The sequence below is a fragment of the Quercus suber genome, unplaced genomic scaffold (genome assembly GCF_002906115.3).
Source record: "Quercus suber isolate HL8 unplaced genomic scaffold, Cork oak 2.0 scaffold_696, whole genome shotgun sequence".
NCBI classification, from domain to species: domain Eukaryota; kingdom Viridiplantae; phylum Streptophyta; class Magnoliopsida; order Fagales; family Fagaceae; genus Quercus; species Quercus suber.
In genome coordinates this window covers 73,975-194,492 of record NW_027070137.1, presented here as the reverse complement: position 1 = coordinate 194,492, position 120,518 = coordinate 73,975, and the positions used below count along the sequence as shown (strand labels likewise).

The following is a 120,518-nucleotide window of genomic DNA, read 5'->3' as shown; positions in this document are numbered from 1 at the left end:
ATGAATGACCAGAATTGAAATGATTTTACATTTTTCCAATCTCAATTTTTCCTAATCTTGAACACTTATATTATGTTCACTGTACAAAAGTACTATTGGACAAAGAAACACTCGCATAATTTACTCTTTTATTTTTGTGGAAAAACAAAATCAAAGGAATTTGTAAGGACACAAAAATCTGGCAGCCCAAACTCACTTAGAATAGTGAAATTTGTGCTATCTAGTTAGACCCAAACCAATGGATATTTGTAAAGAGAGTGGGATAAAGCAAGTTGGGCTTAGCGTGAGGATTCAGACAAAGAAGGAATGAACGAAAGCCAAAGATTAAGTATATAAATGGTTCTTTACAATCTCGCATGAGGATGATGTTCTTGCACAAGGATGTACACTTCTCTCTCTCTCTCTCTCTCTCTCTCTCTTCTCTCTCTCTCTCTCTCTCTCTCTCTCTCTCTCTCTCTCTATATATATATATATATATATATTCTTGTTCTAATCTCTTTTCCTTGATTTTTCTAGGAGGGCCTTTCATCTGGAAGTCCTCTTTCTTTATATATTCCTTAGCTAATTGCACCCTGGCCCTCCATCTACAATCCCTCAAACTCTCCTTAGGACACTTGTCCCTTTAAACTTTTGTTGAAGGTGGTAGAAGGAGATGCTTAGCTGTGAATTCTACTTTTCAGGTTACTTCCTTATCAATACAGCTGATAAAAATATTGTAGTTATTTAATGTGGAGGCAGTATGTGAGCTTTCATTGGAAACTTTCTTCACCTACCTTGACTCTCATTGAACACCATCATCTCCATTTGGCATTCCAAGAAGTATTTTGTCCCCTCTTCTCCAATCCTCGGGCAAATCCCCTCCTCGGGCTTAGAATGCTTTTATAATGATAGTCACAGCTTGTTGTATCCTTCCTCAGTCCTCGAGTCTCCACAGAATTAATAAAGTAAATCTAGGTTTGAGTGAAATACAAACTAGGATTATTAAGGATGAAGATCATTACTAAATGACAAGTCGTGGTGCCAATTGCTATCTTTGAGCTTACATGTTTGTGGGTAGATTTAGAGTGACTTTGAGATTCATTACACCAAAATTGGATCCTAGATTCCTAGTGACCCAATTGTACTATGATTTCCAAACTAAATTAATTGGGTAAATTTTCGAAACGGTTCAGCAATGATTCAAGAGAATGCATTTGGAAAACAATCCGCTAATGAGAATGCCTTTAATTTCAAAAGAATGCCTTTAATTTCAGGGAAAAGTTGGAAGTCTCGAGAAAACCTTAATTACCTCCTAATATATATAGTACGAGATAGGCTGACGGCATAATAAGTAACTTATAGGTAGAACCGTAGAAGTAACTAAAGAGTAAAATATTACATCCCATAAAAGTATATAAGATTTGTGAAGAAATCCTTTTTTGAGAATCAGATTTGTGAAGAAATGTGATAAAAATAGCAGGGTTCTAAAAGATTTATAGAAAATTAAAATTTAAAACAACTCACCAACTAATTTTTGCTATCTTAATTAATGCTTGATTAAGTTCTAGCTAGCTACCATCGATCTGATGGACAATCCATGATATTTTGCCCAAAATAGTAAGTCATAAAAATTATTTATTAAAAATAAATCAAGCAAAATGTTTGACACATGTTTTGGGTACTGAACCACTTGAACATCAGGGAGTGGCCCCCCTGGCCCCCAAGTTAGTATAGTTTTTTTTTTTGGGTAAATAGTGGATATATTTAAAATTTAAAATTTCAATCAAGATTTAATTGGCTCAAAAATACCCAAAAATGAAACTAGTCAATTGGCAGATATCTATGGTCCTCATCCTTAAAAAAAAAAAAACAAAATAAAAAATAAAAATATGTAGATGATAAATACCTAAACTCAGGTGATGTGATGATTATAAGCTTGTTGAGGAAGATAGTAACTATATTAAGAAATGTTGTCAATTGATTCAGGGACCACCAGTATCGAGACCCTCAATGGTACATGCAATACCAGCTGAAGCAAAGGCTCTCGTTCCCTTCACACACATACTCACAACTCATACTCCCTCTCTGATTAATTTCAAAAAAAAAAAAAAAAAATTTGGGTCAATCTTATTAATATTTGTGTTTTCTTGATTACAAATGATTCAACTTCCAAATTGAAAAATATATCATTTCTTTTTCGGATTCACATAAGGTGCAATACCCTGGTGCAATACCTAATCAATGGTTGATATTGAAAGTTAAAAAAACAACTTTTAATCGCAGTCATTAAATAAAATATATTGAAAAAGAGTTAAAAAGTATAAAAAGTTAAAAAAAATTGTGAGGGAAGTGGAGGTATTGCACCTGATGTGAATCATTCTTTTTCTGTTTCTTTATTTTTATCTTGCTAATTCATTAATTGCAATTTATTTTTTTCTTAAAAAAGAAAAAAAAGAAAAGAAAAAGGAAAGTAGAGGCTAACTCTACGTTTGTGTGTGTGTTTGAGTATTGATATTTTGTTGAGAAAAGTTTTGAGTGATGATATAACTAAAGGAATACATAACAAATTATATTTTGAAAACCATCTCTCTCTCTCTCTTTTTTTTTTTTTTTTTTAGAGTCTTAGTGAGTAAGAAATAAAGCTAAGCAGTTTCTATATAGTTGAATTAAAAACACTATTTTTGTGTGAAAAATACTGCTATTTCTTAATAATAGTAATAATTAATACTAATAATAAATATTTGAAAAATAATATTTGTAAATGTGACTCACAATTCCAATTGGAAAAAAAAATGGATAAATAAAAAAATACTTCCAATTAAATGAGTATGATTAATAATCCATGGATAAATAGAGAATGGAATTATTTATTTATTGGCTATTGAGGAGGGAGTATTTTTATATCGAAATCAAATCTTCAATTTATGATTTGTATTTTTAAAAAATGAAGCAAAATAGCTACTAAACAATGATTTTGGCCTAGTTTTCTTAAGGATTTTTTTTGAAATAGAGAACGAAATAATTAAAAGATTTTTCTAATCTCACTCTTCTAAAAGAATGTTTCTATTAAAAATATCAAAAGATGTCAACTAAATTATAAGACTTTTATCATCAACAATCACTTGTTGAATTATTGAGGTAGAACAACATAATTACATCATCTAGTATAGTGTAAGTTATCATCAAAATATCACATATTGGATTTTTGTTTTTGGCTGAAGCACAAACATCACATTGGGATCTGGTATGAGTTGAATGTCGCTCTCAGACTTGCAGGAACACACCAATATGCTTGGCGTGTATATCCATGTAAATTGTAAATAGCTAATATGGCAAGTAATGGACCTCAATGTGAAATCATTCTTGTACCGCGTACAAATGGATCCCATTCACGAATTCCGCATATATATAAGATCATTTTCAGATGAGAAGGAAGCTTAACACATCAGGAATTCAGAAAAATTTTTGGAATATCTCCAACTTGCCAACCCAAAAAGTAACGCATACACTATCATCGTCTTGCTTGGATCAATCATATTGAGCCACATAAACTACATGCAGATGCAGTACAATAAATAGGAGTGCTTGACTCTACTTCTGTCATCAGCAGAGTGAATCTTGGGATGAATAAAGCAAACCTCCATAAAGAACGGTTTGACGTAAGAAACTTAAATAATGCCCATTTTTACGGTGAAGGTTTTTTGAAACGCTGAATATAGTCATTGATCTTTCATTCAAAGGACAGAGAAGTAGCTAGCTAGCTTGCTAAGGGGCAAAGAAAAAGAGTATATGGAGAGTGCCATTGATTCAGAATTCCAACACGAGATATGTGAATCTGGTTTGAGTAATATTGACAGACAAGGTGCAAATGGAGAACTAGATGATGATGGGAAACCCAAAAGAACTGGTAATGTTTCTCTGTCCCTCTGATCTCTTTCCAAAGTCCATGCATGCATGTAATACTTTTATCTAGTTATTTATTTGATTGTTTTGTGCACGTATCATTGTAGTGCCGTCTCTCTCATTTCTGACCAATTACTGTGGATCTCATATTATTTATTCTTCCCTATTTACCAAAACACATGTTTATTAACTTATTTTTATGATTTCATGTAATCTATGAATTTAGTAGCCTGGTTGAGAAAAAGCTCGAATTGATAGAAACGGTCAACAATCTGTGTAAGACATGTAAAGATGCACTTTCTTTTTTATTTTGGCTAAAAAAAGAAGAAGAGAGAGATTGCAAGTGTGGTCACTGTTTCCTCACAAACTAATGAACACTTACTAAATATGTTGGAAGGCAGAACCTTCAAAACATAGTCTTTTCCATTTCATAAACTGTCCATTTTACTCATTATATAGTTTAGATTTTAATTTTTATCAAAACACAGTCTATAGACTGCCACATAATCTAAACTGAGCTGTTTATTATTATTATTATTATTTTACAGAGATATAGAGAGGGGTTGTAATAAGTAAAACCGGGGATCTCTTATTCATAATAAAAATAAATAACCGGGGGATTAATTTCATCAATGTTATTGGTGAAGGTCCATTAATGTCAACCTATAGATTAGAGATTTAGTCATTTAGATGTCATCAAGCTTCATGATTTGTCCTTTGTGCCAGATTACTCATGGGCTTTAATGAGAGCAGTTGGGGTTCCTCATAAGAGTAAAAGTTCTATAATTGAGTATAAACAGATATAATAGTGATGAATTATTATGGGTCATATTAACGGATGTTTTTAAAGTAATTGTTAATAAATTATATTAAGAAAATTTTGACACAATTTTTATAATGAGAAATATAAAAAGCTATCAACAAAATTAAATTAATTATTTTGTTATTTTCCCATAAAATATTTCTAAAAATAGTTTCTAAATCAATGCCCTTAGTATATTCGTTAACATTTCTTTGATATTATTAGTGGCTTTTTCCTAACTGTGCAAATTAATCAACCCTAAACCTCTTAAAGAGTTTTTTAGTTTAACCGCATAATTTATTCTCCATTATTATTATAATTAGAGCTCAAATTAATCCCCAATTATTTGTAGTTATAAGTATTAAATTATCAAAATAAAATGATAAAATAATTATAAAAAAAAAAAAACAAACAACTAATGCCCACCCTCCATTTCGGTTTTGATCTATTTCTATCCGTTCGGTCCACTTCGATCCATTTGGTCTATTTTGGTGCACTTACTTTTTTTTCGGTAAACTTACTTAAAAATGGGAAAAAAAAAAGTTTGAGTTGAAATTATATTTTCAAAATATGAATTTATTAAAATATATAGATCTCAAACTCATTCCAAATTCTATTAAAATTTAGATCCACACACCTATGAAGTATGAACCGACACACTTTAAGGGAACCCACTTCATGACACACCCCTCAATAAGAGGTGAAAAAAATACTTAATGCAACAGCATAAATGGTCTTCCGATCCTTTTAAGGGTAAAAGAGATGGAAAATACAAAAGCTTAAAAAAAATTACAATTCTTTTTTCCTTTTAAAATGATAATGAATGTGATTGGTGTTACATTAACAATAATATAATAGATAGAGTTCTTAATTAATTTTTTAATATGTACTTAAAAATTGACACGAGTTAATTTAAGATTTAAAAATGATTAATTCAAGCATTTTTTCATGATACACTTAGAACTTGTATGAGATGCAGGGACTGTGTGGACTGCAAGTGCACATATAATTACTGCTGTGATAAGCACTGGAGTTCTCTCACTGGCCTGGAGTGTGGCACAACTCGGATGGATTTTCGGCATAAGCATTGTCTTAATTTTTGCAGCGATTACATTATATACTGCTAATCTTTTAGCAGATTGTTACAGGTGCCCAGACCTAGTTACTGGGAAGCGAAATTACACATAAATGGAGGCTGTCCAAAACATCTTAGGTAATTTTAAAGCATACACCAAAAATTGTAAAATTAATACCTACAGTCTCATTGTCTAAATTTATTGAAATTGTCTTTTTTCCTTTTTATGTTCTAAATGATTAGGTGGAGAAATGAACATGGCTTGTGGGTTGGTCCAAAATATGAGCCTTATTGAAATTTTGATCGGCTATACCATAACAACATCTACAAACATGGTGTAAGTTTCCCTTTGCATATATGGAAAGTGAAGACTGCTACACTTTCCCTAGCAGTATAATTGTGTTGAGACCTATCTAATTGTTACTATATACGAGTATTGCTGTATATTGTAGGGCTATACATAAATCACATTGCTTCCACAAAAGAGGCCATGAAGCTCCATGCAAGTTTTCCAACAATCCATACATGACTGCATTGGGGATTTTTGAGATTTTATTGTCTCAAATCCCAAACTTTCATGAATTGTCATGGCTGTCCAGTGTGGCAGCAATTATGTCTTTCGGTTATGCGAGTATAGGGATTGGACTTTCCTTTGCAAGGGTCATCTCGGGTAATGTTCATTCTTTTTCCTCCTTCCTATTTTCTTTTGGCACAGTTATTGACAAGTTCCACACATCCAAAAAATATATATATATATAGACAAGTTTTTCTTTTTATCATAAAACATTCCATGATCATGTAAAGAAAATGTTAAAAGTTTTCATTCAAATGTTTTAGAGGAATCGCATTTAACCAATTGAAATGACTATATACATTTATTTTAATCAGGATAATGACTGCAAATTAAATAGGTTATTGGATTAATATTGCATGTTGAAGGTCTTTTTCATCACCATGTAATAGGTTGATGGAAAATTCTCCCAAAAATACATATAAAATTTCTCCAATTATGTACTCCATGATCTCATCTATATTTTGTAAGTACCCAACCCTATGAATTTAGCATAACACATTTGTAAGGACCGGATTTGAGTTCTAAGCTTAAAAGTTATAAGAATCTAGGCCCAAAGAGCTTAATACAATGAATTTGTAGAAAGTAGGTTAAAAAACTGGGTTTTAATGAATTAGACAACAAGTAAAGTGAATCAAGATGACAAGAAAATGAAGATAGATTGGTTTAATATCAAGCAAATCAGAATCTCATTTGATGGACCTCATTTATTTTGGGGGAATTTATGCCCCCAAAATGAAAGGAATTGTTAGAATTATAGTTTAGTAATTAAATTCATCATTTCCTAATAATTTAAGTAAACTTGGTAATTTGTAACGCACAACCTAGCTAAACATGCGCTAAACATATTAGAGGTTATTCAGTGTGGATGGAGGATGTCCTTCACACCTGCTTTCTGTTCTTTTCGCCAATCACGATTGATTTTTTTCAATGAAATGCAATATCTTTCTTCTCAAAAAAAAAAAAATCGGATAATTAATAATTTAACAAAATTAAATAATTTATAATAATATCAAAATTTAGAGCCATTCTTTNAGGTTAAAAAACTGGGTTTTAATGAATTAGACAACAAGTAAAGTGAATCAAGATGACAAGAAAATGAAGATAGATTGGTTTAATATCAAGCAAATCATCCTCAGCACAATTCGAGGAGATTAGTTCTTATATATTTCTCTCAAGTTTGATTACAAATTCCATTTTTGATTGCTACAGTGTTTTTCTCTTAATTTCTTGATCCTTATCTCTCAGGGTATTCTTTCATTTTATATTATCTTCCCCTTTCATCTCCACCTTCCACGTGCAAACTAGATTGCTGGTGTTGATTCTTATCCCATCAACACCTTCCTGAAGTCTTTGGGTATTAGCTGTAAGACTGAAAGTTACTGTTCATGTATCACTTCCTTATTAATGCGGCTAGAGAGTTAGCTGTAGAGTATTTAATGTGGTGGTAGTAGCTTTCTCTTTAGATTTTTCATAGCCTCCCTATATCCTGTTCCTTCTTAATACTTATCCTCATTAGTGGAATTGTCCGGAACACTTGCTTTTAATGTCATGCCGTACCTTTCGACCTCGGCTTTGCTTAGCCGAGGAGGCATTCATCCTCAAACCACCTTCTTGGATGACCATGATTAGACTTAACCTCTTTACTTACCAACACGGATTATTACAAGTAAATAAGTCGTGAGATGATCTTATTTTAATTTTTTTTAATATATATATATATATATGTATATATGTATATATGTGATCTTTTTTTCTTTTTCTTTTTTTGAGAAGCATCAGATTCTTATTTGGATTTTTTATTTCAAGCAAATAAGTTTATTTGATTATATTACAAGAAAATTTTTTACATTCATTTCCTGTGAATTATATTTTCAGGACACGTTAAAGTCATCACCGCCTGAAAATAAAGTGATGAAGAAGGCTAACACAATAGCTATCTCGACCATGACAGTATTCTTCCTCATGTGCGGTTGCCTTGGCTATGCTGCATTTGGGAACGAGGCACGGGGCAACATGCTGACCGGCTTTGGGTTTTACGAGCCCTTCTGGTTGATAGACTTGGGCAATATCATGATTGTGGTGCACCTATTGGGATCATATCAGGTTCTTTCTTTCAAGCATTCCAAATTGATGCTTAAATATTTTTATTTTATTTTCTTGGATAACATCTAATATTTTTATTAAAAGTTTTCAGAACTCGCCTTTAACTAGTAAAACTTACAAGCAACTGAACTTACCTGCTAAAACCATTTGTACCGTAATCCAGAGACATTCACCTTGAGAAGCTAAAACCATGCTTCATAACTTGAAATTAGCCAAACTTATATATGATTCAAAATTTCTACACAACATTCTAATTTCAAACCAACTCAGCATCTAGTTCCCCCTCTCCATCAAATATAAATGTGGATTTTAGTTGGTTTTGGACCTTTTGTTGAAGTTCTTTGAGCTCAAATCTTGCCTGTATAAGAAATCAATTGGTGTTTTTCCCTGGTAATTAATATTAATTATATCATGGAAAGAATGTCATAAGTTCAAATATATTGTAATTGCACAAAAACTAATATGGGTTTTATATGTGGAACTCACATATGGTATGATACTCACCTTTATAAAAAAGGAATTTGTAGTATATCGGATGCATTGAATAATTTCACTCATGTTTTCATTTTAGTTTTGATATACGATGTAAAATTAAGCAATAAGTTTAGAATTGCAATATCTTTCACAATCGTTAGCATGATCTATTATGATTGGTATATTATAAATGTAATGTCACTAATAAACCCATATAAAAATGATGTTACTTTAATCACAACTTAATATCTTAGCAAAAAGAAAATTTTGTTTCCCTAGCGAGTTGAAAATTAAGTTGTTAGATGATCTTTCATGTTGAATATTTGTGGACAGGTAATTGGGCAACCAGTCTTCCGCATGTTAGAATTATGGGCTAGCATGAGATGGCCTAACTCAAAGTTCTTATATGTGGAGTACCCATTAAACATTGGCAAAATAAGATTTAGTATCAACTTCTTAAGGCTAATTTGGAGAACAATTTTTGTGGTGATAATAACAGTTCTTGCCATGGCTATGCCCTTTTTCAATGAGATGCTTTCACTTCTTGGAGCCATTGCTTTCTGGCCAGTTGCGGTCTATTTCCCAGTGGAGATGTACATTGCTCAGAAAAAGATTAGGAAACGAACATTTCAGTGGTTCGGGCTTCAAATCTTGAGCTTGTTTTGCTTTCTTGTTTCATTGGCTGCAGCATGTGGTGCCATCCAAGGATTAAATAAGTGTCTTCATGCCAGCAAGGCTTTCCAGTTCAAACAGTGATTCAGAACCTATAAGCAATTATGATCAATAAGCTGCTGTGTTTATATATTTAAGAGACATGTAAGGATTTTCTTTCTCAATTTCTTGGTTGCTTATAGTGTGGTGAAATTGGGAAACGATCTTGCCTCTCAATTTGTGCAGCAAAGTTCTCACAAAATAATGAAACTAATGTTCTAATTATGCGTTAACCGCTCCAATATTCCCCATCATGCATGTATTCTTCGTTTCCTTTTCTTTTCTTTTTCTTCTGTTGATACTAGTTGATCCATGCATTCCACCTATATGTGTATATATATATATATATATTTTAATGGAGCAAAAGCTATGCCCTCGGCTTGTTGACTACTTCTATAAACATCATTTAGTCCTCAGGGCTTTGTAGTTCAAGTGGTACTTCTAAGTATTTCTAATAAAGACGTCAAGGTATGAATTTCTTATCCTCCAACTCTGAATTATAAAAATTAAAAAAAAAATTAGAGAGAGAATATCATTTGGTCGATGAAAACTCAAAAGAAGTTGAACGATGAAAGACAAATGTTATAATAGACCCTTAGAAATAAGTTATATGCCAATAGACCTTTAGAAATAATTTTTTTTTTTTTTTTTCAAACAATCAATGGAATTGGAAACATACTAAAATTCAGAAACACAAGTTATTGGCATCAAGTATTTAATAAAGCATGTAGAAATAATTTTTTTGGTTCCATAATAATTTAGGCTCGAGTACATGGCTTGACAAAATGGCAATCTTAAGTACCCAGTGAAAAGGGGATGTGGTGCAAACGTTCTCTACATAGTACACTCAGACTCAGTCACTCACCACGAAGTATATAGGGCTTTTCTGTGTGGGCTCTACTCAGCCGAAGCCCAATGATAACAGTAATAAATGAAATTGAAAGGGTTTTGGGCCTCCAAGTCCCATGGATGGCACTGTAACCTTTGGATTCAATGCCAAATAAAAATGGCAATCTACCACAATGTATTGGGCCTCAAAACAAAGCAAAAGTGAAAAAGAAAAATCTTCATTATACGTTATTGGGCTTGTCTGGACCAACAAATTAACAAGCTAGCTACCCAAGGTTGCATGAAGATCTACCTGGCCTAAATCTCGCCTAAGATTAATCTTGCTATCCCCCAAGAGCCCCACTTTCACCTATGCAAGCACTCTACAGGAGATGGTATAACATAATAACTTTTTGCCTACCCCAAGTGAGAAAGTTGTGCTATCATCTATTTTCACAAACGAGTCCACATCCAAAAAGTTCAAGCCCTATTTGGTTTTAGCATCAATCAAAACTCAGTTCTCACAACTTAATTCTTATAATTCAAAACTCTTAACTCATATCTCATATTCAATTCTCTAACTCGATGTTCTTCTTCAGATGCAAGACCTAAAGACAAAGAGACAAAAGTGAAGCAGAGTTCTAGGACTAGGATGAGCAAGGCGAAGAAGAAAAAAGAAGAGGTGTGAGTGTTAGAATGTTTGTATGTGTGGAGTACTAATGAACAAAAACTGATTTTTAGAAAGAGCGTATCTCACTTATTGGATATTTTTACAAAATTGCCATTGTAAGTTTGTAACTCAATTCTCATCTAAAAAAAAAAGAAAATTGTTCACAATTTCCATAACTCAATCTTCCCTTAGTATAAATACAAAGGGTACCCAAAATTGAAAAAGGCTATTCTTCATCAATTTTTCAAATAATTATTCTGCATTAGCCTTAAGAGAAAGGAATAACACATCAGGTTCTCCCCCTCCCAAACTTATATTCTACCCGTACTTTATTGATTGACTTGTGCTCTAAATTTAGCTTTATTTCTACTAGATACGGTTCTATTTGGATAAGTAATCCTCTTCATAGATTTAACAATAATTTGGTTAAAATGGTCAGTAAATTTATGAAATTTAACTAATTCACTTTCCAGTCGTATTAAATATTAATACCAAGCCCAAAGGTCACTGGATAAATCAATTCAGGCCGTATTGGCAACGATATCTTGCTCTGCCTCTCTCTTGTGTTTGCAGGCATGAGTTTGGATTGCCCGATAGTAACCAAAGGACAATCCATCTAGCAAGAGTTTTGGGTTACAAAAAATGTCCAACAAAGAGACAAAAAAAAAAAATCAATAAATTTCTAGTGAGTATGGATTAGGTATTATTACGGTGCACATGACCGGAGCTTTATTGTCAAATGTGTCATATTCTTCTATTTGAATTATATGTAACTTCTTCTAGATTGGTGCCTTAGATTATGTGTGCTTAAACAATTGGCTTCTCTATGACCATTCTATATGTTTCACTAGTCGAAGAGTTAGTGAGGAGCAGAGGGGAAATTGGCAGGACATTAAAGTCGCCTACTTGCCTTTCTTCTAGGTGTTTCATGTTTGATTCATTGTATAATTGATACCTCCTTTTTCTTTCTTTGTTTTTCCTGCTCCCTTTTGACCGTGCGTAGTCCAAAATTGAATTTTGTGTAATTTGAACTGACTACAATGACTAAAATGGTATGAGGTATCATTACCAAAAAGAATCGACTCAAATTGCTCTTGGAACTTACTCTTCTTTAGCTTAAAATTTACCAAGAAGGAGGAAGCGAAGAATACAAGACCCACCCCAATAAAAGCTGTGTTAGAATTTGGACAGTCATGTCACCAAAGTGGACATGACCATAGTTAATGGGATTAACTCCTATGTACTATAGGCTAGTGGGTTACAAAAAGAGTGTAGCCTCTCTTATTTGTGCAACTCGCGGAAATAGAACATCTTTTTCCTCTCCACCTTTCTCTCAAAAGCTTTTAGATTTTGTTCTATGGTTCTTAGGTTGTAGATATTGTGTGACTTACTTTAGTTGCAAGTAACATTATGAGCAACAACTGTTCAAGTTATAACAATATGATTTACAATGTGAAAAAACGTAAAAAAACCTCATACACAATCCTATCCTAGAGAGGTATATACTCATTTTCTTACACGATGGAACATGCTCTACTTAGTAGATTGGTGCCAAGATCAAATTTTTGGAATTGGGATTTTATGAGAAAGTTGTTATTATTGTCTTGTCTTGCTAGAAATTATTCCCTCCACCCCTAGTATATTGGAGATCACAAATTGGCCCTGTCTAGTGTCAAATTCTCAATGAACTTAGACGCTCAGAGCTCAGAAGGTTACAAATTATAATACACCATCATAAGGTTGATTGTGAAGTAGAATACTCTTCCTGTTAAAAGAAAGATGGAAGTATCATCTAAATTAAACCAATAAAATTAATATAATTTACTTATCTTCTTAAAAATAAAAGTATAATTTACTTAAAAATAACACATTTTTATTTCACTAAGATAACTTAAGTCAAATGTATTGCGTTTGGCATCGGCTCCAATAAAAAAATCATAATAGGTGTGGTTGTTGTAGTGCCTTATGGAATGGAGAGCAATTAGTGGACATGTGAGAGACTAGCATTAAAAATACGGAAGCCGGCCAGGAAACATCCAAAAAGTACTTCATCTTCTCGAAGTTTGACTAATAATGAGTGGTATATACTCAATAAACCACATGATAGAATAAAGAAATAAAATTTTAAAAAATAAAAAAACCAGCGAAAAAGAATCAATAAAGATATCAAGAGAATTTCTGGGTAAGCAAACATACAATTTGTCTTCTATTAGATCAACGCCCTATATGGCAGCATTACTTTGAAGTCAACTTTATACTGGAGTTTGAACTTTCAACCTGGGCTAGAGGAAAATAACAAATTTTCTTGTCCACTTAGTCAGTCCTTGATAAAATATAAAAGGCTCTTGTATTTTGTGTGGGCCTGCATATTTATGTAGGACTCTCACAAGTATGTCGTAAAGCTGATGCATAAAAGATATTTTTTGGGGTTCGATGGCTAACTTCAAGTCAGTCTAAACCCAATAAATTACAATGGACATAAATATATTTGTTCTATTAGGTTTACTTCTTAGTAGTAATTCTTCATTTATGTACAGATCACATCAATTTGTGTAATTGCGTAAATGGATTTTAAATTTGCAATACAGCGGTTCTAATTTTTCTTTTAGATATTCTACTTTTTGCTAACAAAAGGTTATCATTGATTAGTGACTGTAATCAGTGATCCCATACATCTCAATACTCCAGAACCAGAAGTACATTGTATCTACATATTAGACAAATGATGCAGATGACCTTTTCTTTTCTTCTTTCATAGTGGCCAACTGGCCATAGTCTTAGATTCGTTGAGAGACTTTTGGTCTTTCCTTTCAAAAAATACATATATTCTTTTCCTTTTCTCTTTCACATTCTTTATTCAAGTCCTTTTTAAGAACTAAATGAAGGTCTAGACACCACCAAAGGTGAGTGATCCAATGGCAAAGTTTACTCCCATAGTTTTATTCAAATCCACATCTTATATTCAAATCATTGGGAGCACAAAGTATTCAGGTAATGCTACCGGGATCCTCGTGGGATTAAGGTTAAGATATGGCTAAACACACCTGTCCATTTTTAGACTCCTTAATACAAATTATTTAACCTAGTTATTTAGCCAAGAGATTACTTAGATAAATTATTACTAGGTTAACACAATAAAATCATATCATGTAAATAATGCGAAAATATAAAGAACACAACGATATGATAATCCCGGTAAAAAACCTGGGAATGATTTAACCTAACTATACTTAAGGTAAAACAGATCCACTATGAAAGAATTGAAGTTTGTACAATAGAACTTAGACCATTAACATCCTATTGCTACCTCGAATAGAAAACTTACTACCACGACCACATGACAGCTTTGAGTCTACGAACTATATCTTTCTTTGATCCACTGCAACCACAAGTTCTCCTACTTGTGACTTTGAGACTCCACTCAAATGTTTCAAATCTTCTTTAAAGTTCTTTATGCAACAACTGAAGAGATCACCAAGTTTTTGACATGAATCTTGATCTTGATAATCCTAAATGTGTGTATAAAGGTAAACACTTCTACATCTCACAAAAGATTCAACACGCAACTCATCAAAAAGTCCTTTAAAATGTAGCTAGGGTTTTTTCTTTTATACTTAGAGTAAAACACAAAACCCTACACGTCAAATAGGTTAGAGCTGAATTGAAATTTCTGCAGAAAAATAAATTTGCACGTGGTTTGATTATTGAGTCTAATTTTCAATCAATCAAGCCTTGCAGATTAAGTCCAATAATTTCTGCAATCACTCGATTCCAATTTTACAAGTAAACACACTTTGAGCGAGCCTAAACCTAGACTCTATGTTTTGATCATGGTTTGCCAACACAATACAAATTAAAGTTCTAATACATTAGATCTTAAAGTCTTAGAACCTAACAATACCTAATAGAGCACCGCATGATGATACAAGAAATCAGTGAGCTGATTGTGTGGTGCTAACCAAAGATCCTCTAATGATTAAGTCGGAATCTCACAAAAGATCTCCAAAAACTCTAAATATGTAAGACTTAAGATTTTTTTGGGCATACCTTGAAACGAAAAAGGTTTGGTCTTTATATAGGATAACTTGAGTGCATCGTGTTTCCCTTGATTCTCACCACCTTCCTTATAGGAGAAGTGAATATGGAATTAGTGGGAGCAAGATATATACTTGGAAATCGTTCCCATGTTCTTTGTAGTGGGTTGGAGGAGTGATCTTCATCTATGATATCTAAGTAATGATTTGGTTTGTGTTACTGTGGAGCTATGGACAAGTATACTTTAGACGTATCATGTGATCAAAACGGTTTGTTGGTGACTTTTACCTTTAGGTGGGTTACATTCATTATGAACGTGTGTTTTGGACGAGTGTTACTTTTAATTACTCATCAGTGTACATTTCTGCACTTAAGCCTCTCGAGGCTGTGTTTCTTTATATAATTTTTTTTTTTTTAAAGTTCTTTTTAATGGAGATGTAAATTTTTTGTTCCAGGAAACATCCAAAAAGTACTTCATCTTCTCGAAGTTTGACTAATAATGAGTGGTATATACTCAATAAACCACATGATAGAATAAAGAAATAAAATTTTAAAAAATAAAAAAACCAGCGAAAAAGAATCAATAAAGATATCAAGAGAATTTCTGGGTAAGCAAACATACAATTTGTCTTCTATTAGATCAACGCCCTATATGGCAGCATTACTTTGAAGTCAACTTTATACTGGAGTTTGAACTTTCAACCTGGGCTAGAGGAAAATAACAAATTTTCTTGTCCACTTAGTCAGTCCTTGATAAAATATAAAAGGCTCTTGTATTTTGTGTGGGCCTGCATATTTATGTAGGACTCTCACAAGTATGTCGTAAAGCTGATGCATAAAAGATATTTTTTGGGGTTCGATGGCTAACTTCAAGTCAGTCTAAACCCAATAAATTACAATGGACATAAATATATTTGTTCTATTAGGTTTACTTCTTAGTAGTAATTCTTCATTTATGTACAGATCACATCAATTTGTGTAATTGCGTAAATGGATTTTAAATTTGCAATACAGCGGTTCTAATTTTTCTTTTAGATATTCTACTTTTTGCTAACAAAAGGTTATCATTGATTAGTGACTGTAATCAGTGATCCCATACATCTCAATACTCCAGAACCAGAAGTACATTGTATCTACATATTAGACAAATGATGCAGATGACCTTTTCTTTTCTTCTTTCATAGTGGCCAACTGGCCATAGTCTTAGATTCGTTGAGAGACTTTTGGTCTTTCCTTTCAAAAAATACATATATTCTTTTCCTTTTCTCTTTCACATTCTTTATTCAAGTCCTTTTTAAGAACTAAATGAAGGTCTAGACACCACCAAAGGTGAGTGATCCAATGGCAAAGTTTACTCCCATAGTTTTATTCAAATCCACATCTTATATTCAAATCATTGGGAGCACAAAGTATTCAGGTAATGCTACCGGGATCCTCGTGGGATTAAGGTTAAGATATGGCTAAACACACCTGTCCATTTTTAGACTCCTTAATACAAATTATTTAACCTAGTTATTTAGCCAAGAGATTACTTAGATAAATTATTACTAGGTTAACACAATAAAATCATATCATGTAAATAATGCGAAAATATAAAGAACACAACAATATGATAATCCCGGTAAAAAACCTGGGAATGATTTAACCTAACTATACTTAAGGTAAAACAGATCCACTATGAAAGAATTGAAGTTTGTACAATAGAACTTAGACCATTAACATCCTATTGCTACCTCGAATAGAAAACTTACTACCACGACCACGTGATAGCTTCGAGTCCACGAACTATATCTTTCTTTGATCCACTGCAACCACAAGTTCTCCTACTTGTAACTTTGAGACTCCACTCAAATGTTTCAAATCTTCTTTAAAGTTCTTTATGCAACAACTGAAGAGATCACCAAGTTTTTGACATGAATCTTGATCTTGATAATCCTAAATGTGTGTATAAAGGTAAACACTTCTACATCTCACAAAAGATTCAACACGCAACTCATCAAAAAGTCCTTTAAAATGTAGCTAGGGTTTTTTCTTTTATACTTAGAGTAAAACACAAAACCCTACACGTCAAATAGGTTAGAGCTGAATTGAAATTTCTGCAGAAAAATAAATTTGCACGTGGTTTGATTATTGAGTCTAATTTTCAATCAATCAAGCCTTGCAGATTAAGTCCAATAATTTCTGCAATCACTCGATTCCAATTTTACAAGTAAACACACTTTGAGCGAGCCTAAACCTAGACTCTATGTTTTGATCATGGTTTGCCAACACAATACAAATTAAAGTTCTAATACATTAGATCTTAAAGTCTTAGAACCTAACAATACCTAATAGAGCACCGCATGATGATACAAGAAATCAGTGAGCTGATTGTGTGGTGCTAACCAAAGATCCTCTAATGATTAAGTCGGAATCTCACAAAAGATCTCCAAAAACTCTAAATATGTAAGACTTAAGATTTTTTTGGGCATACCTTGAAACGAAAAAGGTTTGGTCTTTATATAGGATAACTTGAGTGCATCGTGTTTCCCTTGATTCTCACCACCTTCCTTATAGGAGAAGTGAATATGGAATTAGTGGGAGCAAGATATATACTTGGAAATCGTTCCCATGTTCTTTGTAGTGGGTTGGAGGAGTGATCTTCATCTATGATATCTAAGTAATGATTTGGTTTGTGTGACTGTGGAGCTATGGACAAGTATACTTTAGACGTATCATGTGATCAAAACGGTTTGTTGGTGACTTTTACCTTTAGATGGGTTACATTCATTATGAACGTGTGTTTTGGACGAGTGTTACTTTTAATTACTCATCAGTGTACATTTCTGCACTTAAGCCTCTCGAGGCTGTGTTTCTTTATATAATTTTTTTTTTTTTTAAGTTCTTTTTAATGGAGATGTAAATTTTTTGTCCAATAATTTTGCCCGTTAGGTCGCCTCTTGTTAGGATCAATCTTTTAACATCTCTTCTCTCTTTCAATGAGTTTTTCCTCTTGAAGTTAGAGATGTGAATAGGTCATTTCCCCCTTCTTAGTGTATACTTGTATTAAAAAAATCAAACAAACAAAATGATGCTATAGAGTATAGACTAGCCAATCCATGCTCTTTGGCGGCGGACTATCTAATAGGGTATTTTGCAATTGTACTACACATTGTGATATAATATATTTGGGTAATACTATAAATATAATATTTTTTACAATAATTGTCACAACAATTAAATTAATAAATCTTTATAAGATTTTATATATGCCCACTATTTTCTCTTAAGCCTAATCTCTTGTACTAAACTTCCAGAACAATGATCCCAAAGTTTTTATATTATAAACCATTTGCGACTAACCAGAAAAATTTTATTTAAAAAAAAAAAAAAAATACACGCGTGTTTTTTTTTTTTTTCGGTCTGCTGTATAATCACGCGCGCGTGCACTATTTTATAGATTAAATAATAAACAATAGCGGATTGGTAGGAAATTTGACATGTAAAAAAACATTTAATTCAAAAATTAAAATTTTAAAATATGTAACCATGTTAATTTTTTTAATAAAGATTATAACTTTATGTTACAACTAATGAAAACTTTATGTTCCAAATCTTCTATCCCACTTTTCCTGCTCCACTCTATACTCCACCAATGAAAACTTGCCACATGTTTACCTAATTAATTAAATATTACCATTATTGACTTATTAATACTATCATTATTAATTAATGATAGTATTTAATTAATTAGGAGAACATGTGACAAGTTTTTATTGGTGGAGAATAGAGTGGAAAAGAAAAAGTGAGACAGAAGATTTAGACTCATTTGGACAATTTCTTTCTTATTTATTATATATAAATGTTTTTTAAAATATCATTTTTTTTAAGATATAATTCATTCAAAAATCATTTATTAAAACAGGTTTCTTTTGTTATCAAATAAAAGACTGAGATCAAAACCTATGCTCTTTGCCTAACAATAAAAAAGAATAATCAAATCTTACCCTATCTTCTTTTTATTTAGAAAATAAATAAACAAAGATATCAAGTAGACTCCATTTTTTAGAATAAAGGGGAAAGTATAACCAAAAAATAAAAAATAAAAAAAAACCTAACAGTTTTATCTTTGTGACAAATTAAATCTAATAATTTTGACTCTCAAAAATAATAAATCCAATACTTTCAAATGTGATTCTTCAAACCCCCACACTTTTATTATTGTGCCAAACACCTAACAAATGCTCTTAGGACATTAGTTAACAATTTATTTAAAGAAAGTTTTTATGGGAAAAGAAAAAAAAAATATTTTGATAATTTTTATCATTTTCTATAAAAGTTATATCAAAATTTTCCTAATAATAAACTTAAGACTATCGTTAGCATGACCCATTATAATAAACTTAAGACTATCATTCAACACAATGATCGATGAAAGAGTATGAGATTTAAACTGGCACGTTTAAAAATATAAGTTTCAATTAATCACTTCTCACTGAGCTAAACAAACCATAAAACTAAGTCATAATAACCCAATATAGAGTCAAAAAAACTAATCAAGATAGTGTCCTAGTTTAGGCGGAGGAAATGGACCTTAACATTAAACACTCAGCAAAATAATTTATCAAAGAAATTCAGAAATTAAACTGACTGAAAGTTAATGTTTTTTAAAATATCATTTTTTTTTAAGATATAATTCATTCAAAACTCATTTCTTAAAACAGGTTTCTTTTCTTATCAAATAAAAGACTGAAATCAAAACCTATGCTTTTTGCCTAACAATAAAAAGAATAATCAAATCTTACCCTATCTCCTTTTTATTTAGAAAATAAATAAACAAAGATATCAAGTAGACTCCATTTTTTAGAATAAAGGGGTAAGTATACCAAAAAAAAAACCTAACAGTTTTATCTTTGTGACAAATTAAATCTAATAATTTTGATTCTCAAAAATAATAAATCCAATACTTTCAAATGTGATACTTCAAACCCCACACTTTTATTATTGTGCCAAACACATATAAATTATAATAAACTTAAGAGTTAAGACTATCATTCAACACTATAATGAAAGTATGAGATTTAAACTGGCACATTTAAAAGTACAAGTTTCAATTAATCACTTCTCTCTTCTCAGTAAGCTAAACAAACCACAAAATGAAGTCATAATAACCGAATATAGAGTCAAAAAACTAATCAAGACAGTGTCCTAGTTTAGGCGGAGGAAATGGACCTTAACATTAAACACTCAGCAAAATAATTTATCAAAGAAATTCAGAAATTAAACTGACTGAAAGTCTAGAAAGAAATTTAGAACACCTACGGGGAACCTTCATATCACTATCTACAAATCGTGCCGTTGAAGTCCAAGTTAACAAAAAGATAGTCGCTGTTAGGTCTACCTGCTGGAAGTGATAATTAAATAATGTACATGCGTCTTGGAACAAAACTCCAGCATGTTTACTTTGACTATTCTTTTTTGGACAAACCACTTTTTTCCAGTGATAAGCGCACCAAGTTTTTGGGTCATTATCTCACGTGTATCTCAAAACAAATGGAGTTTACTTCACGACTGTCTATAAGCTCCACTCACCACATTTGAATATTGACCGTTGGATTCCCCGGGAAAGTACTTAACCGGAGCAACGGAGTGAGTAACTGACTCCACCCAAAATGACTAAACTACCCTTGCCATTTCTCAAAACCCCACTACCCCTCCTTATCGTTCTCCTCATCTCCATACCCTTTCAAGTAAATTCACAATCCCAGAACACCGAACAAGCCATCCTACTCGGCCTGAAACAGCAGTGGGGTGATCCACCGTTTATCCAGTCATGGAACTCCTCATCCTCACCGTGCAATTGGCCGGGGATCAGTTGCACCAACGGCGCGGTCACCAAAATAACCCTCCAAAACATAAACATCACCACAAAAATTCCATCAACAATTTGTGATCTCAAGAACCTGACTTTCCTTGACTTGGCCTGGAATTACATACCAGGGGAGTTTCCAACAGTGCTATACAATTGTTCCAAGCTCCAATATCTTGATCTCTCTGAAAACTTTTTTGTGGGTCCAATCCCAGAAGACATATACCGGATTCAAACTCTCCAATACATAGACCTCGGAGCCAACAACTTTTCAGGCAATATCCCAAAAGGGATCGGGAACATGACAGAGTTGAAAACGTTGAAACTCTATCAAAACCAGTTCAACGGCACGTGGCCAAAGGAAATTGGTAACTTGGCCAATCTTGAAGTTTTGAGCATGCCTTATAATGATAAGTTTGTGCCTACAGCTTTGCCAGAAGAGTTTGGACGGTTGAGGAAGTTGACGTTTTTGTGGATGAAAAGGTCTAATTTGATTGGCCAAATCCCAGATTATTTTTCGAATTTTTCGAGCCTGGAGCACTTGGATTTAGCATATAACGATTTGGTAGGTGCTATTCCTAGCGGTTTGTTCTTGATAAAGAGTTTAAAGTTTGTGTATCTCTTTGCTAATAGATTGTCTGGTGAGATACCGAGCTCGATTGAAGCGTCATCAAGTTTGGAGAGACTTGAAGGTTTTGGCAAGTTACGAAATTTGACAGTGTTGCGTTTGTTTGAGAATCAATTGACCGGTGAGATTCCAATAAGTATAGGCCAACTACCACTGATTGATTTTGCGGTTTTCAGAAACAAGTTGATTGGAACTTTGCCACCGGAATTAGGCATGCATTCGAAGTTGGAAGCATTTGAGGTCTCGGAGAATCAACTAAGTGGTCAATTGCCGGAACATTTATGCGATGGAGGTGCTTTGCAAGGACTGGTTGCATTTTCTAACAATCTCAGCGGGGAAGTGCCGAAATGGGTTGGAAATTGTCCTACTTTGCGTACAGTTCAGCTTCAGGGAAACAATTTCTCAGGTGAAGTTCCTTCTGGTCTTTGGACATTATTCAATCTATCAAGCTTGATGTTAAGTGATAACTTGTTTTCGGGTGGGCTTCCAAGTAAGTTGGCTTCGAATTTGACAAGGGTAGAAATTCGTAACAACAGATTTTCAGGTGAAATTCCTGTTGGAATCTCTTCCTGGGTGCAGTTGGTTGTCTTTGATGCAAGAAACAACTTGCTATCCGGAAAAATTCCAGCAGAATTAACTAGTCTTTCTCATCTTATTTCTCTTTTTCTGGGTGGTAATCAATTTTCTGGTGAGCTTCCATCAGAGATGATCTCATGGAAGTTATTAACTACTTTGGACCTCTCAAGAAATAAGCTTTCTGGCCAAATCCCAGGAGTGGTTGGGTCTTTACCTGATCTCAATTACTTGGACTTGTCAAACAACCAATTGTCCGGTGAAATCCCATTCAATTTGATGGTTAATTCACTCAACTTGTCCTACAACCAACTCTCTGGAAAAATCCCAGATCAGCTTAACAACCTTGCATATGAAAACAGCTTCTTGAATAATTCCAATCTATGTGTTGCTAGTCCAATTCTAGACCTTCCAAGTTGTTACACCAAAACCCTTGATTCCAACAATAATAAAATGCCCTCTATCTACCTTGCCATGATTCTAGTTCTTGTCATTGTAGTTCTCCTAGTCACTGTTTTATTAAGCTTATATAAGTTAAGTGACTACCGGAGGAAAAAGCACCAACGCAATCTGGCAACATGGAAGCTTACATCATTCCAAAGATTGAATTTCACAGATTTGAACATTCTGTCGAATTTGACTGAAAACAATATTATAGGAAGTGGTGGATCAGGGAAAGTATACCGGATTCCCACTGACCATCCAGGCCAATTTGTTGCTGTGAAAAGTATTTGGAATGACAAGACTTTAGATCACAAGCTCGAGAAAGAATTTCTAGCGGAGGTTGATATACTGGGCACAATTAGGCATTCCAATATAGTAAAGTTGTTGTGCTGTATTTCAAGTGAGAACTCAAAGCTTCTTGTTTACGAGTACATGGAAAATCACAGTCTAGATAGATGGCTCCATGGGAAGAAGAGAAAATCATCAATAGGGATGAATTCGGCGCATCAGATGGTCTTGAATTGGCCAAGAAGGTTGCAAATTGCAATTGGCACAGCACAAGGCCTAAGTTACATGCACCATGACTGTTCTCCTCCAATCATTCATCGAGATGTGAAGTCTAGCAACATTTTGTTGGATTCTGAGTTCAAGGCAAGCATAGCTGATTTTGGGTTAGCAAAGATGTTAGAAAAGCATGGAGAGTCCCGCACAATGTCTGCTATTGCAGGAACTTTTGGTTACTTCGCACCAGGTAAAGAGCATCTTATTGATAATTTACTAGTTGTCTCAAAAGTTCAAGCATATAAAAACACTTATTTAAGAGTATTTAAAAATAATTATGTTCAATGTTTCATCCAATGTCTAACACATCTGCACATATCCTTTTGTGATTCGCATTGCAGAGTACACCTATATAACAAAGGTCAATGAGAAGATTGATGTCTACAGCTTTGGAATTGTACTTCTTGAACTCGTCACTGGAAGAGAACCCAATGATGAGAACATGAATATAGCAGAATGGGCATTGCAACACAGCAGTGAAGAAAAGTCTATTACCGATGCCCTCGATGATGAAATCAAGGAACCATGTTACTTGGAAGAGATGACTATGGTATTTAAACTAGGACTCAAATGCACTAGCAGATTACCTGCAAATCGGCCTTCCATGAGGGAGGTTTTGCAGATTCTTTGCTGGTGTTCCCCTCCTAGAGCTTACACAGTTAAGAAGAAGGGAAGTGACTTTGACGTTGCTCCTCTCCTTGAAAGTGTTTCTAGTAATTACAAGATCAATAGGGAAGATGCTAATAGCTTAGTTTAACGCGTTTGAACTCATGAATATTTGCACTCAAATGTAGGGAGTTTTGGTTTTAGTTTGATGTACCAAAATACAATATAGGGAAAATAAAACAGTGTACTATTTTTAAATTGAGAAATGCTACTATTTTAAGTTGAAAAATGTTGTCCATAACAAATCTTTGGTGTCTTTGGTGTTGTTACTGGTGAGCAAAAAAATAATTTCAATAGTAAGTTCAAATTAGAATCAACAACTCACTACATAAAATTTGTGTAAAAGTATGATTGATATGACACCTCTCTCTTACAACCACCATTTATCTTTTTTTTACTCAAACCTACCATTTTCACCTTTTTAGCATAAAATCCAAATTTAACAATTTTTATTCCATATGATACTCCCAAATGATTAAAGAAGAGAAAACACCCACTCCCACCCCTTTTTTTTCTTCTTCTTCTTTTTTTTTTTTTTTTTTTTTAATTCCCATTTTAAGTCTGGTTTCGTGAATGAAAGTCTCTATCCATATAATTAATTGGAGTTATAAGAAACATTAGCAATTTTCCATGAAATGATTTTTTCCGCTTATTTATAAGGTTTGCAACCATACAAAAAAGTGCATTTGTTTTCCACAATGGTTTCTACAGCATCTAAAGATAGTGTAAAACCAGAGTTGGATGAGAGAGAGACAGAGAGAGATTGCGAGATAAACCATGGTTTAATAGAACTTTCAACTTATTACAAGGAAGCAAACCTAAAAACTACAACGTTGGAGAAACTATTACAAGGAAGCAATCCAACAGGCTACAACAGTGAATGAAGTATTACAATGCCTAAAAAGAGATAAGGCATACCCCCCTCACTCAATTTCCTCTGGTCAAGAAACATTGCGCCCCAGTTCAAAATATTCTTTCATCGACAGAAGGCTATGAAACTTCCCATTCTGCGCCCACTAGGAAAAGTAGAACATAGAGACTACTCTTCAAAGCACCAATGAACTTCAAACACTAATAGCTTCTACAATGCTCTCAGCTTCAGCAGCATAGCACAGAAAAGTGATGCCTAAAATCTAATGCTAACCCAAATCTAATGTATAGGCCTTTGTTGCTGGCCCCAGCTCTCAGCTTGCAATATGGCACACAAAGTGCACCTGGGAAAATCCTAATGAAAGCCAGCAATTAATGTGGCACTTACCAAGTTGCCCGCTCCCTCCCTTCATAGAAATGATCTATGTTTAGTGACAGTCACCTCCCATACCTTACACCATGGACTTGAGCCTTAACCTGCCATAGAAGAGCCATACACAACAAACAGGACAGCATAAAGATATAATGATTTGCATTAAAAAAAAGTAAGTTTCAAAAAACATGCCTTATCACTAGCTTTTTCATAAATTCTGACCTAGCTCCATCTTCAGAAGTTATAACACCCCGAGTGCAATATTTGGCTATAAAAGACAAAAGTAGAGGCAAAAGCACAAGTTAGGCTACCAACAAGATACTAGAGTCAATAAGCAGGAAGGGAGGGTTATGTATCTGAGCCTTAGACACAAAACATAGTCAGGTTCTTATGCACAGTTACTGGAAACATAGCACGTATGGTGGTGCAGGACCTGCCACCACATATGCACCAGTTAGGACATTGTCTGTGCAACAGTTCAGCATTATCAACAGATTATAGGAAAAAAAAAATGCAAAATTCCATGAGAATAACAGCAGGTGAAGGAGAATATAATGAAACCTACAAACAAGCTTGCCTCTTCTTTTTCTTTAAAAAATAAATAAATTGAATAAGAAAAAACCAACCACATAGAGAGAGACGGGTAGGGGGGGGGTGGATAGTAAGTAAACCAGCTAATAGGAAAGCGCAAGAAAGTAAGATTTTTGTTACATACTAACAAATTTAAGCTCAAAACCTCTATTTCTTCTTAAAATCACCAATAGAAAAGGTATGTTAGCCAGAATTTATGAAAGCATAAACTTAATTGATAAAGATAATGAGTTTAGATTCAAAACCTCCAAGTCTTCAGACAAACTGTCTTGAAATACTCCGCTTGCATTGGAACACCCATTTTCCAAAGGAGAAACAAGATCTGCCGCACATACATCACCCTGCAAAGATCTCCGACTCACTTATCTCCAGAACTTCCATTTTTCTCATTGCCATCTGCTACAATGCCTAATCCAAAGTCTTCAAACGGAGAAACTCACCTCGCAACTGAGGTTTTGAGTATTGCAACTTGGTTCGAATACGCTTTCAGCATTTTCTTTACCCATTGTCTGATTACATGGTTTGACTATTTCTTGAGCAGCATCAACAGCACCCTCTGTCCAATTTAGCAGTCTCCCAGTAGATCCAGTCTCTGCACTTTCCATGTATGCCATCCCAACTTTGTCCCCATTCAGTCCAATCTGACTTGTTTCCCCAGCTAGAGAATTAGGTACTTCACATGAAGCAAGCAACTCCCTCCTCGGTGAAGGTTTCTCCACTGCTTCAGTTAGCATTACCTCATTCCTAACTTCTGGAAAATTAGATTTACATACAAAAATTTTCTCTCTTAGGGTGACAGAGTCATGAACAACCGTTTCGCCCATCTGCACATGATTTCCTATGATATCCTCTTCACCCCCCAACTGGCCACTGGATGACCTAACCTCAGCATTGCTATCTACATCCCCAGTTATTGAACACTCTAATTTAACCCATTCACTGAAGCTGACTTGAGAAGTTCCACCAGATCTACCTCTACTACTTTCTGGAGAAACTGACTCCGGTAGTTGCGGACTAATAGAGACTCGCTTCTCTGGTTTGTCAGGTTTCAGATCCACCATTTCAGGATCATTTTTCCTCTTGAGACCTCTTTCAGAAGAACCAGACAAGCACCCCACAGCATTGTCACAAGGCCTTTCAGGCTGCTGGCTTATGTGCCTTGACAATCGAGAACGTTTATAACCATCAGGGAAAACAAAAGAGGGAAGCTGCTTTCGACGAACATGAGAAACAAAAATATCCATCCCTGGTTTCCAAAACATATACATATTTATCTCTTGCCTAAATTCATCAACTGTTCCACGTATATCGAATTGCTGTCCTTCTTGACCCCTAACTCCCTCTTTCCTTTGCAATCCCATAAAGAAAGCACAATGTGGACACGGCTTGGACATGTCTACATATTCATTTGGATAAGGATGGCACTGCAGCATCCCATTTGTGTCCCGCTCTATCTGAACAGTGACAAATGGAAAACATTAAGAAGAAAAACAACCCGACCTCCTGTAGCAAGGATATGTAAGAGATTTAATAATCATAGAATGCATAAAATTTAGAAGCCCAAAAGGGTGAAGTTTACTCCGGCATTCTACAACATCTTAAAGACAGATTTGACCTTTAATGTAAGCTGTCTAAGTCGAGACTCCACCCATCCCTTCCAAGCTAGCAAATCATCAACATCAGCTGCAATTATGTCCACCTGCAAATAGTTTTTGTAAGCCTCAAAAAATATATACGGATCAAACAGAGCACTCCACTGGGCTTTGTTCAGCTCAATCTCCTGTCAGTGGACAAAATCACAAGGGCAAAGGCTTCAGTAATTAAATAAGGGCAGCTATTAAGAAGTAGAAAGGGAAGGGGGTGGGAGTCAGTTCAAACCTCACAGATCTTGTTACCATGGTGGAATTGTTCCATCATTACACGAAGAGTACTTGCTGAGACATTGTAGCTAGAATTCATGCAAGGGTATGCAGGAGTTATAATTGGCATGTGATGAAGTCGATCCCTAGGGTTTTTGCGCGGATCCCATATAGGAAACCCTAGTTCATTCTCTTCTATTGAACATAACATCACAGGGTTCGGCCAACGCCACTGTGTATAAACTCTGAAGAATCGAGATACCAGCATACTCGGAATTGCATTGGGATAGAGCTGGCATACCCGAGCAACTAAAAGAGCCCAATTTACACCACCTAGGAATCCAGTCACCTACACAGAAGGAAAAGAGAATGAAAACCACGATACGAAAGTGATCTGCTGAACGCAATGAAAAACTTACAAACAGACCAATCTTACATTTGAATAAACACCTCGCCTTTTAGCCCAAAACTTTAAACATCTGAGTGTCGTACGAAAGTGCTACAATAACATATAGGATTAAAAAACTGTGAAAACCACAAAATAGATATATAAAAAGGGTAAAGAGTAAGGAATGTCCACCTCAACATTTGGCACAAGTTTAAGAATTTGATCAGCAACCCTGCAGCCATTAAGACTTCGAACGGTTGGCTCATCGACATTGTACAACACAGACTCATGTGATATGTCCAGGTCCTGTTGATAAGTTAGTTCAAGAACAATAATGATATGAAACAGAAAGAGGCAACAAATATGTCTTTACTGTCACAAATTCTCAATTACAATCATGCTGAATGCAGAGCAAATGAACATGGTATATCAGTCAGAAACTAATTCATCAAGCACTAAATGAAGTTATAGAAAATATTACAACATTAGTATATAAAAAGCATTTAAGTTATTTATGGTCACTCTAAAATTCACATCAAAATATTTATTGTGATGTTCTACTACTCGCGTTCAGTTTTTCTAATAAAATTTATTACTCATATAAAAGATTAAAAAAAGATCACATCTAAATATGCAAAGGAAGCTAATATCACACTAAAGAATTTGTTCAAAAACCAAGATTATCATTATCACATCTGATCCAAAATAAGCAAACAAAGTGAATAAAATTGTCAGTTATGTGAGTTTCGGAACTTTAGAAGACCCAGCTTACCAAACAAATCTCAAAGACAACAGCATATAATATAGGATTGAAAGAAGCTGTCCTTTTGAAAACAGTCATGAAACATGTAGAGACAAAATTAAGTAAACAAAACTGAGAAACATAATTAAATAAATGACTCCACCCCTCCTCCTCCTCCTTTGCCCCACAAAAAAAATATAAGAGAAAAAGAATAGAAGCACAAAAGAAACTTACTTCTGGAACAACCAAAAGAGATATGCTTGCATAAAGAAGATCAATTGATATCCCCAGGAACTTGAATTTCATTACTGGGACATGAGCATCCTGAACTGGCTGAAGCTCAGTAACTTCTTCCATTTCAGCCAGAATATTATGCAAGATTATAAAAAAATCTTCCTGAAAGCGATAATCATATGTTAGATGAAGTTTATTCTGTCTAGACTCAACAGATCTGAACAAGGACAATATATGACTCACATCTCGATTTACATAAGATGGCCCAACACACAATGTGTCTATGTCAGCCCCTGGCCCATGTACCTGCCAAGAAAGCAATTTGTTGCTATGTCTCCAGATACTCAAAAAACTATTATTTCACTAAGGTATATACATATACATACATGCGTGTGTGTGTGTGTGTGTGTGTTTAGAGAGAGAGAGAGAATTACAACAGAAAAAAGGGTCAGAATCTAGAGAGTGTAACATTTCTTGTACACTGTTTGACTGCAACAGACTGACAGGCAGGCAGACAAAAACTGAAGCAAGACCAAAATCAGGACAGAAGCACTTTTCATTAAAGCTTAACGGTAGAACTACTTGCTGTCTAAGTTAAATGTACTACTGCTTCACACATGGGCAACCCTTTATCCAAGCTCAACAATTTCCAAGAAAAAAATTGGCATCATCATTATCACCACCAATGCCACCACTACCATGATCACCATGCTCACAGTATGAGAAAGGATTTCCCAGTTAAGGACCACAGAATGAGCTTCACTATTACCACCAGAAGTCCACATAAAAACAGAAATTGGCATTTTTGTCATAATACATTCTGCATAATCACTACTGCGCCAACCAAAACAAACCACTTTCTGGTCTCCTGTCTACAAGATGAAGCAGCCCAGTTCCCTAACTTCTACAAAGCAAAAGGCCATTATCCAGAATAATCACTATTAATGACTCTATGTACCACAAATTCCTATTTTTCCTCCAAATAATCCAGAAACCATTACTAGATACTCTTGCTGCCTCCTATATATCAGGGTTCTTCATACTTGAATTTGGTTTTCCCCATTCCAGGTACATCACCATGATGACACAAGCTAGCAAAAATAGATAGTATTTGATTCTGGCAGGTAGCTCGATTCTTATTCCCGAGCTCAACATGATCTAAGTTGATCCTCCAACAAAAAGTGGAAAATATTAGTAAAAGATTATGCATGCAAAGTTCACACGATTTACACACTTGTTTAACTCCAACAACATTTGTGAGGCCCAGACAGAAATACCTAGGAGAAGAATATAACGATGTGGCAGGGATTACTCTCATCATAAAAGGAGCATAATGGAAAATTCATACTAACCCCCAAACGATAAGAACCAAAAGTAAAAATGACAGCATTAGCATCCTCCACCATCTGCTCTGTGTAGCCTCTCTGGCGGGTTAATTGCTTCACCCAACCTTTTACAATCTACAATAAGAAGTTAACTTGGTCACAAACAGTACTTCAAAACAGAGAAATGCATACATTGAAAAAGATAAAAAATGCATATATTACAACAACCTAGGATCCCAACCTCTAAGCCTCCATAATTAAGTTAAGCCCCGATGTATGTCAAATGAATGAAATATTCAAGGATAAATTACAGAAGAATAAAAATAAAGTATCCAGATAAAGAGACAGTAAAACTTCTGCTAACTAAACAATAAAATAGGAACAACATTTAGCCAATAAAACACTCTTCCCATAAAGAAAGAATGCCACATACAAATTTAATAGAGCAAATAAAAAAGAAAAAGTATAAGAAACAATGATATATTATGCTAAGAAGCATCTAAAATTACATGAACATCTGGAACTGCAGATTACAATAAAATCAGTAATAAACTTACACCTTATAATATACCCCCGCTAGTTTGTAAACTCCAAAATCCTTACAACCAACAGCACGAAACGTATACACATGTTCAGGAACCCAGTAATTGCTTTGCCTTCACAACCTAACCGCCTATCGGGCGAGGTTTAGGCATGTCCAATGACTCATGAAAATCATCCACAAATCAAATAGAAATAATTTTGTTCTCATGTTTCCACCATCATTTTAATACTAGGTTGTAACCGGTGCTTAATAAACTTACACCTTATAATATACCCCCGCTAGTTTGTAAACTCCAAAATCCTTACAACCAACAGCACGAAACGTATACACATGTTCAGGAACCCAGTAATTGCTTTGCCTTCACAACCTAACCGCCTATCGGGCGAGGTTTAGGCATGTCCAATGACTCATGAAAATCATCCACAAATCAAATAGAAATAATTTTGTTCTCATGTTTCCACCATCATTTTAATACTAGGTTGTAACCGGTGCTTAATAGCGATGATGGTTCACGTGGGTCATCTCGGCTTTCGCGTCAAGTATCATTATGAATGGGTCGCGTGGCACCAAAATTAAGAAAATTAAAATAAACACTAGATGCAAAATTAGGCTACAATCATAATAAGCTAATTTGGATACTGATTGTGCTTCGACTTTAATTATATAACTGATTTATAAGTAATTCCCATTAATTCATTTTAGTCAACAGAAAAAAGTCATATATCTTAGAAATGGTCACCAAATTGAATGTGAAATGTAAACATATAGTAAGAACACACACTATTTTCCTCAAATAAATAGTCAATAATACAAAGAAACCAGAAAATTACCTCACCAATGCGAGCCAGAACCTCTTCTCTCCTCGCACCTTCTTCCTCACTCTCGTAAAGCGCCGAATCAAGCAAGAACTACGAACAACACAGATTTAATACATAAGCAAATTCAGCATAATCCGAATTTAGCCCAAATCATATAAAAATTTTACCTTTTCCAAATCTATATTGCGTATAAGATCAGTCTCGGTGGGACCGGCAACGGAGATTGGATTTGTGATGCCAAAACTCTTCGGCGGCGAAGAACCGTTTGGACTCTCGGGGCCCGCCATTTTCAGTGTCACAGAGAAAAAAAAAAAGAAAGAATTGAGAAGTGAAAGAAGCAAAGTTAACCTCAAATTGATTTTGAATCGAAGAATGAGGGAAGATCAAATCCTCTTCAGCAAAATCGGAATTACAACAGAATCGAAAGTGTAAATCTGAGAATAGAGGAAGAGGTAGCTGAAGAGGAAGGTGTCTGTTTGGATAGCTGGAAAAAAAGAGCACAGATCGAAACCCTAAGTCTCCGACGAAGGAAAAGGTTTGTTGGTCAAACACGGAATATATATGAGAGAGAGATAGAGAGAGAGAGAGAGAGAGAGAGAGAGATGTGTGTGTGTGAGAAAGATCGAGAAGGAGAGAGGATTGGAGCGTTACAAACTTACAGAGTTTCGGTGGGCTAAAAGGGCGTGTTTGGATACTGGAATACCATATTAGACGCGTATTGGTAGTACTATCGTTTAGATTAATAAATAAATAAATGTTGTAGTTGTAGGGTGTGCACGTCACATCCTGCTAAGTTGCACTCAGATATGGCTCGATGGTTAGAGTTTTTATATTTTTTTTATTATTATTATAATTTCGTTAAAGCCCAAAAATACACATAATATTAATTATTACATGATAAGAAATCGACGAGTGACACTCATAGATATTTTTTTTTTAATAAGAAGAAATATATATATATATATATATACAGTTAAGTTGCATTTTCTTTTGCTTTTTCTTTTTTCGGTTTTCAAAGAGGAATTGATTTTCAAAGTTGCCGACTGGCCGCCCAGACAAGCCAGACCCCAGTTGACGTGTAAAAACGGTTGTTATTCCCTTTTTTTTTTTTTCTCTTTTTGTCATTTTTTATGCTTGAGTATACTAACAACTAATAACAAGCAAATCTCGCAGCCTTTTTCTTTATTCAATCACAAGGCAGATCCATGATTCTGCGCTTTCTCTTCTTCATATATTTTAATAAGGAAATCATAAATTATACAAAACAAGTCAAAATTTTTACTTTCACTTGAAAATAATATTGCAAATATATATTTTGTAGTTATAACAAGACTTTATTTGAAGGCAAAACACTTTGCTTATTGACTTGGTTCTGTTTCTATTCTTCTTCGTGACTACTTTAATAACGATCCATAAATTATACGAAACAAGTCAAGATTGTTTTTGGAAAAAATGCAAGAGCTACATGTTCTTTTACAAAAAAAAAAAAAAAAAATGGAGAATTGAAAAAAAAAAAAAAAAGAGAAGAAAGAAAAAGATTTTCAATCCTTTAATTGAAGACAAAACACTTTACATATTGAGTTCTTTGTAATTTTTGTCACTTTGTTAAATTGTTCAATACCAAGGTGAGTAGGTGAAAGAAAGGTCGGAGAAAAATACTATATATAATAAGAAAACGCAAAATATAGATGCAGACTTGACTTAGACCTAATGCCTCTTGTGTACTAAATTCATTGCAATAGTGACACATAGTCAAAAGTATAAATGCGTTAACACTAAGATAACTAGAAATTCCAACTAATAAAACCCTAATGAACCCTTTTTTAAAGTTATATTTATGTATTTTATTTCCTTAAATAATATAAACCAATAAGTCATGATTTTTGTTAAACATGACTCTCTAGGAGCTGTTTGGTACATCATTTTAAACACATATTTTCAATTTTTAAATAATATTACACGCATTTTTACACATTTTTTTCACCCACATATATTTTTAAAATATTTAAAAACTGTTATTTAAATACACATACCAACCAATCCTAATCTTTATACAAGGAAAATAATACAATTCCATACCCAAATAACCCAAAATAATATCAGCCATCATAAGGCCCAAGCCTATGTGGCCTTGGCCCATCCAAATGATCCTTTTTGGCCCAAACCCAAGCAAATATAACCTATGAGCCGAAAGAATTGCATTGCGCTTCAAGTTTTATCAACGTCGCCAACAGATTTGTTATCCAGACAAAAAAAAAAAAACATCGCCAACAGATTTGAAGCAGTAATATTACTTCTTTTTTTCTTTTCTTTTTTAATTTTAGAAAAAGGCGGCAAATTTCATTAAAGAAAGGTCACACGGGCTTGGATTAGTAAAAAAATATCTCTTATCCACACAAAAACTTCTAACATATTTAGCATATCTAGTAAGGTTTTGAGTAGTAATATTTCTATAGCAAAAAACATGTGAGATGCTAAACTTAACATTATGGGAGTGTTTGTCAAGTAATGATTTTGCGTTTTGCGTTTTTTTATTGGGTTTCACGGCACTGTTCACAAGCCAGCCAAGTACTGAAAAACGCAGCAATAAAGTTTGCTACAGTATTTTGCGTTTTAAAAATTATTTTATTACAGTGTTTTTAGTAATAAGTTTTTAATTTTTAGTAAAATAAGCGGTATTCAAACAGACCCTATATATCAAATAATCAAACGAAAAGAGAGATACCTTCTCTGCTTTTAGAGAACTCATAAAATGAACTTTGAGTCTCCCTCCAAAATTGTCTTTATAATTCTTTTTTCCAGAGAGAAGTAAAGAGCTTTTGCCACTATACAACTGAACGTGGAAAACTAACTTTGTGAGACATTGAAGTAATAACCAAACCTTTCTTGTCTCTGATAATATCCCTGATGTTAACTCATTCTTCTTTCTTAAAAATGGCTCCATCAAAGTTGATCTTACAAATATCAACCAAAGGAGGTTGCCCTTAGTCTTGGGATGCGTGTAAGATCGGAGGGAATATTCAATCAGGAGGAGCTTGGTGTTGTTTCTCAACTAATTTCTCTGAATTTAAGTGGTTTCTAATAATATTACTTTGGTTTCCTCTATTAGTAAAACTAGCTTGTAATCTCATGTATATACATGAATACACTTAAAAATATACAATAAACTGCATAATATAATTCTTATATATATATATATAATTTAAATATTATTGATAGTTGTAGGGTTGGTATTTATGGCCCAAGCCCAAAGACAATTAATTTGTAGAGTATGGGTGAAAAAGATAGGTTAAGTATGGGATTGATAACAACAGATCACAGCTTTCAAACACAAGCTAACAATTATTTGCACGTAAACTGTGATAATCCGAAGAGCTACACTATTTGTTTTTCTGATGAACAAAAATTTTAGGGTTACAATCAAGTTCCCGTCCCCCCCTTCTTGTTAGGAGCTTCCTTCCTTTATATAGTCACTCTTGTCCTCATCTCTATCATCCACGTGTTCATCATCCATGAGTTTGTTGAAGTACATGTCACGTCAGACATCTTCTTTTAGTTCTGTGTGAGTGGCGGTAGGTTATGATGCACTGTTCAGGGGCCTTCTCCACATAAATGCGGCCAGAAAGGTTGTTGCAGTGCATTAAATACGGTGACAGTAGCTTTTCCGTTAGATATTTCTCCATCCTTATCGTTCCATAGCATGCTCAGAGCTTATTTTGATCAGGTGGAGTTTTCGGAAGGTCATTCTGGCCTTTCACACATTCAATTGATCTATGATATTGCGTCAGAGGATTACAACCTCTTCGGACAGGAGATATCCTCTTCGGATTGTGATAATTCTTCCTCCTGAGGGTCCCACTTCCAGCCGGGCTCTGCCTTTTCCATCTTTCTCTTCTCGATCGCCAAATAACCCTTCTATGGGCCTTCGGCCCATTATGTTGGGCCGGACCCTTTTTCCCCCACAATAATTATTTTTATATTTCGTTAACTTTAAAAAAAAAAAAAATTGTAAATATATTATTAGATATAAAATTTAAATTGTCCATTTTTTTTTATTATTATTGTGAAACAGTTTTTTTTTTTTACGATTTATTTATTCTAAACCATTTAGTTTTTGTACTTAATAACTCACTTTGATGAATATTTATGATGTGGTCCCACATTTGATTCTAAAATTAAGAAATAAAACTTTTTAAGAATAAATAATTTAGGACACATGGCGCAAAATTGGAACTCTAATTTAAAATTCTAATTTGAGTTTCTCTCAATTTTACCTATTATTCCCACATAAATTTAGACACATGGCGCAAAATTGTATTATAATTTCAAATTCTAATTCAATTTTCCCTAAGTTTTACCTATTAATATATAAGGTAAACTACGTATTTAGTCCCTATCCTATACACTATATTTCAATTTGATCACTAACCTTTTAATTGTGTCAATTTGGTCCCTAACCTTTCAGTATTGTGTCAATTTAGTCCATACTGTTATCTTTTGAATGAAAATTGATGACATGTCTAGTGGCCAAAATAAAAAATTAGCTTATGTTGATATAACAATAAACTTAAATTTTATTTTGGCCGTTTGCCATGTTAGCAATTTTCATATAAGATATAACGGAATGGACTAAATTGACACGACATTGAAAGGTTAGGGATCAAATTAACACAATTAAAAGGTTAGAGACTAAATTAAAATATGGTTGTGGGTACCTAGGCATGCTCGAAACATCCTAGGCATGCATGCAACCACCTAGGCCGTCCTCGGACGATTTTTGCAACGCTCTAAGCATGCATGGTAACGTCCTAGGCATGCTTGGAAACGTCCTCGGACGGGGTCCTAGGAGTCCCACATCGAAGGAAAACCCCTCCACTTACTGCCTTATAAGATTTGAAGCAAAGGAAATAGTGTACCATTAGTAGTGTACCTAAGCTTTGAAGCGAATAACTATAAACTAATGGTACACTACTTCCTTCGCTTCAAAGCTTATAAGGCAGCAAGTGGGGGGAATTTTCCTTCGATGTGGGACTCCTAGGACACCGTCCGAAGACGTTTCTAAGCATGCCTAGGACGTTGCCATGCATACCTAGGACGTTGCAAAAACCGTCCGAGGACGACCTAGGTGGTTGCATGCATGCCTAAGACGTTCCGAGCATGCCTAGGTATCCATAATGGTATAAAGGTTAGGGATGAAATATGTAGTTTATCCTAATATATATATATATATATACTTAAATTTTATTTTGGCCGTTTACCATGTTAGCAATTTTCATATAAGATATAATGGAATTGACTAAATTGACACGACATTGAAAGGTTAGAGATCAAATTGACACAATTAAAAGGTTAGAGACTAAATTAAAATATGGTATAAAGGTTAGGGACAAAATATATAGTTTATCCTAAAATATATATATATATATATATAGATAACTTATAAATTTGATTTTTTTTTAGTTAGATGATTTATATTGGACTCCTCTTTTTTTACACTAAATTAACTAATTTAGTACAAAATTTAAAAATTTAGATTAGATGGGACACATGACGCAATATTAAACTCTAATTGAAATTCAATTTTTACACTAAATTAACTCACTTAGCACAAAATTCTAAAATTTATATTAGATGAGACACATGCCGCAAAATTATACTCTAATTGAATTTCAATTTGAAATTTAATTGGATTTTCTCTCTACTTTACCTATTATTATATATATAAATATAGATTACAGTATACTAACTTCACATGTAGTATGATTTTGCAAATATTATAATTTCCAAAGACAATTAGTAAATTCAATAAATTTTACCAAAAATTATTGTATATCAGTATAATATTAACTATCGAATTATTAAAATAAATATATAAAAACTTGGTATTTGTTTGTAAAAAGACATTTTGAGAAAGAAATTCAACGAACAATTCAGTTTTTTTTTTTTTTTTTTTTTTGTTCTTTCCAAATATACAGATTTTGCAACCAAAAAAAAAAAAAAAAACTAAAAACCTCCACCTAAACTTGGCACCTTTTTATGAAATTCTAGTAGTCCAATCTCAAGTTCCAAGCTCAAAGTTTGACATATCTCGGAATACTTTTTTTTTTTTGGAGTCATAATGCTTACAACTCCTCCTGCTCGGTAAACTCACCTGTTTGTTACTGTTATTTAAATAATTTTTTTTTTTTTTGGAAAACTTCAATGTATTAACTCAGAAAGACAAACGAACTAGTGGGGGTGTTTAGTAGAGTAGTTTGATATCGGATTTTTGTAGTTTGAAATGAGGTTTTTGACATTTTATAATTTTTTGAAATACACGTGGGCGAAAAAATGTTTAATATTGTTTAAAATGCAAAAATGTAAGTTTGAGTTAAGTGACCAAACCAAGGCATCTTCCTCACAAACAGCAGCCAAACTAGAAGGTTGCCTGGTACAAAATAGAGAAACCCTCACTGAAAACTATGTTTAAACAATATCAAATATTTTTTCACTCACACATATTTTTAAAAAATATAAAAAATATTACTAAAGCAACGTTATCCATCAGAGCTAAATTTCACTTAAAAACTTAAGTTTCTAGAATAATATTTTATATAAATAAAAAAAAAGGGCCAATGAATACCCTTAAAAAATTAGTTAACAAAAACCAACACCCAAAACCTTTGGAGGGAGCTCATTTCATTTGGTTTTGTTTGTAGTACTAGTAGTTGTTTCTCTCTAAACTAGTACTGTCTTTGGGGGAGAGAAAGGTCGTAAGACATTCGTTATCGGTTTCGTTCATGTCACTGTCTCTCACTGTCTAACTCACAAAACCAAAGCAAAACCTTTCACGCCTCTATAACCTATATATGATATATCCATGCTCCCACGCCTCTCACCTCTCCTCCGCACATCCACATTCCCCACTTCAATGGCGCGTGTCATCCCACGCGCCGCCGCTGCCCCTCTCAGCCACACACCGAACGCCGTCGCTTTCGTCCGCCTTCCCTCCGCGCGTTTAGGTTTCGTCGCCAATGCGAACCGTTTCGGCTTCGTCTCTCAGTCCCTGAAACCGTCGATATCGAACGGTCAGGGCTTGAGTCCACTCCGAGGAAGGGTTTGGGCTTCGCAGAGAGAGTACCGGAAAGTGAGGAGGCGTGCGGCGAAGAGCAAAGAGAAGGAGTTGGAGCTCAATGTCAGCATTTGTATCGAAGAAGATTTGCCTGACGATCCTGAAGTTTTGGTACTCTCACTTTCATTTTGTATTTGCATAATTTATAGCTGAAAGAGTGTTCTAATTTCAAAGAATTTTAGGTTCGTTTAAATAGAGCTATGTTTTTGTTCAATCAAATAATTGGCGTGTAATTATGTGTAAATGTTGGAGTTTTTGTTTTTTGAAAATGGCTTCTTCTGCAGTGAGATTTTATGAACAAAAAAAAATGAACCAGAATAGGTTATTGCTATAGGAGCATGTAGAAATTACATGGTGATGTTGAGTACTGTTTGGATAGTCGATAAGCTAATTCCTGTGGATGTCTATCTTATACCGGACGTGGGCATTGTTTGCGAGTCGCATGTCAAAAAATAGTTGCAAGGGATCAAACTGAAATGTAGAAGTTAGTGAAGATTTTAGTAGCTTTAGTTAGATAACATGGTGTATGAGTGTGTTTTTGTGTCAATAAAGGGGTGGGGGAGGCAAAGTTGCTATGAAAGTTAGCTTTTTTTCCCTCCCTTTTTTTTTTTCCTCTGGTTGTTTGAAATGTAGAAAAAAAAGGAAGTGTTGTTAATTTTTAGTTTTATCGACTTCATGTCATACGAGAGAGAGACCCACGTTATCTAAAATCTTCACGCGGCTACATAGTAAATGATTGCATTCTGGATACCTCTTTTATTTTTTGGATGAATTTTTGTCTCCTTTATTTTCTTTTTCACATTGCAGCGCATAAATTGTAGAGTTATCATATAAGGTTATTGTTTTGAATTTGGGTTGAACTTGGTTACTTCTAAGTTGAATTTTTTATGATAAAGTATTATATTAGCACTTGAGTAATGGAGCAAGCCTTGCAAGTTCACAATGATTTCCCAACACCCCCCCCCCCCTCTTTAAAATAGCTATGGGAAGTTCTTCCTCATAGAGTAGACTATAGAGGGAACACGAATACATGACGCATATGACATTATTTATGCAATATTTCAGGTGTTTTCCTTTTGATCGATGATTTGACTCGTCTGTTTGCCTTTTGTACATGCTGCAGAGTATTGCAGAGATGCTTCGTTTAAATGTTCCAATGGCTATGAAGCTGGCATTTGATGGCTTAAAAGATTCAACATACAAAACAAGGGATACTGCTATAAATGATGTTGGTGGATTTGAAAGTGTTGAGCTGTCTGTGCTTCTTTGCAATGATGAGTTTATTCGCGAACTTAATAAAGAATGGAGGGATGAGGATCATGCCACTGATGTTCTCTCCATGTCAGAACATGTCCCTGAACTTAAGCTTCCAATTGTAAGAACACAAAGCCATTAATAAAAGGATTTGTCTTTAGTGATAAAATGCTTGACATTTTCCCATCTTTTCAGCTTATGTTAGGTGACATCGTAATTTCTGTTGAGACAGCTGCAAGACAAGCAGAGGAAAGAGGGCACACTCTTCTTGATGAGATACGCATCCTCATGGTTCGTTTAGGGATATTTTTAGTACTATTTTTTTTTTCTCAAGTTATGTGTTTTACTAGCATGATCTATGTTCTGTTATGATTATCTTCAAGCTGTATCACTGTTCTCTTATGCTAATACTAAGAGTTTTTGCAGATCTCTTAAAAATTCATATACCAATTTGGAAAGAAAGAAATTTATAAGAATCAAATTGCTGGTAATATATATATTATGAGAAATAAATTTTATTAAAGAAGCGGAACAACATCATGTAGACAAGACGTGTACATAAGCTATTCCTAAAGAATGAGAACTGCAATCTAAATGAGAATGAATCAATTAAATCTGCAATAGAATGTAACTCATTTGGACCACCATTCATACAATGACATCATAAAAGAAGATTACAACTGGATAACCAAGACTCCCACATCCTTGAATGTGCAACAAGTCCTCTTCCTCCACAAAGTCTACAATAGGTATAACGTGGATGGGTTCCCAATGAAGGAAGAATTTTATTAAACCAATTCCTCAAATTAGGTTCCAAATAAAGGACTTGTTAACTGTGATAGCTGTAGCTGGATCTTAATTTTCCAGAAGGTGTGCAGACCGCAGTGACAAAACCATGAAAATGTAAGAGGACATATAGATGTGAGCTGTGCTGTTTTCTGATTCCAATAGTTCCTTTGTGATGAAAGCCATATTTGGAACTGATTGTCTTCATCCATACAGTAGCCCATTTATATGTAGGTATAGGTACAGTGTGCTACTTGAGAACCGTAGCTACCTATTGTCCCTGCAGGTTCATGGATTGTTACATCTTTTGGGATTTGATCATGAGCTTAGTGAAGAGGCTGAAGCAGAAATGGAGAAGGAAGAGGAACTTCTTTTGAAGAGTCTTGGATGGAAGGGGAAAGGATTAATTCAGAGTGCATATGATGCTGAAAATAGTGCATACTCTCATAAAGAAAATACAGATGGTAATTTCTGTTTATCAATTATGTTGTTTCAGTGTTCTTTTGAGAATAATCTTACAGTCGGATTTTCAAAAGACAGGAAGAAAGAAGGCAGTCTTCGATTTTATAAACCAAAGTTCAAATACATCTTTTGTGATATGGATGGTGAGATCACGCTTATGATACCCTTTAAATTTTTTGCATTCTGTTCTTAGCTTATAACAGATTTCTTTTTTATATGCAAGGTACATTGCTAAACAGCAAAAGTCAAGTTACGCCAGCAAATGCCAAGGCGTTGAAAGAGGCCATGTCAAGGGGTGTGAAAGTAGTGATAGCCACTGGAAAAGTAAGTAAATTCTATTTCATACTATCATGAAGTTATGATATAAGTGTGTTTCAATATCATTCCATATATTGTCAAATACCATTTCTATTCTTCTTACCCTTGGTCATTTCAGTCATGCATCTTTCTGTGCTTAGCAGCTGTGCTGCATTAGTTCTTGTATATTTTTTCTTTCCTGTTGGAGAATGATTTTTGTCCGACTGATCTTCAGTTATTAATTTTATGTTTGGGTTCAGGCTCGTCCAGCTGTGATAGAAAGTTTAAAGATGGTAGATTTAGCTGGAAAAGATGGCATTGTTTCGGAATTTTCTCCTGGGGTTTTCTTACAGGTTTATCTTTCCCCCTTTTGTTCTTTCATCTTTCAGCATCTTCCATGTTTTCAATAAGGGCCTGATTGGATTGAGGGGGAAGGGAGAGGGAGTGGAGGAGAGTTGACTGAAAATAGGCTAATTTTGGGCCAATTCTACTCTACTCCCCCTCCCTCCCCCTCAATCCAAATGGACCATAAGGTTACTTCGTATCCTGATGTTGAGTGTGTTCAGCAAAGAATTGTATCTCTGTTCACAGACATGCTTACTCTTCTGCTTAGAGAGCACTTATCCCTCTTTTTTTTGTTTTTCATTTTGACATATACGTCCAAGATTACTTTTACATGCATATCTATGTAAGTATTTTTGTTCATAACATACTTTATTTGCATTAGAACTTTGACATACTACTTTGTGTTGTATGCCCTTGGTACAAGTTTGGCGAGGGCATTATAGTAATAATTTGGTTTGTACCTTCTCTATGTAAGCCTTGAAATTACATCTGGTCCATGTCCCTGACCCTGTCCTTGGCAACCTTCCCAGTGTTGATGGAATTAAACTCAGCTTCAATGCCTTCATTCTTAAAGGAATCTATAACAGCAGGATTTACCAAATGTAGTGGCTGTAAATGTTCTAATGTCATCAAAAGGGTCTGTGATGGTTAAGGTGGCTTTAGAGATTCTCCAACTACTTAGAAGGTAGAAAGGGCACTAGGCAGACTCATTCTCTTCATAGTAACAAATTTGTGAATTGGGTATTATTTAGCCATCAATTTTTTATTTGAATGTTGTCTGGGAAAGTTCAGAAGAATGATGGAAATTTTTTGGGAAGCCAATGATGTCACCTGAACTTGGAAAATTATTTGGTATCAAATTTATGGAAAAGAATGTCAAGGGCCATAATTGAATAAATTGACAATAATTTCTTCCCTAGTAACTCATAATGTCACAATTTAGAATCGGACATTTTCTCGGGTTTGTGAACTTTAAGTTTCTAACTGTATATGAGGTCTTAAATATGTTTATTGAGTCAGAAATCTTAATTTCTCATCACAGTGGGTATAAATATTCACTTGGAACTTTTCTTCTACCAAATTTTTTTTTTTTACTAGGTTTTTTTTTTTTTTTTTTTTTTTTTAACTTAATAAAGAATGGAGGGATGAGGATCATGCCACTGATGTTCTCTCCATGTCAGAACATGTCCCTGAACTTAAGCTTCCAATTGTAAGAACACAAAGCCATTAATAAAAGGATTTGTCTTTAGTGATAAAATGCTTGACATTTTCCCATCTTTTCAGCTTATGTTAGGTGACATCGTAATTTCTGTTGAGACAGCTGCAAGACAAGCAGAGGAAAGAGGGCACACTCTTCTTGATGAGATACGCATCCTCATGGTTCGTTTAGGGATATTTTTAGTACTATTTTTTTTTTTCTCAAGTTATGTGTTTTACTAGCATGATCTATTTTCTGTTATGATTATCTTCAAGTTGTATCACTGTTCTCTTATGCTAATACTAAGAGTTTTTGCAGATCTCTTAAAAATTCATATACCAATTTGGAAAGAAAGAAATTTATAAGAATCAAATTGCTGGTAATATATATTATGGGAAATAAATTTTATTAAAGACTCCCACATCCTTGAATGTGCAACGAGTCCTCCTCCCTCCACAAAGTCTACAATAGGCATAACGTGGCTGGGTTCCCAATGAAGGAAGAATTTTATTAAACCAATTCCTCAAATTAGGTTCCAAATAAAGGACTTGTTAACTCTGATAGCTGTAGCTGGATCTTAATTTTCCAGAAGGTGTGCAGACCGCAGTGACAAAACCATGAAAAAGTAAGAGGACATATAGATGTGAGCTGTGCTGTTTTCTGATTCCAATAGTCCCTTTGTGATGAAAGCCATATTTGGAACTGATTGTCTTCATCATACAGTAGCCCATTTATATGTAGGTATAGGTACAGTGTGCTACTTGAGAACCATAACTACCTATTGTCCCTGCAGGTTCATGGATTGTTACATCTTTTGGGATTTGATCATGAGCTTAGTGAAGAGGCTGAAGCAGAAATGGAGAAGGAAGAGGAACTTCTTTTGAAGAGTCTTGGATGGAAGGGGAAAGGATTAATTCAGAGTGCATATGATGCTGAAAATAGTGCATACTCTCATAAGGAAAATACAGATGGTAATTTCTGTTTATCAATTATGTTGTTTCAGTGTTCTTTTGAGAATAATCTTACAGTCGGATTTTCAAAAGACAGGAAGAAAGAAGGCAGTCTTCGATTTTATAAACCAAAGTTCAAATACATCTTTTGTGATATGGATGGTGAGATCACGCTTATGATACCCTTTAAATTTTTTGCATTCTGTTCTTAGCTTATAACAGATTTCTTTTTTATATGCAAGGTACATTGCTAAACAGCAAAAGTCAAGTTACGCCAGCAAATGCCCGGGCGTTGAAAGAGGCCATGTCAAGGGGTGTGAAAGTAGTGATAGCCACTGGAAAAGTAAGTAAATTCTATTTCATACTATCATGAAGTTATGATATAAGTGTGTTTCAATATCATTCCATATATTGTCAAATATCATTTCTATTCTTCTTACCCTTGGTCATTTCAGTCATGCATCTTTCTGTGCTTAGCAGCTGTGCTGCATTAGTTCTTGTATATTTTTTCTTTCCTGTTGGAGAATGATTTTTGTCCGACTGATGTTCAGTTATTAATTTTATGCTTGGGTTCAGGCTCGTCCAGCTGTGATAGAAAGTTTAAAGATGGTAGATTTAGCTGGAAAAGATGGCATTGTTTCGGAATTTTCTCCTGGGGTTTTCTTGCAGGTTTATCTTTTCCCCTTTTGTTCTTTCATCTTTCAGCATCTTCCATGTTTTCAATAAGGGCCCGATTGGATTGAGGGGGAAGGGAGGGGGAGTGGAGGGGGGTAGAGTAGAGTTGACTGAAAATAGGCTAATTTTGGGCCAATTCTACTCTACTCCCCCTCCCTCCCCCTCAATCCAAATGGACCATAAGGTTACTTCGTATCTTGATGTTGAGTGTGTACAGCAAAGAATTGTATCTCTGTTCACAGATGTGCCTGCTCTTCTGCTCAGAGAGCACTTATCCCTCTTTTTTTTGTTTTTCATTTTGACATATATGTCCAAGATTACTTTTACATGCATATCTATATAAGTATTTTTGTTCATAACATACTTTATTTGCATTAGAACTTTGACATACTACTTTGAGTTGTATGCCCTTGGTACAAGTTTGGCGAGGGCATCATAATAATAATGTGGTTTGTACCTTCTCGATATAAGCTGTGAAATTACATCTGGTCCATGTCCCTGACCCTGTCCTTGGCAACCTTCCCGGTGTTGATGGAATTAAACTCAGCTTCAATGCCTTCATTCTTAAAGGAATCTATAACAGCAGGATTTACCAAATGTAGTGGCTATAAATGTTCTAATGTCATCAAAAGGGTCTGTGATGGTTAAGGTGGCTTTAGAGATTCTCCAACTACTTAGAAGGTAGAAAGGGCACTAGGCAGACTCATTCTCTTCATAGTAACAAATTTGTGAATTGGTTATTATTTAGCCATCAATTTTTTATTTGAATGTTGTCTGGGAAAGTTCAGAAGAATGATGGAAATTTTTTGGGAAGCCAATGATGTCATCTGAACTTGGAAAATTATTTGGTATCAAATTTATGGAAAAGAATGTCAAGGGCCATAATTGAATAAATTAACAATAATTTCTTCCCTCGTAACTCATAATGTCACAATTTAGAATCGGACATTTTCCCAGGTTTGTGAACTTTAAGTTTCTAACTGTATATGAGGTCTTAAATATGTTTATTGAGTCAGAAATCTTAATTTCTCATCACAGTGGGTATGAATATTCACTTGGAACTTTTCTTCTACCAAATATTTTTTTTTACTGGTTTTTTTTTTTTGATAAGTAATAAATTTTATTGAAAAGAGATTACTTCATGCAAAATGGCATAAAGTAGCCTAAAGAATTACAAACGGAAACAGAAAATTATATACAATGAAAAAGAGACTCAATGAACAAAGGAATAGAATCTCTATTCGTGAGTCCCCAAGCTTGAGAGTTGAGACCAATCAAACAAAGTCCCAACAAAAAGAGCTAGAAGCTGGTCACTAGAATTCTCCAAATCCTCAAATGTTCTTCCATTCTATTCTTGCCAAAGAGTCCACATCAAACAAAGTGGAACCAAGTTCCAAATATCCAATGAATATTTTCCAAACCAATTCTTCCAACCAAACAAAACATCTTTCACACTCCCTAGCAACACCCAGGAGATACCAAAAGACCTCATTACAAAACACCACAAATGGTAGGCCACCTTGCAATGAATCAAAAGGAGATTCACCCCCTCCCCACTACACCGACGAATACAGCACCAATCCACTATAGTATATCCTTTCTTCCTATAATTGTCACAAGGATCTTCCCCCATGCCAACATCCAAATAAAAAAAGATACTCTCCAAGGAGATATCCTCTAGAAGGCATATCAATTGAATAAACAAGGAACTAACTGGACTTTCATTCTGTGTATTTATTCCTTCTAAACTACTGTAAAGTCAGAAGAGACACGTAGGTTCTGCTTAAAGTTGGAAGTGCTAAATCATAAATTTTGAAGAGTCTATTACAACTTATAATTGTAAATTCCTTCTAGGTCAATTATAAGTTAATGACTCTCTCTCTAAGGATGACTCAATCTCTAAGTTCCTTATTAGCATATTAACTTGTACAAAATGAAATGACAATTTTAATCCTACATATATATATATATATATATATATATTTGCAGTCTTGAATCTGTCTCAAATTTTTGGTTCCTTACGGTCTGTTCTCTACTTGATTCCAGGGACTGATTGTTTATGGTAGACAAGGTCGGGAAATATTTAGAAGGAATTTAGATCCAGATGTCTGCAGAGAGGTAATCTTCACTGTTCTTTGATACTAAATCACATAGGCATGCTATCTTACTTAACACACACCGTAACGATAAAGGAACTTATGATACACAGATTTGATAATTTTATGTAGGCTAAAATACATTTTAGCCCCTCTAAGCTTATGTTTCTAGTGAGTTCATCCCTAAAATTCCAATTTGAATAATTAAAACCTTGAAGTTTTGATGTGTTGTCGATATAATCCCATATAGCATCATCAACAATGGTCTGTTTTGTGTCATATGAAGCATCACTAGAATGTAAATGATGCTGTTTTGGCAAGTAGAAATTTTGAGTTGAATATGGTATGACTTACGTAAAATGAAAATTTACTAGAGAAATCAAGGTGTGTGCTATTCAACCACTGTATCTTCTGGGTTTAAAGAACATGTATTTTTGTTTTCTCTCTCTCCCCCTCCCCCTCTCTCTCAAGCTTCATTCGTAAAATTATAACTAGATCAAAATTGAATACAAATATTTTACAAAAAAAGGTCTGAGAACAGGAAAAAAAAAATGATAAAATTTGACACCAAGGTTCTGAGTGATCATGGTGGGGTGGTTGCTGAGAATGCCAGTAAGAATTTTGAAAATATTATTACTGTTGCATCGGCATTGGTATGCAAGGAACAGAATGATTTTGAAATTATCTTTGATTAATAATTCGCATGCAATATTATCTCTTTGTTTCTTCCACTTTGTGCTTCCTCTGGTCCTGATCTCCCCTTCTTTCTCTCACTTGCACTTCCAGATTTCTTCTTGAGAAAAAAGAGTAAACATGTAAATGGTTTTATGCTCATGTGGAAGGTCATGTCAAATCTGACATTCCTAATGTTAGCAGTATTAAACGGAAGGATATTGTTGAGAACAAACCAAAAGTTAAAAGTTGAAACTATTTAAACTAGAGAACATCATGAACTAAATTTAAAGCAGACCCATACCTGAATGGACCAAAATGTATTTTAGCCATGCATGTATCTTTGTTCTGTATTTTTATTTGTTGTCTCTTTGTCCTTTAGATAGCTTATGTTTTATTTAATAAAAAAGAAAGGCTTTTGAAGGGCTCATATTTTGGACCAAAGACAGATTTTAGTTTTGTAAACTAAAAACTTTAACAAACCTGCAATATTCTGTTGCTTCATTGGGAAGATTCTTATTCACTGTTGCATAAAGCAAAAAAATTGTGTTATTTTGCAGACCTATCTTTATTCTTGGGAGAATAAAGTTCCTCTCGTAGCATTCACCAAAGATCGATGCTTAACCCTATTTGATCACCCACTAGTTGACTCAATGCACACCATATATCATGAGTCAAAGGTGCCTCATATAATTTTTTTCCCCTCTTGATTTATTATGGTTATTGTGTAGAGGCTTCTTCATTTGTATAATTTACAAGAAAATCTTAACAGGCAGAGGTCATTCCTTCAGTTGAGAGTCTCTTGGCTGCAGCTGAGATACAGGTATGCTCTAGGCACAGATATAGTTTCTATGCCCCTCTCATCTAATTTGGGAGACTGATGTTGTTGATTAGTTACATGCATGATACATTGCATGGCACCAAAAGGTGCTGTGACAAATTAAGGTTGGACCACTATGTTAAGTTGCTGGCATTGACTGCCCATTTTCTTCAGTGTAAATTCACTGGAAGATGCTCATTTTTAGATTCATTGCAATCCCTTTGAAACTTTATCCATGCATTTATATTTTTGTGCATTCCTTAATTGTTCAATTTATTTGCATCATGCTTTTCCTGTCAATGATAATCAAAATTAGTAGCAACATAGGTTCTGCTCCTGAATCCCTTGTGATTGAAACATACACCACTTTTTTTCGAGGAAAAACTACATTGAAAGGAAATCATTTGCCTTTACAATTGATCCCACTTGGTCTTAAGCAAACAACCCAACCAAAATAATACACCTGTCTCTGTTGCCTGGGTTCTTATTAGTCCAAAACAATCCAGTACTCAGGAGCACCCTGAACCTACTCATGAATGTGGCCCCATGTGTGGGACCCACATTATAAGATTAAGGAGCATGACACTCCTGCTGTACCAAACTTAAAAAGAAAAGAAAAAAAATTAAAAAAAAAAAGGTACTGCTGGTGTACCAGATAATGACTCCTTTTCATGACATCTTTTGAATTCACAGAAAGTGATCTTCATAGACACTGCTGAGGGAGTGTCGACTACTTTGCGGCCATACTGGTCAGAAGCATTGAGAGATCGTGCAACTGTTGTTCAAGCTGTACCAGACATGCTTGAAATTGTTCCCCATGGGACCTCTAAAGGGGGTGGAGTGAAAATACTGCTTGATCATTTGGGAATCACGGCAAAAGAGGTATGGACCATAATATATCTTCTCCTAAGATTTTTTTTTAGGTAATAAAATTTTATTGAAAAGAGACTACTTCATGTAAAAAGGCATGAAGTAGCCTGAAGAATTATAAAAAATACAAAAGGTTATGAATGCACATGTCGTGTCCCCTCCCCCCCCCCCCTTATGAATGCACATGTCGTGTCCCCCCCCCCCCCCCCCCTCTCTCTCTCTCTCTCTTCTAAACACACATGGTCAATGTTAGAGACTATCAATTCCTTATACTGCTTTTTGGCATCTTGAGGTGCAGCATGGATTTCATTGAACTGATAAAGATGGTCAGTATAATATTCATTAATCATTACTATGTAAAAAGGTTGAACTACAACAATGTTAGCCGTTCAAACCCCAAATGTACTAAGCTTGTAGATGTTCAGGTTACTATAATTACATCATATATTTCCTTTGTTGGGGATGTGCCAATATCTGACTCTACACCTGACTGATTTAATCACTTATCCTTTAGATAATGGCTATTGGTGATGGGGAAAATGACATTGAGATGCTTGAGCTGGCTATGTTAGGCATTGCTCTTAGTAATGGATCAGAGAAGACAAAAGCTGTCGCTAATGCAATTGGTGTCAGCAATGATGAAGATGGTGTTGCTGATGCCATATATCGGTATGCGTTCTGAGCTTCAGTTCAAGCATGAAAATTTGGACTAGAATAAATAGATACAAGGGAGGCATCCCAATGTTGTATTCACTCATTTTTGTTATTTTCCTCTTCAAAGAAACACTAAATGAGCTTAGCTAGAAAGGCAATAAGTTTTGTCAATTTTTACTGATCAAATCAGATTTGAAAAGCTTAAAAAATAATCATACTTGAAATAAATTTTATCTTTGGGGTTTTCAAGTGACTTTTGTTGTGGAATCATTCTTAGTATTTATAAAAATCATCAATTACATCATGATTGCTTTCGGAGTTCTGTAAACATATTTCTATTTATATAGCAAAAGCAAAAATGTAAACAGTATGTATAGGCCTATTGCTAGTTGATTGAGACTAAAATCAAGGACAATAATGGTGATTTTCCTTGATTTTAGTCAACCAGGATATATACAATAAATTTGAAAATACCAAGGATCTGTTTGAATACCGCTTATTTTGCTAAAAACTGAAAACGTTGTTGCAAAATAATTTTTAAATATATGAATAGTGTCATGGGACTCATTTTTAATGAAAATTTTGTTAAAAAAAGAGGTTGTAGGTCCCGTGAATAGTGCATGGGACCCAATCGAAAAAAAAAAAAAAAGTGAAACGCTGGACATGGAACGCAGACGCAGTATCCAAATGGGTACTAAGTATGCTAACATCTTCCCTCAAAGTCGAGGTGGTGTGGAGGAAGCCATCTTGAATTTGGAGACAATCTCAGAGACAATCTGATGGATGCAATTTGGTGAACACATCAACAAGCTAGTCTTTAGAGGATATTGAGAGCAACTGAAGATACTAATGTACTAACCTGGCTCTGATACCCTGTTGAAATTAGGAACAAAGAGCAAGAAATAACATAATAGAGATACAAGACAAGCGAACTGTGTAGAATTTATATCTGTATATCTTGTATATCTTTTGTATGGGAATTGAACAGTATATAACTATATGTAGGCCTGTTGCTAGTTGACTAGAGGAAACAAAGAATCCTAGATTTTAGCTAATCAGGATATATACAATAAATGTGAAGATACTAATATGCTAACAGTATGGAATCTGGATTAATGTGTGGGGTGGATTTTATGTTCAGCTTATGTTACACTCTTCCATGATTTGTTTATGGATATTCTTGGTAGTGTCTTCAATTTTTTCAGGTATATCATATATGTAATCAATGGTCCGTCGGTGTTTAATGACAATATATATATATATATATATATACAAAGAGGTCTTCTTATAACATTATTTGTTTAGAATTAAAAGTACAGTGTTTTAGTAGCATGATCTCTGTTTTGTTATGATTATCTTCGAGCTACTGCCGCGCTTATGATATTATCCATGAGCTTTTGCAGAGTTGTTAAAAAATCAAATATCAATTTCGCTAGAGCGAAATTGTAAGAATCAAATTGCAGAAAACATTATAAGAATCAAATATCAAATTCTCAACCAAAAAAAAAAAAAAAATGCAGAAAACCTAAGTTTAAAGGCAAAGCTGAATTCCGTAATCGCTTTTGCCAGTTAATTTGAAACTGTTATCAATAAGTCTACCTAACTTTTTTTCTGAAGTAAACTTTGCGCCTTCCTTAGCTGTAAGCCTGTAACATTCCACAACAAAAAGGTTGTGATTGTATGCAGTATGCACTATGGCTCAAGCGAAAGTGAATTTAGGCTTCTCTCAAAAATAGTAAACATAATATTCAATTATCGCAACCTTTGAGTAAAAATAGTTCAACCTTTTTACTTGGTAGTATGCACTGTGGCTGATGGTGATATAATGGGGAAAACAACTTTGAGTTGCTTGAGTTGACTTCCTTAGGCATTGCTCTGAAAATCTTGTATATGCTCGACATATAAGACCTATGTGAGACTGACATGTGTACCACATAATGTATAAGATACTTTCTTCTTAGTAATTGAACAGAGATAGCAAAAGTTGTGGATATTGTAATTGGTGCCAGCAATGATGAAGTTGGTGTTGCTAATGCAATGTGCTGGTATGTGTTATGAGCTTTAGTTCAAGCATGAAAATTTGGACTAAACTAAATAGATAATGGAGGCAACCGAACGCTGACCTGTCACTAGTTTTTGTTATTTTTCTCTTAGAAAAACATTAAATGAGCTTAGCTAAAGAGGCGAGAAGTTTTGTCAAATTTTACCCATTGAATCATATTTTGAAAAGCTTAAAATAAAAATTATTCTTGAAAAATTTTCATATTTGGGTTTTCAAGTGACTTCTGCTGTGGAATCTTTATATATACTTAGTTGCTTACTGCGAAAGCAAAAGCAAAAGCAAAAGCATAAATAGATCAGCCCAGTGCACGAAGGGCTGGTTGCACTTGTGTTAAGGACAAGCCCAAATCCAACACTTGTTAATGTCAAGTGAATTTATGCTTCTTCCAAAGATAGTTAAAAATCGATATATATGAAATAGAAAAAGGAAAAGATGACTGTGATCAAGAGTGCTATAAGAGGGAGAAAAAAGTAATTTAGAAATGGTATAAATTAGAATTTGTATATGTGGGAGGGGCAAGATTCGAACATAGAATAATGTCATGTGAGCCCGACTTAAAGAGATGAAAAGACACATACTCTCATTAGTCCTAGCCCAATATGTTGATAAGAGCCTGAGTATTGAAATCTCAGAAGCAGATCACCTGAGGAGCCCAAAGAGCCAACATTGCTCAAAAGGTTTTAAGCAAGCCACTTGGACCAAACGACAAAATATTGAGGAAGGAGGTAGAGACATGCAAGTAAGAAAAAGAGAAATATCTAGGTAAAGTATCCATCATCTCCGCATTTAATGCATTGCACTAACTCAGCTGACCGTATTAATGGCAAAATGACCATAAATAGTACCTTCACAGTTTGCAGCATATTCTACCACCTCCAGCAAAACCTTGATAGGACAAGTATCCAAAGGAAGATCAGTGATTGTACAAGTTAAGGGTGTGCAAAAAATTGAGGAACCGAAAAAAACCACTTCAAAACAACCGAACCGTTGCAAAAATTTTGGTTCAATTTCGATGACAGATTTAAATGCACCGAACTGAACCGAAATATATTATTATATTATTTTATATTTTATATTAAATATATAATATAAAGTTTGTAAATGTCTGGGCTTGGCCTTGCCAAAATTACTCAAGCCCACTGCCCTTTTTTTTTGGAAAGAAGCCCACTGCCCATTAGGCATTAGATAAGTTAGATTAACTAACTAAAATTAAACTAATTAACTTAAATTAATTAAGTTAAACAGAAATTAATCAATACTATTATTTAAAGGGCTCTCTTGTTTGGATCATTTTTTTTTTCTTTTCCAAATACCCATATTTTTCTAGATTTAGGTAGAGACAAAACTACCCCTAAAAAAAAAATAGAGACAAAACTAAAAGATAGTATGATAAAAATACATGTTTAATTAACTAAAAGATAATATGGTAAAAATACATGTCTAATAAACTAAAGGATAATATAGTAAAAATACATATTTAACTTACACTAAAACATTACCTATAAAATAAAAACACTCTTCTATGGCCCATTTCTTGAAAAAATAATTATACGTTTATTTTTTTTTTAATAAAAAAATAAGTTAATCAACCCACGTTTGCTATTGTTTTTACCCTTAAAAAAAAAAAAAAAAAAAAAAATTTTCTAACATGTGCCCTAAGGGCACACAATAGAATACTATTTTTTTGGAAAAAGTTTTAATGGGAATTGAAAAAGTTTTGAAAATTTTTTCAATTCCCGATAAATTTTTTNTTTTTTTTTTTTTTTTTTTTTTTTTTTTTTTTTTTTTTTTTTTTTTTCCCTCATATTTGCGCCGACGTGGCTCAATTCTGCCAAAATCGACTTTGATTCGACTAGAATTGGGCCATATCGGCCATATTGGGTCGTATCAGCTAGAGACCGATACTGTCGATACGGCCGAAACATGCCGGAAACGGCCGAAACAAGCCAATATCGGCCTTGAAACTCGCTAGAACAGCCGAAATTCTGACCTCAGAGGCATAGTAATGTGTTTCTTACCTTCTTCTTTTTTTGTTTTGTGAATCGAGGCATATCAATGTGTTTTTTAAGAATATTTTAATAGTAAAATATATAGAAAATATAAATGAAAATATTTTTAATAATTTTTTAATCGCCGAGTCTTGCTGCACCCACACCCTACTTTTTCAAAAATTACCGAATCCCGCACCCGCACTCGCATTCTCACCCGAGTCCCGAAACACACCCATGCTTCATAGCATCAGTCGACATCTGCAGCCGGCCTCCATGGCTACTCCACACGCCGGCCTCCACCGCTACTCCACATACCCCACAACCCACACGTATTCATTGTCACTCTCACAGCCTCCACTCCACACGAATCTACCTCTGCTGCCGCCTCCACATGCCGGCCTTCACACGCCGACCTCCCCACGTGGCTTGATCTTTTCATTCTCACAGTGACCTTCTCTATTTTTAATTTCTTGATAACCCTCTCTTTTTTCTTTTTCTTTTTTTGTATTTTGGGTTTTGTTTAATACTGAATCAATGCTATTTTTTGTGAATCTGAGACTGTGTCGTTAAGTTGTTTTTTTCTTATTGAAAAATCGATAAACCAATGTGATGTTGAGTTATTATTTTCTGTTGAGTTGTTACTTTCTTTTTGTGACTGTGATGTTGACTTAGAGTTTTGGAAAAATCGATAGCCCTGTGCTTCACAGAAAACCAACCGAAACCAACGGAAACCGAAATACCATCGAAACCAATTGATTTCCAATTATTTCAGTCGGTTTTGGTTGAGCAAACTAAAAACCGACCGAACCGAACCGATTACACCCCTACTACAAGTGGAGGGTTAGAATGCATTTCAAATAACTATGTAAAGAAAGGGAACTCCTCTAAAATGGGGGACGGAGAATCAAATAAAAATATACCCTGTGCATCTATACTTTGTAATTGAGACCTGAACATTATATGAATTAGAGATCCTCGGACTAACTTGAGGAAGAATTAATATTGAAATCTTCTTCTTTCTTATAGATAGCTTGTTGTTTTTCCATTAACTTGAAATTAAACCATTAAAGCATACAAAGGTTGATCTTGGAAACTCATTTTTTACAAATTAATTGTATTGAGCTGTCACATATTAACTCCCCGTCCATTTCGAGTTGGTAACAGATTTTAGGCCACATACAATATAAATTATAAATGTATGATAAAAATTTAGGTTATTATTAAATAAGAAAAACGTATATAAAATGCTCAAATGGGACAGAAAAGGGAAATCCCGCGTCAGGTGGAGCAGGGCAAGTTGGGGCATTTTTGTCATTTCCTATTGTTTAGCTTCCGTAGGGATGAGAAGGAAAAGTTACCTGTAAACAAAGACAACTTAAAAATAATTTAAATTTATTTCAGTTACTCCTATGGGAGTCCAAATCTTCTGTCCCACTTTTTCTGCTCCACTCTATACTCCACCAATAAATACATGCCACGTGATATTATTAATTAATAACTGTAGGATTAATAAATCAATAATAATAATATTTAATTAATTAGGTGAACACGTGGCATGTATTTATTGGTGGAGTATAGAGTGGAGCAGGAAAAGTGGGACAGAAGTACTGATTTAATCACTTATCCTTTAGATAATGGCTATTGGTGATGGGGAAAATGACATTGAGATGCTTGAGCTGGCTATGTTAGGCATTGCTCTTAGTAATGGATCAGAGAAGACAAAAGCTGTCGCTAATGCAATTGGTGTCAGCAATGATGAAGATGGTGTTGCTGATGCCATATATCGGTATGCGTTCTGAGCTTCAGTTCAAGCATGAAAATTTGGACTAGAATAAATAGATACAAGGGAGGCATCCCAATGTTGTATTCACTCATTTTTGTTATTTTCCTCTTCAAAGAAACACTAAATGAGCTTAGCTAGAAAGGCAATAAGTTTTGTCAATTTTTACTGATCAAATCAGATTTGAAAAGCTTAAAAAATAATCATACTTGAAATAAATTTTATCTTTGGGGTTTTCAAGTGACTTTTGTTGTGGAATCATTCTTAGTATTTATAAAAATCATCAATTACATCATGATTGCTTTCAGAGTTCTGTAAACATATTTCTATTTATATAGCAAAAGCAAAAATGTAAACAGTATGTATAGGCCTATTGCTAGTTGATTGAGACTAAAATTAAGGACAATAATGGTGATTTTCCTTGATTGTAGTCAACCAGGATATATACAATAAATACGAAGATACTAAGGGTCCGTTTGGATACCACTTATTTAGTTATTTTGCTAAAAACTGAAAACACTATTGCAAAATAATTTTTAAATGTGTGAATAGTGCTATGGGACTCATTTTTAATGAAAGTTTTGTTGAAAAAAGAGGTTTGTAAGTATCATGATTGCTTTCGGAGTTCTGTAAACATATTTCTATTTATATAGCGAAAGCAAAAATGTAAACAGTATGTATAGGCCTATTGCTAGTTGATTGAGACTAAAATCAAGGACAATAATGGTGATTTTCCTCGATTGTAGTCAACCAGGATATATACAATAAATATGAAGATACTAAGGGTCCGTTTGGATATCACTTATTTTGCTAAAAACTGAAAACACTATTGCAAAATAATTTTTAAATGTGTGAATAGTGCCATGGACTCATTTTTAATGAAAGTTTTGTTGAAAAAAGAGGTTTGTAGGTCCCATGAACAGTGCACAGGATCCACTAGAACTCAATTAATGCTCTTTTCAAAAAAAAAAAAAAAGAGGTGAAACACTAGACGTGGAACGGAGACACAGTATCCAAATGGGTACTAAGTATGCTAACATATTCCCTCAAAGTCGAGGTAATGTGGAGGAAGCCATCTTGAATTTGGAGACACGATCTCTGAGACAATCTGATGGATGCAATTTGGTGAACACATCAACAAGCTGGTCTTTAGAGGATACTGAGAGCAACTGAAGATACTAATGTACTAACCTGGCTTTGATACCCTGTTGAAATTAGGAACAAAGAGCAAGAAATAACATAATAGAGATACAAGACAAGCGAACTGTGTAGAATTTATATCTGTATATCTTGTATATCTTTTGTGTAGGAATTGAACAGTATATAACTATATGTAGGCCTATTGCTAGTTGACTAGAGGAAACAAAGAATCCTTGATTTTAGCTAATCAGGATATATACAATAAATGTGAAGATACTAATATGCTAACAGTATAGAATCTGGATTAATGTGTGGGGTGGATTTTATGTTCAGCTTATGTTACACTCTTCCATGATTTGTTTATGGATATTCTTGGTAGTGTCTTCAATTTTTTCAGGTATATCATATATGTAATCAATGGTCCGTCGCTGTTTAATGACAATATATATATATATATATACACACACACAAAGAGGTCTTCTTATAACATTATTTGTTTAGAATTAAAAGTACAGTGTTTTAGTAGCATGATCTCTGTTTTGTTATGATTATCTTCGAGCTACTGCCGCGCTTATGATATTATCCATGAGCTTTTGCAGAGTTGTTAAAAAATCAAATATCAATTTCGCTAGAGCGAAATTGTAAGAATCAAATTGCAGAAAACATTATAAGAATCAAATATCAAATTCTCAACCAAAAAAAAAAAAAAAAAAATGCAGAAAACCTAAGTTTAAAGGCAAAGCTTGTCCCATCAAAAAAAAAAAAAAAAAAAAAAAGGCAAAGCTTGAATTCCGTAATCGCTTTTGCCAGTTAATTGGAAACTGTTATCAATAAGTCTACCTAACTTTTTTTCTGAAGCAACTTTGCGCCTTCCTTAGCTGTAAGCCTGTAACATTCCACAACAAAAAGGTTGTGATTGTATGCAGTATGCACTATGGCCCAAGCGAAAGTGAATTTACGCTTCTCTCAAAAATAATAAACACAATATTCAATTATCGCAACCTTTGAGTAAAAATAGTTCAACCTTTTTACTTGGTAGTATGCACTATGGCTGATGGTGATATAATGGGGAAAACAACTTTGAGTTGCTTGAGTTGACTTCCTTAGGCATTGCTTTGAAAATCTTGTATACGCTCGACATATAAGACCTATGTGAGACTAACATGTGTACCACATAATGTGTAAGATACTTTCTTCTTAGTAATTGACCAGCGATGGCAAAAGTTGTGGATATTGTAATTGGTGCCAGCAATGATGAAGTTGGTGTTGCTAATGCAATGTACTGGTATGTGTTATGAGCTTTAGTTCAAGCATGAAAATTTGGACTAAACTAAATAGATAAAGGAGGCAACTGAACGCTGACCTGTCACTAGTTTTTGTTATTTTTCTCTTAGAAAAACATTAAATGAGCTTAGCTAAAGAGGCGAGAAGTTTTGTCAAATTTCACCCATTGAATCATATTTTGAAAAGCTTAAAATAAAAATTATTCTTGAAAAATTTTCATATTTGGGTTTTCAAGTGACTTCTGCTGTGGAATCTTTATATATACTTAGTTACTTACTGCAAAAACAAAAGCAAAAGCATGAATAGATCAGCCCAGTGCACGATGGGCTGGTTGCACTTGTGTTAAGGACAAGCCCAAATCCAACACTTGTTAATGTCAAGTGAATTTATGCTTCTTCCAAAGATAGTTAAAAATCGATATGTATGAAATAGAAAAAGGAAAAGATGACTGTGATCAAGAGTGCTATAAGAGGGAGAAAAAAGTAATTTAGAAATGGTATAAATTAGAATATGTATATGTGGGAGGGGCAAGATTCGAACACAGAATAATGTCATGTGAGCCCGACTTAAAGAGATGAAAAGACACATACTCTCATTAGTCCTAGCCCAATACGTTGATAAGAGCCTGAGTATTGAAATCTCAGAAGCAGATCACCAAGGAGCCCAAAGAGCGAACATTGCTCAGAAGGTTTTAAGCAAGCCACTTGGACCAAAAGACAAAATATTGAGGAAGGAGGTAGAGACATGCAAGTAAGAAGAAGAGAAATATCTAGGTAAAGTATCCATCATCTCCGCATTTAATGCACTGCACTAATTCAACTGACCGCATTAATGGCAAAATGACCCCTAAATAGAGCTTGCAGCATATTCTACCACCTCCAGCAAAACCCTGATAGGACAAATATCCAAAGGAAGATCAGTGATTGTATAAGTTAAGGGTGTGCAAAAAATCGAGGAACCGAAAAAACCACTTCAAACCAACCGAATCATTGCAAAAATTTTGGTTCAATTTCGATGACAGATTTAAATGCACCGAACTGAACCGAAATATATTATTATATTATTATATTATTTTATATTTTATATTAAATATATAATATAAAGTTTGTAAACGTCTAGGCGTGGTCTTGCCAAAATTACTCAAGCCCACTGCCCCTTTTTTTTGGAAAGAATCCCACTGCCCATTAGGCATTAGATAAGTTAGATTAACTAACTAAAATTAAACTAATTAACTTAAATTAATTAAGTTAAACATAAATTAATCAATACTATTATTTAAAGGGCTCTTTTGTTTGGATCATTTTTTTTTTTCCAAATACCCCTATTTTTCTAGATTTAGGTAGAGACAAAACTACCCCTCAAAAAAAAAAGTAGAGACAAAACTAAAAGATAGTATGATAAAAATACATGTTTAATAAACTAAAAGATAATATGGTAAAAATACATGTCTAATAAACTAAAAGATAATATAGTAAAAATACATATCTAACTTACACTAAAACATTACCTATAAAATAAAAACACTCTTCTATGGCCCATTTCTTGAAAAAATAATTATACATTTATTGTTTTTTTTTAAAATAAAAAATAAATTAATCAACCCACGTTTGCTGTTGTTTTTACCCTTAAAAAAAAAGGATTTTACTAACGTGTGCCTTAAGGGCACACAATAGTATACTATTTTTGGAAAAAGTTTTAATGGGAATTGAAAAGGTTTTGAAATTTTTTTCAATTCCCGATAAATTTTTTCTAAAAATGGATTTGTTAATATATGGCTTTAGGGTATACATTAACCGGACTAAAAAAAAAAAAAAAAACCTTACGTTCATCACTCTCTCTCACACAAAGCCTCCCTCACTCCCTCTCACACACACCAGCCTCCATCAGTCCTAGAAAGCACAGACGCAGCTGGGAGGGTGCTGCACCTAAGTCCGACGCGGCCTGACGCGGGACATGGCGTCCAACGCAGTTGACCGCACGTCGGTGCCGCGTCTAAGTTTTTTTTTTCCTCAGATTTGCACTGACTCGGCTCGATTCACACCGACGCGGCTCAATTCGGCCAGAATTGGGCCATAACGGCCATATCGGGTCGTATCAGCCGGTGACCGATACTGCCGATATGGCCGAAACTTGCCGGAAACGGCCAAAATAGGTCAATATCGGCCTTAAAACTCGCCGAAACAGCCAAAATTCTGATCTCAGAGGCATAGTAATGTGTTTCTTGCCTTCTTCTTTCTTTGTTTTATGAATCAAGGCATAGCAATATGTTTTTTAATAATATTTTAATATTAAAAATATATAGAAAATATAAATAAAAATATTTTTAATAATTTTTTAATTGTCGAGTCTCTCTGCACCCGCACCCTATTTTTTCAAAAAATTTCGAGTCCCACACCCACACCCACACCCGTATGCACCCGAGTCCCAAAACGCACCCGTGCTTCATAGCATCAGTCGACATCTGCAGCCGACCTCCACGACTACTCCACACGCCGGCCTCCACAGCTACTCCACATACCCCACAGCCCACACGTATTCACTATCACTCTCACAGCCTCCACTCCACACGAATCTGCCTCTGTTGCCGCCTCCACATGCCGGCCTCCCCACGTGGCTTGATCTGTTCATTCTCACGGTGACCTTCTCTATTTTTAATTTCTTGATAACCCTCTCTCTTTTTTTGTATTTTGGGTTTTGTTTGATACTAAATCAATGCTATTTTTTGTGAATATGAGACTGTGATGTTGAGTTGTGTGAGAGTGCTTTTTTTTTTAGCACTATGGCCCAAGGATCTTGGGCCGTGTGAGAGGTTCTTGGTGGACTGGGATCAATTCTCCGCAGCTAACGGGCTGATTTAAGAATAGATTTGTGCACAGAAACAAGCTTCCTACAATTACAAACAAACCTAAAAAGAGTATTTGTATTGAACAACATTTAGCAGTAAAGGAAATGCATAATAAGTGAAATAAAATGCGAAGAACATGTTAGGGATCCTCCGACTGATGAGGTATGTTTTATTAGTTTTTTTTTTCTTTTAAAAACTGTGATTACAAAGCTCACTACAACATGGTGCAAGGTTCAAGTGAGTTCAAAAATTACAGACTTTGATAGCCATTCAAGCTTCAAAGACTTGCAAAGTTTGAATCCGTTGAATCCGAGCGTGTAATGTAGTGGCTGCTTCGGGGATCCCGGAAACAAGTTCCTCTGTTTTCCCTTTTGTTTTACAGAGTATTTCTTATATCTTTCGGGACTTTTAGAAAAATAACTCTCAGTCTTAATGAATGATCTATGCCTCTCCAAAAAATTGAATTCTATCTCTTCCTTTCCCCCCTTTTATAGCACAGTGGCGGGCTCCTGGGGGTACTACCAATTTTCTTTTTTTTTTGCCCTTTGAAGTTGGTTCAGCGCCTGGTTGTCTTAGGGACATGTCGTTTCCTTTTTTCTTATAGCTCTTCTCTTTTTGCTGCAACAGGATGAAAGTTTCCCAGCTTGCTTCCCATTTCCAGATTTCCCATTGGTTGACTTGAGGGGCTTTGGCTTTTCTTGCTCCAGCCTTCCCAGTTCTTTTCAGTTGTACTTTCTTTGTCTTTTTTCTTCAAATGGTTGGGACCAAATCCCCTGCATCTTTATCTTCTGTCTTTTTTTTCAAATGAGAGTCTCCCAGCGTGCCCTTTTTGTCTTTTCTTTCTTATCAAATCTGCTTTAATTTCTCCTCACGCGTCCGGGGATCCTCTGACTCTGGTATTGCTTCTGGGCGTCCCGACCCAAGTCTTCCTTCTAGGTTTGGTTGCTGTTTGCTTCATCTGTTTTCTTGGGCCCTTTTCTTCGTGGACCTCTGAATCAAGTCTTCTGGGCTCCCTTCTTTTTTCTTTCTTTTCCCCTTCCTTTCTTTTATTGTAAGAGCCCATCCTTTCTCTCTTTTTCTTTTTTTTTTTTGTGAAATGGGCCTAAGGTCTTTTTTCATCTCTTTTCTTTTTGGGCCTATTTGTGGCTATATTAGTTATATTTTTTTTTGTACCTCAACAAGTTGTTATTTTCTTATTGAAAAATCGATAAACCAATGTGATGTTGAGTTATTATTTTCTGTTGAGTTGTTACTTTCTTTTTGTGATTGTGATGTTGACTTAGCGTTTTGGAAAAATCGATAGCCCCATGTGCTTCACAGAAAACCGATCGAAACCGACGGAAACTGAAATACCATCAAAACTGATTGATTTCCAATTATTTCAATCGGTTTCGGTTGAGCAAACTAAAAAACCGACTGAACCGATCCGATTACACCCCTACTACAAGTGGAGGGTTAGAATGCATTTCAAATAGCTATGTAAAGAAAGGGAACTCCTCCAAAATGGGGGACGGAGAATCTAATATAAATATACCCTGTGCATCTATACTTTGTAATTGAGACCTGAACATTATATGAATTAGAGATCCTCGGACTAACTTGAGGAAGAATTAATATTGAAATCTTCTTCTTTCTTATAGATAGCTTGTTGTTTTTCCATTAACTTGAAACTAAACCATTAAAGCATACAAAGGTTGATCTCGGAAACTCATTCTCTACAAATTAATTGTATTGAGCAGTCACATATTAACTCTCCATCCATCTCAAGTTGGTAACAGATTTTAGGCCGCATACAATATAAATTATAAATGTATGATAAAAATTTAGGTTATTATTAAATAAGAAAAACATATATAAAATGCTCAAATGGGACAGAAAAGGGAAATCCCGCGTCAGGTGGAGCAGGGCAAGTTGGGGCATTTTTGTCATTTCCTATTGTTTGGCTTCCATAGGGATGAGAAGGAAAAGTTACCTGTAAACAAAGACAACTTAAAAATAATTTAAATTTATTTCAGTTACTCCTATGGTGGTTTAAAAATTGAATTTTTTTTTAAGGGTCATCTCTTTTAATTTTTCCTGATTGTCAAATTAATTGTATAGGTGTCTATTTGTGTTTGATAAAATGATTGCACAGTTTGAATTCAAGTATGGAATTGGAAGGGACTACCAGCTTAAATTCCAATGACACAGTTAAAAAGTAAGTTTTTACCTAACTCTGTATATCTGCTGCTGGTACTTGGCACTTGTTTATGTTGTAGAAAACTCAATGCTTTACCCACTCAAGTTCATGAATTTTATGAATTTTTGGTAACCCTGTTGTGATTGCAGACAAGCCACTCAATTAGCTACATTGTTGAAAGAGATGAAGGAAGGGTTAGATACTGTAAGGACTAAAGTACAAGCTTTAACTTCTAAGGTAGGGGTGGTTTTGAGTCCCAATTATGTAACTGCTGCAAAATTGTTGCTTTTGTATGGTTGTTCACCTTATGTGCTCGAGAAGGCATCTCATTTATTGGATATATGCATGCTCCCTCTCACAAAAGGGCGGAACTATAATTTTAAGAGTGAGAAGGGCCAAAGTAATAACAAACATAAAACTTATCCAATTTAAAAGTTCTACATGAGAATTATATGAAAAGTTTAACTAATTTAAGGGTACTTTTTTAATTATTGAAAAGTTTGGGGGGCCATGGCCCCAACAACTCGTTGAGTGGTTCCACCCCTCACAGAGGATGCAAATATCCAATGCATGGGGTTATTATATTACATGCTCTGCTGTAACCTCTTCAGCATTAAGCAACTATTGCAAGTATTTGGATACAAAAACATTAGCTTGTTTGAATTATTCATGACTGCTATTTTTCACCTTACAAGTTACCAAATTTATCATATCGGTCATCATTGTTACGATTAGTGATTCATTTTTGACTCATACATTAGGTGAAAGCAAGTCAGTTCCCGACAGCAGATGGGATAAGCTATCTTGAAACCAAACATTTGCTTCTCCTAAACTATTGCCAGTCACTGGTCTATTATCTACTTCGCAAAGCAAAAGGTTTCTCAATTGAGGGGCATCCTGCTGTTCGGAGCCTAATAGAGACAAGATTGTTTTTGGAGAAGGTCTGGATTTGTTTCTATTTATCCTTATCTTCTAATAACCTGTGTTATGCCTATTACAGAATTGTTCTCTCTATTTATGACAGATGCGACCAATTGACAAAAAACTCCAATACCAAATCCATAAGCTTACAAGGGTTACGACAGATACAACAGAAGTTGTAGGAACCATTGATGTATCATCCAAACCCCGACATGCTTGTTCCCCAATATGATATAGTACCTCCTGTGAGTCAAGATATTGAAGTATCAAGTTCAGATATTAAGTTCCTCTCTTTTAAACTATCATTTACCAAAATGAGAAACAAACTTGTGATATTTGTTTTCTAAGATTATGTTTATATGTTTTAGGAAGGTGGTGGTGGTGTGTATCGACCCCCCAAACTTGTCCCTGTTGTTATGGAGGAAGATAAAATCTCAAAGAAGGAAAGGAATGCCTTGAGAAAGGAGAAACAGATGCTTCGACAATCTAGGCAGAGTGATTTTATGCGTGAGATGATGGATAATATGGAGGGGAGACCTGAAGAGGTTAGTTGTGGACTGCTCTTATGGGGGTTACTAGACATGAATGTCTTCCATGTATGATAATCGTGATCTATTGTTGTTGATGGTCAAAATACAGGTCAGAGAAACTATTGGAGCTGAAAGTGTTGAGGTTCTATGTATAAGGCAAAAATGGAGAAGCGTGCTCGGCAGGAAGAAGAGCTTTTTACACGTGCTCCTATGACGAAGATGGAAAAGAAGAAGGAGAAACATTTGAAGAAATCAAGAAATGGGTATGCAGAATAAAAATGATATTGGTTGCAGTAGTTTTCTTATCTCATTTATTGATTTGTATTTGTTAAAATACAAAATGTTTGGTGGTTTATACTGTTTTCGGCCTGACTGTTTTCTCATTTTTTATGCCAGGTTGCTAGGTCTGACGAAAAGTTTCTATGATGAAATCAAAGCTTTACCGTTAGAGGATGATAACAGCGAACAAGCAACAGGCTTTGGTTATGGTAGTGGAAAGGGGAAACTTAAGAAACGCAAGGTACGTCCTATATAATATAAGATTTTTATATTTAGTGTCTTGTATCTATGAATTCACATTTTCCTTGAAAAGTGGTATGTTTGGTAAATGTTATGATGTATGATACAAAGTAGTTTGTAAACCAATGCCCTTAGTTCATTAACTTTTCCCAAATATAAATTCAAAATTTTTAAACTTTGTCTAATATTAGGGTCACTGCTTTTTTGCTTCTATTCTACCTCTTATGTTTTCTGGTCTCATGTTGGCTCTTCATGGGTCCACATGATAGGGCTTGTAGAATGGAAAAAGCAGGTACACTTTTGGGGGGCATGAACAGTGAAATATAAATCCCTGTAGGCAAGGGTTTTAGTAGTGACAATATCATGTTGAGCAAAATATTGGTGTTGGGTCACAAATTCTTCTTGCACTCTTCTTCACAACACTCATATAGAACTGACTATGCCCTCTTTTTTAGCCTGTAGTACAGAGTCTTTAGATTAAAAGTTGTAAAATAATTGGTATTGATTACCATAACTGATTTAGATCAGTATTAACTTTTTTTTTTCTTAATTGATAAGTTACACACGTGTTAAGTATGTCTCGAATCCACGACCTCACCCTTCACCTTGTTCTTACAAAAGGAGTAGATGCCATTGAGCTAGAGCTCATTGGCATTCATATACACTTGCTAAAAATGTATAAAATCTTTCAGGAGCATTGAACTACACCTTTTCATTGGATTTTCCATGTTCATGTAGTATATATGCAATTTTTTTTTTTTTTTTTTTTTTTCAGATATTAAGTTCCTCTCTTTTAAACTATCTTTTACCAAAATGAGAAACAAACTTGTGATATTTGTTTTCTAAGATTATGTTTATATGTTTTAGGAAGGTGGTGGTGGTGTGTATCGACCCCCCAAACTTGTCCCTGTTGTTATGGAGGAAGATAAAATCTCAAAGAAGGAAAGGAATGCCTTGAGAAAGGAGAAACAGATGCTTCGACAATCTAGGCAGAGTGATTTTATGCGTGAGATGATGGATAATATGGAGGGGAGACCTGAAGAGGTTAGTTGTGGACTGCTCTTATGGGGTTTACTAGACATGAATGTCTTCCATGTATGATAATCGTGATCTATTGTTGTTGATGGTCAAAATACAGGTCAGAGAAATTATTGGAGCTGAAAGTGTTGAGGTTTCTAGGTACAAGGCAAAAATGGAGAAGCGTGCTCGGCAGGAAGAAGAGCTTTTTACACGTGCTCCTATGACGAAGATGGAAAAGAAGAAGGAGAAACATTTGAAGAAATCAAGAAACGGGTATGCAGAATAAAAATGATATTGGTTGCAGTGGTTTTCTTATCTCATTTATTGATTTGTATTTGTTAAAATACAAAATGTTTGGTGGTTTATACTGTTTTCGGCCTGACTGTTTTCTCATTTTTTATACCAGGTTGCTAGGTCTGACGAAAAGTTTCTATGATGAAATCAAAGCTTTACCGTTAGAGGATGATAACAGCGAACAAGCAACAGGCTTTGGTTATGGTAGTGGAAAGGGGAAACTTAAGAAACGGAAGGTACGTCCTATATAATATAAGATTTTTATATTAAGTGTCTTGCATCTATGAATTCACATTTCCCTTGAGAAGTGGTATGTTTGGTAAATGTTATGATGCATGATACAAAGTAGTTTGTAAACCAATGCCCTTAGTCCATTAACTTTTCCCAAATATAAATTCAAAATTTTTAAACTTTGTCTAATATTAGGGTCACTGCTTTTTTGCTTCTATTTAGGGGTGTCAATTCATATTAGTGTGTCGGATTCGTGTCGTGTCGAGGTAGGGGTATTCGACTTAATGGCTCAACCCTAACCCGACCCATTTAATAATCATGTCATGCTCCTTCAACCCTAACTCGACCTGTTAATAAGGCGAGTTGACCTGACCCAACCCATTTGACACGCTTAATAAACGAGTCGTGTTAGGTTGACACGAATGTAACACAACCCATTTCAACCTGCATAATATTAAATATAACATCTATCTAGAAATAATTATTTTTACATCCCAATAAGCAGTGCATACACTTCAAGTCTTCAACTCACATTCAAAATAATATAATTCAACAAAAATATAACATTCATCTAGTAATAAGTTCTTTACATTTCAAAAGAAGTGCATACACTTCAATTCAAATTCAAAATAACAAAGTTTCACAAAATAAAATAACATAGTTCAACAAAAATATAATATTCTTGGAACTCGCCAAATGCTATGTATCAATATTGAAAGAATTTGAGTAAACAGTAGACTAATCCTGACTATGACCATGATTATCATCCATAGATTCTTTGTTGATGTCTGAATTCATAACATCTTCCACAAGCTCATCCAATTTCATTTGTGTAAGTTCTATGCCACCAAAAAAAAAAAAAAAAGAAGAAAAATATTAGTAGTTCTAAGGTCTGTAAAGTTTCAATTTTCAATTATATCCCTTGTAAATTTTTGTAATTACTTACTTTTCTTTTTAAATTTAAAATATATGTTGGATATAAAAGGTATTTGACAAATCTAAAATAAAATAAATATTTATTTGTTATATGAGTTAAACAGGTTGTGTTAAGTGGGTCATTTCGGGTTGACACAAATAAATTGACGTGTCAAACGTATCTATTGCAGGTTACGTGAGTTGACCCGTTTATGACCAGTTTCTTATCGTGTCATTTTCGGGTCGACCCGTTTATGACCCAAACCCATTAAGGCCCAACCCTAACCCGAAAAAATCCGTGTCGGGTTCGTGTCGTATTCGCGGGTTGGGTCGAACATTGACACCCCTACTTCTATTCTACCTCTTATGTTTTCTAGTCTCATGGTGGCTCTTAATGGGTCCACATGATAGGGCTTGTAGAATGGAAAAAGCAAGTACACTTTTGGGGGCATGAACAGTGAAATATAAATCCCTGTAGGCAAGGGTTTTAGTAGTGACAATATAATGTTGAGCAAAATATTGGTGTTGGGTCACAAATTCTTCTTGCACTCTTCTTCACAGCACTCATATAGAACTGACTATGCCCTCTTTTTTAGCCTGTAGTACAGAGTCTTTAGATTAAAAGTTGTAAAATAATTGGTATTGATTACTATAACTGATTTAGGTCAGTATTAACTTTTTTTTTTCTTAATTGATAAGTTACACACGTGTTAAGTTTGTCTCGAATCCACGACCTCACCCTTCACCTTGTTCTTACAAAAGGAGTAGATGCCATTGAGCTGGAGCTCATTGGCATTCATATTCACTTGCTAAACATGTATAAAATCTTTCAGGAGCATTGAACTACACCTTTTCATTGGATTTTCGATGTTCATGTAGTATATATGCAATTTTTTTTTTTTTTTTTCACATTTTGCGCAAAAAGTTTCTGGTCTGCATTTGAACTAGGTCCTAACATTTGGCCCATTTGCAGAGGAGGTATTGAGGAACTAGAAGTTGAAATTTTGTTTTGTTGTGCAATTGGGATTTAGAGCTGGATGACAGTTTGCGCTGGTTGAAGTTGTAATTGAGGTATAAATGGCTGTGTGTGGAGCAATTTTGTTTAGCCCCTGTGAGACATTATTTTGCATAGATTTTTTTTCTTTGCTTACTTAGATGAAAACCATACAATATTAAAGTCAGTTTCAAGTTTGATCCCAATTTTCTTGCTCTCTTAATTTACGTGTGCCATGGCTAAGGCATTGTTGCTGGCTGATTAATTGTACATTTGTACATGTTCCCTAATCCTCAAATGTGTGTCTGGCGTTCTCTTCTTCAATATAGAGCTCACAAACCAACCTCACCCTTATAGGCAAAGCCATGTGAAGGCGAAGGTCTACTCAATAACCAGTTTCCGCCACACAGTTTAGTTGATTGTGCCTTAAATAGTTGCTGAAAGGCATGTGATGGTTGCAAATAAACCCTTAAATAAAATGAAATGCATATACTTCGGAGTCAAACCAGCATGGAATGTTCAAATGCACCCTTTAGTCACATAAAAAATAAAAATAAAAACCGAATTACACCATTGATATACACTGTGGTGCCAGTGAATTGTGGTAAATCCAATGCTGTACAAGTGTATTACAATCTCACCTTAAGGAGCTAGTTTTTAAATGTGATACCACTTCGTTGAAAACTCAGATTTCATCAGCCGACAAAGAAAGTGGTTTCTGAGGATGGAATTTGATTTACAATGAAATAGCTAGTCCTCAGTTACGCAGGGTATACTGTGGAAACGGTTCAATCAAAGAATGGCATTGCAATATGTACTGTTGGATAAAAAAATAAAATGAACGACTTCAAATAATCATATAAGTTAAACCATCTTCAGAGTCTGCTTGGCAGGCTGGGGTCTGTTGAAATGGCATGGACCTTAATGTTTCTTGTGTTGAGTTTAGTGGTTCTAAATGTCAATGTGAATCAAGTTAAATGTTCATTCACTTGTTTAATGACTTTAATCTAACATGACAATCACATTCCAATATAGTCAAACCTAGCCAAAGTTATATATTTTAACCGCAATTCACTTTGCAAATGCATAGGGTTACCAAAAATTCCCTAGCCATACAATTTTATTTTATTAAAGAAACAATAAAAAGTGAACCAAAAGATCACAAATTCTTTATTTATTTTTTTCTATAAAGACATGCATTGGAAGAGAGATATTGAACTGACACACGGCCATTTTAGGATGTGTTTCATGCCCGAGTCACATCCAGTGGGTTCAGGAGGCAAGCCAAACCCAAAGTTTTTTCTTTGGGGTTGTTTGGGACATGAATTGAGGAACTGAGAAACAACCCTCATCCTCGTTCGATAGCCATTTAAGGGTGAAGTCATTATCCTGTTTCAACCACATCATGCCTTAACTACTTGCTGAAGCTGAAGACATATCGTGGTTGTGCCAGTAAACCTTATTAGTGCAATTTTTGCAGGTAAAATAATAAGAAATGCATATATTGCAGACCCAAACAACAGTGGGATATCCAAATGCATCCTTTAGCCATAATAAGTATAAGAAACCAAATTGTGGTGTAGGTGATTTATAGTTTCTAAAGCCATACAAGTATATTATAATCTCACCTAAAGGAGCCATACATCCAATGTGCTAGCACTTTGTTAGAAATAAAAAGTACTTAGGACCTCAAATTTTCATTAGCCAACCCAAAAAAATAGGTTCTGAGGATGGAAAATTCATGGAAGTATGATTAACAATGAAATTAGCTATAGTCCCGTTGAGATGGTAGAGATGTGCTGAAGAAACAATCCAAACAAAGAATGGCGTTGCAATATGTACAGTTGAATTAGAAAAGAATAAATAAATAAATTTGAGCTGCTTCGAATAATTATAAAGTTAACCATCTCTGGAGTCATGCTTGGCAGGTTGGGGTATGCTGTAAATTACAAGACCTGATACAAAAATCAAACTGCCTAAGAGGAAAAAGGGGCTCAAGCTAGTGGCCTCTGGAAGATATGGCAACTGAAGGGATAGAATGTAGATTGAAATTGGCACTGCAAATATAACAAAGCACTCATTAGCCAAAAGATTGTAGAAAACTATAGATTTGGTCACATGCGCTGTTCTTGGGAATGAGAGAATTCCTGCTTGAGTAGTTGGGTTTGGGGTTTTTGTTATAATGAGGTAGATGCCTCACCCTCAAAAAAAACAAAAAAAAGGTAGATGCCTAATATTGTCATATGTAAGACAATGAATATTCTTATCATTTTGATTGTATTACTTAGTGATATTGTCTTTCCTATTTAATCTTATCATAGTGTTTAAACTGTTTTGTTTCTACAGCGGCTGAATGCCACAATTATCTCTGAATGCAGATGGTGAGTATTAAGCGTTTCTGAATGCCACAATTATCTCTCTTATGAATTGGGAGAGAGCGTGTGTGTGTGTGTGTCTATATATATATATATATATATTTATGAGTTCCTGGAATCTTACAGCACTTTATTTGCTGATGCATAGGCTTGGCCTGGGGTACTGGTACTTCTATTGCTCACATGGCTATGGATGCTCTGATGGGTCCTCGTGTCATTAAGCAAGAGACTGTTGCCTCATCGGCTTCTGATGTTCCACCAGCTCCAAACACAAACGGTGTTGGAAGTTCTACTGTTTGTGCTGATCAATTTAAGGCCTTAATTGATGTATGATTCTCCTCCTCATACCACGTTGTTTATGATTTTTTTTTTTTTTTTAAATTATATATATATATATATATATTTATGAGTTCCTGGAATCTTACAGCACTTTATTTGCTGATGCATAGGCTTGGCCTGGGGTACTGGTACTTCTATTGCTCACATGGCTATGGATGCTCTGATGGGTCCTCGTGTCATTAAGCAAGAGACTGTTGCCTCATCGGCTTCTGATGTTCCACCAGCTCCAAACACAAACGGTGTTGGAAGTTCTACTGTTTGTGCTGATCAATTTAAGGCCTTAATTGATGTATGATTCTCCTCCTCATACCACGTTGTTTATGAATTTTTTTTTTTAATAAATATAATTGTTTCTCTAATTGAACTATTTTCAAGTTGTTTTCCCTAGTTCTGAATAAATTCTTTTCTTTTCCTTTTGAGCCTTTTGGAAATGCTTTTGGTCTGAATGCGGATATCAATCCATTACGAAATAATTCCTGTTTATCTTCTATCTTCATTGTTACCCACTTAGTCCCATTATGAAATTGGCAAGTTTAGCCTCCCAGAGCCCCCACACACAATGGCTATTACCAATGAAGTTGTTAACGTTGAACTCAGTGAATACAACAGAGCATTAAAAGTCTCAGAAAAGCTCGCATTTTCAGGTCACCTTAGAGCTTAGATATAAGAAAGGCCATCAGGAACTCAACGGCATTCTACACTTAGATGAGGATATAACCTTGGTCCCTGGATTACCTACATGCCTACCTTTTTGATGTGTTCACAACCCTCAATCTTGATCCTCAGCCTCACTACTTTTTGAACCACTGCATAGCATACTTTGCATCCAAACTGATGGACCCTTTAGCTTGCACTAGCTATTCCATTGAGGCTGAGTTGGAACTGGAACTCCTTGAATTTGAAGTGGATGACCAAAGTGATGATGTTGAAGACAATTCAAATCAGGGTGCATCAACCAGTAACAGTTACAAGTTGATCAAGGAAAGCTTAGCCAACTGAAATATAATGGATGTTGGAGAATGGTTTTCTTGCATTTTATTTTAGTTGTAATGCCACATTAAACTCAGTTAAAATGAGTCTTAAACCTGATTAGTCATAGACCGCTATTTGATAGGAGTAAACATTAACCATCATGCTTAGCAAAGAGAAACCAGAAAAAGGTACATTTTAACAAGCCCAAGCTTGACATGCATTTGCAAAGCATCAAGTTGTACACATTACAGTTGCAATGCATCATCTCTGACGTCTCAAGGCATCTTCAAGCAGGGCATTTCTTCTTGCACACTCTAATGTTGTTTTATCAGCAGTGATGAAGAATGCTGCAATTGATGCTGTTGACCAATCACAAATTTAAACAGTTAAAACTGGTATAGTTAATCAATTTTATATTAGATAAGAAGAAATAGGTTTGGCACATTGAATTACATGTATATTAGCACAAAGTGTGATATAAACACGGTCTTTTCTTCCAAAAATTTGGGTGGGAAGGGGGCAGTACAAATCAACAAATGAAGCTTATTTCAAGATCTCTTTTGTAATATTTGTCTTATAACTTATAAGATGATGCTTTTTCTTTAAACTTGTTTGGAATATTGATAATGGCTGCATATAAACAAGGGAAAAAAAAAACTTGATTTCATCTGTGGAACTTGAATTTTTAAACTCTGGTTGTGGAATACCCTATAACTAAAATGCAGTGTTCCAAATCCAGAATAATAACAACAAAGTTCACTCATCAAAAAAAAAACAACAACAACAACAACAAAGTTCATAACAAAATTTGAATGCTATGACCATACCAGCAGATATAATAAGTGCCTGAGCAGTATAATTGAGGTTTGCCTTTGCCCAAGGAATCTTACGAACTGCAACCAACTAAGGACATGAACAAGAAACATTAGAAAAAGATATAAAGATCTACATGTATGAGACAGAACAGAATAGAAATATGTGTGAACTAAACAGGAACCAACAACATAATTCATTAGAATGAGATTTCTCAGCATACACACATCTTTATCATAATCACCACAGATAATAAATTATTATTAAACTAATTTATTTTTGCCTACAATTTTGGTAAATTATTACTCTTAAATGCTCCAAAGGTAGGTAAAAGTAACAGTTAACTGGCAGCAGCTTTTTCATGTGCTTCAATTAGTTCCCACACTACATAACCCATAATCCACAGGTAAAGTAGCCACAAGCCAAAGAGTTTCAATGATTGCTAGATAACTTGTTCACAACAAGAGCTGAAAAAGATATAAAAACTAAGGCCTTTGTTTAAGAATTACTAGATGAACTATGATTAAAAAACAAGTCCTCAATGCAATATTTAAACGCAAAACACTTGTCATTGGTCCTCCTTCATGGAGTTCATAGAAACGTATCAAATGGAACTTCAACTCCTTGAACATATTTGCAACTGTGCACCTCCAGCAGAAAATTCCAGGTTTCTTCCTTGATTATTGTTAATTTTTCCATAATGATGTGATCTAAGCAGGTATCAATCTAACTAAGTCCAACAAATATATGACCTGATTACTTTTTGAAGCAGCTAGTTTGTGCAATTGAAATGAGGTTACAACATGCTTTATATATTGAAATCTATGAAATATCAACACCTCAACCCAGGCCATGTTGGGTCCTCAGATTATAAGTAAAAGTAAAATTTCCACTGATAAGGTTGAGAGAGGCTCGCAGGAAATTGTATAATTGTCCAGCTCAATGCATATGAAAGCTTATGAAAAATATGAAATAGCACTTGACCACTGATAAAACATAAAAATCTCAGGTTGTTGTCATTTCCTACATGCTAAGACATCTGATTCATTCCACCCAGGTGCTAAAGGAGTCTCTATAACCTCATTTTCCAACCAATATGACCTCCAAAAACAAGATAGATAAGAAATTCAAAACCAATAAAAGGTCCAGCACTAATTTTTTTTTTTTTAAAGTAAAAGATGACCATCACAATTTCACATACTGTTGGCACGGCACTGACAACGGCTGCGATGGTAGCATTCTTGAATCCTTCACGAATACTTTCTGCAAATTACACACATACGCCTGTGTAAGTCAATCTGATGATGATATTCAGTAACCGCTTAGTGGCATAAATAATCAAATGTAAACGAACGAATAATTACATGAACACTGGCTCTGTACAACTGCTTGGAGGGGGGGGAAAAAAGAGAGTCGAGGCAATACACAAAGAATTAAAATGTTAACAGCACCCAAGAAAAAAGACACTCCACCCAACCAAAATTAGATCATACAGCTAACAGATGATTGACTTTATTTTTTACACGCGCCCACACACAAACCCTCTAACCGGTCTTATGAAAGCTAAGGAAAAATATTAAAATTACCATTTTAATTTTTCATATACACCTCAAACTAACCAAGAAATTGTATCAAACTCTTTAATTTTACATTTTTCTCCAATTCTCAGTTCCAATCGACAGAATCCAATATTAATCGAAACCCTTTAATGATTTTTTTTTCTGTTTCCTACCTTTTCCCAAGCAACCAAACAGGTCATAAAGACAACCCAACGCATCTAATTTTAGAGTCTCAAAAGAGATAACCCAACAACCTGATACCGAGTTTTTATACATTTAATTGTACAATTTCTCAGCAACCAAACAGTGCATCGGGACAGTTACAAAAAAAGGTCCAAAGTGAGAATCTTAATCAACAATAAAACAACTAATCAGTCAATCAGTAAAAGAACCACATAGAGCATAAATGATAATAAAAAAAAAAAAGACTGACCCCGAATAATATTTCTAAATTTCAGCCCCAAAAATAGCAAAGCAATGCATTAAATTAATAATTTAAATTTTTTTTTATAAAAAAAAGTAGAGATTAAAGCTCACCTTGATTGCAGAGTTTTCTTCTGGCGTTCAGGGCATTCTGATCTTCGACCGGAGAAGCAATGATGAAGCCGTTTCTTTTGTTCACCCATATGTCTCTCATTTCCGATGGGATTCCCATTTTTCTGCTACTTCCAATTCTCTATTCTCTATTTCTCAGATTTCAGAGGCAGATAGACGTGTTTGATTTGATTTTTTTTTTTTTTTTGTATATATATATTTTTACTCGGTTCTGTTTCTTACTCGCCGCCTCCCATTAACGGCATTTCTTTTCTTTATTTTATTTATGCCTTTTTTTTTAGTGTAAAATTTTCCAATTTTAAGACCCAACACATGAGACATTATAATGGGACTAGGCGGATAATAATAACCCAAGGTTTGACTAAGATATTCCTTAGACCTCGTGAATAATGATATTCAGGAGCGACTTGTTGCATTTAAGGGTTTTTTATATAGTTAAGTGAAAATTGAATTAAGACCTTTTAAATATTTAAATATGATTTTAATAAAAAAGTATATTACTTAAACTTTTGTTCTCTTGTTTTAGATACAAAAATACTAATTAACCACGTAGAATTTTTTTTTTAGAGAACCTATAGACACAAAAAATTTAACCAACTTTTCACATCTATTGATGTCCCAGTTTGATAGTAATAAGTAAAAATGTGATGTTAGTAGTGGAACTAGATGAGAACTATAATTGTCATAGTAAAAGTTTATCAACTTAACTATTGTGAAAATTTTTGTGTATTGCTCTTTTATTGTAAAAAATGTTGTGGACGTAACATTTCTTTCTCTCTCTTTTTTTTCTTGTTTTTCATTTGATAAAAAAATTTATTTTATATTAGCTAATATTTGTGTTTAAATAATACTATTACAATGAAAGAAATAACTATATTGGTTAAAATTTGAGGGTCTTAAGCAACAACCTCATTTGCCTATAGCATAGAGTTGGCTCTAATGATATTCATGAGATCTTTGGTTCCAAACTTCTCACCAACATCTTAGGACCAACCTTATAGGATTCCTCCCTATAATAGTCTGGTATGTTTGAGACAGGAGAACTACATACACCTGAGGGCCACCCCCATGGAATTCCACCCTATAATAACTTGTTGCATTTGGAATGGGAGACTAGATATGTCCAAGGGAATAGTTAGATATTCAAAAAATATATATAAATTCCTCGTTTGTTTAAAAAAAAAAAAAGTGGGTAATGATAATGTTAATCATCATCGTCCCATTCGTGTTTGGAATAATTGATTTTTATTGATTTTTTTATTTAAAAATTATGTGAATTATCTCTTCAAAAAATAAAGTGGGTTAGTACCTAAAGAACAAAACCTTAAAAAGTCACTAGATTCATCACACGCACTTTGCATGTGTAATAAGGCTTTTTTTTTTTCTTTTTTTAGATTTAGTGAAATAATGTTTAAAATTGAGATAGAGATTTTGTCATAATTTTTAAGATTTTAATAAAAGTTTGAAAGCCTTAAAGTTATGAATTCTTTTAAAAATAGTAAATTACTCTTTTAACCATATTGTGGTTTTAAATTTAAAATTATTCAACTAAAAGATAGGGGCACTTTAGAAAGTTTAAGAATTTGTATAAGGATATTTTGGCACGCAAAAAATTGAAGCCGAAACAGGGAATCCTTTTGTTAATAGTATAGATAAATACATAAACTACAACAAACATGGTTTCCGAAAAACAATAAAATTTAATGATATTATCTAATTATCTTTATGAGTAGAATCTAAGTTTTAAAAAAATTCGATTTTTTAAAATTAAAAGTTAAAAATCCAGATAATACAATCAAAACCATCTCGTGCATGGTGGGGTAACAAAGTGGACCTTAAATAACCACTACTAGGCTAATAGATATATGAACAAAATGCTAACTACAACATCCTACCAACAAGGACTGGACTTCATCTACCAAATGACTGAAGGGAACAGTTATGGATGGGACGACCAGTGTAGCTTCTTTATCAAGATGTGAGTAGGATGGCCATGGACAAGGTTTAAGTCGGGTATACCTGAACCCAACCCGAAACTTGTACCTATGGATACCCTAATCCTAATACCCATTAAACACTCGTACCTGATTATTATTCGGATTTTCTACCCATGGATACCCAACTTGACCCAATCTTTTTTTTTTTTTTTTTTAAATAACTCTTAAGTTAACAATGTTCTTTTCTGATTATTATATTCAGATTGGGCCTAAAAAGGTTTGAAATTAACTTGGGTTTAGTGTTGCAAGTGTAAGAGATGAGTTTGGAAATCTAGGCTTGTGTGCAAAAGGAGTGGACTAGACTTAGTGTTGGGTTAGGCATAGAGCTATCTTGGATTGGACCTAACAAACTAGGTAGGGTCTAGATCCTTACCTAATTAGGTTAGGTCAACTGACCTGCATATCTCACTTAAACTAGTTCTCTTATTTCAGATTCTAGCCAATTCTATCCACCCACCCTCTCCGCGGGGGGGGGGGGGGGGGGAGAGGAATAGGAGAGAAAATGGTTGGGAGGGGAGGGGGGAGAGAGTTGGTTTAGCCGAGTGTTTTCTCTCCGAACCCACCAAAACTCAATCTCTCCAAATTAAGGAGATTTTATAGGAGTGAAAACATGGAGAAAAGCCCCTTGGTGCTTTGGGACAAATTACCCCAATAGCAAAATTCAGCTAAACATTATGGTGTTCATAATCATCATTTCCTTCTCTCTGTCTTTTTTTTTTGTGCTCATATGTTTCTTTTCTCATCAATTTTGATTTTTTTTTTTTGGAAACGGTTTTGGGTTAATTTCTTGTGTTTAAAAAAAAAAAAAAAAAGTGACCATTCATACACAATTATTTAAAAGTATAACACATTACCTTTTGTTTTATTTAAGCAGAACATGATGGAAAATTTATACAAAGTCTACTTTCAATTCTCTTTTTTCTTTTCTTTTTTTTTCTTAACCAAATAATTTGTTTTTTCATCCCTTAAATTTTCCATCCTCACGATCAAATACAAATAAGGGAAACTAAAATCTTTTATATCCTCTCACTTTTCCATCCCGTCCCACTTTTCTATCTCCCAATCAAATGGACCCCTCAACTCAGACCATGTTAATGTGGAGAGATCATATTGTATGGGTGTGTGATTTTGTGGTCGTGTGTAATGTGCACAAGAAAAAATGTGTACAAAAGTATTAAGTGCATGCTGCTATGTTTATGAGTACGAAAATGATTCTCTGTGTCAATGTAAACCCACATGTACTGAGAAACATCACAGTAAAGATGAGCAACGGAAATAGATAATAGTATAATACCTTTTTTAATATTCTACTTGAATTTTCTTTTGGTTTGTTATGCTTCTCTTTATTGCTTTGAACTTTTTTGTTATATTGCTCTGTGGAGAGGTTGAAGAAACAAGCTGGAGGGAGAAGGAATAAAATGGTTTGTTTTAGGGTTTCCTTTTTCTCTTTTTTTAATAGTATGGATCAGGTTTGGGTAATATCTAAACTTGACCCTCGAATATTGGGTTCAAGCAAAAATCCAACTCGATTATCTTTACCCATGATAAACCGAGAAATACCCGCACTTTCAGGTCGGGTTGGGTACTCGTTTCTTATTGGGTTTGGCCATTCCTAAGTGTGACTATGACAACAACCTTATTAGTTGAGATTGGGCGAGCAAGCAAATGAACCAATAAATACCCAATCCCATAAAGGCAACAGTGGGAAAGGTATCAAGATGCGAGGTTTTTCCCAAACTTTTCCCATTCCAAGATTTAACTTTGTGTATCAAAAAAAGATTTAACTTTGGGACCTACATGATTTATTATTTTCCTCCGCAATACTATTTCTAATAATGGAAACAAATAATTGAACAACACTACAAATAAAACGGTTTGATAAATTTAGCACTTTAATGGACCAAATTAATTTGACACTTAATATATATAAATACACTAAAGTTGTGATGGGAATCTCGGAGTGAGGGTATGATTCCTTTGGCTGATAGTTTAATTTATTACGCTTATTTTGATGAAAAATATATTTTTTTTTTCTTAGGAAAAAAATAGTCAAAGAAAAATTATTTTTTTAAGGAAAAGGTAAATGAATTTCATTACTGTAAATCAAAATTCATCATCCAAATCTCGGGAAAAGTCTTTCATTCACACATAAAAATCGACAAATAAAAACTGTTTTTCTAGCAATGACATAAGCTAACTTATTGCACTTCCTATTAATATGCAGAAGACTACAATTAACTGAAGAATACAAAATTCTAATCTCCTCAATAACATGCCCATACAAAGTCTTAACTGGCCTAGTATCAGTAATGGTCTGAATAACTCGCAACGAATCCCTTTCAACCACCAAATGATATGATGAAGACTTAGTTCCTTTTAGTCAACAAAAATAAACGAAGGTGCCCCCCAAAAAATAAAACCAACACAAGAAAAAGTCATTGGACCTATTCCAGTCCAAAAAATGTACCCTAAAATCTATAAAAATTAAAGTTGATAAAACAAGAGATGCCGTAAAATCCCGCCACCTGTTTTGCACATAGGACCTCGGACCATCCAAGCAAAAGCTCAATTGTCAGTACGACATCCTTTCTTCCCTTGTTTTTTTAAAACAGTAGCCAGTAAAGTAAAAAACTATTGCTTTTAAAAAGCCAATCGCAAAGCCCCGCCACCTGTTTTCCCCAAAACCAGGTCACAAAATGTCGATTCTAACAGCTATTAATCTCACGCACATTTTTTTTTTTTTGGCGAAAATGCATTTTGGTCCCTACATTTTGGACCTATTCTCAATTTGGTCCCTAAATTGATTTAGCTCCTAAGTCAGTCCCTGATTTTTAAAAATCGTTTTTAAAATAGTCCTTGCCGTCAACTCAGTGACAGAAAATGCTGAAGTGGCAAACGGAATATACTGTTTGCTGATGTGGCTAATAAAATAATAATAAAAAAATATATTTAACATTTTTTTAATGCCATGTCACCATTTAAATTAATAAAAAAATCCAGAGAAAATTTAAAAAAATTAAATTTAATTTAAAAAAAAAACCTTAAATCTAATTTAAACTAAAATCATTTCTTAAAAAATAAAAATTCAGAAACGTTTTAATTCTTTTTGTTTTTGTTTTTGGTTAACCTCATCAACTTAAAAAACAAATCTTCTACACTCTCTGCCACTAATTTCAAACTCCCTCTCTCTCTCTTCACCCTACACTCAATCTCCCTAAATCAGAAATCACTGATTCAGCCTTCTTCTCCCTCTCTATTTCTCTATTTTTTTTACTCATCTCGATCTCCCTCTCTCCGAATCGGTGATTTCTGGTTGAGTGGTGGCGTTTTGGTGGTCGTGGCTCGCTGTGGGTGGGTTTAGATCGGCACAGGTGGGATTCAGATCACCGTGGGCTGGCGTGGGGCTGTTGGTGCTAATGGGTGGCTGTGGTTTTGCTCGCCATGGGCTGCCGCGAGTCTTGGGTTTGGTGGTTGTGGTAGATCGGCACAGGTGGGATTCAGATCTGATTTGGTTTATTTATTTATTTATTATTATTTGGGTTTGTGGGTATGGATTTGGCAATGTTGATGGTGGTAGTGGTGGTGGCAGTGGCGGCAGATGGTTTGGGTTTTGGATTTGGAATTTGGATTTTGTTTGGGTGTTTTGAGTTTTAGTATGGGTCTTGGGTTTTGTTTGAGTTTGGGTTTGACTCTCAGCAGTGGGTGGTGCTAGGTTGATCGGCGGTGAGTTTTTGGTGGTGATTTGTGGTTGTTGTGGTTGGTGGTGTGGGTGATTGTGGTGGTTGTTTTGGTTGTTGGTGGTGGTTTCAGTTTGTGGGTATGGATTTTTTGTGCTGAGATTGATTTTGAGTGGGTTAGTCAATTGGGTTTGTCTTGATTTGGAGAAAAACGTGAAGAATGAAGTTCATGTTCTGGGTTGGAGGTTTATGGGTTTGACATTTTTCTGGGTTGGAGGTTTGATGATTTTTCTGGGATGGTTTTCTTATGTGGGTTTGGGTTTGATGATTTTTTCGTGTTCTAGAGGTTTCGGTTGAGGATAGGGATTTAGTATAAAATTTTGCATTGTTCTGGGTTTAATTGTGCTCTTGTTGTGGGTTTGATTGTTTTGGATTCAAAGCACTTGAAGAACAAGTTCTTGTGTTCTTCTCTCCTTAAAAATAATGAAAGCAATAATAATAATAATAATAATATTAGATTTAAAAGTTTTTTTTTTAAATTTAGTTTGAATTAAATTGAAATTGAAAAATATAAATTATTTTTATTTTTTTAATTAAACTGACGTGGCTTTTTTTAATTCAGAAAATGCTGACATGGCATTAAAAAAATGTTAAATATATTTTTTTTATTATTTTATTAGCCACGTCAGCAAACAGTGTATTCCGTTTGCCACCTCAGCATTTTCTGTCACTGGGTTGACGGCAAGGACTATTTTAAAAACGATTTTTAAAAATCAGAGACTGACTTAGGAGCTAAATCAATTTAGGGACCAAATTGAGAATAGGTCCAAAATGTAGGGACCAAAAGTGCATTTTCGCCTTTTTTTTTTTTAGAAGAAGATTAATGTTAGAGATTACAATTATTTGACAATTTTTTTATAAATTATTAACGTGATTATGATTATTAATAAATAAAAAATAATTTTAACGACAAATCTAAATAAAAATTAATAAAAATTGACCATAATACAAATTTATAGGAATGTTGTAAAATAATTTTCGTACGTAACATAACCCAAAAAATCTCACGACCAGATTAGCGCTGTCTAATTATATTTTATAGCAATAATTGCTGGCGAAGTCACAGTCAAAACTCATACCGACGTCGCTTTTTCCTCTTTCCTCACTTTGCCACACACAATTTACATCCCGTCAACTCTCGCGTCGCTCTTTATAAATAGTAAACACTTATAATTCTCTCAAATCTGAGATTGATAAATTAGAAAAAAGAAAGAAAAAAGAAAAAAAACAAACAAACACAAAAAATCCTCGGAGTTTTCTCTGGTTTTCTTTGGTTTGGTTTGGATGGGAAAGGGAATGGAGTGCTCTGAAAATTCGCAAACGAATCTAAAAGTGTTTCATGGCGAAGCTGGTTATGTTCTCGAAGATGTTCCTCACCTCACCGATTATCTTCCTGATCTTCCTGTATCTCTCTCTCTTTTCTTTTTCTTTTTTTCTTTTTTTCTCTGAATTCTACTTTTTATTTATTTATTATTTCTTTAGGTTTTGATCTGGTCCTACCAAGTAGTAACTAACAGTTATTGTTGTTGGATCAATGTCGTTTTCGCTGATTAATTGAACCTTATAAAAAATAAAAACTAACAAATTTTACTTTTGCACATTGCTCATTGAAACATTAGACCCTATATATATATATATATATTTTTTTTTTTTTTTTTAATTTTAAATTTTGTGATCAATATATTTTATTCTGATGGATGCTGTGTTGTATGGCAGACTTTTGCAAATCCATTGCAATTCAATCCTGCTTATGCAGTCGTTAAGTAAGTAACAGCTTTTTTTTTTAATTTAATTTTTAATTTATATATATATATATATTTTACTGGTTTTGATTTTAGAATAAGATATATTTTTACAAGGATTTTTCATTGATTTCAGGCAGTATTTTGTTAATGTGGATGATTCAGTTGCTCAGAGGGTAATTCTGATCTCTGCTACATTTGATTCAAATGCCCCTGTTATAGATTGTAATTAGTGCATATTTAAATTTGTTGGTTTTGCTCATAATACAGATTGTTGTTCACAAGGATAGCCCAAGAGGGGTCCACTTTCGGCGTGCAGGACCTCGCCAAAAGGTATTAAACTTCTTGATTCTTGTCATATCTGAATGCTGATGATTTAAAATTTTTTTTTTTTTCAATTATCTTTAATGCTTTGTTTGGTTGGATTTTATGTTAGTGACATGTTTATTGTGCTGCGCAGATCTATTTTGATTCGGATGAAGTTCATGCTTGTGTTGTGACATGCGGTGGTCTGTGCCCCGGGCTCAACACTGTGATTAGGGAAATTGTGTGTGGCCTTTATCACATGTATGGTGTCAATAAAATCCTTGGGATAGATGTGAGTAATCGCATTAACTGATGCTTTGCTAAAAATTTGAGTTATTGTTATGATTTTTTTTCTTTGCTTTACATGTTTATGTTGCTTATAGTTTTCCTAAAAAGAGTCACATAGCTGAAAATCTTTAGATAATCCAATTCTTAGTTTTCCCCATTATTGCTAACAAAGGAAAAAGAAGGGTAAATGTGAGACGAGAGTCAATTTCTATGAATTACAACGAGCATATAAATTTTTACATTTCATATTCGAAAATAGACTATATGCGAATTTAAGATGATCAGTCATATGCATGTCATTTATATAACCTTGCAATAATGCTAGCTGGAAGGCATAACAACATAGGAGCCGGTGGTTCCAATTAATTTAAGATTGAATGCGGCAAAAGCTACGTCCATGAGGAGGACCATTTATGAACATGTCTTTATTAGAATTTAGAGCTACTAGTATTGGTTTTAGTATTGGCATTGGCTTTTGGTAAACACAGGCAGTACATGCTTAAGGCTTGTAGAAATTTAGAAGATTCTACTATTACTGAATAAAGAAAAAATATTATGAGTGTCATATCAATATATTGCAAATTTTTTCATAGTAAAAAATTGATGCCTTCCTCTGTTATTCTAGAAGCTCTGGGTGCTTTATTTTTCCTTTTTGAGCAATCAGATTTTTTTTTTTTTTTTCCCCTGAAATTTTCTATATTCTGTGCAAGTTGATGTGACCTTGGTTTGTGCTGTGGCTGCTGTTTTTTCAGTTGTCCTATGGCTTTTAAGTTTTAACATGCTGACCTTCAACTAAATGTCATGAGGATGCAGGATAGGGCCATATCAAGAAAATTAATTAGAAAATAATCAATTCTGGATAATCCAAGAACCAAAAGCATAAACTTTATGTCCCTATGTTTTCTATCTTCACAGAGGCTTGTCTAGGTTGTGCAACACAATTTTGTAATATATGTTTTGATTATCATCAGCACCTTGCCATTGAAACCTTTGCTTCACCCTAGAGTACAATGTTGACGGTGCATGATATAATTATGGGTTAATGGATTTTTGATGCATCTAAAATTATGGAAAATATAAAACATATGGAAAGCAGACAAGTACAGCACCTGGACATATACTTGCGCATAACACCATATCTGAATAAAAGTTACATCATGGATTAACACTTAGGGGATTTGTACCTGGTGTCCATTTCCAAGTGGTGTTAGAGGTCAAGGTCTTGAACATGGATGAACCTTGTTATTAGAACATGTCTTAGCAATACAGGATTGGCAGATAAAGTTTTGATATGACTTTTAAAAAGAAGGGGAAAAGGGGAGGAAGTGTTGATATTTCTTATAGCTTAATGTTTCAATCTTATAATTTGGGATTCACTTTGTGGTTCAGTGGCTGACAGAAGATTATGTTTGATGTGTATCTAGGGAGGATACAGGGGTTTCTATGCCAAAAATACCGTTCCCTTAACACCCAAGATTGTTGATGACATCCATAAACGCGGTGGTACCATCCTTGGGACATCACGAGGAGGCCATGATACCTCAAAGATAGTTGACAGCATTCAGGATCGTGGGATTAATCAGGTGTGGAAAGTGTTTTTTATTTTTTATTTTTATATGTTTCAATTAATAATTTTGCAATGATTTTTGTATAATCAATAAACTTAAAGTACATTTTATATTTTTTTTTTGAGCCACGTACACAATTCTTTAGGTTTAAGTATTTATTATTTCTTTTAATTTTCCAGGTTTATATAATTGGAGGAGATGGAACTCAGAAAGGAGCAGCTGTCATATTTGAGGTAATTAAAGTTAGCAAATTAGAGGCAGTAAGAGATCTTGGATAGAATGGACTTAATAATGTAATCTTTTCTCCTCAATTTTTGGGGATGTTGAATGTGATACTTGGGGCCACTCGATAGAGGATGTGGCTAGCATCTTATTTTCAGATTTCTGCGAAATGTTAGATCTGTGTCAACCACAATTTATCACCAACTTCACCTGATCTTGATCATTAGCAGCAAAGTCTCTCTCTCTCTCTCTCTCATATCCCCATGTCTACATATAAATAGATAGATAAATATACTATTCTTCTTCAATATTAGCTTTTAACCTAACTTTTCCTTTGCAAGTCCAGCCGATAAAATACACAGCCAAGAAACAGTTTCCTAAGGTTTTTCACACACATGCACAACAATTAAGAGTCACTAACTTGAATGGTCTGCCGGAGTTCTGTGATAATTTCAGGTTTTAGTCATTTGATGTCTACTGATGTTCCTGGGCTGTGCATAGACATTATCAAATGCTCTTAGACTTTTCCTCTGTATTTCTTACGTCTTTTATTCTATTTATTTCTGCACCCTTGTCCTTGTGTCCTTCTCAGTTACCAAAAGAAAAAAAAAAAGTATGCATCTCTGTTACTGTGTAACACTGTTGTTCTCTCTCTCATATATGTGTGTGTGTGTGTGTGTGTGTGTGTGATTGTTCTACTCTGAATGTAAAACATAGGGCTTTAGATTTTTGACAATCTATGAACCTGCCCTTGTTTTTGAGGGATTGACCTGCACTCTCTTGGCTCATTTATAAGTGTTTGGTTTGGCTGACCATCCTTTCTTTTACCTGACAGGTCACCATACTCTGCCTAGAAACTGTAATTTATATAATGAAGATAAAATATGTTTAATTCATTATTATAATTTATGTAATTTCTTCTGTAGGAGTTTATCAAAGCATTAATTATAACATAAACAATGATCAGAAAATTTTATTATCAACCTTTCTTTTCATAGAAATATTTGATTCTTTAATTAATATGTTATGAAATATAAAATAATAATGAAGATAATGGGTTATATGTGTTGGATCCATATTACTGGTATCTTAAATGGGTTGAACTTGAGTTTGAGCTTCATTTATGTTATCATAAGTGCTTAACCTACCCGACCTGACACATAGCCAATGTTTAGCCCACCATTGTACTTGTGGCTTAGATATTAAAATATTTTAGTTCCGATGGTGCAGGAAATTAGACGGCGTGGCCTCAAAGTTGCAGTTGCTGGAATTCCTAAAACCATAGATAACGACATTCCGGTTCTTATTCACTTCACTTAACCATACTAAATCTAATTTTTCTCATCTTTTTTTATGTACATTAATTCTGGAAATAACTTAGGTGGGACCTTCCATTAATTCAGGTTATCGACAAGTCCTTTGGTTTTGATACTGCGGTTGAAGAAGCTCAACGTGCCATTAATGCAGCCCATGTTGAAGCTGGAAGCATTGAAAATGGTCTTGGTGTTGTAAAATTAATGGGACGCTACAGTGGTAAGCTCTGTGTTTGTCTCTAATATTCTTGTGGATTTTAAAGCTTTGCATTTATGATTTTAATTTAATTTATACAATATTTACGTATTTGTAATCAATATAATTTCTCTCTTTTATTGATGCAGGTTTCATTGCTATGTATGCTACTCTTGCCAGCCGGGATGTGGATTGTTGTCTGATTCCTGAGTCTCCCTTCTTTCTTGAAGGAAAAGGTGGACTTTTTGAATATATCGAAAAACGACTCAAAGAAAATGGGCATATGGTAATTGTGATAGCTGAGGGAGCAGGGCAGGATCTTCTTACAGAGAGCTTGCAAAATATGGACGTGAAGGATGCTTCGGGAAACAAGCTACTACCAGATGTTGGGCTATGGCTATCTCAGAAGATCAAGGTATCTCTTGTGAAATGAAAAATATCTTAAAATTTTTATCAATTTTGGATTTAAATATCTTTTATCTAATTGGTTTATGATTGAAGCATGCATATGTTATCTATGTCCACATTATGGATGTATAAAATATTTAACTTTGGGGTTTACACAATGAAGTTATTATGTCATCATCTACAGAATATATGGCTTATTTATCAGTATACAGGATTTGAGGTTTAAGGCCAAAACTTTAATTGGACTTTTAAAAATATTTTACTATTAATGAAATAATATTTATTTAAATTTGTATATTATAAATTTGTATTGAAAATAATTCTTTTTGCCTTTGAGATACAAAATACAAAATAACTTTTTGTATTTGGATTTTACTAACATATCTTTTTACTGAAGCTTGTGATATAATTGATATTAAGTAATTTTGTCAATTTTAATTTTCAAAAAAAATTCTCTCCAAAAACAAAAATAATAAGCATTGTGAGTAATTTTGTAGCAAGCATGTATTGAAAAGAAAAAAAAAAAAAACCTAATCTTTATATAATCAATAATTTTCATATTACATTGGGGCCTTGGAGATGGGGAAAGAATGCAAAACCTACCTGTATTTTCTTTTGAGAAAAAATAATTATCATCCTAAAGTTTTTGGCATCTTTTTGTACAATTTGTGGGCCTCTGTGTAATGGGGAACTTGGAACCTTTCTTGTAATTTTTTTTTTTTTTTTGGGCTGGGGGGGCATTGGGGACCTAGGGTTTGAGCTGCCCTGAAATATAGATTCATTAAAGAAAAAGGAGAACACTCAGCTCAACTACAAGTGTTTTCCTTGCTGAAACTGCCTACATTATATTTGAACACACACACACACACACATATATATATGAGAGAGAGAGAGAGAGAGTTGGGTTCACGTTGCATTGACTTAACTTTTGGCAATGTTATACTATTCAATAATTTTCTATTGGATGTGGTTTTGACAAAGCTACTGTTAGATTACATTTTCTCCTAATACCCTTCATATTGGCAAAATTTCAAGATGATCAAAGAACAATGATTAGCTCATTTATAAGAAGTTAAAATTACAGTGTTTGTTTGTTTGTTTGTTTGTTTGTTTGTTTGTTTGTTTGTTTGTTTGTTTGTTTTTTTTTTTTTTTTTTTTTTTTTAAAAAAAAAAAAAAAAAAAAAGAAGTTGTAGGCAAAACATGAGTTTGTGGATCAAATAGTAAATAACATCCAATTGATATGAAATTTGGTGTGCATGTTAAGAAGAATGAAAACTTATAATCTAATGGGTTAATTTTTAATATATTAATTAAATAAGAAGTTATTGAGTGGTGTAACATTAATAAAGAGTTGTACTAGGTGTAACTTGGTCTTGTCAAACACACACACACACACGGAGACATATATGTATGTATATATGTATATAATATCATATTCATCTCATATCCAGCTATATTGTATTCTACCATTTGAAGAACTATATCATCAGCTTATCAATATTGTAGTTACTGTATGCCATATTCATAGCACGCTTCATCTTCTGTACAATATCATTCATTGTTTCATAAAGTTTTGCTTTGGATTAGATCTTAGTAAGATTAGTAACCTGAGCTGCTGCGTAGTATGGTGCTAGATTCATTGAAGAATTCTTAAAGAAGTGGTTAATATTTTACTAAGTCATTTTCTTTATACCTTTGACGTAGCAAGTAATTGGCACAAGTTTCTGCTGCCAGATCTATTTGTTCAATCATTGGATTGCAACAAGACTCTGCTAATTATATTGTTAGTGAAGAGATCCTAATATTATCCTCAGTTTTGAGATATCGTTTATTTTTTGGAGGCAAACAGACCATATCTCAAATTTTTAGAGGTTCAATATAGATTTCTTTTGGTCTATTAACAGTTGTCAGCTTTTCTTGTTGTAGGATTATTTTTCAGGACAACAGAAGATGGTCATTAATCTTAAACATATAGGTCAGTGGCCTCAGATTTTGCTTCTTTTTATGTGTATTTGTGTTTTCTTTATTTTCAAATGAGTATCTAATTTGATCTGGATATTTTACAACTATTTTATTCTAACAAGTTAATCTTGCAGATCCTACTTACATGATCCGAGCAATTCCAGGAAATGCTTCCGACAATGTCTACAGCACGCTTCTTTCTCACAGTGCAGTTCATGGTGCAATGGCTGGTTATACAGGCTTCGTAGTTGGGCCAGTCAATAGCAGACATGCTATGATTCCTTTCAATGTATGTAATTCTGTCACCCTAGATGAGCACTGTATTATTTTGTATTTTAACATCAATGGTCTCATTTTGACACTAATTCATGTTGTTAGTTACTAACTATCTGTTTGAATCTGAGCATAAAAGGAAGTGGTGTTTGAAACCAAGGAAATGACTTCTAAAAAGAAAATATAAAGAAAAATGTTAAATGGTGAATGTAATAATCTCTTTTATGTGCTGCATTTCTTATCTTTACAAATTATCTTGATCTCTGGAGGTAACCTTCAAGATACCTCTTCATGCACTTTATTTCCTGCACGAGTGGTTATTCCATTTCCATTGAACAAAAATAAATAAAATAAAATATTATATTGTTTTGGATAAATTTTTATTTTTGATTGTTCTTTATCTTCAATTACATTTTCTTGCTTTTCACACTCTTTTAATGAATATCTTCTGTTTGACCAAAGTCCAAAAGACTTACTAGAGAGATCTTGTCTGAATTTTTTATATACAGCGCATCACTGAGAAGCAGAACAAGGTTGTGATTACTGACAGGATGTGGGCAAGAGTCCTTGCATCAACCAACCAGCCAAGCTTTCTGAATCCTAAAGATTTCACTGAAGTGAAAGAGGAAGAACCTCAAACTCAAACCCAGTTGGTGGATGGAGGGAAATACTAAAGATGACATAAAAAGAGCACTTGACATCGTCTTTAAACCTGTGATAATCAGTGGCTACTCTTATCAGTGCCTACCCTCTTGGTTGCTATGAATCTGAATATGGCTGAATTGTAGAAGATTTATTTTTATTTTGTAGTCCCGTGGAGATTGCTTGGGAAGGTTTCACAATGGGTTATATATGTTATTTTTAATTTTATCGCCCCTTTGGTAATTTAGGTTGAGGTTCCAATCTGCTTCCTTGAAGGGCGTGGAAGCAAATTGAAGTTTCTGGCAGTTCAATTGTCCTTACCCTATGGTGCAATATGATATATGTTTTTGCCATTTTGCAGTTATGGAAAAGTATTCCGCCGAAGAAAATAATAGGAATAAATTCGAAATTGAGCTTTTAACTTTCAGTCTTTTTTTTTTTTTTTTTTTTTTTTTTTTTTTTTTTTTAAAAATAAATTTTAGAATTTAAAAAAAAAAAACTATTTATAAAAAAAAAAAAAAAAAACATTTAGGGAAATAACGCCGTTGCCTGAAATCAAAACCAAAGAATGCAACACCCAATCTCTAACTAAGGAAATTTGGAGAAAATGAAAAATAAAGACCGATTTGCAAAGATTGAGAAATTCAATTAAAGGGTGGAAAAGTTATATTACTTCATAAGATTTCCACTCTTTTAGAGCATTCACATCCACTATCTTCAATTTTATTTTACCATTTTAAAAGTTACTTTATCAATTATATCATACTATTTTATAATTTATTCAACATTTCAACTTTTATTTTCCCATACAATACATTAAAATAATATATCTATCCAATAAAATATATAACCCAAAATCATCTCTCTCCTCTTTCTAATTTCTGTCTCTGCCTCTCTCTCTCTCTCTCAACTTCAATAAACCTACCACCATTTTAAACCAAACACAACACAACCACCCTTTAAACCCACCACCATTTAAACCCAACACAACACAACCACCCAGCCACCCCACCACTTGCCAACCATCAACAACACTACCACCACCTGCCACCACCATCATCAACAACACAACCACCGCCCAAACCCACCACCCCACCATTGCTGCACCACCCAAATCAACCCAACAACTCACAACAAACCCATGCCAAAATCACCCAAATTGACCCAACAAATTACCAACATAACTCACTGCCACCACCACTAATTCAAACACAACACAACCCATTGCCACCGAGCCGAACACCTACCACACTAGGACCAAAACCCACCATTACACGAATCAAAATCCACTATAATCTCCAAGAATCAAACCCATAGAAAAAAAAAATACAATAGATCAAACCCACTGAAATCTCCACCACAAATCTCCGATCTCCACCACAATCTCCACTGCAAACTCACTGCCACCAAGCCAAACCAGCCACCACACACACAACATCGAAACCAAATAGAAAAAGGAAAGACAGATAAAAAAGAAATTAATCAATTTTTTACTTAAAAAATATACATCATTCTTCAATCGCTACCACTAGTTGTCCTTGTTGATCAACCCAAAATTACAGCTTTTAGCCACCCTTGATGATACTCAATTTCCAAAAAAAAAAAAAAAAGAAAAAAAGAAAAAAGAATCACCCACGTGTTTCTCCGGGTAATGCATGTTATTTGTGCTTTGATAATAAAATATACCATATTTTGCCATTTATAAGTCCAGATATGAATGCTCTTTAGCCACAAGGCTCAAAATTTGCTTACATCAGGCAAAATAGAATTTTGTTACAATTCTTGTCCAAATTTGGGACACTGTAGCTTTGCCAAATAATTATTTTCTTATTTCCTCTCTCACAAATAGAATTTTGTTACAATTCTTTAGGGTACATCAGTTTATGCATATCCATCAGGCAAAATAGAATTTTGTTACAATTCTTGTCCAAATTTGGGAGACACAGTAGCTTTGCCAAATAATTATTTTCTTATTTCCTCTCTCACTGTACCCAGCCCCAAATAAGTATTTTCCTATTTTCTTAGACGGACAGTTATCTCCTAACAAGTCCAGCTTGTGATTCAGATAAATGCTTTTATTATCTTGTCACCGTTCATTCTTTCATAAAAAACCAAGCAATTGTTCGGAATATGCACGACAGTCATATGAAGCAGTAGTCATAATAAATTAGTAATGGTTTTATATGTTAATGCGAATGATCTAAACAAGGAAGGTTTGAATGAATTCAAATAATTAAATAACACAAAATCAAGTTCTTTTCTTTAGCTAATAATAAATATATATAGGCAAATTAAATCATCTTGAAAGAATTGTTTACAGGACAAATTCATATTATATATGAACTGTTTATGACACAAATGCACTGGATAAGACTGAATTCACTTGTACAAACATGCTACAGTGACCCTTAAATTGGAAAATACCAACATCTGGCAAGCTGATTTAACCCCTATATATACCAGAGGGCTCAGCATTCTGAACAATCCATGGATGTTCAAGAAGCTTGTGTAGTGGCAGGCGCTGAGAAGAATCCTTGACAAGCATCTGTTACGGAAAAAGGGAGGAAAATCAGGCATAGCATACCTTTTAAAAGAAAATTAAAAAAACTTTAGCTAAGTAGAATAAGCGCAAAGCAAAAAAGTGGAACCTGACTAATAAGGTCCTTTGCAGCAGAAGAGACAATTGGTTTAGGAGGGAACTTAAGATCCACCTGCACAATCCTGTACAATATAGTATAACAAGCATTAAAGGCAATATGAAAATCCATTTAGGAGAAACTTGGATTTTACAAGGAAAAGGATTTTCTTTAAATTTTTTAGCATTCCACACCTCTCTCAACAAAAAGCATTAATAGTTGGTGAACAAGTGAAGACACTAATTTTGATCATGTTGATGCAGTCTACAAGTCACGCTTACCTTCTATATGTGTCTGAGTGTTCCTTAGCCTCAAAAGGAGGGACCCCATAGAGGAACTCATAGCAAAGGACACCAAGACTCCAAATATCCACACTTGCGTCATGCTCAACACTCTCCACTGTTAGGCAAGTATTATATAACGGAAATTAGTTATCATATAAGCTGCCATGTAAGGTAATTCTCAAACATTTAAAACAAATTAACTTTTTGACAAACAGAATCAATTTGAACCCAGACCTGCATCATAAAGATGAAACCAAACATATAATATAATAGAAGTTGGAAATCGATGAAGAAAAGTCCCTCATGTACATACCCATCTCAGGAGGGAGGTAATCAAGTGTACCACACATGGTTCGCCTGCGATTAAATGTATGCACTGACCACCCAAAATCTGCAATTTTGAGTTCGCCCTGACAAAGAAAACCCACCAGGACTTGATTAATACAAGGGTACATCCAATAAGGACGAAGAGGAACAACAAATAGCGGCTAGAGGTTGGTCATCACCTGTGCACCGATTAAAAGGTTTTCTGGTTTAATGTCTCTGTGTATCACGTGCTTTCCATGGCAATATATAAGGGCACGGGCTAGCGATGCAACATACTGTCTCATGCGCCATAGGCACACACAATAACTTCAAATTAGCCATGCATAAAAGATGAGCTGAAAACATAAAATCCTTAGCCCCCTACTATACGTTATAGAATAAGATGTGACAAGTAACAATACACTACAACAATATCTTCAATAGTTTTGAACCACTATTTAAGGAACTTCGCCTTGGTAATGTAAACAAGGCAGAGGAACCAAAAATTAGGTAGTAGCTAGTAAAAAGTAAAAACCTTAAGATATACCATAAGAATTAATGGGAGAGGAAACTAATGGAAGTAAAACGAGAGCATGGCAAAAAAATAACTTACAGTAGCAGAACGTCTTTCACTGAAGTATTTACACTTCTGTAGTTCCTTGTAAAGTTCACCTTTGGCCGCATATTCTAATATCAAATAAACTCTTTTCTGCAAATAACCGCATTGCAATGGTTAATCAGCATCACATTTTTCCACTTCAAAATTCATGCTTCACACAGAACAAAGGAGCTTAAGGTTACTATTTACCTGATCATAGAAGTATCCATAGAGGCGCAAAATATTGGGATGTCGCAGATGACTTTGTATTTCAACTTCACGGCGTAGCTGATGCTCAACCTGAGACTGTTGCAGCTGGCTCTTGAAGAGGACTTTTAGTGCCACAATATGATTGCTCTGTTTCAGCAATACATAGAGATCAATTAGGTAACATATTTGCAAAGAAGTAAACCAACAAGTACCAATAGGTGATGTAGATATTAATCAATACAAGATATAGACACACTGCCATGAAAACACATTCACCAATCTTCTTGATAGAGATTTTACAAACAAAAACAAAAATCCAACTGACCATCATTCTAGGCACACTTAGGGCAACTTAAAAATTGAACAATAAGTTAAATGCATTTTTCATTTTCTCAAGTTCCTAAGGAAATTTTCCTTAGCAATGGCACAAAGACAAAAGCAAGAACATAAAGCATGTTCGGATTTTAAATTCCACAATAAACAAATCACATAATTAACATATTAAATAACCCATAATTACTATAAAAAAAAAAAAAAATGAGAGTAGTTGGTAGAATTAAAGAATTGTCAAAGCACATGAAAACTAACCCTCTTTTCTCTTGCCAAATAGACATGACCGAACTTTCCCCTTCCGAGGGGCTTTCCAATGTCGAAGTCATTGAGTGTCCATCTTCTTTTCTCCACTGATGAAACATCTGAGGAGGCCTATACAAATGAAAGCACAGAATTAAAATTCCTAGTAATCACCCATTATAACAAAAAGTAGCAGATATATTATAACAGACAAATCCTAGATTAAAATTATTAAAAAAAAAATTATAAACCAACATCCCAGAACCTCAAATCTGCGAACCCTAACCCTAATAGTTTAAATTTGTGGTGCTCAAATTTTACATATTGAACTAAATCAACCCACAGCCCCCTAAAAATCCATAACTCCATGATCTTAAATAAAAAAAAAAAAAAAAAAAAACAGAGAGAATTTGCGCTCTGTTTGTTTCTCGGGAAAGAATGAGAGAGTGTGATGAAGAGACCTCGCGATTTTAGGGATTTTCCTCCATTCCTTCCCGAAAACCAGAAAGAGAAAAAAGAACAACAAGAAGAGACCTCGCGAAGAAACCCTAGCTTCCAAACCCAGAGAGGTTGGGTTTCAAAAGCCCCAAAGATTGAAAAATGGGATTTCTTCCAAAGTAGACCATGAAATTTCCTTGCATTTCGCTAAAGAAACAACGAAAAGCCATTAACTTTGACAAATCAAGCAAATGGGTAAAGAGAATTCAGATCTGAGAAACAAAGAAACCCAACCCAGCGAATACAAATCAAAACCCTAATAACACAACTTAGAAGCATTTTCTTCCCTAATTGAATTACCTTCTCTTGCTGTGGGGACTCTGTAGCGATCGCCATTAGAGAGAGAGAGAGAGAGAGAGAGAGAGAGAGATTGAGATTGAGATTGAGATGAAGAAGATGGCGAACGAGGAAAGAGTGGGGTGGTGGATGAGAGGGTTTTGAATAAGCTGTAATTACAAGTTACAACGGTCGAGTTCGTAGGAGCCGCCACGTGGTCCAATCCCGCTCGCGATGCTTTTTCAAAAACTTTTTGGCATTTTCTGTCTTTTCCTTTTTTTTAATCACATGGGGGTAGGAGCGTCCTTGAGGTAGAGCAGCAGTGGACCCTAGCAGTAGAATAGAATAATGACAAGAATTTGCTGCATAGTGCATACAGATCAACGGTGGGGCATGGGGATTGTGGTGTCCAAATGGTCAAAACGGCTATGATTGAATATTTTAGGTGAACGGTGAACCCACCTAATAAAAATCCCAATAGAAAGTATTATATGAAGAGTAACATTACCTCAGCAAAAACTAAAAAAGAAGAGTAAGAGTTCAATTAGATATAACTTATTTTGTTAAAACTGAAAATACTATAATAAAATAATTTTTAAATGTATAAATAATGTCGTGGGACCAATTTTTAATGAAAAAGTGATTGAAAAGTGAAGTTTGTGGGATCCGTGAAGAGTGCATAGATGCACTATTCACGAGAGAATAGTCAAAAGTTGCGGCTATTATTCATAAATAATGCATAAACAGTAGTCGTAACAGTGCTATTTGCTCCTGAAACGCGTGCAAAAAAAAAAAGAGTAAAACACACAAACGTGGACGCAGAAACGTGTATCCAAACGGATATTAAATTATTTGTCACAAACTATTTTATAAAGTTTTAACAAAATTTTACTTACTAATAAACAATTAAACACTCGTCACATTCACAGTTTATAAATTTTTAAAAAAAAAAAGTATATGCCTTTGACATTTTCCTTTTATGTCTATCGATCAATTACTTTAAACCTGTTTGGATAAATAAAAAATCTTCAAAGGTTGGATTAGTTACTCCCAAGATCTCATTAGATCCTAGGTTTAAACTCACTCATTTAGGGGTCTTCAAGGGACTCATCCCTAGGGTGTGTGCTAGAAGATCTCTAAACTTGAGTTTGGGGGTAAAACTAAAGATTGACCCAATTCTATCAAGTTTCATGAAGTTGGAACTAATGTTGACCCTTGACATACAAGTTGTCATCTAATTCGAAAAGCATAAATCATTGGTTAGATCGGTTGAAACCGTAAGACAAATCTTGTGAGCAATCTTGCTATCACCAACAAGGATTTGTTGGGCCTAAGCATTGTGATTTTAATTTGTTATAAACCTATGAGTTTAAACTTTAAAGTGTTTTTCCACCCTAAAAATTCATATATATTGTTAAAAATCCTATTAATAGTATGTTTGAGTTGAAAATTTCTTTTTCTTTTTCTTTTTTTTGAGGGGAGAATTTTGTTAACCTAAACATATTCCTATCAACACTCAAAAGAACTAATTGAAAAGTTTGTTTGTGATCCGCTTATTTTGTTGAAACTGAAATTTTTTGCTGAAAGTACTGTAAAGAAATGTAAAAATTATTTGAAATAGTACAGTAGGACTTATGAATACTACCAAAAAGTGTAATGGGCTCATGAATGATAGCAAAAATAAGTTGAATGGTAAAATAAGCTGACTTTTTAATTTGAAACCAAACGCAAACAAAATGTTAGATTGGGTTGAGTTGGTTTGAGTTTATCGGATGGAGAGTGTCTATCACACATATGCACATATAATACACACAATCTTCAAAATAATAAATTCAAAACCGTGACTTGAAGTTACAATTTCTCTTATTCTTGGAAAATGGTTTGAATGCAGGGCTGAATGCACACCCTTCATCAATCTAGCAGCATTTTACACAAACCGGACCTTTACTTAACTATGCTTTTAACCCCACGGTTAGAAAAAAAATGTCTTGCATGCGGTGAAAACAAATGGGAGTCGTTGTAAGGAGAGTAGTGGAAAACTCGAAAACACAAACTCAGATTTATCAAGTGTGAACACACCATCTTGGCCTGGTTAGACGCCGACTCTGCTGCTTGCTATCACATTCAACGGACACCAAAAACAAACCATGCCACTTGTTATTCATTCATCAACTCATATTCATGCAAAGATGCCAAGCCGCCCACCTCACCACATCGCCTATCTTCACTTCCACCATCCTAAACTATTTACATGCATCACCACAAAACATACACGCTGCCACGCGTCCCGTCCATCACTCCTTAAGTACACAAACTCACAAAGCCCAACTCTTCTCTAAGCTTCAACACTCAACACTCTTTTAGCTTCCACTTTGATCATCATCTACACAAAGCTGTGAAACCAAAAATGGCTGATCAATCAAAACCAATGAGCCAAAGGTTCCAAGAATCTGCTCCGACTTCACGCCAGGCCCTGAATTTCTTGACTGCAGTGACAATTGGTGCTACGCTGTTATTCTTGTCCGGGTTAACCTTGACCGGGACTGTGATAGCACTGATCACGGCAACCCCAGTTATAGTCCTATTTAGTCCCATTCTAGTTCCATCTGGGATAGTCATATTCCTGGTTGCAACAGGTTTCATATTCTCTAGTGGGTGTGGCGTGGCGGCGATAACAGCACTGTCGTGGCTATATAATTATCTAACCGGACAGCACCCTATGGGGGCAGATAAACTGGATTATGCGAGGATGAGGATCGCGGATAAGGCGAGAGATGTGAAGGAGAGGGCTAGAGATTATGGGCAGTTTGCGCAACAAAGGGTTCAAGAGGTTACTCAGGGCTAAATGAAATATATGGTGGTGGGTTCTGGTTTTAGGGAGGCGTAATTTTGTGTTTGTAAACTTTGTTGGGTGCTGTATTGTCTTTGTTTACTTGAATCAACAAAATGTGGTGTGTTTTTGTTTTGTTTTTTTTTTTTTATTTTTTTTATTTGTACTGGACCTTGGTGCCTCACTTTCAGCTGAGGGTTTGGTTTATTAATAAGTTCATATGTGGCTGGGGATTTTCTTGTTCAACGCTTTTGACAGATTGCGTCCCACTGTATATGGTTTCTTTATTTGGTAGTTTGTACTTTCTAGTTGCGATTTTTTTTTTTTCACTTGAATCGCTCTTTGCTCATCCAGCAGGGTTTTCTCCTCTTCCTAATAGGAGGCTTCGTTTGGGAACTTAATGGATGCAAAAAATTGAATTAATATAAAAAGATAGAGGAAATTCCCTTTGGGGAACCTAATAAAACAATGAAGGAAAAAGGCCATTCTTGTTTACTTTGTTTTTTGACAAAGGACTAAGCTTCACTTGTACTAAAACGGTAACAAGACAGCCAGCATGATCATCACAAACAGAAACTGATCAAGTAATTAAGGACAGCACATCAACAAAACCATTACAATTATTAACCAAACCCCTACACTGCTAAAACATGAGCTGCTTCATTAACCTCTCTTCTTGGCTTCTTGCCCATTTGAAAATCTTACTTGGTCCATCTCTTTCGCGATTTTCAGCACATCTTCTAGCACAGTGCTTAGTTCCCATGGTTCTATACAATCATGTTCCCTGTTTGTGGCTTTGCTGAGTGTACCAATGGAGATTCCACTGATAGCTTTTCTTAACTTCAGCAATTGAGCCATTGACATGCCCATCTTATGCCCCCTTGCCTCTGCTAGTAAAACATTGACACCTACATGTCCCTCCCATCTCTTATCACTATAGCAGCACAGAAGTGTTTGTCTAGATGTTGCAGCATCACAGTTAATTTTGAAAGAGCCAAGGGAGGTGCTTGCCAATGAATTATCTGCCTGTCACTGCTGGTTGTGTTCTGAGTTCTGTTGATCTGAAACTGCTACATGCTCCGGGAATTTCTTGTCTAAAACAGCTAGCATGCTCAAACATTAGTTTGTTTACTTTGCTTATTAGTAATTTCTTTCCGATTCATTGTTTTTATAACCTCGCACAAATTTCAGATGTCATAATTGGAAGGCTAGTAGCATGCCCCACTCTTCCTAAGCCTAGGACAATTCTTGTTGGGCTAGTTGCCTTTCAAGAGTGGATTTTAAAGCGATTCATTGTCATTTGGTGGAGAGTGCATACATAACCAAGCAATGACATTAAGAGGACAATTCAATTTGGGGCAGCTGTCTATTTTTGTATTTTAGAAACTTCGGGACAGCTGTCTTTAACAGTAGATTTAAGCGACTCATTGCTAATTTGTTATTTGCTGGAAAACATACATAAACAAAAAATGACATTAGCATCCGTTTGGATTAATGTACAGCTTTTCAAAGTCTTTTTTTTTTTTTTTTTTTTTTCTCCTAACTATAGTTTATACTTATGTCAACTTAAGAAAATAAAATTTTCATCGAAATACACATTAAATATAATAAGCCAAAAGCACCATAACATTTTCAAAAAATAAAAATAAAAACTTTATATTAACCAGGCAACAGATCAATTTGCTGCATAATATGGTTAAGCACCATATATTTTATACTCTAGCATTCTCTCAGGAAAAGTAAAAAGGATGGGCCAAGGCATGACTCAGACAATCCAACTACATTTGGCTAATGAATATCTGACAATTGACATCGTTCTCTGAAGTAGCTTCACAAAATTTCTTGGGTGCTGGACTGGTATCCAATTACACACTATCAGAGCTAATTAAACAACAATAAAGACAAGAATCCTAGCCTAACATTTTTCTTGAGCAAATTTTCAAGAAACCTTGGAAACATTATGATTAACTGAACGTGGACTTTGGCTCTTCTGTAGCATATATGAGGGAAGAAAAGATGGAATAATGAATGCCAATCCAAGGCAAAGCAACACCAAAACCACAACCCACCAAGCTTTGTGCGGGATACCCAAGAATAGTTCATCACAAATTGTCAAGAAGATGGAATTTGTTAGAACAGAAAAGATGATGCTGTGATTTGAATTGAATACAATACGGCATATTGACCTGGAAACACAAATAACACGAGAGGAAAGGAAAATGTCCTAGGAACATTCATCTGAGAGCATGTAAATTGAACAAAAACCTCTAGTGTAATACCGAGTGCAATAAGATCACACATATGCCTAGGTGATGAGAGAAATAGCAGATTATAGGCACACATCTAAGGAGAACACACAGGAATAAGATCATGGTATATATGTTCCTCGCTCAACGCTTTGGCGTGCATAAAATTTCTTAATGGATTCAGGTGCTTATGGATAAAAGTCAAACAGGTAATTTGCTTATTCTACTTTGTCTAGGTTTACATTCTTGATAGGGCCTCCTAGTGGAAAGAAGTCAGCATCACCACATAGGGAGAGAAAATCAAAATGACAACAGAGTAATAAAAATACCTAAAATACAGCATGCCTTATTAATATTTAGGGTAAATGAAAAAAATTCCCTCCTGTGTTTGGGGACTTGGGGTCATCATCAGTTTAGCACCATGACTTTTTCAAATGTTACGCTTTATCTCATGTATCCGGGCTACATTGCAATGTCTTCTAAATTCAGGGGAAATGACAAATATATACATTTCCCTTCCATTTGCTCTCTCTCCCGCAAACCATGCAAACTGCCAACCAGAGCAATCCTCTAATCCCAATAAACCCACACTGCCTCTAGCCGCCAACAACAATTCAAACATATTCCCCAAATCCACCGAACCCTAACCTACTAAAACACCCACAGTCCCATGGCTAACAGCCTTCAACCAAAATCTCCAAATACATTCAACTTCCTCCTCTTAAAACATTTAGCAGACACACCACTACCATACCTCCACCTTCGACTTCCACAAACCCATGCCATATAAAGATGCTAATCAAACCACTACATCGACAAACAAATCCACCTAAACCCAAAAAGCTGGCACACATGGCCAAGCCTATCCCAAATTCTCATACTCGTCAACCAAGATCCACCTATAACCCAAACTACCAACTTCTAGTTGCCAGCCATGCCAACCCTTAGCCTTCACACCAAATCCCCAACACATAGCTCAAATCAGCCACACCAACATCTAGAGCTGCAAAACTTCAACTGCAAATCCATGCACCCATCTCTAGTCCATAATCGCAGTCATGATTACCCTAAGCCACTATCCTTAGTTAATAGCTAGTGAGGCCTCATTGTCACCACCCCATGGGGGCACATCAATGAGGGATAAAAGAAAAGGGGGCTTGGTGGAAAAGCACAAGGTTGATGGAGGAAGTGTTTGGCCACATAAAGTGAGAGAAATTGTATAGAAGGGGAAGGGGTATTTTTCTCATTTTTGTTATTTCCCATCAATTTAGATGAAAAGTGACACAGGAGTGAAGTGGCAGCTACAAACATGGTGGCATAAGGAGTATCCAAGTAAGCCTACAGTCCAATCCAATCAGTTTCTTAAGCCCAGCAAATAAAGCCATTATTTGCCAACAATTTAGAAGATATTTGAAGTCATTTTCTCCAAGAAATCAAAGAATATTTAATATTGGTTTCCTACGAAACATTCAGCCATTATGTTTTACTAGTCGCGGACCCGCGCATTGCGTGTGATAATTATTTTTATGGTGATTTTATTATTTTTATTATTTTTTACAATTTAAACTAATCTAATAATGAGTAATGCATTTCGTAATTATATTTTTTATTTATTATAGGAACAATCATATATGTAACATAGGAACAATCTAAAACACCAAAAAAATGTAAACTAAAAAAAATTAATAAAACTTAACAATGATTAATTGAACCAATATTAGGATAAGATTTTGTTTTTGATAATCTATTAAGGTTATTTTCTTTGTAGAAATTATAATTTCGGCCACCCAAAACATATTATCAAATAAACAATTATTGTATATATACAAATTTTAACTTTTGCAATTTGTCACATATCCAATTATTTTCGTTTGGCTAACCTTTGCTTTTCTTTAAATGAATGACATTATAGAGTACTTCTAATACAACTATTAAAAGTACTTTGTCCACCACAAAGGATTAGAAAATAAACAAAAATTAGTAAAGTCTCATAGTTTAACATCCTAATTGAGCACTATAAAAAATCATGCTATGTAACAAAATAAATATCAAATTATCCAAATCATGCTATGTAATAGAATAATATTATATTTTTATACGTTATATTTAATTCTTTAGATCGCAATAGGATAACATTTAACAATCAAAGAGAATAAAAAATAAAATAAACAACAACAACAATTTAAAAAACAAAACTAAATTGCATTAACCCAAAATAGAGTTTTAAAGAATATAAAAAATTATCAACCTAAAGTAGAGATGCAATAAAAATAAAAGTAAAATCCACCAAAAAATTTAGAGAGAGAGAGAGAGAGAGAGAGAGAGAGAGAGAGTACCTTTTTTTTTTGTGAGGAAAAACTATGCATAGAATAGAAGAGATAGTGACAAATTTATAGTAAGAGGGTGTGAATAAGAAGAGGCAAAAAATAAAGGAAGATGAAGGGAAAAAGGAAGAATGATATTAATGTAGAGAGTAGTGGGGAATGAAAAGGTAAGGGAGGGAGAAAGATTGAAGAAGTAGTGAGAAGATGAAATGGTAAGGAAGAGAGAAAGGTTAGAGAAATGTAAATATTAAAAAAATGTTAAAAACAATTATAGGAAAATTGAAAAAAAAAAAAAAAAAAAAAAACCTAAAGCTTGAAAGGCTTCAACGTTTTTTATTTTTTTTATTTTATTTTATTTTATTTTTTCCTTTAAGCTGAAAAAACTCACACAAAATCCTAAAGCTAAACTGAAAATGTTTTGGGTTAGACTTGATAATGAAACTAAATAAATAAGAGGTAGGCTAGATTGATTATACAGATTTATTATATGGTGATAGTGGAAGTAAATAAATAAATAGTGGGCTGGATTTATTATAGAGTGATAATGGAAGTAAATAAATAAATAGCGGATTGTATTTATAAGGCTGAAAATTGTAAAAATCATTTTAAAATTGTAGAACAAATTATATATATATTTTTTAAAAATGACGTGGCAGCTGATGTGGCCAACATGAGAGCAGCAACATTAAACGCTACGCTTCAGCTTTTAGTAATATATAGATTCCTTCTGACACCGGAGTGTCCCAAGGTCCAGCAAGCCCAAACTGATGTCAACGTGGCCCAAAAAGCTTTCATTGAAAATCAGAATAACAACCCATTATTTTAAAACACTTTTTATTATTATTAATTAAGTCAAATTGTCTTTATTTAGTGTCTCTTAGGATGAATCAGACTTATATTTTATTTCTCCTAGGCAGACAAGTCCTTTATTGTCTTTCTATGTCCCTAAGAGTTATATCTAACTTTGGTCAGGTTAAGTGAATGTATTTATTATTATTTTCGTTTTTCCTATGCTTGGGGGCTATTCCAAGCTCTATTTAAGCCTTCGACTGAATCTAATAAAAATCAAAGTGTATTTGCATAATTAAAAACCTTGTGTTTTTTAGAAGATAGATTTCTTCTAAATCAACTTTTATCCCTTGGGTGAATTCCTTAAGGTGGCGAGTCTCAATTTTTGTATCTCTTGGGTGGTGTTAATTTGTATCCCATAGAGTGGTGAACTGAAATAGTTCTGTATCCTTAGTTAAATTCGTTTGGGTGGTGTTATTTATATCCCTTTGGGTTTACTTTGGTGATGAGCTTATCCATCCTTTAAATTATTGAGTGTTTTTCTTATCCCATAAAACTAGAAAATAAAAAACATATTTATCCAACCTATTTCCATTTATCATATTGACTAAGTTTGGGTTGCCCCATACAAATCTGATATAAGAGAAAGTAACATTGGAACATAGTCTAAAGTAGAAGGAAGAAAAGTATATATTCAAAAAGGCAGAAGTAAACTAATAATGACCCTACCAAAAGGAGGTATTTTGTCATTTACCCTGATATTTAAATCATAATCTGAAGCAATAACTAAAACAATTTTGCAAATGAGAGAAAAATCCCAGAATGAGAATGCATGTAAGGCAAAAAAAATATGGAAGTCATAAGAACTAGCTCAAATAGTTATTAACTAAAAAAGGATTACAGACATAATATCAAGATGGTAAAGAAGTTATTAAAAAAAAGAATACTGACATAATATCAAGATATAGTAAACAATGACATATATACTTAATGTTGATATTTAATGACAGTGGGGATGGGTGGTAGATTATTTGAATGTGAAACTAAGTTACCTATATTAAAAATGATGGACTGCCTCTCCTGAACATGTGGTATGGCAACAACCCCCTCAGGTACCACAGTCACCAACACAGAGATATGACCCTGAGCAAAAGTCCAAACATTTAACAATCTTATAGCACGGAAAAAAAGCATGCAAAAGTAGAGTATAAAACCTGATTGCTAAGTGAGTCAAGACTTTCAGTCTTGAAAATAAGCTTTTCAGTATTGAGTAATCTTCTGTTGTGATTCAGAGTCAAGTCAGAATCATCTCTCTTCAGTTGTATGGAAAAACTAGCCGGTATCTGTAATTGAACAAGAATGAGTACGTTTCTATAAAGAGAATGTTGAGAAAGCGACGACTAAAAGATATAAAATACATACAGAAGCTGGATATGATATCTTCACTTCATACCACGTATAAGGTTTGAGTCCTTGAAGTTGGTAAAGGCGCAAACCCGTTTGTAGTGGTAGAGTTTCTTTCCACAGCTCCTCCCCGACATTCAAAACCTTGCTGTCAACCCTGCAATGTTACACTGCATTTAACTTGTTTCGCTTCCAAAAGTATTAATTATCCTGAACTAAAGACATTAAGCTCTCCGATGTGTAATTTGGTGTTTCAGGATATACTTACATATGACTGTAACCGGAAGTTGGGCCAATAACAATAATACTAAGAAGGTAGAGCAATATGAACATATTATGGACAATATATGCAGCGCATGGTAAATTAATGAAATGACTGTTCTGCTTCAACTTCTTCAAACTACCAAACCGGAATTGTGCATTTCAGCAAATCGAGTCTGTTTGAGCAAATTGGCTCAGCATTTCCCGTCCACCATAATTATGTCGATTTAATCCCTTTTTCCTGTAAAACAAAGGGGACCATTATTATTTATTATATCATATAAACTAAACCATTAATTAAAAAAAGGGGTAATTAGTTCATACAGATCAACGGTGGGGCATGGGGATTGTGGTGTCCAAATGGTCAAAGACTGCTATGATTGAATATTTTAGGTGAACGGTGAACCCACCTAATAAAAATCCCAATAGAAAGTATTATATGAAGAGTAATATTACCTCAGCAAAAACTAAAAAAGAAGAGTAAGAGTTCGTTTAGATATAACTTGTTTTGTTAAAATTGAAAACTGAAAATACTGTAGTAAAATAATTTTTAAATGTATGAATAGTGCTGTGAGACCAATTTTTAATGAAAAAGTGGTTGAAAAGTGAAGTTTGTGGAATCCGTGAAGAATGCATAGGTGCACCGTTCACGGAAGAATAGTCAAAAGTTGAGACTATTATTCATGAACAATGCATAAATAGTAGCCGTAACAGTGTTATTTGCTCCTAAAATGCGTGCCAAAAAAAAAAAAGTAAAACACACAAACGTGGAAGCAGAAACGTGTATCCAAATGAATACTAAATTATTTGTCACAAACTATTTTATAAAGTTTTAACACTATTTTTACTTACTAATAAACAATTAAACACTCGTCACATTCACAGTTTATAAATTTAAGGAAAAAAAAAATAGTTTATGCCTTTGACATTTTCCTTTTATGTCTATCGATCACTTACTTTAAACCTCAATAGGTTTGGATAAATAAAAAATCTTCAAAGGCTAGATTAGTTACTCCCAAGATCGCATTAGATCCTAGGTTTAAACTCACTCATTTGGGGCCTTTAAGGGATTCATCCCTTGGGTGTGTGCTAGAAGATCTCTAAACTTGAGTTTGGGGGTAAAACTAAAGATTGACCCAATTCTATCAAGTTTCATGAAGTTGGAACTAATGTTCACCCTTGACATAAAAGTTGTCATCTAATTCGAAAAGCATAAATCATTGGTTAGATCAGTTGAAACTGTAAGACAAATCTTGTGAGCAATCTTGCTATCATCAACTAGGATTTGTTGGGCCTGAGCATTGTGATTTTAATCTATATATATATAAAACCGAAGCCTTTGACCTCTCCACAATTTTTCACATTAGCATTATTTAAATTTAAAAAAACCAAAACAAAATTTCTGATTTTATATAATTTAATAGTTTTTTGACATTACGTAGGCCCTAAGGAAATTCAGCTACTAAGTAGTAATATATAAATCTCTTAAAACCTAAACCTAAACCTGAACGTAAGGAGTAAGGCAATGGAGAAAGCAACAATGTCTCTATAATGCCCAATTAACCACAATAAATAAGAATAAATTAACCATCTTTGCAATACTCCATGATCGGAACACCTAATTTCGTCATTTGACCGGCCACCAACACAAAAGGATATCAGTAGATTACACCGTACTATAATAAACACCACTAACCGATCTGTGGTTTAACAGGGAACAACTACCTTAAGAAAGACAGGTGAAAGTGAGTGACACATCTGTGAATTCGATCAGAAAACAACAAAAGAAAGGGTTGGCTTTTCTCCATGTAATTTTCATTTTTTAATCACCAGGTTTCAATGTCTCTATAATTTTCCTTTTTTAATCAATGTTTTTCAGATTCATGGTGATGGGGGTTGGCCTTTCTTCACAAAGATACTGATTTTGTTTGTTTTGCTTTTGTTTCGTAAACATTGCCAGCCAAAATCTGTTTTGTATTTTTTGATGACTACTTTGGGTCGCCTTTTCAATGGGTCTATTGAGTGGACTCATAATCTCAATGATTTTCTATAGATTATGCTATCTTGCCGTGTTTTCTTTTCTTTTGTAGCATGCAGCTTATCCAACTTTAGACAATTCCGCCTCTTTCTTTGGTGTTTATGATAGTCATGGAGGTTAGCATATGGCTTTTATTTATTTTTCCATATTTTCCTCCCATCTTATTACAAATTTCTTCCAATTAAAGTTCCTTTTCGAATTGAAGTTTCTGTCCTTTTTTTGCTGGTGTTGGCATCGTTTTGGGAATTAATACATTCTTTTGGGCGATATTTAGATTTGATTAGGATTCTTAATTCATTTGCTTAGGAATCTAGATTCATATGTGGGGTCTTGGTTGGCTATGTTAAAACACTGAAATTGTTTGGATTCAATAATAGTTAGGAAAAATTGAGAAAATAAATTCATAAAGTGCTGAATTGTAGGAAGAGTAGTAGCACTCACAAAAGAAACTTGACACTGCCAAAAAAAAAAAAAAAATTAGGGGAACGCTGCCAATTAATTTAATTAACAAATTTCACTCTTTCAGCCTTATACTTAATTTTTTGAGAATAACCTTATACTTATTGAAACCTAATGCAATATATGATATTTAAAATAATTGATTCTTTGTAAGTTTAGTTGCAGCAAAAAACACTTTAAAATTGTCTTTCAATTTTTCAATTTATTTGAAATATAGATTAAGTAGTTCTTTATATGTGTGTTTTATACGTTTTATGGATAATCGAGAATGCTAAAGATTTAATTCTTCATTTTATTTTAAACTTAAGATTGATTTCTATTTATCATTATGTAAATTAATGTTTCATATCAAGATTAATATTTCATATCAAGGATAGGAACTATAAGACTAGAATCTTAATGTACAATCAAAGAGGAAGAGAAAAAAAATAGTTTACATCTTTATACACAATAGTTTTCCCGTGCATGGCACGGATTAGCGACTAGTTTGTTATAAACCTATTGGTTTAAACTTTAAAGTGTTTTTCCACCCTAAAAATTCATATATATTGTTAAAAATTCTATTAATAGTATGTTTGAGTTGAAAATTTCTTTTTCTTTTTCTTTTTTTGAGGGGAGAATTTTGTTAACCTAAACATATTCCTATTAACACTCATAAGAACTAATTGAAAATTTTGTTTGAGATCCGCTTATTTTGTTGAAACTGAAATTTTTTGTTGAAAGTACTGTAAAGAAAGGTAAAAATTATTTGAAATAGTATAGTAAGACTTATGAATACTACCAAAAAATATAATAGGCTCATGAATGGTAACAAAATAAGCTGAATAGTAAAATAAGCTGACTTTTTAATTTGGAACCAAACGCAAACAAAATGTTAGATTGGGTTGAGTTGGTTTGAGTTTATCGGATGGAAAGTGTCTATCACACACATGCACATATAATACACATAATCTTCAAAATAATAAATTCAAAACCGTGACTTGAAGCTACAATTTCTCTTATTCTTGGAAAATGGTTTGAATGCAGGGCTGAATGCACACCCTTCATCAATCTAGCAGCATTTTACACAAACCGGACCTTTATTTAACTATGCTTTTAACCCCACGGTTAGAAAAAGATGCCTTGCATGCGGTGAAAACAAATGGGAGTCATTGTAAGGAGAGTAGTGGAAAACTCGAAAACACAAACTCAGATTTGTCAAGTGTGAACACACCATCTTGGCCTGGTTAGACGCCAACTCTGCTGCTTGCTATCACATTCAACGGACACCAAAAACAAACCATGCCACTTGTTATTCATTCATCAACTCATATTCATGCAAAGATGCCAAGCCGCCCACCTCACCACATCGCCTATCTTCACTTCCACCATCCTAAACTATTTACATGCATCACCACAAAACATACACGCTGCCACGCATCCCGTCATCACTCCTTAAGTACACAAACTCACAAAGCCTATCTCTTCTCTGAGCTTCAACACTCAACACTCTTTTTATCTACCACTTTGATCATCATCCACACAAAGCTGTGAAACCAAAAATGGTTGATCAATCAAAACCAATGAGCCAAAGGTTCCAAGAGTCTGCCCCGACTTCACGCCAGGCCGTGAATTTCTTGACCGCAGTGACAATTGGTGCTACGCTGTTATTCTTGTCCGGGTTAACCTTGACCGGGACTGTGATAGCACTGATCACGGCAACCCACAGTTATAGTCCTATTTAGTCCCATTCTAGTTCCAGCTGGGATAGTCATATTCCTGGTTGCAACAGGTTTCATATTCTCTGGTGGTTGTGGCGTGGCGGCGATAACAGCACTGTCGTGGCTATATAATTATCTAACCGGACAGCACCCTATGGGGGCAGATAAACTGGATTATGCGAGGATGAGGATCGCGGATAAGGCTAGAGATGTGAAGGAGAGGGCTAGAGATTATGGGCAGTTTGCGCAGCAAAGGGTTCAAGAGGTTACTCAGGGTTAAATGAAATAAATGGTGGTGGGTTCTGGTTTTAGGGAGGTGTAATTTTGTGTTTGTAAGCTTTGTTGGGTGCTGTATTGTCTTTGTTTACTTGAATCAACAAAATGCGGTGTGTATTTTTTTTTTTTTTTTGGTACTGGACCTTGGTGCCTCACTTTCAGCTGAGGGTTTGGTTTATTAATAAGTTCATATGCGGCTGGGGATTTTCTTGTTCAACACTTTTGACAGATTGCGTCCCACTGTATATGGTTTCTTTATTTGGTAGTTTGTACTTTCTAGTTGTGATTTTTTTTTTTTTTTTTTTTTCACTTGAATCGCTCTTTGCTCATCCAGCAGGTTATATATATATATATATATATATATATGTGTGTGTGTTATATATATATATATATATATATTCTCAAGCCTATCAATCCAAACAAAATTGCAAAGGGATAAAAAAAGTTGAGAAAAAAATGTATGGTGTGATTGATTTAGGGGTGGCAAAGTAAGCCCAAACTCATTTGCCCGCTCAAACCCACCTACTCTAATTGAACCCAAACACACTTAACTATTAATTGGGTTAAATAGGCATCAACCCAATTAGACCCAGTGATTATTGGGTTTTAACTAAAAACTCATTGAACCCCATTTAATCCAAAAACAATATATCAACCTAGCCCTTCCCAAAAAAACAAATCGGAGCAGATGGACTAGGGCGATTTCTCGCGACTCATCGAGTCGATGGCCAATTTCGTCTAGGCCAAGACGAAGCTCCCCGTTAGCCCAATTCATCGGCCTTTGTTCCTCTCCACTAGGCAATTGGGCTTCATCGTGGTCGCAACCTTGGTTTGGATCCCCTTCGCAATCAAGAAGATCATGAAAGGCGAGACCTTGCTTCACGATCTGAAGCTCTGGCTCGCCGGCTCGGTTTTCGTCTACTTCTTCAACATTTCCGGTGCGATGCACAACATAATTCAGAAAATGCTGATGGGTTTAGCCAATCAGAATGATCCGAACAAGCTGGTCTTCTTCTACCAAGGGTTCGGGATGTAGCTCGGGGTCAAAGGGTTTTGGGATTTTTGTTTTTATGGTTTAGGGATTTTTAGTCTAGGTTTTGTTAAAGGCCTCAACAAACTGATTATGGGTTTGGATTTTTCTAGGTTAAACTCCACAAAGAATTTTTTTTGGTTGCTGTGTTTGGCTACCAAGAAAGTGCAAGAAAAACTGGAAAATTTTTTAAACTCCTCATTTTCATTTTTTTTTTTTTGTTTTATTTCTCTAATATAGAATTTTTTTTGTTAGTTTCTAATTTCTCAAATTCCTTCCTATTATGGTATTTTGGTCATTTTTGAAAATTTTAGAGTAATTTGATCATTTTCACTTTAGTGGCATTTGGGTAATTTGCTAATTGGATAATTGGATGAGTTGGGGTTTACCCATAATAATTGGGTTGGGTTGAACTTGGGTTAGAAGTAATTAGTTAAATGAGTTTTATATACACAACCCAATTATGCCTATCCCAAATCCACCCAAACTCACCCATTTAATACCCCTAATTTGATTCCATTTTAATTTTTGGTTGCAATGGCAGTGGGTTTATGTTCAAAATTTATGGCCGGTTGAGTGCCTCTTGGAATAATTTGTCAATTCTTTCACAAATGTGGGAAACGTGGGGTGGCTATCAAACAAAACTTTAGGAAATGTCTTTGTCGAAATGGACGACGAGGATGTTCTCCACGTTTCTCCCATTTTGTTTTTTATATAGGACCTGTGATTTGCTTGTTCTTTCAGATTGATATTATCATATTCAGCCCAAAAAAAAAAAAAAAAAGATTGATATTATCATATGTACTTTGTAATTGGAAATTGTTCGTAAGCTTTTGAATTTTTGCATTACCACTATGTCTCTATAACATATAGTATTATTTAAAACACAGGAAAAATGCCCCTTATTGTATCAAACGGTCATATGTCCCCATGCCGCGTACTTCTTCTCTAATTCTTATCCAAAAATCTTCTATTTTTGGACCTTGAAATAGTTGGGACTTTTATTTGGGCAGTATTGCTACTATTGCATAAGATTGTATCTATGTTTCCAGAATTTTTGAACATAAACTCAAACCAAGAACTAAATCCAGAAATCTACCCACAGCCACTGCAACCAAAAATTAAAACCAAATCAAACACACCACAATATTTTTTCTCAATCTTTTCTATCCCCTTGACAAATTTGTTTGAATTGATAGGCATGAGAATGTTCTTAAAAAGAGAGAGAACGTTCTTAAACCAAAACAGTGAAATTACATATGCGGGTTACAGAAGCCTAAAGAAGTGAATATCAAGCAGGCAAAGTGCCAAATTCTATATCATAAGTAGGCAATTTAAATTTCAACCAAATCACATGTGGGTAAGTTGTAATTACCCTAAACTTAAAAAGTGTCATTTGCATTTTATCTAAAAATTAATTGAAACAAAGAACCAAATAAAATTCCATTTGGCCCATCCATTCCCTTAGGTCCATAATCTTCCAAATCCTAACATCAAAAATCTATAACAAATATCCAAATCTAACTCTATTGAAAAATCCATAAAAAAATAAAAATAGCCCCAACTCAGCAATACAAGGGGAAAAAAAATCCTTTCTAAATATCTCGAAGATATAAAAGGATTCCTCTCTCAAGTGAATCAGTCTCTACTAGGCAATACAAAAAAGAAATATATCTCATTTATATAGTCTAGCATCTTTTTATGATCTGTATTATCTTATTTTATTTTTAAAATTGATAATTGTGGCTAGTTCTTGTTTATTTGATGTTTACATTCGACAACATTGGATCGGGTAATTATATATACTAGCTTGTAATCCATGTATATGCATGGATACACTTAAAAATATACAATAAGATGCATAATACAATTCTTATATATAATTTAAATACTATTGCTAGTCATTTTTATATTTTATTAACTCTTTAAAAAAAAATTGTAAGGATACTATTACGTATAAATGTAAATTGTCAATTTTTTTTTTTTTTTTATTGTGAAGCACTTTTTTTTTTTTTTAACAATTCATTTATTTTATACTATTTAGTTTTTGTACTTAATAACTCACTTGGATGAATATTTATGATGTGGTCCCAAATTTGATTCTAAAATTAAGAAATAAAACTCTTTAAAAATAAATAATTTAGGACACATGGCGCAAAATTGGAACTCTAATTTGAATTTCTGTCAGCTTCACCTATTATTATTATTATTATTATTATTATTATTATAGGCTTTTTTTAATATTATATTACATAATTACATTAGATCATGTTGCATGTAATATCATTCAATTTAATTAGACATATGGTTCTGTTTAACTGCACACCAATAGAAAGCTATAAAAAATAAAATAAAAAATTTAGAAGCATCTGTCGAACATGAGGGTTCTAACAACCATCTGACAGTCCACTATAACTACAAGTGTTTTTTGATCCAAACCGGGATAAATTTAGTAAGTATAGTGTCACAACAATTTTTATAATTTTAGTTATAATTTGTCTATGTAGCGAGTTGTAAGTAGTAAAAATGAAACGATGAGTCTAACTAGGTCTATGATTTTACTATTTACAAATTATCATGTGACAAAATTGTGATAAAATTGTAAAATTAATTATGATACTAGACTTGCTCGTTAAATTTAGTAGGTGGTACTTAGTACATCATGTGCCCCGGTTTAACTATTCTACCTAACTTGTTGTGGGTCCAGGGTAAATACTAAATTGTGCTTGATTACGACATAGTTGGAATACTGGGTTTGACATCTCAGCTATATTACAAGAGAGATAACAAAGCAAATTGGCGATGGTATTTGGGTTTCATTTTCATTTTTCCAACACATATTCTAACTCCTTCGACCATGGGAAGTTTCTCATTACTCTCGGCTGCAGCAAGAAGGTATGAAATTTTTTTTAGCTATCTTGCCTCAATATGTTTAATTTGTTGAAGAACAATACTCTATGAAAAAAAAATCCTCTCTCTCCCGGTAAATACTTTTTCTATTTGTTTTGTTGGACACTGCATCCATTAACCATCGACTGTAGCAAATATTTTGTGCAATTATGCCATCTAAAATTAGGGCCAGCCCAAAATGTTTGGAGGCCTAAGGCGAAACCTTCAAATAAGGTCTTTATATTATCATTTAAATAATATTCAACTAGCATTTTATATAATAATTTTTATATAAAAAAAAATTATTCTTTTTATTTTTTAATATGATTTTTTTTTTTAGAAAATGATAAAGTTACAACAAATTTTAATACAAACTGATGTTGTAACAGATATGATCAGTGACATAAGCCTTACAAAAATGTTAGAGATAATATAAAATTTACAATATGAGAATTACAAAGAAATATCACCAATCACAAAAAAATTCATTCAAAAATGCATTTAATAGTTTGTTAAAGTCCAGTTATCATATTTATTGTCACATCATATTTAGGGAGCCCTAGGCAATGGCCTAATTGGCCTAGGCCTAGGGCCGGCCCTGTCTAAAATATGCTGAATAATAAAAGTGAGAGATAATATCTTGTAAAAATGTGACAGGCTTGAAGGAAAAGTGGCACTAATCACTGGTGGGTCTAGCGGCATTGGTGAGTCCACTGCAAGACTCTTCCATAAACATGGAGCAAAAGTTGTAATTGCTGACATCCAAGATGAATTGGGTCACTCTGTATGCGAAGATTTAAATCCTCAATCTACATCCTTTGTCCATTGTGATGTTACTAACGAAACAGATGTAGAAAATGCAGTTAACCATGCTATTTCCAAGTATGGTAAGTTAGACATTATGTACAACAATGCTGGTATAGTTGGGGTAGCCAAACCCAACATCCTTGACAACACCAAGGCTGAATTTGAACAAGTGGTTAGTGTCAACCTTGTAGGTGCTTTCCTTGGCACCAAACATGCAGCCCGTGTGATGATTCCAGCTAAAAAGGGTAGTATAATCAATACTGCTAGTATATGTTCAATCATAGGAGGAGCTGCAACTCATGGCTACACAAGCTCAAAACATGGTCTGGTTGGATTAATGAGAAATACAGCAGTGGAGCTTGGACAGTTTGGAATTCGTGTGAATTGCGTGTCACCTTATGCGGTTGCTACACCTTTGGCAAAGGATTTCTTGAAGCTAGATGATGATGGAGTTCATCGTGTTTATTCCAACCTCAAGGGTGAAATTCTCCAGCCAGAGGATATAGCCGAGGCTGCTCTCTATCTCGGAAGTGATGAGTCAAAATATGTGAGTGGACATAATATTGTCATAGATGGAGGCTTCACCATTGTAAATCCAGGCCTTTGTATGTTTGCACAGTCTTAATAAATAAAAGGAAAATTATTAGTTTACATTAAGCTATTAATGTAAGATTTATATTGTACACTAAACAAATGTGTACAATACTTTACATTTTTATGCAAATGTGTACAATATTGTACACCTTTTGCAAATATGTACAATGTTGTACACTTTTATTTAGTGTACAATATAAATTTTATGTTGATAGTACAATGTAAACTAATAATTGTTCAAAATAAAATGGAGGGTCTAAATAATTTTACAGGCTCTTTTCTTTTTTTATTGCGATGGGGTCCAAGTGGAATGAATGTGTGTCGGACTTTGTTAAATTTTTGTTGTATTGTTGGTGTGTGTAGCATGACTCTAAATAAATTATAAAAATGGACAAATTTTATCAAGGGACTGTTAAAACAACTAGTGGCCATTAAGAATGGTGTTGGTGCCTTTTTTGGCTTTTGGATCAAGGTTTCTATAGATAGGGGTGGAGAGTTGGGCCTAGTTCTCTTTCCAAGATGCACCTAGGAACCAATCTGGACACACACACACACACACACCAAAAAAAAGAAAAACAAATATATATATATATATATATAGCAAAATAATGATTAGTTCAAAATGAAACTACAGTACATAATAACATAAAATAACAAAAGTTTCAATAGACATAATTAAGATCACTAGTGTTCTCAACAGGATGTTAACTAAAAATATCTCAACCCAACTGACACAACCTTATCATCAAATAAGACTATAAAGTTGTATGGTTTGGAGTATGAGAGCAATCATCTTTAGTGTTTTCTAAGGGAGGGAAAAAGTTCCTAGTGATGCATGTTAACTCTCCTACCGTATATACTCTACTTTCTTTTTCTTTTTTTCTCTTCAAATTGCCTCATATGTTTTCCTTGGTTTATGTGTTACCCATCTTGTCCATTCATGGGTATTGTTCCATCTTTTTATACCTAAACTTTGATACCTTTTTTTACCATTTTGCCCTCATCCTTATCCATTCTTTTTTCTACTGCATGCATTCTTCCATTCAACACATTGCCCACTACCTTGACCGTGTATAATTGGGTGTTGCCCCACTACACACTGCCTACATTCAGTCTTATATACTCCCATTAAGGAGCCTTTAGCCCAACCCTTATGACAAATAACCTCCCCATTTTGGGTAAAGGTCAATCTACCATGTAGCCACCTCACATCTCTTTCCCTAAAATGGTAAAAGCCTCCATTAATTCTCTTTTTTCCCACCCTCTAGTATGCATTAGATGATTCTCAACTACTCTTTTCCCATTTTGGTAAAGATTTTTTCCCAGCAAATATATGCCCAAAAGTGGTCTCAGCGAGATGTCAAATCTAGGTCCTTTCCCCTTCTATCAAACCACACCCTTTGCATTTCGTCAGCCATGGGCCCTACTCTCCTTACTTGGCAGGGATGCAAAAGGGCAAAGCCAAGACCTTACCTTACTCACCTGCCTTGCTACTCTTGTATTTTCTCTAATTTTAATTCTCCTTCACACATTATTTGCCACTGCCACTTTTATTTTCTTTCATCATGTCTCTTACTGGAGGTGATAGCAAGGTATTCTCATCCTTTTGGCTTTATGGGCCAAATACTCTTTACTAGGTCAAAAACGCCTTGGACCCAGTTCACCCTAATCAAACAAAGTCATTTTGCAAAATATATGCGTTGAAACTTTTTAGCTCTATTCCTTTTTTTTTTTTTTTCTATCTGTAGAAGTGCCCAAAAAAGTATAGGCTTCTCTCCATTTTTCTATTCATTTTATTCAAAAGGCTTGGAACTAGTGGAATTTGGTAGGTGTGACACTTGGCCCATATGTGTCCATGTGTCTTGATTTAATTGCCCATAAGGTGTGAGTGCAATTACTAATTTGCCTTCCCTTAATACACAATTACTAAAATGTCATTATGTACATTGGGCTTAAATCCTCTACTCCTTAAAGCCTGAATTCATTGGGTCTTGGGCTTTACTTCTTGACTCAAAATGTGTGAAATTTTAGGTCTCAACATTTGCCCTCTAAACATGTGGGTTGTTTTACAAAAAACACATGCAAATATTTTCTTCTCTCTTTTGTGGGGGATTTTGAATAGTGATCCCCATATTTTCTCTTCCTTTCTTTTCTCTTCTTCTTTCATGGAATAATGACCATTTATCCTCAGCCTTTTAACATCTGTAACGGCCATTAAATGCGCATAATTGGACAGGAATAACAGCTCTGTGCTCATTTATCATTTGGACATTAAATGTTGTATGGAACTAATGCGTTTACACTCATCCATACTTTTACTCATCATTAACATGGACGGTTTGCAATATGGACGAGCGTTTTATCGCTATCCATTAGTTATGGTTAAGCTAGAGGCTTAAATGCTCATTTAATTGCCATTTAACTTTCTCATTCAATGTTCAGTAACAACTGTGTAATGATCAACTTGAGGTAGTTGTAATAGCTTTGAGCTGGTGGCTGGAAAGGTTGTATGTTTGTTACACTTGCACCATTTAAGTGAGGAATTTATATCAAAGCATTAATGTGTGTATCAATCGTCAATGTTACTAACAACTTGTTTTACTGACGATTTGCAATCTTACAGATGAACCAAATTCACTGAAGGTCTGCTGATGAAATGTTACTCTTCAATTGCCCCCTTATTCCTTTGTCATCCTTTGTTTGGATGAGCATAGGAATATGAAAGGTTTTTGGCAGTTCAATCTCCCCTTTATGTCCTGAGATTCTCGTCCCATCACATTTAATGCGAGGTGTCTTTCTCGTTAGGTGATTGACATGTGCCTTCTTTTCATCTTGAGCTTCTCGTGCGCCTTGATTTTTGTTTTCCTTTTTAGAAAAACTACCCATCGGTATTTAACCATGCAAGTTTAGTCATATGACTTACTCTCACTTTGAGAATTTGATTGTCATTATGATTGTGCTCCTCGGTTTTTAACCATGCGAAGTTAATCATATGACTTACTTTCGCTTTGAGAATTTGATCGCCACTATGATTGTACTCGTTGGTTTTTAACCATGTGAATTTAATCATATGACTTACTCTCGCTTTGAGAATTTGATCGTCATTATGATTGTACTTGTCGATTTTTAACCATGTGAATTTAATCATATGACTTACTCTCACTTTGAGAATTTGATCGACATTATGATTGTACCCGTCGGTTTTTAACCATGTGAATTTAATCATATGACTTACTCTTGCTTTGAGAATTTGATTGTTATTATGATTGTACTTATCGAAATTGAACCTTATATGACTGATGAAGTAGAAAACTGCAGCTCGTCAGTATGCTCCTCGTCACTGGTATAGACTACCGTCAGTACTTGTTTCAAAGAAACAATGTAAGAGGGCACCTGGGGTCCTGGGGGAGCCTCCAATGCTTAAGTTAGTCTATCTCGTTGAAAAATAGAGTAATGCAAGAGATAGTCTTAGTATAATGTGTAAGTGTATGCATAGCTCCCTAGTTACTTCTTGTTGTTTGCCTTATATAGCATGTTTGTGAATAAATGCTCGGGGCATTTATTGTGCCAAACGTTGGAGGCTTTAAATAGCCTATTGAATGCCATTATATCCTTGTTTAAAGTCTTGTAACAGTTTTACAATGGTTAGCTTAGCTGTTTGAGGCTGTCTGCTGAAGTTCGTAACATTCAAACCTTGTTAAGGAAAGGATTTAAGATCGGATCATTAATGTGTGTAATAGTCATCAGTGTTACTAACAACCTATTTTACTGACAATCTGCAATCTTACAGTTGACCAAATTCACTGAAGGTCTACTGATCAAATGTTACTCTCCAGTAACGATTTTACTCTTATCGAGATTTTTATCGTGTACTTGGTTTTACTTGGTGGACTTTCAATGACGGGCTTTCTTTTCAATTTTTTTTTTTTTTGGTATGATAAATAATACTTTCAGATCTTTCAAGAGAACGACATTTATTCATGTGGGGAAAAATGCCCCCTTATTCATTCCTGCTTAGAAAACAATTTGATGAAAAAAAATTGAAAACGTCATCTAACTGGCAATAATATCTCTTGAAGTGCTTTACATTCCATGGATGAGGTAACTGTTTGTCATTGAGTGATTCAAGGTAACAAGTTCCTCTTTTGGAATACTTGTCCATCTTGTATGAGCTTGCATATTTTCGTTGTCATTCTTTTGACTGGGGGAACAATCATTCTTCTCCTTCTTTTTGTGTTGGAGCTTGTCGATTTCTTCCATTCCTCGCTTGCCATCTACTCCATTTGCCTTTAATGCATCCTCTCCATTCATGTACTTTTGGGCTTTGAACAGGAGGTCTATCATTGTAGTTGGCGAAGTCTTCCCTAGAGAGAAGACGAGGTCAAGATTGTTCAACCCAGCTTGGAAGGTCGTCATTATCACCTAATCGTTTGCCTCATCAATTTCTAACATTACTTTGTTGAAGCGTTTTACATACTTTCTCAGGGTTTCCCCTTCATGTTGCTTCACAATTAGCAGGTGTAAGGTGGGCTTCTTATGGCATTGGCCCCCAATGAAATGGGACAAAAGAGTCACATAGTTGCTCAAAGTTTGCAATAGATGCCGCGGGCATCTTGCTAAACCACACCCTTACTGCTCCTCTAAGGGTTGCACGGAATGATCTGCAAATTACCTCGTATGGGGTATACTGGAGGTTTAATATTTTCTTGAATGCCCCTATGTGATCTAGGGGATCCTTGGTGCCATCGTAAACCTCCAATTGTGGGAGACGAAATTTGGAAGGCAAGGGGCACTCCAAAACGCTGGCAATGAAAGGTGAGTTTTTCCTCTTGATCATGCCATCAAGATTTATCGCTGTCTTTCTCTTCATGGCATTCTTGACTTCATCTAACTCCCTCCTCATGTTTTTCATCATCTGAGCGTTGCCATAAGTCGACTGTGCAATGTGCTTAGAAGTTTTTCTTCTACTATTTCTTGGACCATAGGCTTTGTTATCATTGTCATTGTGATTACATCATGACTGTGACGTATTCGTGTCATTTGAACGCACTCTCCACTTCAAGTCTTCATTTTGTTTCTTCAATTCTTGCACATCGGCTATTAGTGCTTGGATTTATTGAGCCATCACCACCAGGTTCGGCGACGCAGTTGTGGTAGAGTCCATCAGTTCTAAGGAACTTAGTTAGTAGAGAATTCAATGGCTTATTGATTGATAGCCCTTCATTCCCACAGACAACACCAAACTGATGAAGTAGAATTTCATCTCATCAGTATGTTCCATGTCAGTTCCTTAGAAAACCTAGAGCTCATCAGTGCAATGGACGACCTGGAGTTCGTCAGTATGTACCTCGTCAGTGCGATGGACGACCTGGAGTTCGTTAGTATGTACCTCATTAGTACGATGAATGACCTGGAGATCCTGTACCAAAGAAAGCACTAAGCAGATAATGACATCGGTTTAGGGCCTGCCAAGGACCCTCCGATGCTTAAGTTAGGTTAAACTCTTTAGAAATCTGTAATCTGTAGAGTAATTTGTGTGTGTGTTCAACATGCCCCAATTACTTGTCTCTCCTAGTTTTATATAGCCTTTGTATGAGTAAATGCTCAATTTACAGGCCTTTCTAATGTTGTACCATAGCTGGAGGATTTATGGCCTAATAATGACCATTTATCCTCAACCCTTTAACGTTTTTAACAGCCATTAAATGC

The 120,518-nt window shown here is 34.5% G+C and overlaps 12 protein-coding genes, 2 long non-coding RNA genes and 2 pseudogenes across 22 annotated transcripts; 11 read left to right on the top strand and 5 right to left on the bottom strand.

The window, feature by feature from the left end:
• Positions 1-3,323: 3,323 nt before the first annotated feature.
• LOC112003446 (amino acid permease 6-like) lies at positions 3,324-9,868 on the top strand (annotated as a pseudogene).
• Positions 9,869-20,546: 10,678 nt separating this feature from the next.
• LOC112003456 (receptor-like protein kinase HSL1) lies at positions 20,547-24,072 on the top strand. Its single transcript, XM_024035649.2, has 2 exons — positions 20,547-23,398; positions 23,550-24,072. Exons 1-2 carry the CDS (start codon positions 20,806-20,808, stop codon positions 23,963-23,965), a joined length of 3,009 nt encoding a protein of 1,002 aa, XP_023891417.2. The 5' UTR covers positions 20,547-20,805; the 3' UTR covers positions 23,966-24,072.
• Positions 24,073-24,637: 565 nt separating this feature from the next.
• Positions 24,638-32,309, bottom strand: LOC112003422 (nuclear poly(A) polymerase 4). 8 transcript variants are annotated; one of them, XR_010626095.1, is made up of 13 exons: positions 31,786-32,309; positions 31,631-31,708; positions 30,284-30,391; positions 29,175-29,237; positions 28,932-29,093; positions 28,148-28,261; positions 28,004-28,066; positions 27,587-27,916; positions 27,324-27,488; positions 26,149-27,162; positions 25,954-26,049; positions 25,310-25,550; positions 24,638-25,221 (listed from the first exon to the last, which is right to left on the bottom strand). XR_010626095.1 is itself a non-coding variant. In XM_024035609.2 (13 exons), the coding sequence occupies exons 1-12, from the start codon at positions 31,903-31,905 to the stop codon at positions 25,359-25,361; spliced, it is 2,340 nt and encodes a 779-aa protein (XP_023891377.1). In that variant the 5' UTR covers positions 31,906-32,308; the 3' UTR covers positions 24,638-25,221; positions 25,340-25,358. The 8 variants fall into 8 exon arrangements, 5 of the variants coding, with proteins under 5 accessions (XP_023891377.1, XP_023891376.1, XP_023891375.1 ...); XR_010626096.1 differs by having other exon boundaries at positions 25,340-25,550; XM_024035609.2 differs by having other exon boundaries at positions 25,340-25,385; positions 31,786-32,308.
• A 5,984-nt stretch (positions 32,310-38,293) lies between these two features.
• Positions 38,294-50,057, top strand: LOC112034469 (endoribonuclease YBEY, chloroplastic). Of its 2 annotated transcripts, XM_024067287.2 has the most exons (12): positions 38,294-38,840; positions 39,853-40,104; positions 40,179-40,274; positions 41,056-41,233; positions 41,306-41,374; positions 41,455-41,555; positions 41,789-41,881; positions 46,743-46,814; positions 48,025-48,144; positions 48,237-48,287; positions 48,978-49,166; positions 49,669-50,057. In XM_024067287.2, the coding sequence occupies exons 1-12, from the start codon at positions 38,478-38,480 to the stop codon at positions 49,834-49,836; spliced, it is 1,752 nt and encodes a 583-aa protein (XP_023923055.2). In that variant the 5' UTR covers positions 38,294-38,477; the 3' UTR covers positions 49,837-50,057. The 2 variants fall into 2 exon arrangements, with proteins under 2 accessions (XP_023923055.2, XP_023923056.2); XM_024067288.2 differs by lacking the exon at positions 41,306-41,374.
• Positions 43,004-44,550, top strand: LOC136064487 (endoribonuclease YBEY, chloroplastic-like). Its single transcript, XM_065766270.1, has 6 exons — positions 43,004-43,083; positions 43,158-43,253; positions 43,865-44,042; positions 44,119-44,183; positions 44,280-44,364; positions 44,477-44,550. The coding sequence occupies exons 1-6, from the start codon at positions 43,048-43,050 to the stop codon at positions 44,548-44,550; spliced, it is 534 nt and encodes a 177-aa protein (XP_065622342.1). The 5' UTR covers positions 43,004-43,047.
• Positions 50,058-55,474: 5,417 nt separating the features above from the next.
• LOC136064488 (uncharacterized) lies at positions 55,475-57,180 on the top strand. The gene is made up of 2 exons (XR_010626101.1): positions 55,475-55,647; positions 56,542-57,180. It is a non-coding gene; the product is annotated as an uncharacterized LOC136064488 (long non-coding RNA).
• A 5,843-nt stretch (positions 57,181-63,023) lies between these two features.
• LOC112003450 (uncharacterized) lies at positions 63,024-68,736 on the top strand. The gene is given in 10 exon segments (XM_065766267.1): positions 63,024-63,107; positions 63,239-63,326; positions 63,851-64,030; positions 64,114-64,196; positions 64,198-64,255; positions 64,379-64,555; positions 64,650-64,680; positions 64,683-64,803; positions 64,937-65,060; positions 68,493-68,736. Coding segments are annotated over 10 exon segments (924 nt in total). The 5' UTR covers positions 63,024-63,057; the 3' UTR covers positions 68,505-68,736.
• A 1,428-nt stretch (positions 68,737-70,164) lies between these two features.
• On the bottom strand, positions 70,165-71,100 carry LOC136064484 (uncharacterized). The gene is made up of 2 exons (XR_010626098.1): positions 71,013-71,100; positions 70,165-70,570 (listed from the first exon to the last, which is right to left on the bottom strand). It is a non-coding gene; the product is annotated as an uncharacterized LOC136064484 (long non-coding RNA).
• A 1,139-nt stretch (positions 71,101-72,239) lies between these two features.
• Positions 72,240-75,377, bottom strand: LOC112003455 (early nodulin-93). The gene is made up of 4 exons (XM_024035648.2): positions 75,109-75,377; positions 74,214-74,275; positions 73,027-73,102; positions 72,240-72,558 (listed from the first exon to the last, which is right to left on the bottom strand). Exons 1-4 carry the CDS (start codon positions 75,224-75,226, stop codon positions 72,461-72,463), a joined length of 354 nt encoding a protein of 117 aa, XP_023891416.1. The 5' UTR covers positions 75,227-75,377; the 3' UTR covers positions 72,240-72,460.
• A 6,600-nt stretch (positions 75,378-81,977) lies between these two features.
• Positions 81,978-90,202, top strand: LOC112003424 (ATP-dependent 6-phosphofructokinase 6). Its single transcript, XM_024035611.2, has 13 exons — positions 81,978-82,264; positions 82,577-82,623; positions 82,739-82,778; positions 82,873-82,935; positions 83,063-83,200; positions 84,621-84,779; positions 84,944-84,997; positions 86,217-86,285; positions 86,390-86,519; positions 86,645-86,910; positions 88,831-88,879; positions 89,001-89,155; positions 89,649-90,202. Exons 1-13 carry the CDS (start codon positions 82,145-82,147, stop codon positions 89,811-89,813), a joined length of 1,455 nt encoding a protein of 484 aa, XP_023891379.2. The 5' UTR covers positions 81,978-82,144; the 3' UTR covers positions 89,814-90,202.
• A 1,817-nt stretch (positions 90,203-92,019) lies between these two features.
• LOC112003432 (serine/threonine-protein kinase Aurora-1) lies at positions 92,020-95,325 on the bottom strand. Its single transcript, XM_024035619.2, has 9 exons — positions 95,187-95,325; positions 94,404-94,520; positions 93,816-93,962; positions 93,621-93,716; positions 93,208-93,303; positions 93,015-93,111; positions 92,699-92,816; positions 92,430-92,502; positions 92,020-92,326 (listed from the first exon to the last, which is right to left on the bottom strand). Exons 1-9 carry the CDS (start codon positions 95,220-95,222, stop codon positions 92,225-92,227), a joined length of 882 nt encoding a protein of 293 aa, XP_023891387.1. The 5' UTR covers positions 95,223-95,325; the 3' UTR covers positions 92,020-92,224.
• Positions 95,326-97,569: 2,244 nt separating this feature from the next.
• On the top strand, positions 97,570-98,007 carry LOC112003420 (oleosin Ara h 15.0101). Its single transcript, XM_024035605.2, has one exon. The coding sequence runs from the start codon at positions 97,570-97,572 to the stop codon at positions 98,005-98,007; it is 438 nt and encodes a 145-aa protein (XP_023891373.1).
• A 1,877-nt stretch (positions 98,008-99,884) lies between these two features.
• Positions 99,885-105,252, bottom strand: LOC112003439 (uncharacterized). The gene is made up of 5 exons (XM_065766263.1): positions 105,024-105,252; positions 104,774-104,912; positions 104,566-104,694; positions 104,404-104,494; positions 99,885-100,101 (listed from the first exon to the last, which is right to left on the bottom strand). The coding sequence occupies exons 1-5, from the start codon at positions 105,086-105,088 to the stop codon at positions 99,932-99,934; spliced, it is 594 nt and encodes a 197-aa protein (XP_065622335.1). The 5' UTR covers positions 105,089-105,252; the 3' UTR covers positions 99,885-99,931.
• Positions 105,253-108,931: 3,679 nt separating this feature from the next.
• On the top strand, positions 108,932-109,686 carry LOC112003421 (oleosin Ara h 15.0101-like). Its single transcript, XM_065766269.1, is given in 2 exon segments — positions 108,932-109,216; positions 109,218-109,686. Coding segments are annotated over 2 exon segments (438 nt in total). The 5' UTR covers positions 108,932-109,054; the 3' UTR covers positions 109,494-109,686.
• A 3,595-nt stretch (positions 109,687-113,281) lies between these two features.
• LOC111986439 (borneol dehydrogenase, mitochondrial) lies at positions 113,282-115,214 on the top strand. The gene is made up of 2 exons (XM_024018065.2): positions 113,282-113,414; positions 114,066-115,214. The coding sequence occupies exons 1-2, from the start codon at positions 113,377-113,379 to the stop codon at positions 114,838-114,840; spliced, it is 813 nt and encodes a 270-aa protein (XP_023873833.1). The 5' UTR covers positions 113,282-113,376; the 3' UTR covers positions 114,841-115,214.
• A 5,195-nt stretch (positions 115,215-120,409) lies between these two features.
• Positions 120,410-120,518, top strand: part of LOC111986438 (receptor-like protein 46) — a 14,391-nt pseudogene continuing 14,282 nt past the window's right edge.

What these genes read in the sequence shown, in the direction of transcription:
- LOC112003456 (XM_024035649.2), top strand. Translation starts at nt 20,806, where the DNA reads ATGACTAAACTACCCTTGCCATTTCTCAAAACCCCACTACCCCTCCTT. An exon ending in TTTTGGTTACTTCGCACCAG is followed by an intron (nt 23,399 to 23,549) that starts GTAAAGAGCATC and finishes TTCGCATTGCAG; the next exon opens with AGTACACCTATATAACAAAG.
- LOC111986439 (XM_024018065.2), top strand. Translation starts at nt 113,377, where the DNA reads ATGGGAAGTTTCTCATTACTCTCGGCTGCAGCAAGAAG. An exon ending in CTCTCGGCTGCAGCAAGAAG is followed by an intron (nt 113,415 to 114,065) that starts GTATGAAATTTT and finishes AAAATGTGACAG; the next exon opens with GCTTGAAGGAAAAGTGGCAC.
- LOC112003424 (XM_024035611.2), top strand. Translation starts at nt 82,145, where the DNA reads ATGGGAAAGGGAATGGAGTGCTCTGAAAATTCGCAAACGAATCTAAAA. An exon ending in GGCTATCTCAGAAGATCAAG is followed by an intron (nt 86,911 to 88,830) that starts GTATCTCTTGTG and finishes TTCTTGTTGTAG; the next exon opens with GATTATTTTTCAGGACAACA. An exon ending in ATGCTATGATTCCTTTCAAT is followed by an intron (nt 89,156 to 89,648) that starts GTATGTAATTCT and finishes TTTTATATACAG; the next exon opens with CGCATCACTGAGAAGCAGAA.
- LOC112003439 (XM_065766263.1), bottom strand. Translation starts at nt 105,088, where the DNA reads ATGTTCATATTGCTCTACCTTCTTAGTATTATTGTTATTGGCCCAACT. An exon ending in AGATATCATATCCAGCTTCT is followed by an intron (nt 104,695 to 104,773) that starts GTATGTATTTTA and finishes GTTCAATTACAG; the next exon opens with ATACCGGCTAGTTTTTCCAT. An exon ending in TTGACTCACTTAGCAATCAG is followed by an intron (nt 104,495 to 104,565) that starts GTTTTATACTCT and finishes ACTTTTGCTCAG; the next exon opens with GGTCATATCTCTGTGTTGGT.
- LOC112034469 (XM_024067287.2), top strand. Translation starts at nt 38,478, where the DNA reads ATGCTCCCACGCCTCTCACCTCTCCTCCGCACATCCACATTCCCCACT. An exon ending in CTGAACTTAAGCTTCCAATT is followed by an intron (nt 40,105 to 40,178) that starts GTAAGAACACAA and finishes CCATCTTTTCAG; the next exon opens with CTTATGTTAGGTGACATCGT. An exon ending in CCATATATCATGAGTCAAAG is followed by an intron (nt 48,145 to 48,236) that starts GTGCCTCATATA and finishes AAATCTTAACAG; the next exon opens with GCAGAGGTCATTCCTTCAGT.
- LOC112003420 (XM_024035605.2), top strand. Translation starts at nt 97,570, where the DNA reads ATGGCTGATCAATCAAAACCAATGAGCCAAAGGTTCCAAGAATCTGCT.
- LOC112003455 (XM_024035648.2), bottom strand. Translation starts at nt 75,226, where the DNA reads ATGGGAATCCCATCGGAAATGAGAGACATATGGGTGAACAAAAGAAAC. An exon ending in AAGAAAACTCTGCAATCAAG is followed by an intron (nt 74,276 to 75,108) that starts GTGAGCTTTAAT and finishes TGTAATTTGCAG; the next exon opens with AAAGTATTCGTGAAGGATTC. An exon ending in TTGTCAGTGCCGTGCCAACA is followed by an intron (nt 73,103 to 74,213) that starts GTATGTGAAATT and finishes TCATGTCCTTAG; the next exon opens with TTGGTTGCAGTTCGTAAGAT.
- LOC136064487 (XM_065766270.1), top strand. Translation starts at nt 43,048, where the DNA reads ATGTCAGAACATGTCCCTGAACTTAAGCTTCCAATT. An exon ending in TCATAAGGAAAATACAGATG is followed by an intron (nt 44,043 to 44,118) that starts GTAATTTCTGTT and finishes TTCAAAAGACAG; the next exon opens with GAAGAAAGAAGGCAGTCTTC. An exon ending in TAGTGATAGCCACTGGAAAA is followed by an intron (nt 44,365 to 44,476) that starts GTAAGTAAATTC and finishes TGGTCATTTCAG; the next exon opens with TCATGCATCTTTCTGTGCTT.
- LOC112003422 (XM_024035607.2), bottom strand. Translation starts at nt 31,905, where the DNA reads ATGGCGGGCCCCGAGAGTCCAAACGGTTCTTCGCCGCCGAAGAGTTTT. An exon ending in TTCTGGCTCGCATTGGTGAG is followed by an intron (nt 30,392 to 31,630) that starts GTAATTTTCTGG and finishes TTCTTATTGTAG; the next exon opens with ATTGTAAAAGGTTGGGTGAA. An exon ending in TTGGTTCTTATCGTTTGGGG is followed by an intron (nt 29,238 to 30,283) that starts GTTAGTATGAAT and finishes CTTTCTTGGCAG; the next exon opens with GTACATGGGCCAGGGGCTGA.
- LOC112003432 (XM_024035619.2), bottom strand. Translation starts at nt 95,222, where the DNA reads ATGGCGATCGCTACAGAGTCCCCACAGCAAGAGAAG. An exon ending in GTGAAAGACGTTCTGCTACT is followed by an intron (nt 93,304 to 93,620) that starts GTAAGTTATTTT and finishes CGCATGAGACAG; the next exon opens with TATGTTGCATCGCTAGCCCG. An exon ending in CAAAGGACCTTATTAGTCAG is followed by an intron (nt 92,327 to 92,429) that starts GTTCCACTTTTT and finishes TTTCCGTAACAG; the next exon opens with ATGCTTGTCAAGGATTCTTC.